The 144,179-nt window shown below is 39.2% G+C and overlaps 2 protein-coding genes across 3 annotated transcripts; one reads left to right on the top strand and one right to left on the bottom strand.

Annotated features, from left to right (window-relative positions):
• The first annotated feature begins 227 nt into the window (after nt 1–227).
• On the top strand, nt 228–1,860 carry POU3F2 (POU class 3 homeobox 2). The gene has a single exon (XM_021693552.1). It carries the CDS (start codon nt 228–230, stop codon nt 1,557–1,559), a length of 1,332 nt encoding a protein of 443 aa, XP_021549227.1. The 3' UTR covers nt 1,560–1,860.
• Nucleotides 1,861–33,832: 31,972 nt separating this feature from the next.
• Nucleotides 33,833–115,363, bottom strand: FBXL4 (F-box and leucine rich repeat protein 4). Of its 2 annotated transcripts, XM_021693090.2 has the most exons (9): nt 115,227–115,363; nt 100,339–100,456; nt 99,100–99,683; nt 90,072–90,417; nt 81,008–81,252; nt 73,817–74,030; nt 52,289–52,360; nt 48,582–48,894; nt 33,833–34,374 (listed from the first exon to the last, which is right to left on the bottom strand). In XM_021693090.2, the coding sequence occupies exons 3-9, from the start codon at nt 99,609–99,611 to the stop codon at nt 34,211–34,213; spliced, it is 1,866 nt and encodes a 621-aa protein (XP_021548765.1). In that variant the 5' UTR covers nt 99,612–99,683; nt 100,339–100,456; nt 115,227–115,363; the 3' UTR covers nt 33,833–34,210. The 2 variants fall into 2 exon arrangements, with proteins under 2 accessions (XP_021548765.1, XP_021548766.1); XM_021693091.2 differs by lacking the exon at nt 90,072–90,417 and having other exon boundaries at nt 99,105–99,683; nt 115,227–115,350.
• Nucleotides 115,364–144,179: the final 28,816 nt, after the last annotated feature.

The raw sequence follows: 144,179 nt of genomic DNA, 5'->3' as shown, positions 1-144,179 counted from the left end.
GGGAGAGGAGGAGAAAGAGAGCGAGGGCGGGCGGGAGGCGGCGGCGGCAGCAGCAGTAATAGCAGGAGCAGCAACAGAAGGCGTCGGAGCGGGCGTCGGAGCTGCCCGCTGGGGGAGAGAGAGAGGAAAGAGAAAGAGAGCGAGCAAGCAGAGGAGCCCGAGGCGAAAAAGTAACTGTCAAATGCGCGGCTCCTTTAACCGGAGCGCTCAGTCCGGCTCCGAGAGTCATGGCGACCGCAGCGTCTAACCACTACAGCCTGCTCACCTCCAGCGCCTCCATCGTGCACGCCGAGCCGCCGGGCGGCATGCAGCAGGGCGCGGGGGGCTACCGCGAGGCTCAGAGCCTGGTGCAGGGCGACTACGGCGCGCTGCAGAGCAACGGGCACCCGCTCAGCCACGCTCACCAGTGGATCACCGCGCTGTCCCACGGCGGCGGCGGCGGGGGCGGTGGCGGCGGCGGCGGGGGCGGGGGCGGCGGCGGGGGCGGCGGCGACGGCTCCCCGTGGTCCACCAGCCCCCTGGGCCAGCCGGACATCAAGCCTTCGGTGGTGGTACAGCAGGGCGGCCGCGGCGACGAGCTGCACGGGCCAGGCGCCCTGCAGCAGCAGCACCAACAGCAGCAACAGCAGCAGCAACAGCAGCAGCAGCAACAACAGCAGCAGCAGCAACAGCCGCGGCCGCCGCATCTGGTGCACCACGCCGCCAACCACCACCCGGGGCCCGGGGCATGGCGGAGCGCCGCGGCTGCAGCGCACCTCCCGCCCTCCATGGGAGCGTCCAACGGCGGCTTGCTCTACTCGCAGCCCAGCTTCACGGTGAACGGCATGCTGGGCGCCGGCGGGCAGCCGGCGGGGCTGCACCACCACGGCCTGCGGGACGCGCACGACGAGCCGCACCACGCCGACCACCACCCTCACCCGCACTCGCACCCGCACCAGCAGCCGCCGCCGCCGCCGCCCCCGCAGGGCCCGCCGGGCCACCCCGGCGCGCACCACGACCCGCACTCGGACGAGGACACGCCGACCTCGGATGACCTGGAGCAGTTCGCCAAGCAGTTCAAGCAGCGCCGGATCAAACTGGGATTTACCCAAGCGGACGTGGGGCTGGCGCTGGGCACCCTGTACGGCAACGTGTTCTCGCAGACCACCATCTGCAGGTTTGAGGCCCTGCAGCTGAGCTTCAAGAACATGTGCAAGCTGAAGCCTTTGTTGAACAAGTGGTTGGAGGAGGCGGACTCGTCCTCGGGCAGCCCCACGAGCATAGACAAGATCGCAGCGCAGGGGCGCAAGAGGAAAAAGCGGACCTCCATCGAGGTGAGCGTCAAGGGGGCTCTGGAGAGCCATTTCCTCAAATGCCCCAAGCCCTCGGCCCAGGAGATCACCTCCCTCGCGGACAGCTTACAGCTGGAGAAGGAGGTGGTGAGAGTTTGGTTTTGTAACAGGAGACAGAAAGAGAAAAGGATGACCCCTCCCGGAGGGACTCTGCCGGGCGCCGAGGATGTGTACGGGGGGAGTAGGGACACGCCACCACACCACGGGGTGCAGACGCCCGTCCAGTGAACTCGAGCGGGGGGGAGGGGCAGAGCGTGGGGGCTCCCCCTCCTCTACGGTCCACGGCCCTTTCCCAGCCCCCTTGTTCCCTCTCTAACTTCTGATTGTTCTTTTATTTTAATTATTATTTCCCCGTCCCTTAAAAAGAAAAAATAATAATAATAAGGAAAGCAACTAAGGCACTGGACTATCCTTTAAACGGTAGCAGGTGTAATGATGTGTTTTGACCTTTACAGGCTAGTACCCAGGCAATGGAGTGGAGTGTCTCATAGAGAGAGTGAGGAGAGAGTGTGTAATAGAGAGAGAGAGAAAGAGAGAAAGAGAGATGGCAAGCACTGAGTTAAATACCTGGCAAAACTAAATAAATTACCAAAAAGAAAAAAAAAAAAAACATCCACCAACCCGTGATAAACACAAAACAGCTTCCTGATGCTCGGAGTTGGCACATGCCGCTGTGTTGGTTTAATGTGGATCCTCATCAGGAAAGAGGGAAATATACACATGTTCTTTAATGTAGTCAAAATTTCACCACATAAATTTGCACTGCAAGAAAATTGAAGTTTACATGAACAAATTCATGAACGTATTTTTCTTTCTCCCACCGTTAATTTTGAAATTGCCGGGTTTTGTTTTGTTTTGTTTTACTCAGCAGAGAGAGTTGAAGCCAGCTCTTGGCTACTCTCCATTTCCAACGTTCTCGTGTTGCCCCTTGTTCTTCTTACTGTTTGTGAACTTTGGTTACCTTCGGTGCCCCCCACCCCAACATTGGTGTAACATCTATTTGCTTCTTTTACCAAAGCAAAAATGATTGGCTTCGTACAAAATAAATCATTCTCTGCTTTCAGGAAACGTGCATGGTCTGCCCGCTTTATCCAAGGCAAGAATCCGGTTTGGAATACAAAAATGAGTCAAGCATTGGTTTTTGTTACCAGCCACAAAGTAAACTTCATTTTCAGGCAGTGTTTCTGGGGGAGGTTGTGGAGGGGAGAAAAAGAAAAATCGATAGTGAGTGACTGATTGCTTCATTTTATCAGGCGGGCCCATTGTGAAAGAGCTCAGAGGAAATGTGGAGGTTAAATATATTTCCAGAGTTGTCCAACAGAAAGTGGCACTTTGAAGAGAACTAGGGAAATATATATCTTCAGAAACCCCTGTATAGTTCTCTGCCTTCAGTATTAATAACTTGATTATGAGGAATTATTTGTGCTGACAGCAGCAGTTAAACTTTGTTCCTCTAATAGCTTTTTTTTTTTAACATAAAGAAAATAATCTGGGAACTTAATGGTGTATGCATAGACTGTTTCTTACCACGCAAATACCCACATGCATACAGAGCATATCTCCACTCTAGACTGGTTTTGTCTTCACTAGCTCATTTGTTTATCAAATCGTATTTAAGGTCCCACACCCTCTTCTCTTATAATTTATTACGGAAAATACCAGTTTGACCTGGACAGCTTTTTCCCCCTCTTTCACTAAGGAAGCCAAATGAACTGGGAAAAAATGCTATTTTCTATCCTTCCTTTTCTCCCTTTGTTAATAGTTTTAAGTGCGTTTTTACCTTATCTTGATGGAAAATGGTTAACTCCCATAACAAAAGACTCTACTGGGAAGTGTAGGTGAAAAAACTTCTAACTGTATTGAAAATAAATACCATTAAACTGTGATCAGTTAAAATATTTAAAAATAATCAGCACAAAGGGCGCTCAAAGGGAAAACACTTTTTATTAATCTGAAAAGTTTGGGGCTTTTTTTCTGGTTAAGTATTAGACAAATTTTTATTTAAAAAATTAAATTCTCAATACCATAAAATTATGGTTCAGCATCAGATTAGCATTGCACTCAGTAGTTAAGGTTTTAGGAAATATACTTTATATTGTCTTTTCAAACACCTGTGATTGTTTCATTTTCAATGTTTTTGCAAGATAAATGATGACTTATAATGGGCATATTTATTTGCCTGTATTTCATTTCCCCCAACGAATGTCACAAGGAGATGGGCACGGAGCTGCTGCTTCGGGGTGCATCACGCTGCTTGTTCCTGAGGTGTGGGGACTGGCCTTTAGTGAAGCAATCCAGAGCAGGGCAAATAGCCAATGGTAAAGGGAGGAAATGAATTTTCAGATTCTTATTACCAAGTGGGTAAGGTCAGATGCTGGAGTTCAGGGGACGTGTCTATAGGTCCTCTAACTCTCATAGGTTTACTAAGATGAAAGTTACCACTGAACCTTACCACTATGTATATATGTTTAATATCTGTCTTTTGAAATGCAGAAATAGTTTAAATGTTTCTTTGTCTATTTTTCTTTTTTTTAATGCTACCCAGGGAAATATTTTCATATCATTTTTAAGTGGCCTGCCTCAATGTATATTTATTTCTTTTAAAGCAAAAAGGTTCTGGAAACTGTTTTTCTGTAGCTTTAAATGAGTAGATGAGCAAAATCTATATGGGATGTAATTTTTTTGTTCAGTCTCTTTAAGAATATTTTGTTTTGGTACATTTGGTTGTGCTTGTGGGGAAAATAAAAACGCAGAGATCCTTATATATTTATGTTAAAGTAATATTTTATTATCTACATAAAACAGAAATGCACAATACCTTCATAGTTTGTTCTAATTATTGAAATATCTTTATTTTATTTTTAAAGATAGTGCCAAGTTTTAAGGGGGGGAGAAAACCCTAGACCTTATACTGACTGAGTTGAGTTGTGTGTAAAATACTTCCCTTCCTTTATACTTCATAAAGTTTTGGAATAAATTTTATGCGCATACTGCCAGGTTTCATGTTTATAACTCTCAGAGCTTTTTTTTTTTTAAGAGAGACTACTGTTCTGATTCTAATTCACTTTTCTTTGCAAAAAACTATCAGTTCCAGACCTTTCAGTCACTACACCTATAGCATTAAACTGAAATGGTCATTGGGTTTGAGCTTCCATTTGTTTGCCATTTCATGGTCCGACAAAGAGATGTTTGTCGCCTTTAAATAAATGCAGATATCCCTACATCTTCTTTCTCGGTTACCTTTACCTTAACTGATTGTGCTTTCTTTTTTTTTGAAGAGCATCAGTGGAACTAGGTGGACTTTAATCTTTACCCACATGTCCTCCCATAATTTGGGATCTAAAAAACAAAGCTTAGTTAAGGGTGTTACTCTTTTTAATAATTAACAAATATCTTTCAACCAAGAGTAACTCTGACAATATGCAAGATGTGTGTTTACCAAGTGATTATTGGTAGGTCCCATGTATTATTCCTGTTAGGTTTACAGGGGGAAAAAATGGATTTTGCAATGGTTTATACAATAGTGTCTGTTTCTCTTCAGACAAGCAAACAGGCTCTCACACAGGGCAAGAAAAAAAAAGGAAAGAATGTATGGAAGACACTCAAGGCTGTGATGCTAATCACAGACTGTTTCAGATATTCTTAGAGGGAACACTATACTTACCAAAATCAGTGTAAGGTTAGTGCAACATCCAAGCAGTGTTGAGTTAGTTTACAAGTTTGCTGATGTATTTAAAGTCCTCCTTGGAACACTGGTTTAAGTATAAATGTCCATTTTGAAAGGCGGTTTCTGGGCTTATTACATCTGATCATCTTTTCTAACTCCTAGTCAATATTACACAGGTCCCAAACAGATTCAGCCAAATGATCTTATCAATAGTCTGAACAAGAAGTGACAGAAAGAAGAAGTGTTTTGTGACCGCAGACATGCTGATGGGTAAAATGTTTAAGCTGGATATAGATTTGAGTTCTGGGTCAATATCCTCCTCCATTGTAGGCAGAAAACAAGCAGCATCTGCCCTCTGCAGGGCATTTTAGTGGACCTTGAGAAGGCGGTTTTTGTTCTTAGCCACAGGGGCTACTGACTGGAAACCATCACGTGTTAAACGGACATGCCATGGTTTTGACCCATGCTTGCCGTTCAGATTCTAAAGCTACTCGGGCAGTTTCAATGCCAGTTTGGGGAATGTATGACACGCTAAAGTGAAAAACTCCATCACTGCCCTTGGGAGAAATTTGTGGGGAAGTCATCCCTAAGATGTTGGCCAGCCACAATAACAAACCCTTTCTTTCCCCCAAAGACAATAATGCAGAATGCGGCCATCCTGCAAAAGCTCCTGTTGTTTCCTCAAAATATGTCACTTTTAAAATTTATGGTATAAGATGGGGGAGAAATGATCCTGTGGGAGAGTTACGTGAAGGTCAGAGAGAGGGAATGGCCACAGATAATATTATGCTTGGCACTTGTAGACATTCTCGGTTCCCATGAAGTTACCTCCTGTATATTTGAGATGGCAGCCACAAAAGCACTCTTCTTCACCTCCTGCTCCTACCAGTGGAAGCCACACACTGGTTGGCAAGATTTTCTGATGAAATGGCTCTAATAAAGGCACTCATCTCTCCTACCTTCTTATTTCTCCAAGAGCAACTAATAAAGAGATGCAACAGCAACAATGGGGGGAAATGGCATGTGAGAGCTTTGGTACCTGTGCATGTAGGTCCCTATGCCGCCTTCTTTGGCCTTTCACTTGCCTTCCTGTGGAAGCAGCTTGGGTAATGCTGGGTTGCTGGGTGAGAGAAATTATCATTTTGTCACTGGCTTCTGTGATTTGTCTTTGTTGATTTTTCAATCAGTTTATAGAACTGTGTTCTAGATCCTACTGAATCCCCAGACAAGTTAAAGAATGAGATAAAGAACGGAGCTTTTAACCGAAAAAGAAAGACGGATGGTGAAGGGAGGGTCAAAGGTAAAAGTGTTTCTTTGGATCTGCTTGTATATTTCAGTGAGGTAAAAGGGACAGTGTCTATTTAAAATGAAAAATGCATCTTGGAGGTACTAGCAATGAATCTTGACAATAGGACTAAATGGGATGTTCAGCTAAATTTTATACCAACATTATCCCTATTCAGGAAAGTTTACTTTTTTCAGTGACGCATAATATCTTAACAGGGGGCAGATGGTGGTGGGAGAGGACCAGGGCTCCTGGTACCTATTCTCACCACTTGATTCAGTACAGGAAATAATGCAGAAGTGGCAGGGGTGTGCCACTTAGCTGGAAAATCAAGGAATAAACTTGCCCACCTTGGTAGAACTTGGGCCAGAGTTATTCCAACGCTTCCTTATCTAGAGGTGGGTACAGGAGTGCCAGAAAATGGCTTTTTAGTTTTCTTAAAGGTTTCGCTTGGTTATGGAGATAAACAATCAGAATATTTTCACATTGTTCGTATGTTTTGTGGGAAGCTAGGAAATTTGTTTCCTCCTTTATTTTTTAAGGAAAAAAAAAGTTAATTAACTTTACCACGTAGTACTTTCCCTTTACCTTAATAACAACTCTGCTTGGCTTAGCTGTTAGAGGTTTTAGAAACAATATCATATCCCATCGAAACAACCCTGGCCTCTTATTGTTAGAATTCTGGTTGTTGATAACACGAAGATGTATTTCTTAAAAAAAAAAAAAAAATGTCTGAAATGTTATTTAATACACCAGTAAAAGTGCATCTATATCTTAAAGTTTATTCCTTTCACGTCTTTCTGAGTTTTTATAGCTCTTTGTCTGGGATTTGGGGGGAGGGGGGCAAAAACTTCCATATGCGATTCGTCCGTGAAGAGCCTGGGCTCTGGAGTGGGCAGTATGTAGCTGGCGGCAAACAGCTCTCTGCTCTCAGAATGGGGAGCTGTCATCTAGCAAAAGAAGGAAATAAATGCCCCACAAAGACTCACTTGTCACTGATTTTAGAAAGACGGGGAGCACTAGGACCCCGTCTGAGCAATATGCAGGGGATTTTGATTGTTATAAATTGTATACGATTAACTCTCGGTGTGCAGAACGACAGCAGTACGAAACCTCGCTGTGGAGTACCTTTGAATCTGCATCCTTTTTGATTTGGGGCATCTATTTTTCCTCCCACCAGTGTTTCCTCTGGGTTTGTTGTTTAAAGGGGGGGGAGGGAGCCACACACACAAAAATATGGCCAGAGTTTGGCCGGAGAGTAGAAAGAAAGAAAAAGTTTCTTGCGGGGGTTTGTAACACAAATCAGCCGTTGTAAATCACTGGGCTTTAAGGTTGAGGCAAATGCTCGTGGAAAGGGTTGGGACTTCTTTCCCTCTTCCTGTTCAGAAATCTCTATTCCGTCCGAAGAATTTTTACGTCCCACAGCACACGATTCTGGAGACAATGATTTGACATCAATAACTTTTTGTTTGTTTGCTCCCTTAACAAAATATTCTTCAAAGTTCTTACAGCGCCTGGCCAAGGCTGGCGAGGGTGCTGCCGGGCAGGCTGCTACTGGGCGCTCGGACGCAGAGGAGGCTCCCCAGCCCCGCCGTGAACCCCCGCCTCGGGGAAGGCCAGGCCGCTGAAAAGAAGGCCCACCCTGCCCACCTTGTCGGCGGAGGGAGGAGAGGGGCCCGTGGGGCCGGGCTGTCCCTGTCTCCAACTCCGGCCCTCGCTCCGGGACACTGAACAGCCCCACAGTGTCTGCCAGGAACCCTCTGCGGCTCCAGCGGCTCCGACGTCCTAATCTTTACGGGGAGGGTCGCCAGCCCCGACGTCGCGGGCTAGTCCATCACTCTCACTCTCCAGGGAGACCATGGGGGGGGGGGGCAGTCAACGATTGGTGGGTTCACCCACCCGAGGCTGAGGATAGAGGTGGTGGCTAGGGGGAGGAGGGCAGAAGCCTTGGGTACAGCTGCCGCCCCTGGGAAAGTTGGTTACAGTCGCAGCGAGTCGGCGGGCCTCTCTGGGGGTGCGTGCGGCCGGGGCAGAGACGCGCTGGGGCGCAGAGGTGACTGGGGGTCGAGGGTCCAGGGGCGAGTGAATCTCCGAGCTTTCTGCCTGCGCGGCTTTTCCGCTTGAGTCTGCCAAGTTGGGCCCAGGATTTCGCTTCCTGCGTGAGGGAGGCAAGCGTGGGAGAAGGTGCCCCGAGAGAAGAGGGCGGAGGAGCCCACTGCAGGAAAACTGGGGAGGAAAGGGGGAAGTAGAGTGATTTGGCCTTTTCTGGTGTATTTGTTTGTTTGGGGGCGACTGGGAGAGGGGCAAGGAGTGGAGCAAGGGAGCCCAGAGCTGGCAAGCGAAGTTCCGAAGCACGTTCCCTTCAGCCCACACCCCTCAAACTTCTGGCTGCTCCTGACCTCAGCTCCGGGCCTCCAGTGAGGAAGAGCCTGACCACCAAGTGCTGAAGCCGGGAAGAAAGCGAACCTCTAAACCCCTCGGAAACCGACCGCTCCCTGCTGGCCTAAAGTCGCTCTTTTATCTACACAGGGGGAGTATCAGTTCCCCAGCGAAGGGAACCAGGGAGCCCCTCTGGGTACCCCAGCCTCCCAAGTCAGAGATGAGGGCAGCGAGCGGGGAGGGGCCGCGCCCCACGACCGGAGGCCTGGGGTCCTGCAGTCTGGGTTTTCACAGCAGGGTCGAACGACCCCCATCCCACTCCCCCTTAGCCCTCCAAGGCGCCTGGGAGGAGTCGCCTAGTGGGAGGAAATCACTCAATTCTTAAAAGCCCCGTAGTCGGGCCCTAGGAGTTCTAAAACGGCCTTTTGCCTTTAGAGGAGGTGAGGCCTGGCGGGGAACAGGGGCTCTGGGGGGTTGGGGACGCGGCGGGGCCACGGGGGCGGGCAGCTGTCTGAGGAGGGGTGGGAAGGCGGCCAGGGACGGTAGCAGGGGCTCTGGCCGGGCGCAGGTCGGTGTTGGCGCCTGGCCCGGCCTCTGCCCGGCGCGCGGGGCCTCCTGCTCGCTCCCGCCGCGCCAGCCCGCGGCCACTCACCGGGCCCCGCGGCCAGCTCGGGCGCGGACGCACGCAAACAAGGATGCTTCTATTTACTCGCCTCTGCCTGTGGATTTCTAAGACATTCAGCAGGCACAATCATTAAACTAATTTGTATTTGATTGTTTGGGCGGACGGAGGGTAGTTTTATTGCGCTAAGCATTCAAGCAGGCACGCATCGCTGATTACCAGTATACATTAAATAAAGTTGTTTGTACACATTGTCTTACCACATATAGGCAGAGGCTTATTATTCTAATTACTCTAATTAGTGCATTGAAATGTTTTCTACTTGATTTGAGGAGACAGTGATTAGTTCTATTACTTCTTTTAACTCGTATTTTATGGAAAACTGTTGGTGCATGTTCAAATTACTTTATTTGCCCCTGGAATATAACGCTGACCCAAACGCAGTGAACTGCACGGCCCTTGCGGGGCCCCAACTTTGATGTGGGCCTCAGCTTGGAAGACGCGTTTGTTCTTTATTATTTCCCTCCCACCCGCGCGGCCGCGTCTCCCAGGCCCGCCGCCCCCGCCCCAGCCTGAGCCCCAGATGCGCGCCCCGCACTGGCCGAGTCCCAAGCAGACGAGGATCCGAAACCCGCTTCGACGCCGCCTCGCTGGCCTCCTGCCCCGCTAGTTCCCTGGGTGCGATTACTTTTAAAAGACGCCCTTAAGCATATTTTCCGTGAATCTGTTTCTTGAGCTTTAATGTTACTATTAATTGATAAGATCAGCTCATCAAACATACTATTTCGATAGGGAATTGTAATTAAAACCTTAATCCTGTTTGAGACTTTTTTTCCTTTAAATTCCTTTTTCTTATGGAAGGGGTGCAAAGTTCACTATAAAAGTATTATAACAGGGAGATTAATTCGTTATCTAAATAACAATCTTTGCTATTGATCCAACGTACTTTCCTCCACCTTTTGTGTTGGTCGGGGAGATCCTTAAAAAGGAGACTAGGACAAAGCAGATTTGGACCGAGTTCCGCAGACTCGGATCGACTTGGCAAAACGAGGGGGTCTGCGGCCCTCCCCACTTAACCACAATCTGAGGAAGCTTCCGAGGTGGAGGTGGGTCTCGGCCCGCCCGGCGACACCGCGGGGAAGCGCCGCTCCAGAGCCGTGGGCCTGGGAGCCGGGCTTCCTCGGCGCTCCTCTCCCTTGGCAAAAGGAGATCTGCTCAGTTTCTAGGTAAATATTCCACCGGTTCTGCTTTTACTGTTAATATTTAAACTCGGATTATCCCGTCTCGAAATGCGCGTTCCTAACCTTTGCCGGTGGCTGGGATGTAATAAACCCAGGCGGGGCCGGGCGGTTCAGCCTCCCCGGGTCTCGGCCGCAGCCTCCCGCCCCCCGCCCCCACCCCGCCCGCCAGCCCCCGCCCTCCGCCCCTCGCCGCCCGCCGCGAAAGCCGCGCGGGAATGAAATCAGCGCCTTCCGGCAGCTGACGGCTGAGCATCCAGGACGCTCACAGGCTGAGGGAAGCCGCCCTTTATCCCGGCTGAAGAGTCCTCGGGGGCTGCAGGCGGAGTTGGGCAACCCCGCAGCGCCCTGGGAGGAGAGAGAGCCCCGGTTCCCGGTGGCGGCAGCCCCCAAATAGGGGTGGGGGGCGAGGAAGTTGGGCGGGGTAGCCGGTGTGTTTGTGGGGAGCAGATCCACTCCTAATCTCCCTCGTCACACGCCCCTTTAAAAGAGGTCGTGGCCCCAGTTTGAGAAGAAGCCCAAGAATTTCTGAAGCGAAGAGGAGCGTCTGCGTTTCTTATCCGTCAGCTCAGTGGTCTGAGACTGTCTTCTTTTCTAAGCGCTTTCCCCCATTCACACCCTCCTTCTTTCCTTCCAACAAAGTCTTCTTCCACCACGCACAGACTTGTTATGTAACAAAGTCTCCCCGGCGAGTTTAACTGGAGAATAAAGGACACCCCAGCCCCACCCCTCCTTTCCTTTCCCTTCCCTCCTTCCTCCCTCTTTTCTTCCCCCAGTGCATCTGTTCTCCAGGACTTCAGTTCTCGCACCTTGCACAACACGGCCGCAGGCCTTAGCCGAGTAGAACTTTGGCGCCCCACAGTGGAATCGGCTCGGAATTACTCTCGATTTTACAGCCTCATCAGCTCAAATGTTTTGTTTCAGATCCAATTGTCTTCCCCCTCCTCTTCCTCTCCCTCCTCGCTCGACATTCTTTCCCTCAACTCCCAGCCAAATACTTATGAAGGTGACTTTATACATATGACTCATACAAAGGTTTCTAAACATCCGGTTCTAGGTAGTTCCTGAGTAGGGATTTGAAACGCTTCATCTGGAAAGATCATATATTTTATAACAGAAAGGTTCCCCCACAAAAGATAAGAAGAAAGAATTGCTCCCCAACCCTTGGCCCATACGTGTCTGGACTTTGGCAAGTCTTCAGTCTCTCAGAGAAGCCCTGGCCCTTTAGGGGCATCAAGACCAGAATACCAGGTTAGAAGCAATGGTTAATAATAAATAGGATACTTCGTCAGGGAAAAGGGTGCTCAGTAAATGCTATTTTAATTCAGCCCAGGTTACACCTGTGACTTCTTTCTATATAGTAGGTTTGTTCAGTCTTAGGTTTCAAAAAGTGAGTTTCTAGCTGTTGCTTGAATAGAGATCTATCCATGGAAGAGCTTTCCAGAATAGGGAACCCCCCACCCCAAAGAAATACGTACCAAAAGCATCAATTCAGCATATGGAGCTGAATTTTGCTTCCTTCAGAGCCCGGTGAATTAGTCCTTCTCCCACACTAAAGGCCATTCTCACCACGAACGGTGATTTCTCCCTCTGCCTTTATCCCAAGTATCAGGATAAGAAGGGAGAAGAGAACAAGGACCCCCGACAGCTCGCAGCAGTGCTCATGGAGCTGGAAATGGGCCTGCAGTCCGAACACCTGCGTTGGTGGACCCGCTCTGCACTTACGTGTGAGCAACCAAGGAGAAGTCAGTAGACACCTCCAAATCTCAGTTGTTCTCTTTTGCAGAATGTGGATAATACCACTTCTTTCTTTCCAACAAGATTTAAGTAAGGCTCAAATGAAATAATGTACCCAAAAGCCTATAAAGTGCAAGACCAATGTGAAGTTCCGTTGTCACCAGCTCCCCTGTAGGCCTCTGCTGTGACTGTCCAGCAAAAGATGCTTTTAGCTTAAAAATAATGACGCAGCCTTGTGTCTATCAGTGTGGAGAAAGGGGGAAAAAATGCAGGAGTAGACACCTGAAGTGCCTTATCTAGGAAAGGACCCAGTGATTCTGATTAGCTTTAAATCTGGCTACTACGGCACCGGATTTTTGTTGTTGTTGTATTTAGGATGTTCAGGCTCGGGCTTGTGGTGAAAGCCATCATTAGGCCTCCAGCGCCCCACAACAGCAATCCCAGCCCTTGTAGCTCCGCTGGGATGCCAAGACCAGCCCAGTACTCCAGCAAACCACTTCCCCCGCTCCCCGCGTTTGTTTTTTTGTTTTGTTTTGTTTTCTTTTTCTTTAACATCTTACAACCTCTTGACATTTATAGCGTCCTTCTCTGGGTGTCATTTATAGCAGCCTGCATTAGTCAAGGAGAAAAGACTGGGACCATATACTTAAAACCGGTCACACATACACATAAAGCAGCCACAGCAACTAGAGCACCAACCACCAGCAGGTTCTCTTGAATCGATATAGGCCTCCCACCTGTGGAGAGCTCCAGTGGTCGCGGGCCACATCCAGTCACTGAACTTGGAAAATGAAGACAGTTTGGAGCCAACAGGCTCTCTGCGATACCCGGGAGTTCCCCGGAGGGGCGCTGTGGCGGAAGCCGGGTCCTGCACTCTGGGGTACCCTTCGCCACTCAGACGATCCCAGCCCACTGCAAGCGTCCTTCCACCGCCCTGAAGTTCCTTCCGCCACCGGCCCGGGGGTCCCTCGGCCCCTTAGGCGTAGGAGGAGTGGCCCCGGCCAGTCCCTCCCTTTGCCTGCGTCCGGAGGCCTTCTTGGGGCGCCCAGCGGGCCCGGGGTAGAGGGAGAGGTTCTGGGCGTTTCCCTGCCCGCGCGGAAGCCTCGGGCCCGGGTGTCCCTGCGGAGGACAGTCGAGGCCGAGGGGGCGCGCGGGTCCCTGAGCTGGCGACCCGAAGGCGCGGGCGCGCTCCGGGCGCCCGAAGTACCGGCGGAGCAAGGGTTTCGCCCCGGGCCGCTTCTGGGCTGTCCCCCCTTTTCTTCTTGTTGGCACCGCGGCGCAGCCGGGGCGTGCCAAGGCCAAGTTTTACACTTTGTCTCTCAGGAGTTGTGGGGAAGCAGGAGGAGGTCGCCGGCCCGCTGGGCCCCACCATCGAGTCACCCCCGGGACCCGGCAAAGACACCTCGCGCAGACGAGGAGGTGGCCCGGCCGGGAAATGACCTGCGCCTTACGTCCTCCGCCCTGTGGCCGCAGCAGTGCTCCCAGGGCTCTCGCCTCGATGGTTACCTTCTGAACGCCTGGAGGCCCCTGAGGCGTCCCCTGTCCCGGCTCACGGGGGTGGGGAGAGAGAGGCGGCCGAGGCTGCCCAAGGCCCCGGAGGGCAGCGTGCTTTGCCGGCGAAGAAGGGAAGTGAGGCGGCTCCAAGACGTCCCCGATCTTGCCTATCCGGCCTGAGCCAAAGACTGAACCCTGGGTGCACCTTCACCTGGTTATCGGAAAAGCCAAACCACTAGCCCAAGAACAGCAGGACTTCTTCCAAATGCGTGGAGTCCCTGAGCCAAGATGTGTTTTGGTACTGCTCCCTGCAACAAGGCGTTGATCATGCAGGTACATGAAAACACACGCATTTCCAAAAGGATAGACCCATGTTCAATCCATTACGATTCTCAGAATAATCAAAGTTGGAAGGGAAAGGTAATTCAGCAATCTTTTTTTTCTTTTCTTTTCTTTTCTTTTCTTTTTTTTTTTTGAGAGAGAGGGTGCTTTGGCAGAAGGAAGAAGGAAGTGGAGTGGGCACTCTAGGTAGGAGGCGGCCGGCACAGGGCGAGGCCGGGGCAGCAGGAAAAGGCAGAGGGTGAGCGGGTTTGGTGGGCTGGGCCTGAGAACAGGAGCCCGCGCCGCCACGAGCAGGCTGCTAAAGGGGCCTGCGTACAGAGTTAATTGGTAGAGGATCTTGAAGAAGTTTTAATTAGATTCAAAAGGCAATTAAGAGCCATTGTAGAGGAGTGATCCGATGAAAATAATGCTTCAGAAGGGAAGAGAGTTGGCGCGGTGCATCAGATAGATTGGAGAGGATGAAAAGCAGAGAGGTTAGCGAGGGGGCTGCGGGGAGTAGTCCTGACTCAAAGTTGTCACGAAGGCTGAGACCGACAGGCAGATGATGGGGCTGACATGGCTGTGGGCACTAAAAGGAGAGAGAAAAAATTGCCAGCCCATGATTGCATTCTTGGGGAATCGGATGGACAAGGAGAGAGAGCCAGGAACAAAGAAATTGTGTTCAGTTTGAGATGTACTACTTTCGCTAGTCTCTCTCTCTCTCTCTCTCTCTCTCTCTCACACACACACACACACACACACACACAGTATCACAAAGTCATCAGGGTAGCAGGTTTTTCAGCAACACTTATCTATTTGTTGAACCTACCTCTAAGGCTAAGCTGGTTAAATCAACTCAATTTCAATAAAGGACATTTTTATTAAACACCTATCAGATGCTAAACCCTTTCCTAAATGACGTCTCTGTAACTGAGCTGGAAAGAATAGGAAGGGAGAGAAAACAAACATATATCAGAGGTCACAAATTTTTCATACATAGAAGGTGCCAAGCATGTGGAGAAACCTTTATAGACAGGGTCCTTTTAACTTCCTGGAGCAAGGCCTGTGAAAGCCATGTCGCTTCCTTTTTTTCATGTATTTTCTATCACATATTTTCATCCAAATCTTAACTTGCTTCTAAGGGAGTTAAAGAAAGAAGTCTTGTTTTGAAAAAATTTAGATATACGTGAAATGTTCCTTATTTAACATGTCAAGCGTCTGAATCAATGAGGGGTTAGATTGGGGGATACTATCTTTGTTTATATTTAATGCTACTTCCCAATAAAAGTGCGCAAACCCTTCTCCAAGATTTCCTAGCCTTCAAAAAACTAGGAATGGTATACTGGGTCACTATGAGTTTGGAAGAAAGGAAGGCAATTTGAATAGAGGGCAGCGGAACGTAATTCTGCCAATATTCCCTTGAATGTGGTGTAAAGTCACTGAGAGGGCCTGCTTTAAAAGACAGAGTGTGAACTGACTTCATATAATTTCTCTTACTCTTTCGTATACCATAGACAGTCAACCTACATTGCTTTTACTTGCCACTTCCCATGTAAATCAAGCTCACCAGATGTCCTTGATTTTTTTTCCTTGGAAGCTCCATTTCTCAGAAAAGAACTTTTTACCTGAAAGTGTTTGTTATTAATGAATATTTGGGGGAATCCTGGGGAAAAAATGAGAAACTATTTTCTGCCATATTTGTCAGAATAAGATTTAATCCTAATTTGTTAAGGGAATTAAAGTTTCTAGAGTCCTTCCCCAAGCACTTCTTCAGACGTAAACGTTCTACTCCCAGCCCACACCACCCTCTGATACTGCAAAATGCATCCTGTAAAAATCTCTCAGGGGCAATGAAGTGGACAGGTTCTGAGTTAGAGGATGTGCGTGTCGAGTAGAAGAGCTGCCCGTGCTGCCTGCCTCTCTTCTCTGTCTGTTGTCAGCACAGCTAATTTGGAAAGAAGAGAAAGAGCTACTTTAAAATAGTACAGCATGGGGGCTGAGTTATTAGAGTTATCTGTATAGTAAAGCAACGTTTTAGAAACCAATTAAACAAGTATTTCTGAAAGAGTTTCAGGTGGCGTAGATTTGAATGGCATCTTAATCAGATGATATAGAATTCTCTTCATAATGTTGCAGTATTTTATATAGAAAGATCTAAAGAAATGTATCACAAACACCCGCACACCTACCGCACTCTTTGAGAAACCGAACATCGTCAGCACGTCACTTGCTCCTCAGATCTGGCTCCCTCGTAGCCTTCCCTCTCTTCTCCACCAGAGGTAACTACTATCCTGAATTTAGTGTTTTCCACCCATTAATTTCTTTATATTTTTATGCATATATTTTTTATTCTTTTTAAGATTTTATTCTTAAGTAATCTCTACACCCAATGTGGGGCTCAAACTCACGACCTCAAGATCGAGAGTCACGTGCTCCACCAACTGAGTCAACCACGTGCCCCAACATATATTTTTATTCTTAAGAGTTTTTCATGTTTTAAAATTTTATATAAATGATTTAAAGCTTTCGAATAAAACACACTTGTTAGAAAAAATGTTAAAGATCTCAAATGCAAACGACGGGCATCTTTGGATGCACTGCTATCCTTTTCAGACTTACATAATGCAGTATATTGGCTCAAAGGCCTGTATGGCTATTCTAAACCAGTTACGCTTTCAAAAATTGAAGCTCTCTAGGACATTGTAAAAGGCAGAATGGATAGCAATTGCAATATTTACATTTTGCCTTTTTCAATAAGCAAAACCTATATATTTTACAAATAATCAGCTTAGTTGTGTATATAAGCCAAATACTACCATATGTGTGTACTTAGAAATACTTGCCACCTCAGAAATATTTTCTTCCCGATGGAAGCATTGTTTTTTCACTTTGAGTACTTTTATAAGTATCAAATGGCTCAAGAAGGATTCCTCTTACATGTATCAAGAGAATTTGGATATGAAAAGGTAGTTTCTTTCTCCAATTGTGAATAAAAACGACAGGTTGTTTCCAGAGATGGTCCCAACACTAGCCCCCATCCTGCACACCTTCTGCAATGAGGTTTTGCCATTCCCTCACCACATGGTGGAGTTAGACCCCCTACCGCAAGTCCTACCTGAGCTGGGCTGGCCCTGGCTTTGATTAAGAAAATGTGGCCATGGAATCGACTCTACATGGCTTGCAAAACTAAGATTTAAGAGTCCGTGTCCCTTCTATTTTTGAACTCTTGGCACCCCGGAGGGGACAGGAGAAATGAGGCACCTCAGCCAACAACCTGGCTGAACCCAAGCCCAGCTGATCAGCTAGCTGAATGCAGCCACGGGTGACTACAGGCAAGAACAGAAGGACTGGCCAAACAATCCAGAGCTGTGAGAAATGATAAATCACTACTGTTTCAAGTGCTACATTTTGAGGGAACTACAATGAAGCAATAACCGAAAGAAAGAGTAATATGAGAATGCGCTTGTGCTATAGGTCTAGCATATTTGCACTGTAAGGTGAAGTCACAAAAAATGCTCACAAAAGGGAGTCTTACCAGTTCTGCATCTTAGTGAAACTAAATATCTAAAAATTCTTAGGGTGCCGTTTCTGCCCAACTCACAGTCCTCTGAGGTGTGTCAATTGTGAGCAAAAGAGACTTTACCCTAGATGAAAATTTTCAAATAACCAGTCCAAACGGCACTGCACGTATGGCTAAGTGTGTGGGGAACCCTGAACTCCTTTGGTAGTGTCAGTAGTATTTATAATTGCCGCAACGAGTTTATAAACTGAGTACACAAATCCATACCAATTTCCAGGACGACAGAAGCATATGAATTTTATGTGTAAGCTGACTCAGAATTCTTAATTGGAGGAGAATCCAAAGCTAAGAAGAGTAATACAAGAAGACAAGTTAGCAGAGTTTAAGATGAGGAGATGTGATCTGGCAGAAGAAGTGGGCTGATACTTCACAGAGGGAACAACCGGAAAAGGCAAAGGAAACTTGCCCTTTAGAGGAAACGGGTGGGAGGAGTAGTCGCTTGAAAGAATATTTTTTTCAGAATACTAGTACTTGGCTATTAGAACTCTTCCATTGGCAAGTCATTGAAACTAAATAAAGCGGGCTTAACCACCCCCACAAAAAAAATACAATAAAACAAAACAAGGACTTTATTAGATCATGCAACGTAAAACTTCTGAAATGACTTGACGCCGAGGGACAAATAACATCAGCAGGACTGAGTCGGGCTCCCCTCATCTCCTGGCAGGTGAACTCATTCTGGTGACCAAACCTGCTGGCTTGATGATCAAAGTTAGGTTTGTATCCTGTACTACAAAGAGCCTAATCTTGAAGAGGCCAAGAATTAGTCTTCTTACTCATTCTTTTAAAACAGGCAGTGTGTAATGTGCGCACTTGCGGGCGTGTATGTGCGCCCACACGTGTGCGCACACGTGCGTGCGTGTAAAAAGAGCTGCAGTGCTCTGACTGGTTAGTCCAGAGTTCACACGCCAACTTCTAAAACTAAGGAATCAGCTCCATCTAAACCATATATCCCTAGTCTGAGAGGGGTGTTTTCCCAAAGAAAGTCAGGGTGGTGGTGCAAGAAAGGTTAAAAGGTAGCGTGAACAGGAAAAATAGGAATGAAGAAAAATAAAGTGTCTACTGTAATCAATGTACTTTTAATACAGTAATGCTTATATTTTAAACATCTCTAGGCTAAGACCTAAAAGTAAGGGTACTTGCAGAACTCTTTCTTTTCTGTCTTGACTTAGCTATTTTAAAAAATGGGTTATATCATTATTTAAGTGAGTTACAAAAGTGAATGTTATTAGTCTCTTAACCTACAGTTTCCCTATTTCTTACTGTAGAGGTAATAGATTTTTCTAGGAAACTACTCTTAGAAGAAAAAAGATTTCATCTAAAAATATGTTCTTATTTGAAATTCCACAGCATTCTTAACGAAAAAATATTATCTGCATAATTACATTAAATGGCTTCTGGAATACATTACCACTAATGATGCTAATAGAGTTAGTCCAGATGCAAACTATAAAAACATCCATTATCTTTTGTCCTTGAAGGAACTTCAAAAATTGCTTTTTTTCTTGTAGGAAGCCTACTAATGCTATACTCTAATTTCTTGTATGTTGTTTTGTAAACTGTTCTACAGACTCTCGATATCTCACAGAAGCTTCTGAAATGATTCAGAAAATATATCCCGTAATTTTTTACTTTTTTCTGTGGTTCAATTTCATATGTAATTGATTGAAAGAATGTAGTAGCCAACATATTTAAATCTGATTTTTATTTGTCTCCTTAGTTTGTATTCAGCCTACAGATATTAGGTAGGACCGTACACAACAAAAACATTTTCTACTATTTTATAAGAAAAAAATTAAGTTACCATTATTGGTAATACATAAAGTTGAAAATAGATTTCATTGTGCACCAGTGTTAACTTATAGAATTTACAAAAAAAAGTCTGCAGTGATAAAGTAACCTAAATATTCTGGGTCTTAAGTTCATAAAAAAGCAAAAGTCGTACAAAAATGATGCTTATGTAAAAATACATATTTGTGAGATAGGCAAGTGCATAGTGATAGAAAAACCTATACATTTAAAGCTCAGTGAATGACTAGATCTCTCCGATAAAGTATATATATTACAAACTGCTGCTAGCTTTAAATGATCATATGACATGGTATTTACTATGTATACAATGTTTTGAATCCAGTTAATAAAATGTCTTTATTTTCTGGTGTATAATTTGTAGGTCACAAGCTCTTTTGGCCTTGTTGGGAAGTGTATTAGTCAGGGTCCTACAGAGAAATGGAACCAACAGGATATGTATATATGTATGTATATATGTATAAATATTTATACAACAGTAAAAGGAGTTGGCTTATGGAATTATTGAGGTTGGCAAATCCAAAATCTGCAGGGAATGCTGACAGGGTAGAGACCCAAGAGAACCAGTGTTCTAGTTTGAGTCCAAAGGCAGTTTGCTGTAGAACCAGGAAAAGCTAATGTTGCAGAGAAAGCCCAAAGGCAGCATCATGCTGGAGAAATTCTCTCTTGCTTGGGGGAGGCCAGGCTTTTTGTTCTATTCAGGCCTTCAACTGATTAGATATGGCCCACTTACATTATAGAGGGCATTTTGCTTTACTCGAAGTCCACTAATTTAAATGTTAATCTCATCCAAACACAAAGAATACACCCAGAACGTTTGATCAAATATCTGGGCACCTGGTGGTGCCAAATTGACACATAAGATTAGCCATCACACGTGTACCCCTTCTAAACTTGGCATCCATACACATGTTCTGAAACTGTACTTAATCTCCAAATAAAAAAAATAAGGTCACAGTTCCACCTAACTTGATACAATTATCCTGCATTCAACCAAAAACCCACTAACCTTTTCCCCAGAAGAAAATGCATAGTCCTTAAATGATGTTTACTTTTCTTGATATCGTATAATATAAATGCTATGATGTAAAATTAACAATACTTAGATACTATGATATAAAGTCAATACATCTTATATTAAATGATAAGGAGATGAGAGAGAGACTAAAACAAAGTTATTCACTATAAATATGCACACAAACATATTCATAATGAAAGAGCGAGTACTCATACGGTCATGAGTACAGTCCTTACTTCTGTAACTGGCCGTGTGGTCGTAGCTGGTATTCACGACTACCTCCCTCCACTACCCATTGGTATTCCCTTAGCCTTTAGCAAGCACCTCTGCTGGTCTTGGTTATTCAGGTGGTGAGGTGACCCAAACCTTCATTCCTGACAGTGTTCTGGCACAGAGGACATTTCTAGGCACCAGACCAGGCAGTAAGTAACAATTAGGGAAATCTAGGCCAGAGAGGGGAAAATGTCCAAATAAGTGGACTGCTTTAATGTGGTCTAATCATTTCTTTTTTTTTTTAAGATTTTATTTATTTGAGAGAGAGAGAGAGAGTGCACACACAAGTGGGGGGAGGGGCGGAAGGGGAGGGAGAGGGAGAGAGAATCTCTCAAGTAGACTCTGCATTGAGTGTGGAGCCCGATGCCGGGCTGGATCTCATGACCCTGGGGTCATGACCTGAGCTGAAATCAAGTTGGATGCTTAACCGACTGAGCCACCCAAGCGCCCCTGGTCTAATCTTATTTTACTAAAAATGTTGTAAACATTGCAACAGCTATTTTTTTCTTCAGTTTTCAAGGTGCTTTGGACCGATTGTCTCAATAATCTCAGTTCTATCCCAGTCAGGCTTTTATCTTTATTTTTATTTATTTTATTTATTTTAAAGTAAGCTCTATGCCCAGTGTGGGGCTGGAACTCAAAACCCTGAGATCAAGAGTCACACGCTCTGTGGACTGAGCCAGCCAGGCACCCCAGTCAGGCATATTTTTATGGCATAAAAACTTCTACCAATACATATGTTGGTTTTAGAGGGCATGTATCAGAGGATGCTGAGAAATGAATTATCTCTTTAGTTTGTTTTTTAATCAAGAAGATTTCGAGTTTTCCGAGGAAAGTGTGAATGCTATTACACATTCATTTACCTATCCCATATATGTATCACATGAAGATAAGTGCTCAGTTTTATGAGAGTGTAAATCTGGGGCCTTTCACCAGCATTGAATTCATAGTTGGAGTTTCCTATTTCAATTAAGCAATTAAAACTTGCTGAAGTGAAATATCATCTTTAAATTGCCATAATTCAAAATAAAGTACCACACATAATTAAAAAATAGACTAGAAAAAGATGGAAAGAGACTTTGCAAAAGGGATGATAAATCTAAAAGTAATAAATCAAAATGACTTACAAAATAGATGGGAAATTAAGAGAAAATAAAACTGCCTTTAAAAACATTGCCTATTTTATAAAACTTGGGTCTTAATAGTCTTGCCTTAGACTGGAGCCAGGCCAACCTGTGTATAATCTCCAAAATTTGTTCAACCAATATTTAACTGAGTCCCTACTCTATGCCAGGTATTAGTCTCATTCCCAGGAGACAGAGCAGTGAACAAAACAAGGCCCTTGTACTTAGATAAAAATTATAGAGGGGTGGATACAAATCGACACATAGTATGTCAAATAGTCATAGGTGTTCCAAACAAAAATGTAGGGTACAAAGGCTAGTGACTGGTGGGTGGGGGAGAATACGCTGCTCTATCAGATTGTCAAATAAGGGTCTCTGTGCGCAGGCAGTATGGGAGCGGAGCCCCGAGGAAAGTGAGCTCCAGAGCGGGGAAGATGCTTGGGGAAGAGCATTGCAGCAAGGAGCAGGTGCAGAGGCGAGGGCGGCAGTTGGGGAGAGAAGAGACTAGAGGATAAGGGTTTGGGTTTTTATTCTGGAGGGTTTTAAACAGAGAAATGACATATGTGAGTATATTTTAAAAGCAGTTTGTGGGGGCGCCTGAGTGGCTCAGTCGTTAAGCGTCTGCCTTCGGCTCAGGTCATGATCTCAGGATCCTGGGATCGAGCCCCACATCCTGCTCCATGCTCCGCGGGAAGCCTGCTTCTCCCTCTACCACTCCCCCTGCTTGTGTTCCCTCTCTCACCATCTCTCTCTGTCAAATAAATAAAATCTTTAAAAAAATAAAAATAAAAGTAGTTTGTGGACGTGGAGATGAGATTGTGAGGAAACAAGGGGAGAAGCAGGGAGACTGGATGTCACCATCTAACAGTAGCTTTAATTTTGTAGTATTTCAATCTGAGGCGGATCTACCCTGTGGATTTGGAGAGTCTAATACAATCAAAGCACTTTCACTTCAAAGGAATATTAAGACATTTGGTTTCTAAAATTTACATATGAACATAATTCCATCACTTACAGAGGTCCAATATACTAAATATGGTTTTTAAAAAAAGTTAAATTCATGAAGACAGAATACAACCACCAAATAAGGAATGTATAATTGAGAAGCATGGTATTAACTATTTTAAATTATTATAGTATATAATATCCCAGCATATGGGGGCTTATCAATATCATTATCATTATTATTATTATCAATATAATTTATAGAGTCTGTACTGCTTAGACTACTTTGGACACCTGGAGTGTTTGTTAGAAATGTGGTTTTCTGGGTTCTGTCTAGGCTTGTTATCTCCAGGGGCTTGGGGGCTGGAAATTTACATTTTAAACAAGCGCCCAGATGATTCTTACATATAATGATGTTTAAACTGGCAAATCTCAGAGTAATGGAAGAATATCAGTTTGAATATTAAGATTAAAAACAAGGAGAGTTGTCCTTTACTACTTCATCTCAAACCCTTTTTTTAATAGGGTGGGATATGAATAGAAGAAAATTAAGATTCCATTGCTCTGCCATAATTCTAGGAAAAATGAGTTAAACTATAATAAAAATTGCAGAAGGATATGATATGTTTTAGATGACAATAAAAAAGCATTAGAATGAGAGCTTTATAGTAAGAATGACCTTAGGAAACTTGTGGAACAACTTTCTTATTTTACACATGAGGAAATTGAGAGGCAGAAGAGTTAAATAACAGCCACAAAGTAGCACAGTCCAGACTGTGGATTCCTCAGGACTCCTGCTTTCCTTCCATTGTTTCCATGACTACACCATCAATTAGCTAGGGCCACTTCAATGAGTTTATCATATTTTTTATTTCCTACAGAATTAGGTGATAGTGGTATTTGGGGAAATCTTTTCATTTTCCAAAGGATGAAATACAAAGAATGAGAATCCTTCAAAAAATTCTGAACCTAAACCAATGTATCATACATTCCTTTTTTAAAAAATTAAGATATTATTTCCTTTTATATTATTTTGACATACTTTGGCTACTTATAGTGAGCTCAATTACTTGTGGGAAATTGTGGTACCTGGGGTATTATTGTTCAGAATTAGTTGTTCCCAATACCTTTGGCTATGACTTATCATGGCTCCCTGGAAGGAGAGTGGTCTTGTTGCCTGATGACTGGGCTTGACCACATGCCTTGCTTTGGCCAACAGAATGTGAGCAGATGTAATGCTTAGTATATCCAGTTGGACACTATGAGATGCATTTCACATTGCTGCCAGTTCTCTTCGATCAATGCCCTTTGCCACTAGAAAGGCATATCCCAATTAGGGTCTTCTCCTTCAGTCTGGGTCCTGGCTGGAGCCGACCTACGCCTGAACCACATCTTGGAGGATACCTATGGCAACCAACCCACAGTAGCTAACGTGCCACATGAGTGAGAAATAGATGTTATTGGAAGCCACTGATACTTTTGAGGTTGTTATTCACTGTAGCCTGATAAAGGCTAATACATAAATGCTTCCAAATCTGGACCAACAATCCGGTTCCTGAGGCAGAAAGATATCAAAAGTACAAATTCTGAGGTTCCAAGAATCTTTGTGATAAAAATGTGTACATATCTTATCAATGTGCCTACATATACATTAGTGGTAGAATGTTTTTATGCAGTTTAGAGTTCAGTATATGATAGGTACATATTTGAGTTATGGTCATTTGTGCTTGGAAAATAGGTGTAATGAATCTCCATGACAATTTCATAATGTAAAATTGCACCAACATGCAGAAAGGAAATGTCACAATTTATCTGGGGATATAATTTTCAAAGTCCATGGAAATATGGGGGAATGTTTTTTTAAAAATTATAATCCCACAAACACACAATGCTCTATCAATTTACATGACTGATGTCAGATTTACATCAGTAAAAATAATTTGCTTCTCATAATTTTGCGAAGTTTTTCTTTTTAGTACTCTTAATTCTCCTCCTAGTAACCATTTGATAATAGTTTAGGAAGATTTATTTTAACTTTATTCTTTCAACGTAGTCAGTGGCAAGGAAGAATTTCATTGATTTTGAAGGACCACTTGACCACAGATAATACCACCTCTGCGGGAAAACCAGCGATAGATTCTGATGCCTGTTTTTCATCTGGCAGCGGTGAGCTGCGGCCGGTTCACATCAACGCAAAAGAACAGTGTGTGCATCTCATCCCAACTCAGCATTGAGTGACTTCACATTGAAAGCTTGAAATCAGTCACACTGGGAGTATTTACATGACAAAAATTGGAAAGCACTACAGATCAGGGCTTTCCCCTCCACCAGAGAGTTGGTGGTTAAACATTTATCAAAAGGCTTAAAAAGTCACCTTCTTTTACATTTGGTACTTTAATGTTCAGAACATCAAAAAATAGATGGCCTAGTTTGATTTCTGCGGGAGGATTTACAGGTACCGAGTTAAAACCGAAGCTAGCGGCTGGTTACAGAGGTTTAGGACTGTCAGTGCCAAGGAATCAGGCCTAATGACGCTCCGGGAACGCCCTTGCACTCAGACTCCGGGCCATGGTCAAACTGATGAACCGAGAGTAGGACGTGAGACCCCTGACTTTGGTGAGGAGTGTCTATAGAAGGGGGATCAGAAGACATTTTGAAAGACAGAAGCAGAACAGTTGTCGAATAGTCTAATATTTTTTCTCTTTTCTGTGTAGCTACACATGGTCAGACACACTGCTGACAGATGCTAAGGAAACATATGCTAGAAACACACATTTTCAGATCTTGCCATTTTACGAATATTTCTGATTATAAGGACTTATGAATATTTATTTTAGGTTTTCTGGGTGGAATTATTTTTAGGACTTTTAAGGAAAGGAAACAGGGCTTCAACACTATCAATTCTTTATTTGGGGTATCTGTCAGCAAAAACATCTCAAATAAGAACGATGGTGTGCCGGAATCTGTGTTGGTATTAATAATTCTCGAGCTTTTGTGGCTGTAATCTTAGCAGCAATTTACAAATATTCTATAGAAAGCACTGCAGAAGCATAACTTCTCACTAAAAAAAAATAACAAAATTAAACACATACTTACTTGAGACTGAAATGTATATGTGTGTTTATTTTTTTTTTCTAAGATTTTATTTATTTGAGATAGAGAGAGATCACAAGCAGTGGGGGAGGGGTAGAGGGAGAGGGAGAAGCAGGCTCTGCACTGAGCAGGGAGCATGATGCGGGGCTCCATCCCAGGACCCTGGGACCATGACCTGAGCCGAAGGCAGATGCTTAACCGACTGAGCCACCCAGGCGCCCCTGTAGTATTTTTTTTTTAAGATTTTATTTATTTTGAGAGAGAGAAAGCACGCAAGTCAGGGGAGGGGCAGAGGGAGAGGGAGAGAGAATGTCAAGCCGACTCCCCATTGAGCACGGAGCCTCATGCTGGGCTCCATCCCACAACCCTGAGATCATGACCTGAGCTGGAATCAAGAGTGGGGCACTTAACCGACTGGGCCACCCAGGCGCCCCTGTGGTGAATACTTTTTATAAGACACCATATAATACTGCTTAGTAGCACTTTCTTTTTATTTTATTTTATTATGTTATGTTAGTCACCATTCATTACATCATTAGTTTTTGATGTAGTGTTCCATGATTCATTGTTTGCTTAGTAGCACTTTCTAAACTGTGCCCTGAGAAACTACAGTTTCCAAGAAATGTTGACAAGTATTCCACAGAAAAGTGGAAAACACGACAAACCTTACCTCATCTCACCTTCTAGGAGATATTAAAGGTTCTGAAGTAAAGAAAGTTTCAGTAGTAAAGAATTCTCCCTAACTGTGCTGAATCCATTGGTATCCCATGCTTAGTTCACCACTGATTTTTTTTTTCTTGGCACATAACCACTTCTTAAAATTGCTCTTTGATTATTTATATGCATTCTGTAAACCTGGTCCCCCCCACCCTAATATGTGCCTAGCACAGAGATCTCCACATATATTTTTTGTCCATATACATTATCAACTAAGTGGATGGATGAATGGGTCTTATCTTGTGTTATTCTTTCCATTCTAGCTCACCAAAAATAGTTTGGGCACAACAAGAACTGGAGAACCTGGGAACTAATTAGTAATGAAGGGACTGGCTTTTACAGAAACCAAATGCCACAGTACATGATACCTTATAAGTAAACTGTGTGTCAAACTCTGGTTTAAGTAACAAACCAAACAAACTTTAAGTAAATAAATCTTAATTGGGGGAATTACTGAGAAAGGAGAGAAAAGTAAATAACAGTGTGACTGCAGTCTGCAGTTTAATTGCAGACCTGTGTAATTTTAGAGTTTAAAATGAGCAGATGTCATTTCAGAACATGAGGATGGATTGTGAGTGGTTAGCACATAGATGATGGTTCATCTACCAGGCTTATCCTCGTCTAATTTCATAGAGGCTGTGACACAAACCTATTTACCCAAACCTTCCATTATAGTCAGCAGTGTCCTGATATGATCAATTTTGAAAGTGAGCTAGCGAGATACTCAAGCTTATCGTATTATTCTCAAGTACAGCATAATACAAACAATAAAAATCATTAGACATTGAACAGCATTTTTATACAAATAAAATTTAAAACATCCCCGTTAGTTATCTGTACAGATTCTCATTTGTAACAGAAAGAGCTGTTTTATCTTTGGTGTAATCTACTCAATTTATCTGATCATACGATTGCTTTGCTTTTAAATTTTTCCTTAAAAATTTTATAGCTAAGATTGCACCAATTTACTTCGCCAAATACACGGATAAAAATCTTCCTTCCTCTGAAAATGTCAATTTCAACATAATTACCTTTTTCCTTTCAAAATGTAACAAACCATTAATAGTATTCCTATGTACAAAAATTTAAGCCCAAAATTCAGACCTATAGGCAAAAATCTTAAATACACTTTCTGCTGTACCAAAGGAAAAATCTTGGCTTCTCTCCACATTTATAAATTATATATAATAAATCATGATCTGATTAATTTATCTTTTACCTTTTGACTGGTAGCTATTGCTGTCAATCATCATCTCATTTGCTTATTGACACTAATGTACTGCTAGAGGACTAGGCTGCAAGCATAAAAATCGCAGCTGCTAGAATAGTTTTTTAGCAATAGCTAACATTCTGTTAAGGGTCACTGACAAAATTTCCAGAATAGCTGAAAAGAAAAGTTCTTCTGAAGTATTAATATAGTATTAAATGTGCTAGGAGAGGAGGAAACTAGATATAACACTGAAAAACGTGTGATAAATGGCTTTGAAAATGAAAATTACTGTGTCAGAAATAGGTGTCCTTTAATACCATAAAGTAAAAAATGAAAAGTCAAACATTCATTATTAATTTACATGGTAACCAAATGAAATTTATATTTGGTTTTATATCTCTTTGTTAGTATTACTATACTTGTAAATATGAGTTTCCAGTCTTTAGTTAATTTCTGGGAAACACCAAAAAAAAAAAAAACTTCTTTAAAAAAAATCACTTTTTCTTTGCTACATACTGGCCCAAAATTAATCACCCCACAAGAAAGGAAGAAGAATATTAGCTGTCTAAATGTTTTTCTATATTTTGTATATTTTTAGGGTCTTATTTCAGGGCAGTTTAAATTAAGAGGTTCCTTTACTTAATGCTCACAGAGTTAGGGATGTATTTTAATCTATTACTAGTCATTGGGAAGATAATTTATCTTACCAAAATGCTAATAAATATTTAAAAACTTAGGTCAGTTGACAATATTAATAATGATGGGCCATTTGGCCTCAAATTTTAATGGATAGTCTACATATTTTCTCGTGTTAAGGGAACCCTTATACACTGCTGGTGGGAATGTAAATTGGCACAGCCATTATGAAAAAAATATGGAGGTTTCTTAAAAACTTAAAAATAGAACAACCATATGATCCAGCAATCCCACTCCTGGGTTTATATCCCAAGAAAATGAAATCAGGATCTCAAAGAGATATCTGCACTCCCACAATCATTTCCATATTATTCATAATAGCCAAGCTATGGAAACAACCTAAATATCTGTCAACAGATGAATGGATAAAGAAAATGTGGGATGCGTGTGTTGATATATATATGATAGATGATGTATATATATGATTTATATCATAACATATATAACACGCACATAATATGGAATAGTATTCAGCCTTGAAAAGAAGGAAATACTGCCATTTGCAACAACATGGAAGCACCTGGAGGACACTCTGCTGAGTAAAACAAACCAGACACAGAAAGATAAATACTGCATGATCTCACTTATGTGTGGGATCTAAAATAAACAAATTCATAGAAGTAGAGTATAATGGTTACCAGGGACTGGGGGAAGGGGAAATGGTACAAGGTTTTGGTTATGCAAGATGAATAGGTTCTGAAGATCCAATGTACAACAATGTGAATATGGTTGACAATACCTATTGTGTACTTGAAATGTGCTCAATTGTCACCACCAAAAAAAAAAAAAAAAAAGGTGGTAACTATCTAAAGAGAGACATTATTTAGCTTGAATGTGGTAATGACTTCACAATGTATATCAAATAATCACATTGTACACCTTCAATATATACAACTCTTAGTTGCCAAATATACCTTAATAAAAAAGAAAAAATCCAAAATTCTCTCGTTACGGTAAAAATTTTTGTTTTTTTTCTAAGTCAATAAAAACTGTTCTTCATATTAAAATCTAAATGGTAAAGTGAGAAAGATAAAAGCTGAGAACAGGTTTGAGTGGTGTATAAAATTAGGAATGGGCAAACCTGAGCTTAGTAATGATTTGGGAATATCCAAGAACAAGGGTCAAAGATTTGGTCCACCAGCCAAATTCAGACCGCACTTGAAAATGGCTTTAACATTTTCTAATGGTAAAAAAAAAAAATAATCAAAGGAAGAAGAGTATTTTTTGACACATGAAAATTACATGAAATTAAACTTCCAGTGTCCATAAGCAAATAGAGTTTTGTTGGAATGCGGCCACATTCATTTATGTGCTATGGTTGCTTCCGCACCCCAGCGGAAGGGGTGAGTGGCCACAGCGCAGACCTACGGTGCTGTCAGTGTACACATTACAGATGGCAGGGATGCAGTTATAACTCTCCGCATTCTGAATGCCACGTATATTGCCATGTCGCAATGTTTTCTTATTACCAGTGGACACCCGTGATGCCAGAACAAAAAGGAAAAGGAAAAAAAGAAATGTGGGCTCCAAGTTTCCTGTGTTTAAGGCACGGTGCAGTATGGATAATTTTGTTACCACAGTAGATGGCAAAGCGTTGTGTTTAACATGCAATGACACTGTAGCTGTTCTGGAAGAATACTATACATACAATGGAATTATCAGATGAAGTACTCATCACAGTGGCCAGAAAAATTAGGAATTTTGAAACAAGTAATCTCATTACTCATTACAGAATTTCTTTCAATAAAAGAAAAAAAAATGAAAATAAAGCTGCAGCCAAAGTAAGCTTCTGAGTGGTTCATTCATTAGCTCTGCAAGGAAAGCCTTTTACCAATGGTGAGTTAATTAAATTGTTTTTGATTCATCAGCTACAGAAAAGTGTCCAAAGTAAACTTGCTTAAACTATTTAATAAGGCTTTTGGCAAGAACAGTGGCTTGAAGAATTGAGAACATTGGGAACAACATCAACAGTCAGTAAAAAAATGAGGCACATGATTCGGAGTGGTTTTCCCCAGCTCTTGCTGAGTCAACAGATGTTACTGCTACTGCGTCGTTCTTCTTGTTTATCGGATACGTCAGTGCTGAGGTTGAAGTGACTGGAGAGTGAGTTTCTATGAATAGTCTGTGTGGAGCAACTACAGGCAAGAGTATTTTCTCAGAAGTTAAGAAAATAGGACTTCGGGGCAACCTGAAGTAGAATCTGCTAAGATGTGTCATATTTGATGGTCAAAATATGTGGGGAGCAAAAAAAGGCTTAGTTGGTCAAATTTAGAAAACTCGTGAAAATGTAAAGTGTTCAAAACACATACCAATAACTGGTTATTTACTGTTTTATTTATGGCAGCTATTTGTGGAATACATGTGACTTGACCTTGTGTTAATCACCTTGCCCTCAGCAGTGAACGTCACTGAACCATCCTCAGCTGTCATCTGTCAGCTACAGAAGCTGAATATCCCGATCTGTCCTACCACACTGCAGTCTGTTGGCTTAACAGTGGTAGTTTTATCATGAGTTTTTGAGTTCAGAGCAGTTATTGCAATTTTTCTGGACCAGAAGAAATACCCTGAACCACTAGTACGGAACACCAAATGGCTTTGGACTGTAGCTTTTGTTGCAGACTTGATCCTGTTTTGTAAGGAATTCGAGCCAAAACTGAAACACGGCAAAACAATGGGAACGGTTATTCCCACTGTAGGTGCGATTCAGGAAAAGGCTTCTCCGGACTCAAAGAGCCTTCTGGAGTAGTGCTTTTCAAAGGGTGGCCCTCAGACCAGCAGCATCAATGACTGCTCATTAAAATGCAAATTCTACTGAATCAGAAGCTCTGGAGGTAAAGCCAGCAAAACAGTGTTCACATGCGAAACATACACTAAAGTAATTTTGATGACAACTAACGTAATCTGAATCACAAAGTAACCCCCGAGCAGCTTTATATATTTCCTGCGCTATCAAAAGGTAAGACAAGAAGCAGACTCTCCATTCTTACAGGAATCTGTAGCATACATTTTCTGAGCTGAAACCACAGGTCCAGCAGTGGGTTTTTTTGGACCCTGATGCAAATGTAAAGGAAATTTCCATTTTTCAAATCCATTCAATTGTGCAATTGAGGAGCTCCACCCAACCTTCAACTGGACGTGATTAATCTGCAAGGTAATAAATAGCATGCTAAAAGGAAAATACCAAGAGAAGAAATAATCTAATAGCATTCTATCAATGCCTTCCAAGGGATAAATATGCCCAGTGAAAATATTCTCATGGATTAACGTATGTACTTGGCAATACTTATCTGTATGAAAAGATATTCTTAAAGACAAAATATGTAAAATCACACTAGAGATCAACATTAACAGATGAATACTTAAAATCAATTTTGATGACAGGAAATAGTAACTTTGAATCCGAACTAAGTGAAATATTATCCTCCCCAAGAGTATTTCATTCTTCTTGTTGGTAGAAAACCATATCACAAAAAAATGGTTCTCAATTACTACGTTTTGAATTCTGGCAATAAAAATTTTGTGGAAATTCATGTTCTCTATCATTTTATAATACCCACGCGATAATCTCAATTTTGCCTCAGAATCCGTTACAGGAAATGTGTGCGGACCCATGCACCACTAGGGACCACCCTAGACACTTAAAACATAGGTTGACAGCACTGTCCCTAAAGCCAGATGTCTGAGGCTGTATAATGGAGCTGCCACCAGCAGTGATGTGGACATGAGTACATTCTTCCATCTTTCTTTGCCTCAGCTTCCTCAACCATAAGCGGGAGTGAGTAATGGTATCTATCTTACAGCGTTGTGGTGAAGATGCAGTGCCTTAGGAAACGCAGAGCACACAGAGCATCTGGCACAAAGTAAGCACTAACTCCATGCCAGTTGCTAATTCAAGATGAAAGTACTACTTCACCCAGTTGGTAGTCGATTTATAAATCTCATCCTCCTAAAAGTTTCACCAGATAAAACATTTAAAATGTTTACATACATTTGTGAGTGAAAAGAAAATCCAAGTGCATGAAGGTAACAAGGTAGGTCAACCCAGCCCTTTCCCAACGTCCCATGCTTCCACCATGAAACGGAAGATAGAATGGGTCATACACATGACAGCAATCCTCATACCGATGGTTTCTTACGTGGAGGAGACTGTATTACTATTTTAATATTTCAAATGTCACAATATTACATTCTTTATATTCAATAAAAGAATAAGCACAGTACTACTACTAGTAATAATTTATAACCGTTACTTTTTTAAAGTTTGACATATTATATGGCCTAACTCAGTAATATATTCTTAGCATTCAGTAAATATTTATTGAATGCCTAATATTTGTCAGATGTATAAATTCACTAGCTTAACTACTTTGGGGGGAAAATGCTTTCATATATGTATTGTTGAGAATACCCTCAAAAATTGCCTAGAGTCATATATTAATCATGTTAATTTTTTAGCTGAATGTGCTTCTTCTTAAATGACTACAAGAAATTCTAGAGTAATGCTGTCTGGTATGATAACCACTAGCCTCAGGTGACTACTGAACACTGTCGAGATATGGCTAACACAACTGAGGTACGGAATTTTTAATTACATTTTAATTACATTTAATTACAATTAACTACAATTAAATAAAATAGCCACACATGGTTAGTGGCTGCCATATTGGACAGCAGAGTTCTACAGGATTATTCTAGCACGTGCAGAAGTTGGAATTTAACATTTTGTTCTCCGTGGGAAAATAAATTTTGTTACACCATATACTTAGTGTGCTACTCAAAACAGCCTTGTCTTTTCATGCCACAGAATATTTTTTGTTTACTTTTTTAGCAGCAGAATTAAATCAATTCACTATTTAACAAAACAATGTTGTTTGTTTTCCCTCCACTGTAACAGATTTCTAATTATTTAAGGTGCTAGGGCACAGAAAAAAAAAAAATATATATATATATAAATGAAATACACATATATTATGTAAATCTTAAACCTTTCCCTCTGGCAAATTTTTAAGGCATCTGCTTAACAGTTGGAAAGCTATTTTCTTTAGTAGTTTACCTCTGTTCTTGATCATGCTCATATCTTTATACTGGTATGATCCACTAGTAAAATAGATAAATATGTCAGAAGAAAAATGGAAAAACTAAAATTTTCAAATCGAAGAGTTAATGAATCAGCTTAAAAAATAACCACAGCATGATTAGTTTCTCCAACTAACTCTGGAAATTCTGTATATACCCAAACAAAACACTGGCCAGGTCATAAGGCTTATTAATAAGACATCCTTACATGGAGGTGTGAAAAATTAATTTTATTTTTAAATATCATGATACTTTCTGGCTCAACATGTTCCTTTAAAAATGTTAAAAGGTTTCCATATTACTCTTTTATTACACATGTAATTACTGACTAAAGAATAATATTACTGATTAACATAAGGTAAAAATAATGTGAGCCACTCACATACACTTCAAGGAAAGTGCTTGCAATATTTTATGAAAACACCTGTTTACATTTTTACTTCATTTAATGGACAATTTCATATTTTTCTTCTAAATCTACAAATGCCTTAATGGAACATTAAGACATTCCCACCATTATAAGAACTAAACAAAACCAACCCTAAAATAAAACCCTACAAAAGCACATTGATTTTATTACAGAACACATATTAAGTCACTGCGTAAAGCTCTTTTTTATGAACACTTTTGGAAAGCTCACATTGAGTTCCAGCACAGCTCTATTATCAATCTGTGAACAGAAGGACACATCAAGCAAGGAAAGATCTTTACAAGATTCCAGAAGCTTTCTTAAGGATGGTGGACTTACCATTCTTGTTCCTGTTAAAGCAAAACAAAACACTGTAAATATCATATTTATATAATGTCCTGATAAAGAGCCCCTTTACTATTTATTGTTTAAAATGCACTTAAAATAAATTGCCTTTTAAAAGGAAAAAGCATTTCTTTAAACCAAAGACATACGGCAATAATCCTGTAAAAAAATACAAACTGAATTCTCCTTAGCCAATTTGGCATCTAGGACCTGGATTTTGTCAATACTCTACTCACTATCTTCATTTCTACCTCCAACTCCTTCTAGTCAGCTCCTCCAGACTTTCCTATTTCTGTCACCCAAGTTTTCCTCAACCCGTGGGTCAAATCAGACAGCAATGCTTATAATGATCACCCCTCATATTCCATGCAGTGCAGTTACTGAGCAACCACCCCTGCAGAAACTTGTGTGTCAGGCACTGGAGATGCAAAGATGAGTAAGACATGTGTCTGCCGTAAGGAGCTCACTGACCAAACAAGTAACTACAATACAATTTGGTCAGTTTGACAGTAAGTGGTGGGTACAAAACGGCATGACTGGAAGTCAGATGATGGACGCTGGATACTGTGTAGCTCGCGTTAAATGTGAAGACACTACGGGACGTTCAGATAGAAGCTCAATTACATACATTATGAAAAGCACCTGCTACCTAGCAGGTACTCAATAAATACCAAATATCATTAGGCTTTAGGATATCATCTGTTGTAAAACAAACCTTGCTTTAACTACAGGTTTTCTAGGGAGAAAAAAAAAAAATCACAATCCTATCACTTATACACTCCTACTGTTATGGGGACCGAAGTATCTGTAAAGTTAACCTAATGCCTTTTTCCCTGAGAAATCCTTTTGACTCCCTTCCCCGCCGTGGGCTCCGGAGGCAGTAGCTATACTGCCACATTGACTCTGGCTGGCCCCCAGATTCTCCCGGACATTCAGAATGAGGCTTCAGGACAGCCTTCAGTGTCCATAGATCTCTCTCAAACTAAAGACACGAAAAACTGAGCGGGGCTGTTAGATTTAACCATGTGTACCTAGAAAGACAGAGATGGCCAGCATGACAAGAAAAGAACAAGGCAAAGCCAAAGGGAGAAGCATACATAAGAGTATCTGTGAGTTTACAGATACAGGGGCAGAGTGGGGAGGGGGCTGGTGCCTGAGCATGAAGGACAGGAAAAGAAAGAAAAAAGAAAAAAACAGCTTTCTTGCCTTTTGGTGGTTTTCTAGTCTCTCCTGAGGTCTGACCATAGCTAGCTCCTACCTATGGATCTCAGAGAGACATCTCTATCTTCATAATCATTTTCTTTCCCTTATATATATGTTAGCGTGAGTGGTTTCTGTTACACAAGCTCAGAGAACCTCAGCTAAGACACCTAGCTATGTGGTGTTTTTCGCCCACCCATTTTCTATTTGGTCATTAGAATATGAGTTTCCTGATAAATGAGAAGTTCCTAAAAGCCTAAGAGAATGTCAGGGAAGGCAGTCGGGAGATTGGAAACTGACCTAGGCTAGGACGCCCTGTCTTATGCTTGCAGACACCATGTGCTTTTGTTTTTTTACCCATTATGACACAGCTATGTTCTCCAGCTCGCTCCTTCAGGGCTGGGGCAGCATCTACCTTGTTCAGTGACCCATCTCCAGTGTTGACAACAATGCCTGACACAGTATATGTTCAATAAGTGTGTAATACATGAAAGAATGAAGGCTGGTGTTTAATTTCCCAATACCACCACCCTGGTTTAGACCCTTATTAGATGGATTACCGCAGCTAATCTCCCTGATTTTGATCTCCTCCATCTCCAGTTTACCTACCACTTGTTTCTAGATTAATATCCCTAAAAAGCTCTAAATATATCACTCATGCCCTGAATTAAACCTGATAATAGCTCTTCCTTGTTTAATTCTGTGCAGATTCCTCATCCCAGTGTTCAAAACTCTCTGTGAAAGCCTCCATTATACTAACGTTCTAAGTCAAATTAGATGGTCTATTCTCTGAAGATACTCTGTATTTTTAACTCTGATGCTTTTGTTTCATGCTATTCATTCTGCTTAAAATGCTCTCCTCCCCTTATTTCCTATTCACATTTCAAGGATACCTTTCAAATACCTATTAACCTTTTTAATTAAACTTTTTCTTATTTCTCTAATCATATGTACTCTCTTTTCTTTGAGCCCCCAAATGCACTTCCTTCTGGCTTGCATGTAAGTTCTTTATATACTGTTTTACTTCTTCTTTTTTGGGGGGGGGGCCACGTTATAAACTCTCTGAAGGTAGAGACTGTATCTTGCTCAGCTTTGTACTGATCAGTAAGCATTTTCGGTATGAAGAAGGTATGCTACCTAACGTTCATACATGCCAATCACAAAATGACAAAATAATCACTGTCAGCTTGGGGTTTAACTAAGAATTTTTTTTTTTTTTAGTGGATTCAAACACTTAAGGATAAAAGGAAACCATAAAACAACAATAAAAATGAAAATATAGCATAGTGGTTTAGGAGCATAGACTGATTCAAATTCAAATTTCCTTACTAGCCATGAGATCCTGGGCAAATCACACAACTTGTTTCAGCCTGTTTCCACTTCTGTGGCTATAATATACCTCATAGAGTTGTTGTGAGGGTTAAATCAGTTAATACAGGCTCACAACAGTATAAAAGTACACAGTAACATTGCTGCTATTATTATTAATTATTATTATTGATATTTTTACTGTGTTCTTCATATTTGAAATAAGATGTTCTAATACATAGGCAGGTATGGCCCTGTTTCACCTCTAATTTGTCTTGGCCTAATAATGATACTACCTCACTCCTCTTTTCTGAGTATAGTTGACACACAATGTTACATTAACTTCAGGTATACGAGGTAGTGATTCAACAAGTTTATACATTACGCTACGTTCACAACTGTAGCTCCCGACTGTCGCCATGCAATATGCTACAACAGCATTGACTAGATCCCTCTGCTGTGCCTTTTATTCCCATGACTTACTCATTCCATAACTGGAAGCCTGTGTCTCCCACTCCCCTTCACCCATTCTGCCCATCCCTCCACCACCCTTTCCTCTGGCAACCATCAATTTGTTCCCTATAGGTCTGATTCTGCTTTTTGTTTATTCATTTGTTGTTGTTGTTTTAAGATCCCACTTATGAGTGAAATAATGTTATTTATCTTTCTCAGTGTGACATGTCACTTAGCATAATACCCTCCATGTTGTCATAAATGGCACAATCACATCCTTTTTATGGCTGTGTAATATTCCATTGCATATCTATACACCACATTTTCCTCATCCATTTTTACTGATAGACACGTAGGTTGCTTCCATACCTTGGCTACTATAAATAATGCTACAATGAACATAGGGGTGCATATATCTTTTCGAATTTGTGGTGTTTTGTTGTTGTTTTTTTTTGAATAAACACCCAATAGTGGAATTACTAGAACATACAGTAATTTTAATTTTCTGAGCCACTTCCATACTGTTTTCCACAGTGGCTGTACCAATTTACATTCCCACCACGAGGGTTCCTTTATCTCCACATCCTCACCAACATTTATTTCTCGTGTTTTTTATTTTAGCCATTCTAATAAGTGTAAGGTGGTATCTCATTGTGGCTTTGATTTGCATTTCCCTGATGATTAGTGATGTTGAACACTTTTCATGTGTCTGTTGGCTATCTGCATGTCTTCTTTGAAAAAATGTCTATTCAGGTCCCCTACCCATTTTTTAATCATATTGTTTCTTTGGTATTTTTAAGTTCTTTATGTATTTTGGATATTAAGCCCTTACAGGATATATCATTTGAAAGTATCTTCTCCCATTCAGTAGGTTGTCTTTTTGCTTTGTTGATGGCTTATTTTGCTGTGCAAAAGCTTTTTATTTTGATGTAGTCCCAATAGTTTATTTTTGTTTTTGTTTCCCTTGCCTTAGGAGACATATCTAGAAAAATCTTGCTACAGCTGATGTTAGAGAAATTGCTGCCTGTGGTCTCTTCTAGGATTTTTGTGATTTCAGGTTTCACATTTAGGTCTTTAATCCATTTGGGTTTATTTTTGTGTAGGGTATTAAAAGGTGGTCTGGTTTTATTCTTTTACATGTAGCTGTCCACTTTTCCCAGCACCATTTGTTGAAGAGACTGTCTTTTCCCATTGTATAATCTTGCCTCTTTTGTTATAAATTAATTGACTATATAATTGTGTGTTTATTTCTGGGCTCTCTATTCTGTTCCATTGATCTATGTGTTTATTTTTGTGCCAGTAACATACTGTTTTGATTACCACAGCTTTGTAGTATATCTTGAAATCTGGAATTTTGATACCTCCAGCTTTGTTCTTTCTCAAGATTGCTTTAGCTATTTGAGGGTTTTTGTGGTTCCATACAAATTTTAATACTATTTGTTCTAGTTTTGTGAAAAAATGCCGTTTGTATTTTGAAGGGGATTGCACTAAATCTGTAGATTGACTTGGGAAATATGGACATTATAATTAGACTAATTCTTCCAATTCATGAGCATGGAGTATCTTTTCATTTATTTGTGTCATCTTCAATTTCTTTCATCAGTGCTTTATAGTTTTCAAGTACAGTTCTTTCACCATTTTTGTTAAGTTTATTCCTAGGTGTTTTATTCGTTTTGGTGCAACTGTCAATGGTGTTGTTTCTTAATTTTTCTTTCTGCTACTTCATTATTGGTATATGGAAATGCTACTCATTTCTGGGTACTAATTTTATATCCCACAACTTTACTGAATTCATGTATTACTTCTAATAGTTTTTTGGTGGAATCTTTAGGATTTTCTATGTATAGGATCATGTCATCTGCAAATAGTGAGGGTTTAACTTCTTCTTTACCAATATGGGTTCCTGTTATTTCTTATCTGATTGCTATGCCTAGGCCTTCCAGTACTATGTTGAATAAGCATGGTGAGAGTGCACATCCTGGTCTTCTTCCTGGTCTCAGAGGAAAATCTCCAGTTTTTTATCATTGAGTATGATGTTAGCTGTGGGTTTTTCATATTGGCCTTTATTACATTGAGGTATGGTCCCCTCTTAATTATTACTATTATGTTGAGGTAAGTTCATTCCACTTTGTTGAGAGTTTTTATCATGAATGGATGTTGAATTTTGTCAAATGCTTTTTCTGCATCTATTGAGATAATCAGATGATTTTTATCCATTTCTTCTAGGCTGTTCAGTTTGTTGGCATATAAGTTTTCATGGTATTCTCTTATAATTCTTTGTATTTCTGTTGTGTCGGTTGTTACTTCTCTTTATTTCTGATTTTATTTCTCTTCTATTTTTGATAAATCTGGCTATGGGTTCATTGATTTATCTCAAGGAATCAGCTCTTGGTTTCACTGATTTTTTTTCTTTTTTTTTAGTCTCTGTATCATTTAATTCTGCTCTGACCTTTCTTCTATTTCTTCTACTCACCTTGGGTTTTGTTTGTTCTTCTTTTCTAGTTCCTTTAGGTGTAAGGTTAGATTATTTGAGATTTCTCTTGTTTCTTGAGGTAGGCCTGTATCACTAAAATTTCCCTTAGAACTGCTTTTGCTGCATCCCAAAGATTTTGGACCATTAGGTTTTCATTTTCATTTATCTCCATTTTTTTTTTTATTTCTTTCAATTGCTTCAGTGACCCATTCATTGGTTGTTTAGTATCATTCTGTTTAGTCTTCAGGTGATTGCATCTTTTCTGTTTTTTTTTTTTTTCATTGTGATTTATTTCTAGTTTCATACCATTGTGATTGGAAAAGATGGAAAAGATGCATGGTATGACTTTAATCTTCTCAAATTTATTGAGGCTTGTTTTGTGGCCTAATATGTGATCTGTTCTGGAGAATGTTCCATGTGCAATATATATATATATTATGTTGTTTTCAGATGGAATGTTCTCTCTCTATATATGTTATGTCCAGCTAGTCCAATGTGTCACTCAAAGACATTATTTCCTTGTTGATTTTCTGCCTGGATGATCTATCCATTGATGTAAGTGGAATGTTAAAGGCTGCTACTATTCTGTATTACCATCAATTTCTCTCTTTATGTCCACTGATATTTGCTCTATGTATTTAGGTGCTCCAGTGTTGGGTGTATAGATATTTACAAGTGTTACATCTTCTTGTTGGACCGATCCCTTTCTCATTATGTGATGCCCTGTCTCTTGTTATAGTCGTTGTTTTAAAGTCTATTTTGTCTGATGTAAGTATTGCTACCCTTCCCTTTTTTTTTTTTTTTCACTTCCATTTGCATGGTGAATGTTTCTCCATCCCATCACTTTCAGTGTATGTCTTTAGGTCTGAGGTGAGTCTCTTGTAGTCAGCATAAAGATGAGTCTGTTTTGTTTTGTTTTGTTTTATCCATTCTGCCTCCATTGGAGGTTTTGGCCATTTACATTTACATTTAAAGTAATTATTGATAGCCATGTACTTATTGCCATATTATTATTTGGTTTCTGGTTGTTTTTGTAGTTCTTCTCTGTTCCTTTCTTCCTTTGCTCTCTTTCCTTATGATTGATGAGTTTCTACAGTGTTATGTTTGGTTTTCTTTCTCTTTATTTTTTGTGTATCTATTATAGGTTTGGATTTGTGGTTACCACTAGGTTCATGTATAGCATCCTAAGTATATAGCAGTCTATATTAATTTCATGATCTTTAAGTTCAAACACATTCTAAAAACAAAACAGAAAAATAAAAAAAAAGCCCTTTTTCTTTTTCCTCCTTCTGTTTTATGAATATGTTGTCCTATTTTACAGCTTTTTACTCATAACTTTCTTATGTCTAATTATGGCCATTTCTTTTCCACCAAAGAAGTCCCTTTAACATTTCTTGAAAATCTGGCTTAGTGGTGATAAACTCCTTTATTTTTTTTGTTTGTCTGGGAAACTCTTTATCTCTCCTTCAAATATGGATGACAACCTTTCTGAGTAGAGTATTCTTGGTTATAGGTGTTTTCCTTGCAGCACTTTGAATGTATCATGTCATACCCTTCTGGCCTGCAAAGTTTCTGCTGAATTAATCAGCTGATAGTCTTGTAGGTTTTCTCTTGTAGGCAACTTTTTGTCTCTCTTTTGCTTTTAAGATTCTCTCTTTATCATTAACCTTTGACATTTTAATTATTATGTGTTGTAGTGTGGACCTCCTTGGATTCATCTTGTTTGGAACTCTATTCGATGTGGATGTCTGTTTCCTTCCCTAGGTTAGGGAAGTTTTCAACTATTATTTCTTCAAATAAGTTTTTTACCCCTTTCTCTCTCTTCTTCTGGGACCCCTATAAGCAAATGTTTTTTGCTTGATGTTGTCCAAGAGATCTCTTAATCTATCCTCATTTTTAAAAATTCTTTTCTCTTTTCAATGTCCATTTTGGGTGCTTTCCATTACCCTGTCTTCCAGATCTCTGATAAATTCTTCTGCATCTGCTAATCTATTGATTCCCTCTAGTGTGTTTTTTACTTCAGTTATTGGATTCTTCAACCCTGACTGGTTCTTGTTTATATTTTGTATCTCTTTACTGAAGGTCTCAATGGGTTTTTCCACTCTTCTTTCCAGCCTGGTTATCTTTATGATCACTACTTTACATTCTTTTTCAGGCCTACTGTTTATTCCTGTTTCACTTAGTTCTTTTCCTGAGTTGTTTTTTTTTTTCCTTATTCTTTTTTTGGAGCATATTCCTCTGTCTCCCCATTTTGCCTGACTTTCTGTGTTTGTTTCTAAGGATTAGGCTGAAGAGCTGCTTCTCCTAAATTTGAAGGAATAGTCTTGTGTTTGGTCATTCCCTATGTAGACTGTGCTTCACTTTTGCTGGCTGGCTGGAGCTGCGGCTGGCATGGGCTGGTGGTCCTGGTACTTTCCACGTAGTGAGTGCCCTGTCAGGATAGCTAAAACTGAAGTGGATGCAGGCCAGGGTGCCCAAAGGTTCTATGCACTGAGGGCACCCTAGCAGGACAGCTAAAGCTGAAATGGGTGCAAGCCAGGGTGTCCCAGAGTGCTCTATGCAGTGGGTGCCCTGGCTAAGTGGCTGAAACTGATGCGGTGTGCAGGCCAGGAGGTCCCTGAGCTCTCTGCACAGAGGGTACCCTAGCAGGATAGCTGAAACTAAAGTGGGTGCAAGCCAGGGGGACGTGGGGCTCCACACATAGAGGGCACCTTGGAAGGGCACCTGAGGCAGAAATGGATATAAACTAGGGGTGTTCCTGGATTCTTCACACAGAGGGTGCCCTGAATGGTGGCTGTAGTTGAGATGGAGTATAGGCTGGGAGGTCCTGTGGCATTCCACATAGGGGGCATCTTGGCAGGACAACTAAAACGAAAATGTGGTCCCTGGGCTCTCCACACAAAACATGCTCTGGCAGGACAGCTGAAACTGAATTGGGTGCAAGTTGGGTTGTCCCATGGTGCTCCATGGAGCAGGTGCCCCGGCTGGGTGGTTGGAGCTGAGGCTGGCAAGGGTGCAAGTGTTCCGGGGTGCTCCACAAAGGGGGCGTCCTGGGCTGAAATCAATGCAGGCATGGGCCTAGGGTACCCAGGGTGCTCCACACAGGAAGCACCCTGGCAGGGTGGCTGGATCTGAAGCAGAAGTCAGCCAAGATGGTCTGAAGCACTCTGCACTGGTGGTGTCCTAGAAGTCATCTGAAGTCAAAGCGGTGTGGGCCTGGCATGTTTTGGAGTGTTTTGCACCTGTGTCACCCTGGTGTGAAGGCTGGGGCTGTAGTGAGAACTAACCAGGGGTGTCCTAGTGTGCACCACTTTGTGACCACCTTGGTAGGACAGCTGGGGCTGGTGTGGGCTAAGGGCCCAGGGCTCACTGAGGCACCAGGCCAGTTAGGTTGCCCAGACTGTGCAGTGGTCTGTGCTTTCAAGGTGGAGGGGGAGTGCAGACCATGTCCATCAGCCCCGCCCACTCTGAGAGCATCCTAGCAGCCCCCCAACCCCCACTGTTTGGTGGAGTTCTAGCGCCAACTCTTTTATATACTAGTTGTTTTTTTTGTTGTTGTTTTTTTTTAAAGATTTTATTTATTTATTTGAGAGAGAGAGAATGAGAGACAGAGAGCATGACAGGGAGGAGGGTCAGAGGGAGAAGCAGACTCCCTGCCGAGCAGGGAGCCTGATGCGGGACTCGATCCCGGGACTCCAGGATCTTGACCTGAGCCAAAGGCAGTCGCTTAACCAACTGAGCCACCCAGGCGCCCCTATACTAGTTGTTCTTTTAGATCACGGCTTTCTAGAGAAAGAAAATAATAATAATAATAATAATAAAAATAAATGAGAAAAGAAAAAAACATAAAAATGAAAACAAAAACAGAAACAAACAAGACAAAAAAAAAACACAGCTTATTTTCTATGCCCCAGCACCACCGCCCTCTCACTGAGGTCGCCAGTTCACTGGGATGACCAGAATCGCTGGTGTCCAGATTCTGCTGGGGTGTAGGCTTTTAAGGTGGGGTGGGAACATAAACCGTGTTGTTCTCCGGTCCCTCTGACCCAGAGAGTAAGCCCTCAGCTCCAGTGCAGTTTGACGGGGTTCCAGTGTTGTCTCTTTTATATGCTAGTTGCTCTTCTACATTGAGGCTTTCTCTGTCCAAGGACAGAGAGACCTGTTCCCGTCCCTCAGTACTCCCCCTCCCCACTGCTGTTGGCATTGTCGGGGTCGGGGGGTTCCTTCTGTTACTGTGTTTCAGTTGTTCTTGCTGTTCTATCTCTGGCCTTGCAGAAGCTGTTCAGTCAACCCTCAGTTCTTCAGGACGAACTGTTCCATAAATAGGTATTAACTGCTGTGTTCCATGGAGGTAAGTTCAGGGTCTTCCTATGTTGCCATCTTGGACTGGAGATATCCATATATCCTTGCTCTTATGTTTAGGAAAGTTACAAATGTCTTCAAAAAGAAGCCATTATACTTTTTTTTTCTAAATTTTATTATGTTATGTTAGTGACCATACAATACATCATTGGTTTTTGATGTGGTGATCCACGATCCATTGTTTTCGTATAATACCCAGTGCTCCATGCAGTATGTGCCCTCCTTAATACCCATCACCGGGCTAACCAATCCCCCCTCCCCCCTCCCCTAAAAACCCTGTTTGTTTCTCAGAGTCCATAGTCTCTCATGGTTCATCTCTCCCTCCGATTTCCCCACCCTTCATTTTTCCCTTCCTTCTCCTAATGTCCTCCATGCTATTCCTTATGTTCCACAAATAAGTGAAACAATATGATAATTGACTTTCTCTGCTTATTTCACTTAGCATAATCTCCTGCAGTCCCACCCATGTTGATGTAAAAGTTGGGTATTCATCTTTTCTGATGGCTGAGTAATATTCCATTGTATATATGGACCACATCTTCTTGATCTATTCATCTGTTGAAGGGCACATCGGCTCTTTCCACACTTTGGCTATTGCGGACATTGCTGCTATGAACATTGGGGTGCAGATGGCCCTTCTTTTCACTACATCTGTGTCTTTGGAGTAAATACCCAGGAGTGCAATTGCTGGGTCATAGGGTAGCTCTATTTTTAAATTTTTGAGGAAACTCCACACTGTTTTCCAAAGTGGCTGTACCAACTTGCATTCCCACCAACAGTGTAAGAGGGTTCCCCTTTCTCCACAACCTCTCCAACATTTGTTGTTTCCTTCCCTGTCCATTTTTGCCATTCTAACTGGTGTAAGGTGGTATCTCAGTGTGGTTTTGATTTGGATTTCCCTGATGGCCAATGATGATGAACATTTTTTCATGTGTCTGTTAGCCATTTGTATGTCTTCTTCATGAAAGTGTCTGTTCATCTCTTCTACCCATTTTTTGACTTGATTATTTGTTTTTTGGGTATTGAGTTTGAGGAGTTCTTTACAGATTTTGGATACCAGCCCTTTATCTGTAGTGTCATTTGCAAATATCTTCTCCCATTCTGTGGGTTGCCTCTTTGTTTTGTTGACTGTTTCCTTTGCTGTGCAGAAGCTTTTTATCTTGATGAAGTCCCAAAAGTTCATTTTTGCTTTTGTTTCACTAGCTTTTGGAGATGTATCTTGAAAGAAGTTGCTGTGGCTGATGTCAAAGAGGTTACTGCCTATGTTCTCCTCTAGGATTTTGATGGATTCCTGTCTCACATTGAGGTCTTTCATCCACTTTGAGTTTATCTCTGTGAGTGGTGTTAGAGAATGGTCGAGTTTCATTCTTCTGCATGTGGCTGTCCAATTTTCCCAGCACCATTTGTTGAAGAGACTGTCTTTTTTTCATTGCATGTTTTTTCCTGCTTTGTCAAAGATTATTTGACCAAAGAGTTGAGGGTCCATATCTGGGTTCTCTATTCTGTTCCATTGGTCTGTATGTCTGTTTTTGTGTTTTTGTGCTGTCTTGGTGATCACAGCTTTGTAATATAGCTTGAAATCAGGCAACGGGATGCCCCCAGCTTTGTTTTCCTTTTTCAACATTTCCTTGGCGATTCGGGGTCTTTTCTGATTCCATACACATTTTAGGATTGTTTGTTCCAGCACTTTGAAAAATGTCATTGGAATTTTGATCGGGATGGCATTGAAGGTATAGATTGCTCTGGGTAGCATAGACATTTTAACAATGTTTATTCTTCTGATCCATGAGCATGGAATATTTTTCCATGTTTTTGTGTCTTCTTCAATTTCTTTCATGAGTGTTCTGTAGTTCCTAGAGTATAGATCCTTTACCTCCTTGGTTAGGTTTATTCCGAAGTATCTTATGGGTTTTGGTGCTATTGTAAATGGAATCGTTTCTCTAATTTCTCTTTCTACAGTTGCATTGTTAGTGTATAAGAAAGCAACTGATTTCTGTGCATTGATTGATTTCTGTGCCACATTACTGAACTGCTGGATGAGTTCTAGTAATTTGGGGGTGGAGTCTTTTGGGTTTTCCACATAAAGTATCATGTCGTCTGCGAAAAGTGAGAGTTTGACTTCTTCTTTGCCAATTTGAATACCTTTTATTTCTTTTTGTTGTCTGATTGCTGTTGCTAGGACTTCTAGTACTATGTTGAACAACAGTGGTGAGAGTAGGCATCCTGGATGTGTTCCTGATCTTAAGGGAAAGGCTCTCAGCTTTTCCCCATTGAGGGTGATATTCGCTGTGGGTTTTTCATAGATGGATTTTATGAACTTGAGGAATGTTCCCTCTATCCCTATATTCTGAAGAGTTTTAATCAGGAAAGGATGTTGTATTTTGTCAAATGCTTTTTCTGCATCAATTGAGAGGACCATATGGTTCTTCTCCCTCCTCTTATTAATGTGATCTATCACGTTGATCGATTTTCTAATGTTGAACCACCCTTGCATCCCGGGGATAAATCCCACTTGGTCGTGGTGGATGATCCTTTTAATGTATTGTTGGATCCTATTAGCTAGGATTTTGTTGAAGATTTTGGAATCCATATTCATCAGGGATATTGGTCTGAAATTCTCCTTTTTGATGGGGTCTTTGCCTGGTTTGGGGATTAAGGTAATGCTGGCCTCATAGAATGAGTTGGAAGTTTTCCTTCTGTTTCTATTTTTTGAAACAGCTTCAGTAGAATAGGTGTTATTTCTTCTTTGAATGTTTGGTAGAATTCCCCAGGGAATCCATCAGGCCCTGGACTCTTGTTTTTTGGGAGGTTTTTGATCACTGCTTCAATCTCGTTACTGGTTATTGGCCTATTCAGGTTGTCAATTTCTTCCTGTTTCAGTCTTGGCAGCTTATAGGTTTCCAGGAAGGCCTCCATTTCATCCAGATTGAGAAGCCATTATACTTCTTACCTATTTTTCTCTTATGTCTCTGTCAAGTAATTCATGCATTTCTTGGCCAAAGTTAGGCCACCTGACTACCAACCCCATTGTTCACCACAATTGTGCTTTTGTTTTAGATCAGAATTACCGACTATCTTTGCGGTTCTGTAGCATCTCTTTCAGATGCTGGCTACTCTTCATCTCTACTGTACGAGGTTTTGAGGGGGAGAGTTGTAATACAGGTATTAACCAGCAATACCACCAATCCTCTGAAGTGAAGCCTCGTGCAATTAGTGATCCAGTTTTAAAGGCCCTGGCCACCTTTCCTCATTCTCTCTCATTTTCTTGAACTTCCCCAAATACTTCTCTTATAAGAGGTCTAGACTAATTCAAGGTGGAAGGTGGGTAGGAAGGAAAAGAAATAAGCAAGAAAAGCAGTTGTGATGGGATGGAAAGACAGTACTCACTATGCTGGGGCCCCAAACCTGGCATTGAGCCACGTTCTACCATATGCTAATTGCTGGGCTCCAGTCCCCCTTCTATGAAAGACAATGATATCCAATTCCCTGAGCTATGAAGAATGAAGAAAAATACAACACAGATGAAGTAGCTAGCCCAAAGTGTATATGCAACAGGCAAGAATTTCTCCCTCAATTTTTAGGTAAGAATTTCTGGTTAAAAGTAGCTTGAACAAGTAACATGCAACCATATAAGCAACAACCACAAATGTATCATAAGTCTGGACTGTGCATTTTCCAGGAAACCACAAACTCAGATGCTGAAAATCTTCAGGCTTTCCTGTTGTTGAATGTTTAATTAACAGGAAAGGATATAATTAGCACTTTATGAGCTAACCTACTAACACTCATAGATTACCAGAGAACACAGTCCAAGTGCTATGTGAGTTCACAAAGTACCAACCATATGGGCAGTTATAACTCTGATGTTGCCAGCAATACCTCACAGGGCTCCCAGTTGATGGACTGCAATATGGACACAAGGAATCCCAGAACTGGGAAGGATTTTCAAGAGATCTGCTTTGGGGTAGAACTATTCCTAAAATCTAGAATTATCAGGGATGAAGATTTGGCAATTCCTTAATCACGAGTTTAACATCGAGGAGCTTTATGTATATATGTGTGTGTGTGTGTGTGTGTGTGTGTGTGTGTGTGTGTATAATTCATTATACAAATGGATTTCTTCTCTGTCTTTAATAAAAATGGAGAACATAGCTCATATAAATTCTCACTCTTCTTACTAGACCAAGAATTAGTGCTTATTTATGAGAGCTTTCTGATAGGTTCAACTACAAAATTCTGTTATTTTCCTTATTATTCTCTGTATCAATTGGCCTATCTTGCACTTCCTCAAACCAAGCAGTCTTATCAGGACAAAATTTTATTGTATCCAAGAGGCGTTTTTTTTTTCCTTGCAATAAGTCTGAGATTTGCTTCCACGTCAAGGCTTTAAAACAAATTTATATACTGTGCCCTTACCTAGTATGTCCAGTTGCCGTAACCTGGTACAATTACATGCCAGTTCTTCAATGTCCGTGTCACACACAGACCTGTTAGCTGTGAGGAAGAGTTTTTGCAAGTTGGGGAGCTGGCGTGCCAGTCTGGCGAAACACCCGGTACCACTCTGCAGTGTAGGGCACCAGCCAAGGTCGAGTTCCTCCAGAAGCGGGCAGCCAGAAGCCAGTTCTGCAATCCCATTCTCAGTAATATTCTTGCATCTCCACAGATCCAGAGTGCGGAGTTTTTTACACTTGGCTCCTATCATGCTGGCTATCACATCATAGTCTTCAATCTGGAAATCAAATCATCCAGTCTCTTACGTATTACACTCAAAAATACAAACTGTGTAGAGCAAGTTAAAACATTCCTTTTATTTAAGTTAAAACATTCTTAATCATCTCCTATTGTTTGCTTCCATGTAAATAGACACACATTCTTATTAATACAGATCTACCCACTTGTCTTACGGATCTGCCACTGTTTCATAAAACAGCAAGAATAATCGCTTACTTAAAAAATCCATTTAACAGAACTCCAGAGGACTTCATAAATTAAATCCCAAAGCATATGAAATCTTCAGTCTCTCATAAAGAATGTGAGGATTCTGTGTTGTTCTCATATGCCTTCCATTTTGACCTTGCTCTGCTACTTGTTGACGGGGCCTAGTTTCTTCTATTTTATATATAATTCATCAACTTTGGTGGGTATAGAAGATCTCCCTGACAAAGATGTGCACTTCACCAGGCTCTAAAATAGTATGTGAATATGCTGAGAGTACTAATAATGATCCTGGTTTGGAGTGAAATGAGGCACTTGGGGACTGAATATACAACACAAAAATAACTTAGATCATGGTATGTTAGTGCCGGTTACTGCAGTGTCCACAGTTTACTTCCTGATCACAGGATAATCCCCCACCAGACAAGGATTAAACATTTCAGTTCATGGGCTTTATATGCTTTCATAACGTTTCTTTGGACAGCTTTCTTTTAAGAGTTTCATTGGTTTTATAATCAGGTGCCAAAATGATCACCAGAAGTCAAAAGGAAACAAAATAGCTAATACTTCCAATCATTACTTCCTTTTGTTCATTTGTTTCTTCGTATTTTCAACTACTATGTGCCAGCACCACTCCAGAGGCTAGGAACGACAGTGAACCAAAACACAAAGACTTTGTTCACATTTTTGGAAAAGACATACAGACAAATGAGCAAAATAAATTTAGAGAGTGATAAGTGGTGTGAAAATAATAAAACAAGGTGATCAGCCTGTCAGGTGCTCAGAGTGTCAGGTGTGGTGGAAGTGGGGGGAAGGAGGGAGGGAGGGAGGGAGTGGTGATTTCCAGGAATGTACCTGGTGCATTCAAGGAACAGAAATAGGACTGGGTATGGCCCAAGGGGAGTGAGGAGACTCAAGGGGTGTAAGGAGAGAGGCGGTAAGGGCAGAGAGTTATGCAGGGGCCAGGCCATCAGGCCATGAAATCAATGGAGGGTTTGAAACAAATATGATCTACATTAAAACAAAAACCCCTCTGGTTTCTGTCTGGAGGATGGTCTATGGCGGGTAAGAATGGAGAGAGGAAGCCCAGCGAAGAGGCCTGCATGAGCTTGGTGTAGAGAGACGAAGGCTTGGATTAAGTTTGCAGCAGTGGAACTGGAGAAATGGACAGATTTGGGGCTATATTTTGAGTCAGAACTAAGGCCTCATGGCTTAGATGTAGTCATGATGATTTCTAAGGTTCTGGTCTTCAGGAACTGTGTGGGAGAATCATGCAGGAGACCATGAGAAACAGATTTGGGGGGAATATAACTACTTAAGTGAGTGTACCCCAACTATACAAACCTGTAGCTTTGAAAATTAGTGCAGCCAATTAACTTCTTTACAAAGAAGTAATTTAAAGAACTTTCACAAACCCTTGATTCTGATTGCTATTATTCTGATAGTCAAAACTAAAATCAAATGAATCATCCTGCCCTCTGGTCAACTGACAGAAAAGCAACTGAAATAAACATGGTATTAAAGTGTCAACAAAGATCTGTCTGTGTTACTATTCTGGTGAACCCTGAATCTGCTGTGAAACGTGAGCAGTATTTCTATGATAGGTGCGGAATGTTCCGGCCACAACGTTCGTAACGGGATCAGCAATATTAGTATTTTTGAACTTCAATGTCAAGTCCTTAAAACTTAACTTCCTGGCAAACAAATATCAATAGCAACCATATTTTACTGATAACTACATACTTTAATTTAAAAATAGCCTACTGGGGTGCCTAGGTGGTGCAGTCGGTTAAGCGTCCGACTCTTGGTTTCACCTCAGGTCGTGATCTCAGGGTCATGGGATCAAGCCCCATGTCAGGCTCCATGCTGAGCATGGAGTCTGCTAAAGTTGTTTTTCCCTCTCCCTCTGCCTTTCCCAGCATTGCTGGCTCTCTCCCTCTCTCTCTCAAACAAATAAATAAATCTCTAAAAAATAAAACAAATAAATAGATAAAAATAGCCTGTTTATCTAAATGCTTAAGAAGAGCCAAGATGCCCTTCAACAGATGAATGGATAAAGAAGATGTGGTCCATATATACAATGGAATATTACTCAGCCATCAGAAAGGATGAATACCCAACTTTTACATCAACATGGGTGGGACTGGAGGAGATTATGCTTAGTGAAATAAGTGAAGCAGAGAAAGTCAATTATCATATGGTTTCACTTATTTGTGGAACATAAGGAATAGCATGGAGGACATTAGGAGAAGGAAGGGAAAAATGAAGGGTGGGGAAATCGGAGGGAGAGATGAACCATGAGAGACTATGGACTCTGAGAGACAAACAGGGTTTTAGAGGGGACAGGGGATTGGTTAGCCCGGTGATGGGGATTAAGAAGGGCACGTACTGCATGGAGCACTGGGTGTTATACGAAAACAATGGATTGTGGATCACCACATCGAAAACTAATGATGTGTTGTATGGTGACTAATATAACATAATAAAATTAAAAAAAAAAAAAAGAAAGAAAAGTCATGCTTAAGTAGCATTTTCTACAGAATCCTGTATTAATAGAAGTACTATGGAACCATGGGTTTGGTAGTCAGGTAAAGCTGGAAAACACTGGCTTACATAAAGGCACAGTGTCTCTGCTGCAGGACATACCACTGAAAACTCCAGGAGGAAGACAGAGTAGCATCATTTCCTAACTTTTGACCAGGAATCCCTACGTCACTGTCCCCCAGTACACATCCTTCCTTAACTGAATGTCTTTTAGGACTAACATTCCACGGGTCAACTTGAAAATGCTGACTTAAAATACCGGAAATAATTTCACAACTTAAAAACTACAGTTAGCTTTGTGACAAACTGACAGCACTACTGGCCTGTGGGTATGACTGATCTCTTTTTTTGTAAAGAAATCCAGAGAGGTAAATAGCTTGTCTGAAATAACATCTGGCTTGAGGCAGAACCAAACTCCTTTTACCACGCACACTTCTTTCCTTGCTCTCATAGATAAATAATGTCGATGTTTCAAAGACATACTCTCCAATTTGAGAAAAATGTTTGAAAGCGGGGGACACAGTAGTTCACCATAAATCTGAAGAGCTGCGGGTGAGTGTGGAGTGGGCGGGCCAGGATAACATTCCCCCACAGGAAGAAAAAGAGAACAAGCGATGGAGCAGAAAGAATTCTCAAATACTTACCATTACACAACTGCCCAAACTCAGGTGCTGAAGCTCTGAACAGAAGTTCAAAATGCTGAGCAGCGCTGTTTGCTGCCATCGGGGACCGCATTGGTGGCAAATATGGAAAGTGAAAGAAAGAGAAGAGGTCAATTAGACATTAGAGGCTGTCAGTGCTTTTCCTGAAACAGAGCTCAAAACCCAGGTTACAGACACCACAAATGCCATTTAATGAGTCCCCAGGTGCTCCCACCATTGATTGGCTTGAAGTCAAGGTAATCATTACTAGTTTCCATGTGAGTCGCCTCTTGGTATTCGGTTTTGCATGCCCTACCGATACCTTTGTTCCCTGTGACCTCTCAGCCCATCTCCCAAAGGTATGCAATTTGAAAATCTGGTTAAGACTGGACAATAAGAAAAGCTAAACAGCCTCTCCCTAAAAAAAAAAAAAGAAAGAAAGAAAGGAAAGAAAAGAAAAGAAAAAAAAAAAAAAGCCAAAACCCAGAGAGGGCTGGTGACACTCTAAAGAACAGCGGCAGCTCTGACAGTCACTGATCAGCTGCCGCCTGCTGGAGCTGCCAATAGTCACCCCAAATCAGGATCGAGCTGGTGACTTTAATGTCAAAGGATTCTCTCTGCTGACAACGATACCAACAACCATTGAGCACCTGTCACTAGCAACATGCTGACTGGAACATATATAATGTGCACTTTCTAGTCATGTTCCTGCCATTTAAGCCCATCTATTCTGTGCAATGAAAACGGTCTCACCACTAAAGAAACCCAAAGGATATGCTGGACTGCTACATAATCATGGGACCTAAAATCTCTCTAGTCCTAACTGCCTTTGATGAAATGCCTGCCATGAAACATCATAAGAAACAAATAATGCAAAGCATTTAAATTTCACTAGAAATTTAATTTTTTTTAATTCCATAAATTGAGGAAAAAACCTACTCAAACTTATGTGGCAAAATTTCTTTCTAAACATTTTAACTCAATCCTATCTAATTAAATGACAATGAGACTGGACCACCTCTGTTTAATCTGTTCCAAGTGTTCAGAAACTGAAACATGTCAGTTGGGGAAAGGATGAAGAATGTGTCAATGACAATACAAAACATGAGTTCAAACCTAGATAAGATTCTCACTGAGAAAATAATGAACTATTTCGGATAAAATAAACTTAGATAAGGCAAAAATAAAATAATAGGCCCAGAATAAAACTAGACTTAAGGCTAATTGTTTCACTGTTGGGTATTTCTTTAAATTTAAGCAAAAAAATAGAAGTTTATATTGATTTTATGATTTTATGCTTAAGTTTCAACACCACTTATCACATTTATAAGACAATCCCATGTAGCTCTCAGAATGTTGGCATTAAGAAGAGACCTATGAAGATTATTTAATTTTCAGATTCTCTATAATACTCAGCTATTTTAACTTATTAATAGATGGGAAAACAACATTAGGTTTGTTTTATTAAAATACCAGATCCTTATGACAAAGTTGTTTAATAAGATTTTCCCATGGGCAAGATCAGAACATATTAGAGAATTTTTACAGAGAAATCCACATATTTTTGTGGATTAGGAATCATAAAAAAAAATACACATACTTCATTGAAGGAACTTGCTGGTAATTTATTTTTAAACTATTTACAATGGTAAATATCAAGTATACAGACAAGTATAGAATCCAATATAATGAATACCCATGTAGCTGCAACTCAGATTTATTATATCTTAACATTTTGCTTTCTTTGCTTACTCTTCTCTATTTGTGAATCCCTCCAACCATTCACATACTTCCTTAGAGGTAACCTTTATCATGACTTGGTGTTTAAAAACCTGCTTAAAAATTATATAATTTTATTATAAATTACAGATCCATAAATAGAATATTGTTCTACATGGTTTCTATATAAAGGATATTATATAAATATACATATACTTTTGTATCTTCCTCAAACGTGTTTGTGAGGAATTTGTTCATGTTGATACAGCTTTAGTTCACTGAGTTTTTAACTGCTGTATACTATTCCATTATGCAAATATATTACAACATATACTCTCATTTGATGAATATTTAGTTTGTTTATAAGTTTTACCATAACAAAGAATGTTAAAATAATCATTCTTATATGTGCTTCCTTGTACATTTTATAGAAGAGTATTTCTCTAGAGCACATACCAGAGGAAGAATTTCTAGATTTTTAGTATGCTTTGACTATATTAGATTTTGCAAAATAGCTTTCCCGAGTACCTGCATCAATTAACGCTCCCACCAGCAATGCAAGAGTGCTGGGTCCCCACGTCTTTGCCAACATATAGTCTTTTCATCCTTTTTAACATCTGCTATCTGATGAGCATGGAATGGTATAATATGCATTAGTGTGATTACTAGTGAGGTTGAAGATCTTTCCATATATTTATGGGCCACTCATATTTCTTGCCCCATAAACTGCTTAATCATATCCTTTGCTGATTTTTTCCATTAGGTTATTTCTTCTTTCTTGACTTGTAGGAATTTTTTTTCTATGCTGGATACCAATCTTTGTTAGCTATAGCTATTACAAATATCTTCTCTAAATGTGAGACTTATCTTCTGCTTTGTTTATAGAAGCTTCTGAGACAGGAAATTTAAAATCTAATATAGTCACATCAATCTTTTTCCTTTATGTTTGTATTCTGTTGTCATTTCTAAAAAGTCCCTCTTTATCCAAGGAAGAATATTCTTCTTTTTAAATGACAGCATTAAAGTTTTTCTTTACACTTAGGTTTTTAACCCAACTGTAATGGATTTTTATACATGGCAGGATATCAAATTTCATTTTTTTCCTTAAGAATAACCACTTTTCCTGGTTCAACTTATTGAAGATTCTACCATATTTACCTATTTGTGGTGCATTCTGTTATATTTCAAGTTCCGTATATGTATGAATCTATTCCTGGGTCATTTTGTTCCTCTTGTCTATTTGCCTCTCCTGGCATCAACACTTCAGTCTTAATTACTATACCCTGTAATAAGTCTATAAAGTGGTAAGGCAAACACCTTTTCCTCATTCTTCAAAATTCTTAACTGTTCCTGGTCCTTTGCTCTTTCATATGAATTTTTGAATCACCTTAAAGATTTTAGTTTACCTTTTTAAAAGTAATACAGAAAGATTAGTTTTTCTTTCTTTCTTCCCCGTGGTCATTATAGTTGATCCTTAAAGAATATCAGAGTTAGGGGTGCTGACTTCTACACAGTAAAAAACCCATGAGTATAATTTTTGACTCCCTCAAGTCTTAACTATTACTAGCCTACAGTTACCTGGAAGCCTTACCAAAAACTTAGATAAACACACATTTTGTATGCTGTATTATATACTGTATTTTTACAATAAAGCAAGCTAGATATAGGAAAATGTTATTAAGAAAATCACAAGGAAGAGAAAATGCATGTAGAGTACTATATTTATTGAAAAATACTGTACTATATTTATTGAAAAACACATAGAACTGTATTTGTTGAAAAACATCAGCTCATAAGTCGACCCAAGTTCTTCAAGGGTTAACTCTATTTAATTTATTGGCATTTTATCAATTTCTGTGTCATAACTGCTGACTTTATCTGATACCTTCTCACTGAATTTTTCTTCTTGTTGAATATTTTTAATAGTTCTTTTAGTGAGTGTGAGTGGTAAAATCTTAACAACAACACACATTTATAGAGTAGTTATTAACATGGCAGGTACTGCTATAAATTATATATTTAACCCGCACGACAACCCTATTGTTTATGTTTAGTCCTCACAACAACCCTACACACTCATTTACTCATTTAATAAATATTTATTGAATGTCTACTCTGTGTTAGGCACTGTATAGACACTTGGGATATATCAGTAAACACAGCAGATAATAACCTATAAGGTAGATATTATTATTTCCATTTATTTATTTATTTATAAAGATTTTATTTATTTGAGAGAAAAAGAGAGAGCAAGCACGAGCGGGGGAAGGGGCAGAGGAAGAGGGACAAGCAGATTCCCCGCTGAGCAGGGAGCCCAACTTGGGGTTTGATCCCAGGACCCTGAGATCATGACCAGAGCCAAAGTCAGATGCTTAACTGACTGAGCCACCCAGACGCTCCTATTCCCATTTATTTATAGATAAGGAACTTATAGATAAGTAATGTGAGTCACAGAAAGTTAAATACTGTACTTAGTCTTTATATTTTCCTTCAGTCTTGAATGAAAATTTAGCCAGGCTTAAAATTTTAGGATGACAGTTACTTTCTTTCATCACTTTGAAAGTGTTACTCCATTACCTATTAGCCTCTATTATTTTGATAAGAAGTCTACGGTCAGTCTAATTGTCTTCCTCTGTAGGTAATATGTCTTTTCTCTCCAGTAGCTCTTATTCCTTTATCTCATATTCTGCAATTTCATCACAATGTACCTAAAGATTTATTTTCACTTACTCTGTTTGGTTTCCTGAGTGAACATCTGATTCAAAGACTTGCATCTTTCATTATGAAAGATGAAGATTGTTAACAATTTTCTCTTCAAATATTGCTTCTCTGTCACGTTCCTTTTTTTTTTTCTTCTGGAACACCTACTAATGAACACTGGAGTCTCCCAAGACCAGTGCCTACAGTAGTTTAAAAAATATGTCCACAAACTATTCTATACTTCTTCCTTCCAGAGATGGAGCTTAGTTCTTCTCCTTTAAGAGGGGGCTGGACTTAGTGACTTACTTCCAACAAAAAGAACATAGCAGAAGTGATGGTATGTTAGGTTATTGTGATGGTTAATTTACATTAATCAACTTGACTGGTCCACAAGGTATCTGGGTATTTGGTTAAACATTATTCTGGGTGTTTCTGAGAGGACAGTTTTGGAGGAGATTAATATTCAAATCAGTAGACCGAAAGCAGTTAACTCCGTAATGTGGATGGGCCTATCCATCAAAGATCTAAATAGAACAAAAGGCTGACTCTCCTCCAAGTTAAGAAAATTCTTTTTTTTTTTTTTTAAAGATTTTATTTATTTATTTGACAGAGAGAGACAGCGAGAGAGGGAACACAGGCAGGGGGAATGGGAGAGGGAGAAGCAGGCTTCCCGCCGAGCAGACAGCCCGATGCAGGGCTCCATCCCAGGACCCTGGGATCATGACCTGAGCCGAAGGCAGATGCTTAATGACTGAGCCACCCAGGGGCCCCAGTTAAGAGAATTCTTCCTGCCTGATGGCCTTCAACCTGGGGCATCAGCTTATTCCTGACTTCAGACCGACACTGAAACATCAACTCTTCCTGGGTCTCAAGTTTGCCAGCCTTCAGACTGGAAACATTGGCTCTCCTGGTTTTCAGGCCATTGGACTTGGACTTAACTACACCACTGGCTCTCCTGGGTCTCCAGCTTGCTGACTCACCCTGTAGGCCTTCTGACTTGCCAGCCTCCATAATTATGTGAGCCAGTTCCTTAGAATAAAGCTACACACACACACAAACACACACACCCCCTCTTATTTCTGTTTCTTTAGAGAATTCTAATATAGTTATAAAAGGGCACTGGCTCCTCTTGGTTCCACCCTCTCCCCCTGCTCACTCAGGCAAAGCCAGCTGCCATGTCATAAGGACACTCAGAAAGCCTACGGAGAAGCCCATGTAGAGAGCAAGAGGACTCTGGCCAACAAATAACAAGGAAGTCTGCTGATGGCCATGTGTATAAGTTTAGAAGCTGGCCCTCCAGCTGCAGTCAAGCTCTAAGATTGACTGCAACCTTGTTAGAGACCCTGGGCCAAAACTCTCCAGCCAAACAGCTCCCAGATTCCCGACCTACAAAAGCTGTGCGACATCATGAATGTCAGCTATTTTAAGTCACTCAGTTCGGGGGTAATCTATGTACAATAACAAATAAATAACATAATGACTGGCATATAGAGTAGACACAATATGTATTTATTAAATCAATGAATAGGTTACTCTGAGGATTAACTGAGGTGTGTGTATGTGTGTGTATGTGTATTTTATACATACGAACTACATGCAGTGGTGCCTGGCATTCAAACCTTTTACAAGTTTAAGTGCATTCCTCAGACCTCTTCTTCTAATTTAGTAATTCTTTGTGTCCAATATAGAATGTAATCAACTTTTATTACAATAACTACTGTTTATTTCCTAGATTTCCAACTAGTTCTTTTCCACAACTACTTGTTCTTGCTGTTTCAGTGTGTGTTCCATAATTTCTTGTTCCATTTTAAAAGGTGCTTTCATTTCCTTCTTTGAACTCCCATTCCCTGACCTCACTCCTTTTATTCTTCCCTGGCTAATGGTCTTGCCGACTGCCCCCATCCAGAATCAGGGCTTCTACTGAAAGTGCAGTGGGCCTGCTCTGCAGTGGTCCTGGGGATACTGCAGAATCAGGAGAGGCTTGGCTCAGTTCTGATCACAAGGTCAAGCCGATGCCAGGTCACTAGATACTTTTTAGTATATGTTCCCAGACCCAAATCCCTCCTTTCTCTAAGATTTCCATCCAATCCCTGGGGCGGCTTGGACAGCCATCTGACATGGTCACTTAGCTCTGACTACTCCCATGTTGGGACAATAAGATTCTCTTGATAAAGTCTGAGATGAATTCCTGTTAAATCAGTTCTTCTAATTAAAATTAAGAGTAAGGCAAAAAATTTATTGCGAAGAGCACCATATTAACCTGTCTGGACTGCTCCTCAGAGGAGCCGTATCTATTGCTTACTGTCCAGCTTAAAGATTGTAACTTTGAGGCACAACATACTTTTGAATTAAAATTCTCATAATTATATATCTAGAAAACATTTTATGTAAGGGTAGATGCATTCTGGAGGAATTTCAAGCCACAGAAGAGGAATTCATGGCATACTGTACTTATTCATGGAAATATTTTACAATAACTTAGATAGACTGCACATTAAACTGGGAATTAAAAATTCATTTAATAGTAGAGAGAACTATTATTTTCATTCCCGCCTTAAAGAAGGAACACAGAATAAAAGAGATTCATGTCAAATGATATCACACAACTTCGCTAAATAAGAGATGGGAGATGAAATGCTGAGACCGCCATACAAGGGAATGGAGGTGATGGCTACGGGAAACAAGGATGACCTTGGGAGAGATGCTGTGAGGAATGCAACTAGGAGTCAAATAGAGATAAATGCAAGGGCTGACAGGTAGCACTGAGGTGAACAGGTACAAGTTTACAGTTTCATGACTTTCTCCAGAGCTCATGAGAAGCCAGAGACTGTGGGAGTACCCAGGTTTAGAGAAGACAACAATAGTTTGCAATCTAAGTCCAATTAACCAATTTCCTCCTAGAATATCTTTAGGATATTCTTTCTCTATGCTGTTAGTATTCAGAATTAAAGTACTGCTAGTGATGCTGAAGCAAAGAGGAGAAACTAAAGAGAAATGAACTCTTTGTTTCCAGATATAAAAGGGCCTGATTTGGTGGGGAACCACAGACTCAATGCTCTAGAGCAGGAGTTGACAAACTATTGCCCACAGGCCAAATCCAGCCTACTGCCTGCTTTTGTAAATAAAGTTTTATTGGAACAAAGGCACACCCAATCATTTATGTATTGTCTATGGCTGTTTTTACACTGTGACAGAGATCATATGGCCTACAAGACCTAACATATTTACTATCTGGGCCTTCACGAAAAAAGTTTGCCCACCCCTACTTAAGAGAACAATTCTACCATAATGAGTTCTTGTGGCAATTCTACATGTCTAGAACACACAAATGGCTGGATTAAACCTACATTATCAAATGTGCTATGCAAAAGGAATTCAGAAATAAAAAGTGAAAAATTATATGAATCTCTTATCTAAGATTTAAGATATCTATTAGGTCCCCAAGTCCACAAATTCTGCTGGTTAGTTCTGTAAAATTCAATAGAAGCACAAGAGTAGCTCTATAAAGTTAAAATACAATTTAAATAGTTATCAGCTTTAATAATGCAAGACAGCAGATTCATTTTCAATTGAGTTTGTAATTTTTAAACAAAGGTCCAACCTTATTTAAATCACCATGGAAAGGAATTCACTAAGGAGTGACTAGATCCATATTAATTTCTCCTACAGAATTATCAAAACATCTCCTAGGTGAATGCTGGCATCTGGTAGTACAATATATGCTCCTAAAGAAAGGATCCTTTTGCATTCCACCTAAAATCTGCCTACTAACCCTGTTCAACAGCTTCAAAATCCAATGGGTAACTATACGTTGCAGAGAATTATTAATGCCTCTCCTTGTTATAAGGAAATTTATTAAGAGGTAAAAGAAGGAAATTCAAATTTTCATTCACAGTTTTTTTAAGAAATGTTACCCATAAACTACATAATCCTCCAGACTTCTCAACTGCTAAGCAAAAATACTTAATAAGATGATAACTGCTGTTTATTATACTCACATATAAGTTTTAGACAGTCCAGATTTATGGCTTAAAAGAATTATATTTATGCACACCATGTACATTTTATAATACAGTAAGACATTGTTTAATCAATGTATGCAGTACTGTGGTCACTTTTTATATTAATACAGGTTTATAGTTGTTATAACTAGTTTATGACCTTTGTTGGTCAGTTACAATTAGTTGTTGCTTAAATTTAATAAAGAATGCAACCCTTAAATACAACATTCTTAATAGAGGAAGGTAGGAGTCCAAATCAGTATTCTCTACTCTAAAAAATGATTCCTAGAAAACATTCTAAAGGAACATTATAAGTTTATATATTACAGACATATATTAGCTAAAATACAGACTAGTGACATCACCTGATCACAAACAAATGTAGTTTCACTGATCATTATATTTCAAATACATCAGAACAATATCTATAACTAAAGAGATGGGATTTTACAAAAGTATATTCACAATGTGAAAATTCATAAATTTGCATAACAAACACCACCAAAGAAATCCCAAGAACACAATCAATCAGCAGAATTTAAAATACACCTATATGTATGGGGGCATCTGGCTGGTTCAGCTGGTAGAACATGTGACTCTTGATCTCTGGGTAATGAGTTCGAGTCCCACACTGGGCATGAAGATTACTTAAAAAAAAAATACACATATATGTATGAATCACTCTTTCTCTGATTAAAAATTTTTTTTTGCCCCAGTGCTCCAATCTCAATAAAATTGAGGAAGGGGAATATAGAATAAAAGAAGTATTTTGTGGGATCCCTGGGTGGCTCAGTCGAGCGTCTGCCGTCAGCTCGGGTCATGATCCCAGGGTCCTGGGATCAAGTCCCACATCATGCTCCTTGCTCAGTGAGGAGTCTACTTCTCCCTCTGCCTGCCGCTCACCCTGCTTGTGCTCTCTCTCTCTGACAAATAAAGAAAATCTTAAAAAAAAAAAAAGTATTTTGAGAACTGTTTAAAGCACTTGCAACTAACTATATGTAGAAACAATCTTCATTCTAGAATATTTAAATTCAATTACTTTACAGAGATTTGCTATGAACCATCTACTACAAAGTGTTATCTTTTATACAGTTTAGATATACAATATGGTATAGGTTATATAATCTGATAATCACAATGAATATCAGAATATGGTTCCAATAATTTGTTAAATTCCCAAAGTGCAAGTGTGTGACAGAACAAAACCTTAGACTAAATCACACACGTTGACCCTGCCCTCGAGCCTCATTCAGAAGCTATTTTTACCACTGTAGTGGATCTCTTCTATAATCAGTTGACTACAGTGAGCTTTGCTCACTGATGACTAAACTGACCAATTTCCATATCAACCCATCATGGATGATGGCAGAGATCTGCAGTCACAAAGTCATGGCAGTTCCCACACCAGCTGGACTTGACAATAGCCTTACTGACTACATAAAAAAAGAATGTTTCAGTCAGAGGGGTAAGGGCTGGACTGTCAGAGAAGCACATAAGAAGAGCCTGAGGCATATGTTGGTTGACACTGTTTGTTTAAAGAGAACACATTAGTCCAAAGACTTTATCTGTCTTCTTTCCTGTTAAGAGGAAAGTGTCCACCTGTTCTGTGCTGATGCCTTTAATCACTTAAGTCACATAACTAACTCTCAGTGTTCTCACTCTAAACTCACCAAATAAGTCTAATAACTATAATTTGGTTTCCCCTGTGATATACCAACAGTGAGAGAACGTGCTAATCAGCTACCTCTAACGAATGACGTCCTTGCCAGGTAGGTTGCTTACACCTGACTTACTGGTGGATGATAATGAGTCTGATCCCCAAGAGATGACGCTGACCCCACATCCCACCTCACTGCACTGACAAGTCAGGCTTCTTGGCCCTAAATGAACCCTGACCCTGAACGAACCACAGCCACATACACTCAACCCCATCGGAAGCCTCATATTCCCACTGGAACTTCTTTAAAGCCTATTAGGATAAAAAGAAGTATAGATATATCCTTGCCTGGAGACATATAGGAAAGACTTTAAAAGTTGTTAACTTTTAGTATATGATAGTAAGCTAAATATATTAAAAGTTATTAAAATTCCTAACTCTTAATTCTGTTTAAGAACAGGGGTGCCTGGGTGGCTCAGTCGGTTAAGCATCTGTCTTTGGCTTGGGTCGTGATCTCGAGGTCCTGGGATTGAGCCCTGCGTCGGGCTCCCTGCTCAGCGGGGACTTTGCCTGTCCCTCTTCCTCTGCCCCTCACCCCCGCTCATGCTCTCTCTCTCTTTCTCTCAAATAAATTATTTTTTAAAATTCTGTTTAAGAACAAAGTAACTATTAATATCTTTTCGTTCTATATGTTATCTAGACAAATTAATCTGTCTGAAGTGGACTGCATTTAAATGGCAGTTAGCCAATGACCGCCTGCATTAGTCAATGTAGGTGACCAACGTAGGTTTTTCCTATATCAGTTTCTCCTCTTGTTCTCGGTTATCCACTCTGGCTCTGTTAAGTGAGTGGCCATCCCTTTCATTTGAGTCTGTTAGCTGCACTGACTCCATCAAAGGAAAGGCCATCCCTGCTTCTACTCACCAGCATAAAATAATGTGTTCTTTAACTCAAATAAGAATGCAGTGAGATCACCATTATCTCTGTTTCAGAAAGCAAATTCATGGCATTAAATCAAATCACACTGTTTTCAAAAGACAGTTTATGTATCCTTTGTGGGACAGCTGAGGCACAGGGTGGTATGCATTTTTACTTATATATCTCCTATCTGCCAAATAACCTGGCACAGAAAAAAGAAAATATGAGGAGAGTGCTGATATCCAACAGAAGTAAAGATCGACTACTTTTGTTGTCTTCTAGTTGATGAAGATGAAGGCAGCGGGGTCCTTGAAACTGTCATCTCTGCCCTGGTAGGCCAAGTAAACAGCTGCTGAACCATACTTGCGGATTACTGTCATATACTAGTCCCCCACAATACCTATAATCAGTTTTTTCACTTCTTCAGATTCTTTCAATTTATGCTCTATCATTCTTGAAGTGAGGCAATCAAAACTGGATGCAGGTGTTCCATTTATAACTCCAACTTTTAAAAAACACACTTGGTTTTCTTGTCTGCTGCTAAGCAACAGAATGACATTCTTACTGAGCTACTATCATGCCCCATCTCACACCCAGTCCAGATTTATATATATATATTTTTTACAAACAAAGAAAAAGTAAACAGGCTCAAACTTCTAACACTAATGCGGACTGTTTTAGTAAATGCACAGGACTGCTCTTAAAGACACTTTTTATGCCATGTGTTAAAAAGTTATTGTTATGCCATCCTCTACAAGTTGTATTAGTTGATTATGTCTGCCATAACAACATCCCATAGACTAGGTGGTTTAAACAACAGAAATTTATTTTTGTACATAATTCTGGAGGCTAGAAGTCTGAAATCAAGGTGGCAGCAGAGTTAGTTTCTTCTAAAGCCTCTCTTCTTGGCTTGAAACTGGCCATATTCTTCCCATCTTCACGTGCCCTTCCCTCTGTGTATCTGGGTCCTAATCTCCTCTTTTTTTTTTAAGATTTTTATTTATTTTTGACACAGAGACAGTGTACAAGCAGGGGAAGCAGCAGGCAGAGGGAGAGGGAGAAGCAGGCTCCCCGCTCAGCAGGGAGCCCAACATGGGGCTCAATCCCAGGACCCTGGGATCACGACCTGAGCCAAAGGCAGATGCTTAACCGACTGAACCAGCCAGGCACCCCTAATCTCCTCTTCTTACAGGGATACAAGACATACTGGATTAGGGCCCACCCTGATGACCTCATTTAACCTTAATTACCTCTTGAAAGACCCTTTCTCCAGTCACATTATGAGCTACTAGGGATAGGACTTCAACACATGAATTTGGGGGAGACACAATTCAGCTCATAACACAAGTATTTAAGAGTAGGCTGCAGATATATGCCCCTTCAGAAGCAAAGAACTGTATCTTCCACTTATTTCCAAATGGTTCAGGAAAAAAAAAAATTATGCATACGGTAGGGGAATGTATTTTTTATTCCACTTTTAAGTCTAAAATCATTTCGAAATAAAAGGTTTCTTTTTAAGTATTTAAAAGTCTATTTAATGAGTTAAATTTTTACAGCCCTCCTCTCATGAAAATACATCATCATGTATGATGGAAGAAACGCTTGTAATCAGTGCTTATCATACATAATAAGAATCTTGTGAACAGAGAAGAAAAGGACCAATCAGACTGAAACAAAGTCCTTCCTATCATTATATATCTAACTCTATTATAATTACCTCTTCGTCATGAATGGCAGAAGATCCTAGTTCAACAAGTTTCTTTCCAGTCTGCTCTAAGTTCCCATCTTTTGCCTAAAATGTTGTCTATACAACCTGAAAGATCCACCAAATTCATTAAAAAGAAAGTTACCCTATTTACCAACCCATTTCACTAGTTACTCTGGGATCATGTAGTAAACAAGGCCCAAGTCTTGGCTCAAGGGTCATTTCTTCTCAAAAAGTTTGCCCAACATGGACCCCTCTCCGACTAAGCACAAGCTGACATTCTTAGTATGCATCTGGGCTTACTGCACACCAGTCCACTTTGTCTCTCTTTATCGCAATACTATCTTGTTCTTTACAGGCATATGTTTACTGCTTTGTGTCCACTGAAATTCAACAAATGTATACTACTAACTCTGCAAATAGCTTATTTAGTGATTTTTTTTTTTTGGTTGAGTTATAAGAAGACATTTGTTATTTCTCTGATGGAACAATTTTTCATCTCAAGCCTAAACATCTAAAAAATGAAAGGGATCTCATGAAATAAATGAACAAAACAAGTTGAACTATATTTCACTATTTTTCAGGGCTAAGAATTCTGAATAGATACAGTTCAAATATTTTTTTTTTAATTTTTTTTTTTATTAAGATTTTTTATTTATTTGCGAGAGAGAGCATGAGAGGGAGGAGGGTCAGAGGGGGAAGCAGACTCCTCGCCGAGCAGGGAGCCCGATGCGGAACTCGATCCCGGGACTCCAGGATCATGACCTGAGCCGAAGGCAGTCGCTTAACCGACTGAGCCACCCAGGTGCCCCCCAAATATTTTCTTACAAGTTTTTCAAGTTCAGATCTAACCATCCATCTGCTTAATACATGTTTAATAATGAAAAAAATGAACTGATAAGAGCTAGCTATTACTCATTCATTCAACACAAGTTTACTGAATACCTACTACATATATTCATTATAGTGAACACCAGACACTGTTCTATGTACTAGCCGTGAAGAAGTATACAGTCAAACATGGTCCTTCCAATTATGGAGTTCGCAAGTTAGGAATGAACATTCCTTTCACCAGAAATAAATCAAAAGGGTGAAAGAGATAATTCAGCCTAAATCTCCCTTAGCACACGATGGGAAAGATACTCCTATTTAGGAAGATCTATAAGAATACTTCCCAGAGGGCGCCTGGGTGGCTCAGTTGGTTAAGTGACTGCCTTTGGCTCAGGTCATGATCCTGGAGTCCCTGGATCGAGTCCCGCATCGGGCTCCCTGCTCGGCAGGGAGTCTGCTTCTCCCTCTCCCACTCCCCATTTGTGTTCCCTCTCTCGCTGTGTCTTTCTCTGTCAAATAAATAAATAAAATCTTAAAAAAAAAAAAAAAAAGAATACTTCCCAGAGGTGGAAATATTTGTGTAGGATCATGCTGAGTAAATCTGTACCACCATTTTCACATTTACACAAGTTCATCTGATTTATAAAGTGTGTGGTTCTTTTAAACATATAACCTAATTTGGTCTTCTCAATAGCCTATGTGATAGGGTAAGCTTGTTTTGTTTTTTTTTTTAATAGACAAACGTTTAGCTTAGTACAAGTGACTTACCCAAGCACATACATCTTTTAAGTGGAAAAACCAAGATAAGGACTAAGTTATATGACTTAGGTCCATGATACAGAGTAAATAACAAATATCTTCCCAGTTTTTAAATTATCAAATAGTGTGTGAATCAGATACTTGAACCCTACTGCTAAGCAAAAGTTTTAATCACAGCTGAAGTCTCAACAAGATCCTACTGCTGCTTTCTCTCACTGTAGGTACCAGCTACAGTATTAGCTAAAGCAGTGGAGCTGGGCAGAAAAATTTTTTTTTTTAAATTTGATAAATTTGATGTGTGGCACTCTGTAAATTTAAGGTGTATACCTTGATACTTTAATACCTTTATATATTGTAATATGATTACGATTGAAGCAATCAATAAATTATATCATTACAGTATATTATTGTCTATATTCCTTACACTGTGCATTAGATCTCTTTGGCTTATTTATCACACGTTACACATTTGTACCCTTAAATACTATTCATCTTACCCTCCCCCTACCCCTTATCCCCTGGAAGGCACCATTTTACTTTGTTTTTTTTCTTTTTATAGGTTTGGCTTTTTAAATGAACTAGGCCAGATAAAAAGCTGGGTTCAAAAACTGGTGATAATGACAGCTAGGACTTATTTTAAGGTTGCTCTCATTTTAGTTTACTACCAAAGCAGCAATCAAGCAGTACAAAGGATATGCACCAGGATACAACCCCAGCTCCCGACAAGGTTACGCATGAGGCTCGGTGGTCAATGCAGCAGCCCTGATGGTAAAATTTGTCAGGGAGAGAGAAGCCCACTGCCCTGTGCTCACTGCCTGTTTCACCACTGGCTCAGGAAGGGGCCCCACCAGCATGCCAGGATCTACCTACCAGCATAAAAGGCAATTCTCACCCTATTATGCTTTCATTCTCCCAGTTTCTCAGTCTTACTGAGTAATCAGACCTGCAACACGCCTGGCTATGCCTAACCACTTAAGAACATACCACTAGACATCAACAACGTATCATTTTACATGCCAATATTATTTGTGGGATTATCTATCCCAATGCTACTCTCCATTATGGTATAATATTGAGAATTGGCCTATATAAACTATTTGCTTAAAGCAGTTTATTACATATTGATTCCACAAACTATTACTTAAATGTAATTTGAATATATATAAGTTGAATAACTTATTTATAAATGCAGAACTAAGACTTCAAAGTAAGTTTGTTCAAAGTAAAAATAAAAGACAAAACTTCCACTTCCTGTAGTAGTTTCAACTAGAAAATATTTATATAATATAACTTAGTAGTTTGTATATTACACTGGATCCTGATGTTGTGTGTGCTAGTTACAATGTTATACTTCTTCACCAGTTGCAAACTAGAAAAGGAACAGGTAGTAAGGAAAAATCTCTGGTTTAAATAGGGACAGCCAAGTTATTAGAATAACCACCATTCTATGCTTTTATATATCTTATAATTTTAATTATAACACTAAGACCACCAAAGCCGGGTTCAAAGCCTGACTCTAACTTATTGCTCTGTGCCACTAGGAAAGTTACTAATCTTTTGGGACCTCCATTTGATCATCTGTAAGATGAGAGTGATACCACTTTCACTGGACTAGTGTAAAGAATTAAATTATATGCAAAATGTCTAGGACAGCAAACACAATATATTCAGGAAGCTTTCCCAAATTTTGGGACTAAAACCCAGGTCTCCAATATCGCCTAAAGCTTTGTTCACTATGCACACAGACTTACTTAAGTCTTATAAAATGGCACAGATGTATTATGCTTATTAGTGTAAATTATATATAGGCACATAAAGTGTAACTACTAAATCATCAATCTAACCTCTCTGAAGTTAAATGCTATAACAAACTCAACATTTTATAATATTCATTTTTGCTTATTTTAGAACTTTGTAGAATTTAGAAAAATGGGTAAAAGTGACACTGGATAATTTGTATTCCTTGTTTAAAAAAAAAAAAAAAAACTCTCCCAAGAAGTTCAAATTTGGATCTTCTTTTTCTTCTACATATTTCCTTAGAGCAAACAGAGGCATTTAAGATTAACTGCTGTTCCTTCTTTTCAAAACAGTTTATAAGATCTGAATGTACTGCCAATGATTACATGGAAGGCTTAGAGAGAAGCCAGGCCCCTAGATCGTGTCTTCTTATTCTGTTTGTTCTTCATCCACCAACACCACTGAGTGCAGGATAGGAAATGTACATGCATGGAAGAAAGAAGGGGTGACATAATGCTTTGCTTAAGCGAAGAGGGAAGTGTTTGCAGATTGATATGAATACCAGTGTTATAGCTTGTGCTTGTTAAAAGAGACCAGCTGATCATGCTGCCTTCTCCCTTTATTCCTGTGAGCTGCTTAGTACCCACGTCAGTGTCTGATATAGAGCCCAAGGAGGAGAGGACAATAGAAGTGAGTAGAGTATAGGTAGAGAGCATTGAATACAGACTTGAGAAGCAGTGAAAGTAAACACTGCCTGTGTTTTTCCCAATTTTGGATTTTCCCTTTTATATCACTGAAATGGCATTATTTTTTTATTTTATTGTATGTCAACTGTAAATCATTAAAATTTATGATTTTTTTACATATTCAATGTCAGAAGAACTGTATAAAACAAAGTTATAGATTATTTTTATAATATTTTAGCAGATGTACTAATAAAAATAAACTTTAAGAGGTAGTAACATAGTGTACAATACAAATTTTACTTAATGGATTCATACAATAATTTTACATCTATATTGAAGTAACTGAAAGAAGCTGGAGCTGATGCTATCTAGATTTAGATACATATGTATAGATCTCCACTCTTGAAATAGGAAATCTTCTCAGTCTTTCATAAATCAAACTTTTTAAAAAATATACTCTTATGTGGAATTTAAGAAACAAAACAAATGAACAAAGGAAAAAAGTGACAAAGAAAAAAACACTCTTAAATACAAAGAACAACTGGGTGGTTGCCAGAGGGATGGTGAATGGGAGGGTGGGTAAAACAGAAAAAGGGGATCAACAGTACACTTAACACAATGAGTACTAACATACAGAACTGTTGAATCATTATACTGTATACCTGAAATTAATAAAAAATAAAAGAAAATGATTTCAGAAATATATAGTCATATTCTATCAGTTTCTTAAGGTAAATTAAAGAAAACTGGATCACTTAATGATTTCCTAACACCTAGACCATGTTAATACAGAACACTTCAAAAGCATCCCATGGGATATTTTTTTTTAAGAATTTATTTATTTATTTATTTGAGAGAGAGAGAGAGCACAAGCAGGGGGAGGGGCAGAGAGAGAGGGAGAAGCAGGCTCCCCGTTGAGCAGGGAGCCTGATGCGGGACTCGATCCCAGGACCCTGGGATCATGACCTGAGCGGAAGGCAGAGGCTCAACCGACTGAGCTACCCAGGCACCAACCATGGGATATTTTTTTTAAAAATCATCACAGATGTAAGGTACCTAGCAGGTTAATATAATTTCTTGGTTCTTACCCTATTTTTCTTCCTGATGATTTATTTAATAATTAACTTTGCTATATTTCTCCTTAAAGTTAAATTTAACCAGAAAATTTTTAAAGGAGGCATTATCTTGCTCAAAGGATCTCAGAGTTTATAGTACATAGACCAATAAAACAGTAAAAATACCAATAAAAATAAGATATGGTATAATTTCAGAATGGACAGACCTACCCAAGAAAAGATAGCTGACGATTTTATACTCACAAATGGTAAGTCATTTCACGACAGATGAATGAAAACATGGGCTAATATTATCTTTAAGCTGGCATTCAGGGACAATAGCCCTTTCATTTTACAAAGAAATCTGGGAATTTGAGAGACTATGTGACTCACCCTAGATCATTAAGCTTCTCACTGGGCCAGAACTACAATCAGTCTCCTTTCTACCATACTAGGTCACCAGTTAAACTCTAGCTAAACATTTTGCCCCAAATTGAAAATAACTGTATTAAACAGAAGCTCTTATACTCACATACTCAGGCTTCCAAAGATTAGAAAAAACACCATGTCTGTAAAAAGGTATATACTCTGATCTACCAATAAAAAAGGCTGTATACCCAGATGGTTTTATAGGTAAATTCTGTAACAGGTAATTTCCATCTATTCAAGTTATGCCAGATCAAAGAGAAAAACAGGAACTTCCCAAATCATTTTGCTATGCTGTCACAATCCTAGCCCCAAACCTGATAAAATAGCATGAAAAGGAAAACCACAGCTCAATCTCACTTATTATAGACACTGTTATGGACACGGCATGTATATTAAATCATTTAAGCCTCACAACAACTCTTTGTGATGCATACTATTATTATCTCCATTTTATAGAAGGGAAAGCTGAAGCACAGGGGGTCAAGAAACTTCCACAAGGTAACAATTTGTAAGTGATAAAGCTAGAATTCAAATTCAGGCAATTCGGCTCCAAAATATTAGGAAACTAACCTAGTTCTGTATTAAATTAAAAACATGTAGGGATGCAAGGACTATTCAACATAAGTCATTATATTGTTAAGTAAAAGAAGAAAAAAGATGAATGCATTAATGGAGGCTTAAAAATAATATACATTTTTGATAAAATATTCTTAATCAAACAAGAATGATAAAAACTACTTAGCAGAAAGCAACATCAAACAACATATAAAATTAGTAAGCTGCATTAGAAGCTGTCTGTTTAATTCGACACTAAAGTTCCAGTGCCTAAAACAGTGCCTGGCACATAATAGGTAGTCAAATATTTGTTGTATAGATATTTTTGAAATGAAACAGTAAGACATCCCCACTATATTAAAAATAAGACTGGTGTACCTGTTATGATTCTATTATTCCACATTACTTATTAAGTTCTATCTAATGAAGCAACACTTTAAATATTGAAAAAGAAAGAAAAAGTGTATTAATTTTGAGGTTATATAATTGTACCATGAGAAAATCCAAAAGACATAAGTAAAAAGTTATTAGAACAATTATGAGCATTCAGCAAGGTGAGCAGATATAAAATATATATACAAAAAACAATAAACTCTAAACTAACAATAATCAATCAAAATTAAAGAGAAGAAACAGTATCTGAGACTATAAAATGCAAAAGATAAATCTTTTAACCAGGATATAAGACCTAAGTGAAGAAAACTATAACATGCTCTTGGATGTAAAACAAGGCCTACATGAACGATAGGAAGCCTTATTAAAGAGCAAAATGAAATATAATGTACTTCTAATAAAATCCTTGCCGAAAGATACAACTAGAAGAAGAATATACAAGGATTAACAAAAATGTTTAAAGAGAATGGAGATGAGAGTTTCCCTACCGTAGAGTAAAACATACTACAAAACGGCCACGATGATACTATTAGCACTAACATTGATTTATTGAGAGTTCACTATGTTCTAGTCACCCTCTAGGCACTTTACATGTAATTTGCACTTTACATGTAATTTAATTCTCACAATGACCCTGAGATATGTATTTTTATTCTCTCCATTTTAGAGAAAAGAAAACTGAAATACCAGAGGTTAAAATACCTTGGTATTTAAGGTAAAATTCATGATAGTCAAGGGTTCACCATAGCAGGAAAGCATCTGGCATACCATTCTGGAAAAGTAATTTGGTTATCTTATTCATTCACTTAATAAATATTTATCAAATGACCAATCTTACCAAGTACCATTCTAGATGTTGGCAATACGGCAATGAAAAAGATATACAAGGCTCCTACCTTCATGACAGTTATATCCCAGTATAAGGAGACAGATACTAGGAAGAAAACAAAATCACTTCAGTGATACAGATGCTAAGAAGGAAATAAAACTGGATGATATGAAAGAAACAAACCAGAAGGGGGGGGGGGCTACCTTTTTATCAATACCCAAAAAGTGATCTCTGAAGAAAAAAAATACTTGAACACTGAGCTAAGAAAAGGGCAACCACATAATAAGCTGGAAGAATATTCTAGACAGGCAGAAAAGCAAGAGCCGTGAGCTGGGACCAGGTCAGAATGTTCAAGTAATAGAAAGAAGGTCAACATGACTGGAGTAGAGGAAAGGAGTGTATGACAATAAGTGGGTGTTTACTACAGGGGCCCAGGCACATCCTCTTTGATCCAGCAATACCACCTACAGGACTCTATCCTACAGCAATAACAGCATGTATATGCAAAACTCTGCACAAAAGAATGTTATTGCTAGATAATTTGTGAAAGGAAAACAACTGGAAAAACCTGAAGGTTGATCACTTGGGGAATGGTTGAATAGATTATGGTATAACCTATACTACACAGTTAATGAAAAGAGTCAAATGCTATATGTAGTGATCTCGAAAGAAGTCCTAGAGATACTATGCGAAAACAAGTAGATCAATATAAATGACAAGATTCCATTTTTCATTAATGAGACTCCTAAACTATGGTATGGAAAAAAATTTTTTTAAGATTTTATTTATTTATTTGAGAGGGGGAGAGAGAGAGAGAGCACAACAGCAGGGAGAGGAAGAAGCAGATTCCCCGATGAGCAGGGAGCCTGGCTCAGGGTTCGATTTCAGGACACTGGGATCATGACCTGAGCCTAAGGCAGATGCTTAACCAACTGAGCCACCCAGGCGCCCCATGGTATTGAGAATTTTAACTCCTAAGTCTAGCCCTGGATAAATTCCACTTTGCTTCCTCCCCATCCTGCACACTATCACTCTACCTCCTTCTCTAATTCATTCCCTGCCAGCATTTCAGCTCACCTCAACCCATTGCTTATTTTTTTTACCTGGAAACATGAACAACCTTACAAAAATTTTAAGAATACAGAGAAGAAGAACATTTTCCTATAATTATACAAACAATACAATAGACTAAATAATTTTGAAACGACTGAATCAGCTCTATTAATTTTAGAATAGTCAAGGGGCATCAAATCTATTTAAAAATCAGAAAGCGGGTGCCTGGGTGGCTCAGATGGTTAAGCGTCTGCCTTCGGCTCAGGTCATGATCCCAGGGTCCTGGGATAGAGTCCCGCATCGGGCTTCCCGCTCCTTGGGAGCCTGCTTCTCCCTCTGTTTCTCTCTGTCTCTCATGAATAAATAAATAAAATCTTTAAAAAAATAAAATAAAATAAAATAATAAATAAAAATCAGAAAGCATATTATCATGAGCAATTATAGGCAACTAAATATTCAGCTAGCTATCACACTAGCAAAGATGTAAATGATGATTATTCTTACCTCTACTTTTGTTCTATAGAGAACAAGTCGTCTAAGACCGCATAACTTGGCAATGTGGTTGAAAGCTTGAGGTGGTAGTTTATCACAGGATGAGAGATTTAAGTCCTGTAAATTTGGACACATCTCAGAAATAATCTCCAAGCAAGTTTCATTAAGAAAGTGGCTGCAAGATAATTCAAGGCGCACTAATTCAGATCCACAAACCTTCAGAAACCTGTAAAAACAATGTTCTGTGTGAATTTTGTAAAACTAAAAGATACTTTTGCAAGTACATTGGAATTACCTCAACTCTCAGTAGATACCTTCAGAAGAATGGATTTCTATTACAGAAAATGTAAAACTTGTTTCCCTTAAATTCTCATTTACTACTTACCAAAATAGGCATGATTAGGCTAAAATAATTCAACCTGATATAAGATGTATTCATATCATATAAAAAGTCAGCTAACGTGAAGTGAAAAATTAAGAAAGTAGAGAATGTATTTCTCCTATCTAAAATTCACATCTGAATTGGTAGAGCCAAAAAACCAAAAACATAACATAACTCTTAGAAGTATTTCCCCCTAAACAATACGCATACAGTACTGGATAATTTATTTTGAATATGGCACACAAGATGAAAGCTTTAATTAAATGACCTCAAAATAAATCAGACTAGCCTCCTCTCAACTAAGGAAATGTCTGAACTGGTTTAACTGTCCTATTGTAATGTTCTTTAAAACTGTTACTATTTACTAGACTGATGTTGAAATTATTACAAGATATTCAATTGCAGCTTCACATAAATACACAGAAGTAATTCAACATGGTGGACATAAAACTCTATATCAGAGTGGTAATAACAATATTTATTGTAGTTGCATTACAGATGGGGGAGGACAGTCCTGTCTATAATCATCATCTGAAAATAATATAAAAGTAAATGTGAGTCTAGGAATATTTGAATCCATGAAACTTCATCAACTAAGCAAACTGAACCCTTAAGTGTAACAATTATCCCTGTCCAGGTCTCTTGACATTTTCTTGCCTATCACAGTGCCACATCAGTAACATACTGTTAGTTTATTTACTCCACATCTTTTTTCCTGAATGGATTAATTAGCTTCCAAATACACATATAAAGGAAAATTAACTAAATCAATCCCTTATGAAAATAAAAGAAGTAACACTGGACTTCTAAGTCAAAAGGTTAATTTTTTGCCCTGTTCCACTTCCTGGCATGTGACCTTGGAAAAGGCATTTACCCAAGTCTCAGCACTTTCTCAGCTGTAAAAGGCAGACTAGAATTACATAACAACACACTCCACACTGCCTCATGGTTTTGAACATCAAACATTATGTGAAAGCAGTTGGTAAAGGTCAAAGCACCCCACAAACATAAAAATACAAGTTGAACCCTGGCCAACTCACATTCAAACAACAATAAAAAATTCAATTGCTACAAATTTATTTTAAATGTTGAAAATAACTATTGCCCACATATCTTATTTATACCTGAACACCCATTTATTCTTAATCCACTGCAATATGTGTTTTGCTCTCCCTAAATTTGCCCTTTCCTTTTAAATGCCAAACTCAATGCCCTTTCTTTTCAGTGCTTGAATTACTTGACTTATTGTGGCATTTCACACAACTGCCCACCCCTTCCTTAAAATTCCCTGACGCTCCTCAAGCTACTCCCTCTCCCAGATTTCTTCCAACCTGTCTCACTACTATTACCTTTGCTAAATTGAATTAGCTAAACTGCGGTTTGCATCAAGCATGTTCACTTATTCATTCAATGAATATTTATTGAGCTCCTATTATGATCCAGGCATTACTCTAGGCCCTGGGGAGTTAGCAGTGGACAAAACAAAGTCCTGGCTCTCATGGAGCTTACTGATATTTTGGTAGGAGAGGTAGGCTATAAACAAGTAGCTGAGTAAAACAAATAGTATATTAGAAAGTGAAAAGTGTCGAGGAGGAAATAAAAGCAGGGAAGGGCAATAGGAAGTATCAAGGGTAGGTAGGGTGGTCAGAGACGCCTCACTGAGAAGATGAGTCAAGACCCAAAGGAAGTACGGCAGTAAGCAAAGCAGGTATCTGGGAAAGAACATTCCAGGCTGAGGGAAGGGCAAGCACAACGGCTCTGGGGCAGGATACCAGGTAGAGTGAGGAAATGCAAAGAGACTAATCCAGGAGGTACAAAGTGAGGGACAGATGAGGAGCAGGTCAGAGAGGTTAAGAGGCAGTTCATATAGTGTGTGTCCCATAAACACTTCGGCTTTGAGGGAGATGGCATTCTCAATCATCAGAGGGTTTTGAGCATAAGAGTGACACAACCTCCTTGTGTCTTAGCAGGATCACTCTGGTTTCTGTGTAGAGAATAGACTGAAGGGGAAGAGGAGTAAAAATAGGGGGACAGTCAAGACACCACTAAAATATTCAGGAAAGAGAAGATGGTGCACTGGATCCAGATGATAGCACTGAATGTGGTGCTCAATATTCAGATTCTGGATCTATTTCAAAGGTGGGCAATGTATACTAAATTATGACACACCTTCTCTACACTGAACTGAACTCAGGCTCATCTACATTTTTTTCCCTCCTAACTACAATGTCCTTCCCTACTAATTTGTTTTTATTGAGATTTATAAGCTGCCTCAAATCCTTTGGCAACCGAAACAGATTTTTGGCATACCCAATTCTTAGCACAATGCCAGGCATGGAAAAAACATTTGATGAGAGTTTACTGAATGTATGTATCTTCCAATTAAGAAAATTCACTTGAAGGATTTAAGTTTCCTCTACTCCAGAACAGACTAAGTTCTATGGGCTCAGGGTATTTTCCCCTTACTAGGGTTAAACTATTCCCAAGAAATATGATGAAATTAACAATTTTACCTAACTTTGAGTATAAATAGTAGTTATAGGTAGTTCTTCATATTTTTGTAAGCTAGCAACCTAGAAATGGATGTAGGGTTTCAAAGAACTAAAGACTATTCTATTTTGATTTGATACTTGCAACACTTTGACATCTCTTTTCTCCTTAACTCATTATTGAACTTTTCTCCTCTAAAGAATTTAGAGGAGAAAAGTTCCCAAATTGATTTAATGAATGACAGAATTTGAAAGCACAATAAAGATAATGATCATGCCTACAGTACCTTTTGGATTTTCCCTCTCTTTTTCTATATTGCATATTTTTACTCTGAGCAGATTATTTAGTTAATATCCCCATACTGTGTCTTCCTAAACTTATAGGATCTGTACTACCTACTTCTTCATGATCTCTGCAGTTCAAGAAGGCAGACGTAGTAGCAGACTCAATTAATTAGCCGAACACAACTCTTGTTTCTTTCCTTAATGCTCCTCATGTAAGTTTTATGTTACTGCATAATTACATACATGTTTTTGTCTTGGTCATCTATTTATTTGTCTCAGTTGTGATACTGGTCACCTAAAAGGAGAACTACAGCTTCTTTATTTTCTACAGCCTCTTCATTCCATGATATGAATTCTCATAAAGTATTTCTTGATATTGAGGGTATTATGAGAAGACCTAAACTAGGTCTCTTGCTATGGGAAAAGAAAGAAATGGCTTATCCTTATGTGGTGAAGTAATTTGTCCAGAGTAATATAGGCACATAAGAAGTAATTTACTACATGGTAACTTGCACCCTAAAATAATAAAATCATATGAATAAATTATTTAATCTGAGTTTACTCATCAAAATAAAAGGCACCAATCCTCAGAACTTGCCTGATGTATAAAGGTAAGGGGGAAGAAAAAGGGAAGGGGAGAATGAGACATAAATGTCTATGGCTTCTGATTCCTACCAGTACATTTTATTAGCTGACTCTGAGTTTTATGAAACAGCATATTTAAGATAAATCTTTAATCCCTTATAATTTGAAACATTATTTAATACATCTGATACAAAACAAAGCCATTAAAAACAAAACTCCTTATTGGCAGGAGAAAGAAAGTCTTAAAATTGCCTCAACTCTCTGGGAATTGACATTCTAAAAGAGGTAACTGTATAAAGCATAGGTAGGCAATTGAATAAACAAACAAATAAGCAATAAGCTCTTTATCCCATAAAATTGTAGCTCTGTGTCAAAACACCTAATAAAATTCTTGTATCTAAAAAGCATCCAAGAATGTTTCCTGAATGAAACAATTAGAGGAGTCAGGGGTAAAAATCTCTACATAACTGAGGTGGAGATCAAGGTGATTAATTTGGGCAACTATCCGAAGAAAAATAGTAGTGGAAAAATAAACCTAAGGCTTTTTGAGCATCAGAGTGATACGATTAAGCCTCAAAGCACAAACAGGTGGGGTGGGGGGCAAAGAAATATCAAAGACTAGAGAACTCCATTATAAAAGAAAAGTGGAATTATAAAAGATGTGGTTCTAATGAGTAATGATATGCATGAGCAGTACTTGAAGTTGCAAATCACAAATCTGGAGATAGAATAGGATTTTAATAACTGATTAAAACTTTTAAGTTCTTGTTACTCCAATTCAACCTATTTTCCCACTCTTTTGAATAATATAAATTCCTAAAAAGTTCCTTGAAATCCAGTTAAACAGTTCCAACCTGTGAGGAAAGGTTTTTCGGCAACAAAAATAAACTGTATCAAACTTTTCCCAAAGACTTGTCCAACAGCAGCTCATTATCACTGGTCTCTAGTTTAAAAATGTACTTTTTTCTTTAAAGTATTATAAATAAGTCTTCTTCACAGTAATAAGCATAAATAGACCATACTTATTCATAGATTATTCATTAATTATCAAGCCATAAATATGTATTGTTTATTCTGGGAATGCTGCCTAAAAGCCATAATGACTATCAATTCGGCAGTCAAGTCAAGGAGGCCAACAGCAATCAGTAAGCAAGACTCCAGTATCTCCCATCCAAAAAAAGAATTCTCTCTTCCTGGTATTTAAATGTTTTATTTCCTTCATGGGAACAAGGACTATGCTTAAAGGAATGCTATCAAGATTTATAGTTTCACTGGCTGAAATACTACCGTAAAATATGGAAAACTTAAATTTATGTATGTACCTTTGTGATTATTCAAACAGCCCCACAGCAACTAACATGGCTGAATTGAAAATGGAAGAGAAATTGCTGGTGAGAAAGTAGACTGGAGCTTTAATCTTGCAAAAGAAGATCTTTATCCATTATAATTCTAAAATTTAAAAAGTAGCATTACTAAACTTTCTTCTCACAACTTATGCCTCTGCTCATGCACCAGAATGAGTGAAACAAAGGGAGTTTTAAAACAGTGATTTAATACTACTGTTCCATTTTACTCATTATATCATGGTCTTATGCAACATTTTGCCAAAGAAGCTGGACTTCAGCTGTTCACTACCAATGTTTTCTTTAAAGTCTACACTCATTAGTTATCATCCTTTTATTTTATTAATAAAAATATAGGAAGGATGTTTACATGTTTATATCTTTATTCTTCCTATAGCCTGACGTAGGAACTATGTTAAACATTTCTTTACACAGTCAACACTCACTATAATTTCTTAAACACTAAGGATGAAAACAATAAATTCTGAGTAGTGGGAAACATTGAAGAAAGAGCTCTTAGAGGAATTAAAATAACCTGAAAGGTCCTTATAATGTAAAATAATGCTTACTGACACCAGTCATTCTATCTATGAGTTAGTCTTGATTTTTGAGCCACGGTGCAGGCTCTAAACACCCACAGTCATCATTAGCTTCAGTCCTTCTTGGTCCTATTAGCAGGGAGGAAAATTTTCAAATGAAGGGTGGGGGTGGGGGGAGCAAGGGGAAGTAGAAAGGATTCAGCTGTGTTTCATTGGCTAGCTGTCAAATGTCCAGCAATTTTTAAAATGTGGATTCCATAAAAATTCACCAAAATCATACTGCCAAAAAAGAAATGCCTATTTTTTTTACCCTAGGTATCTCCTAAGCAAATTTACGTAACAGAAAACATTTTGTACACATAGCATGATATATATATATATATATATATATATATATATATATATATATATATACTCTCTGACCCACAATACCGTAATGTTTTATGTAAGATCTCCTTTCCATGGCTCTATTTTTGGCGGGAAAGAAAGGAACTCAGGGTATCCAGGGTTTCAACATGTGCTATAAGCCATTACTGCTTGTGTTTATTTTTTACTTTGTTGCATAAACTATCAATATTAGCACTTTGAACACACTGTTATTCTCCCAAAAATTATTATTTCATCTGAATTTTATGGCATCAAATATTTATTTCTGGAACTGCATCTTTTTTTTATAGTCTAGTCAAGGGAAAACAAGGCTCAATATACAAATTTCTAATTCATAAACCACTGTTCAAGAATGTATCCACTGAGGATGTGTGAAGAGAAAGCTGTTGTTCATTTTTAACTTCTAAAAACCGAATAGAAGATGATCCATTAATCAAAAATAACAGGTAATTTCCCCAAAGTTTCTATTCCTTCATTATTTAACTTAATGAAATGATGGGATTATACTGTAACGTACAATGAGAATAACCCTCATCAAGGTTAAGAGAAAAACACCTGTTTGTATCATAAGCAAAATTAATATGGCATTACTAAATGAATATGCATTTGTGCAAGCTTTCAAATGTTTAACAGGTGACATTTAATAGTAAGAAAACGAAATGCTTAAATAGAAAGAAGCAGAAACACCTGGGCAGGTCTGCAAGTGTGGTCGCCTACTTAGCATGCAATTGCATTTTCAACATAATTAGTTTAAATGAGCTTCTAAATTTGGGTGATGTATTGCACATGTAATTAAGATTTAATTAAAAATGTTCTATAATAAATTGTTTTCCATTTCTGACAAATCACATTAGAGAGGTGGATTTTGATTTGGAAATAGTTTTTAAAATGTGTTAATCATCTGTGCTGAAAATATGAGGAAAAAAAAGGAGGTCTGCTGAAAGTTACTTGGGATTTACAAAATTGGAAAGGGCAGAGTTTTGCATCATATTATTGTGAAGTTTAGCTGAAGAGGATGGTGAAACTTGTTTTGATAAGTAGAAGCATTCTGAACGTGACGATACACGAAATGGGTTTCTTTTTTATTTCTGTAAAGTATACAGTAGATACTTTCAAACTTTTCCTACGGAAACGACTCAACGGTTTAAGTTCCGTGCGCTGGTAAAATGAGCGCAGCAAGGCTTGGAACTAACCTGCTAAATCCCGCCACAGAGATGAAGCCCCTATTGCCAGTCCAAGATAAATTAAGCCACTGAACGAGGGTGCAGCGAGGCTGCAGAAATTCCAGAGAGGTGTCATTTAGTTTTGCCCAGTACGGTTGCAGATTGAGGTGGATGTACTGTAGAGGATCACAGCAATGCTGGTTCAGTAGTTTGCAAGTCTGGGCTAATCTACACAGGTCTGGTAGTGTAAGATGATTCAGAATCAGTTGAATGAGCTACATCAAACAGATTGAAAAACAGTATCACTTAAATATATTGTCTGGTCTAATAAAGAACAATAGTGTCACATAATTCGTAACAATATTTTCACATACAACATCAAGACTCCACAGCATTACCCAAATCAGAAGAAACCATACTTACGTAAGACAATATATATTACATTTCAAAATTGTTTTAAGTATACTCGGCTCATGTTGACTACTCATTTTTTTTTACAGTACAAACATCTATTTTGGTAATCTGTTGAATAATAGTTTCTCATAGACTCAACATTTACTGAACATCTACTATACCTCAAACATGGTGAGAGATGAAGAGTTGCCATTTTCAGAGTTTTGCAGAGTCCAATGGGAACTGGTAAGTACAATGACATGTTTTAATAGCTTTGAAAGACAGGAGCAGGGGCTGCTCTGGAAGATACAGGCCTAACCTCAAAGGGAGAGTGTACTTATACCAGGAAGGCTCAGCTTTAAAGGGTGAGAGGCAAACTAAGTGAAAGACTAGTTAGTGGTTAAGGACTGGGTTATGAGGAGCCTCACAGAGGAGCGTGAATTTATTCCAAAAGCAATAAGGAGTCTTGAAGGGCTTCACACTGCAGAATGACATGGTCAGATTTGCATTTGGAAAGCTCATGGCAGGGGGTACTCCTCAAGGCAGGGAGGCAGGGAGGCAGGGAAGCAGGGAGGCAGGGAGGGAAACCAGCCGCGGAGCTGCTACAGAATTCCCAGAGGAAAGAGAAAACAAAGGCCTACTGGCAGTGATGATGTAGCAAACATATACAAAAAGTATTAAAGAGGAGGAATCCAAAAGATTTTTTTATCTCTAATTAAAATAGTTTCCTTGAACTAGTCCAAGATTTTTTTTTTTTTCCTTGACCATGAGCAGTTTGGGTCTTCTAAACTAACTTTTCTAGAACTACTGCTAAATAGCCTGGTCTGGACCAAGAAACAAAGGAAAAAAAAGATCAAATATTTGCTAAATGGTAAAAATCTTTAGATGAGAGAGAATATTGAGTTTCTTGCTTAATGCAGCGTATTTGTCTAGCTACACTTTTTGTTTTGCAAATATACCCTTTAACCTTAAATGATGTTCTTCGATTTATTTGACTACGTAAGCCCAATATTCACTTCAGGACAGAATTTCACTGTTTTAGGCCAAAAACTTACAAAATAGTGACAACAACGTGATATTTAAAATAAGCTTAAAGGGTACATAAAATATGAGCATCGCTGACTAATACACAGATTGTGTTCAGTAAGGCTTGGGGTATTTTTGCTCTTTATTTTTAAGACTGAACTGGACTTTAAAAAATATTAAAGGTGTCTGATATAAAAAAGAGGGAACGATAAGGAAATTAAAAATTATTCTAAAATCCCATCACCCCAATAACATGCAAACTGCTGACATGTAAAATATTATACAAACAACAAAAGAAAATCAGGGTAAAACATTAGAAAACCCAAACACTGAAGAAAGGTAGAAAATGAGAAGTTTCTATCATCAAATCTAACGAACCCTCTCCCCACTGGTAAGCCCTTAACGTTTTTCTGATCTCTTCCAATAAATATGTACAAAATCCCATTTTGGATTTGCACTAAAAGAATGATAATATATACACTGTTCTATACCTTGCTTTTCTCATTTAATGATGTATCTTATAGGTACCTCTTTATTTGCACATAGAAATCCACCCCATTCCTTTTTATAGATGTGGCATACTGTACAACTGATTTCTCACTGACATAATTCCTGTTTTAATACTGCAATAATGTTGTGTGTGTGCATGTATGTATATCTTGGCAAACTTTGCAAACATACCTTAGGGTAAATTTCATGCTTTTAAGTTTTGACATAAGCACAAAATTGCCCTTCAGAGTGTTTGCATCAATTTACTACAGTGTAAAAAAGTACCCATTCAGGGGCACCTGGGTGGCTCAGTCGGTTGGGTGACCCACTCTTGGTTTTGGCATAGGTCATGATCTCATGGGTTGTAGGATCAAGCCCCGCGTCAGGCTCCGTGCTCAGAAGGGAGTCTGCTTGAGATTCTTTCCCTCTGCCCTTCCCCTCATACATACTCTCTCTTTCTCTCTCTCAAATAATTTTTTCAAAAGATTTTATTTATTTGACACACACACACACACACACAGAGGACAAGCAGGGGGAGGAGGAAAGGGAGAAGCAGGCCCCCTGCTGAGCAGGGAGCCCGATGCGGGGCTCGATCCCAGGACCCTGAGATCACGACCTGAGCTGAAGGCAGATGTTTGACTGAGCCACCCAGGTGCCCCAATAATTTTTTTAAAGTACCCATTCACTTATGTCCTAGACAGCACTGTTAGCAATAAATTTCATCATTCTGAAACCAGAAAAAGAAGAAACAGAAACAAAAACAGTATGGCACTGTTGTTTTTTATTGCTGTTCTTTTTTTAACTACAGAAATGTAACACTTTGCCAAGGGAGTTGCCAATATTTCTGTTCTTTTGGCCTGTTTCTGGACTCTATTCTGTTCCATTTATTTATCCATTATTTCTCTCATATCAATAGACCTCTAAGTCAAATGAGTTTTGTTCTAATTTTTTTAGAGTTTATGCATTGGAATGCACTGGATTATTTGGCTGCAAATGAGAATCTATCTTCATTGTTGATGCACAAATATCATTCCCATAGCTTCAGAATATGCTTTATTAGCTGGTGGAACTAGCGCTCCCTCCATTACTCTTCTTTTCCAGAATTTTCCTGAGTATTTTCATGTTTTTTCAGGTAAACTTTCCAATTAAAAAACAATAAAAAAAAAATTCTGTATTTTAATTGGGACTTCATTGAATACACAGATTAAGGAAAGCTGACACCTTGACTTTATTGTGTCTTCTTAGGCAAGGGCATGGTACGATTTATCATTTAATGATCTTTCATATTCCTAGAGTTCCTAAAGCTATTGATTTTTGTCTATTAACTTTGTGACCTGCCAACCTTTGTTCCTAATAGTTTGTCTATTCTAAGAATTCTAGTACATAATCATATCATCTGCAAATGATGATGATTTTATAGCCTCCTTTCCAAAAATTATGCCTTTTCCTTCTCATATTTCCAGCAATGGCTAGTGTTTCTAGAATAATGTTAAGTAACACTGTTGTCTTGTTCCTGGCTTTAATTTAAATGTGAGCCACAAATGTGGCACATATGTAATTTTTAAAGTAAATACATTTGGGCGCCTGGGTGGCTCAGTTGGTTAAGCGACTGCCTTCAGCTCAGGTCATGATCCCGGAGTCCCGGGATCGAGTCCCACATCGGGCTCCCTGCTCGGCAGGGAGTCTGCTTCTCCCTCTAACCCTAACCCCTCTTGCGCGCTCTCTCTCACTCTCTCTCTCTCAAATAAATAAATAAAATCTTTAAAAAAATAAAAAAATAAAAAAATAAAAAAATAAAATAAATACATTTTTTTAAAAAGTCAAAAGACTGCAGTTAATAATACTGTATTGTACACCTGAAAGTTACTGAGAGTAAATCTTAAGCATTTTCAACACAAACATTAAAAAAAAAAAAAAAAGAGCGATACGAGGTGACGTATGTGTCACTTATCTCGATCTTGGAAATCATTCTACAATGTATATGTATATGAAATCATCAGGGGCGCCTGGGTGGCTCAGTCGGTTAAGTGTCTGCCTTCGGCTCAGGTCATGATCCCAGCGTCCTGTGATCAAGCCCCGCATTGGGCTCCCTGCTGAGTGGGGAGCCTGCTTCTCCCTCTCCCTCTGCCTGCCTGTCTGCCTACTTGTGATCTCTCTCTCTCTAATAAATAAATAAAATCTTTAGGAAAAAAAAAAGAAATCATCATGTTGTACACTTTAAATATATACAATTATATTTTTCAATTATTCCTTAATAAAGTTAAAAATAAAGGCAAAAGAACAGTGATATTAATTTTAATATAGTTTATTTAATACTATATTAAAAATGATCATTTCAACTTGCAATCAACATAAAACTACTGAGATATTTTATTTTTTTTGTATGAAGCCTTTGAAATCCTGTATTTTATACTTTCAACACATTTTAATTCAGATTAGCCATATTTCAAGTGCTCAATAGTACATGTGGCTAGTGGCTACCACATTGGAGAAAGAATTTCTAGTGTTTGATAACTAAACGTGATGTTAGCTTTTGGCTAATAATATTTGGTAGTAAACAATTACTATCAAGAAGCTTAACAAGGTATATATATTTTTTTAACGGCGATGGATAACAAATTTGGGTATCTATCCAGCTGTCATTTGTCAACCAATTTTATGTATCCACTAAGATGGGATAGGATTTTTCTCCTTTTGACCTAGTACTATGGTATGATAATTCTCTAATACCAAAAACAATTTCTAATAGCAAAACACCCTTGAATTCCAGGAATGCGTCCTGAATGATTTTGTTGTATTATCTTTTAAAATAATTCTATTTACTCTACTGTATTTGTTTGCAGAAGTAAAATTGGTCTGTAGTCTTTTTATGTGCTACAATGTTACCCTGGCTTCATAAAAACATCAAAAGCTTTCCTTTTTCTTTACACCATGGAAGAGTTTAAATAATATAGGATTTATCTGTTTCTTAAACGTTTGAAAGAACTTATGAGAGCCATCTGGGCTTGGCAACAGTAGGATCTTAAATATTTGTAGAATGAATTAAAAATCTGTTGTTTTAACTACAATATTAAAAGTCATATCAGGAGAATTTTTAAGCAGTTAGTGCAAGAAGGCATTAAAAATTAAATATATCCCTGTATCAGAGGATCAATAATTCACTTTTTCCAGATGATTTGTAATTTAAATAACACCCGGCAATTTCTGGCATCGTTCCAAACAAAAGACACCAGTGTTAAAAGATGTGTATTTTGTGTGAAAACATTCTATGATACTTAATATTACATTTTAAGCAAATATCAAAATAGAAAAAGAATAGCAAAAAGTCAGAGACCATGACATTGACATGTGAAAAAGCACTTTTGGATTTTGATTAAATAAGAGATGACACGTTTCAGGCCTACAAGACAATACCCATTAATCATTACATATTTAGTATCTATTACAACGTGTTTTTATATGGGGGTATCCTAGCATGAAGTACCATTTGATACTACAGCGAATGTAGGATGTGATGACGGGGAGGACTCCCCAAACAGAATTGATCTATCTGCCCTCAAAACCCACTCTACTCATAATACAATTATCTTCAACTATGAAAACACTGTCATTTGACACATTTATATATGGGTGTTTTTTTTTCACTTTAAATAATTTGGATTATCTTAAGATAATTTGGGTAACTTTTTTTTTTAAGTTTCTCTTTTTTAGTCACTGAGAGATCATTCAATGTTCTCTCTCTCTGCATGGTGCTCTCTCTGCATGGTGCTTGGCTTTCGTCAGGGCTAGGTAATGTCCTCAGACTACAGATTCTGTCTCCCGGTTTTTTCCCCATGCCTCTGTGGTAGTGATCAAACCCCTTACCCGTACTGGAAGCCTTCTCTCTCTGCTTTCCTTCAGCATAGAAACATGCTGAAATCTCTCCCAGCCTGCATCACAGATAGAAATCTTCCTACTCTGCTGCTCCCTCCACCATTCACTTGTCTTTTCTCCTTTTAGAAGTTAGAAGAGATAATTCCTATAATTCATACTCTTCCCCATTTTGATATACCTTTTTTGAGTGCCACACAAAGGGGCGAAATGTTACGCAAGATGACAAAGTAGTATTCATTATTGGTGGACAGTCTTCTCCATGTTACAGCCCATAAAAAGAATACATTCACAGAAATATTTTTCTGCTTACACTCAAAGTAAACAGTTTTTGTCTCTGCTTCTCTCACCCTCCTTCATGCCTTAACCAAATATGGCAAGGTTTTCTCATTCTTCACCTATGTTCATGGCTCCACTAAACTGATAAATGTAAAGGATTATCAAAGATCTCCCAGCAACCAAAACCTGTGGGTACTTGTAATTTAGCTCTCTGCAGCAGTGTGGCTATGTCCTTTTTTATGTTTTCTATGCCTATTGCTTTGCTTTTAAGACTCTCATCTTCATCTCGAGTGCCTTTTCTGACGGGTCTTCCTCTATGGGACTCCTAGATGTTAGTATTCCCAGAATTCTGCTCTTGGCCCTTGATTCATACTCGACAGACTTTCCCCAGTTAATTTTATCTACCATGGTGCCCCTTGCCTCTTTCAAGTAGATTCACTCAAATATAAACTCAGACCTTCCTCCTGCATTTCAAACTGAAATACTAACTGCCTACTGTCCTCAACCAGTTGAGATGCTTTGGTGAATCACAGGCACCTCAAAGTCAGTATGTCCTTCCTACCTTCACCCACTGTCTTATGATTAATGGCATGTCCATCCACCTAGTCACTTCGACCAGAAACCTGAAAGTCTCTCTGATGGTCTGCTTCATCTAGAGATGAACATTTACTTACTACTTTCAATTTCTACCCTCTGAGCTCTGAGAATATTTCTCTTACTCATCTCCTTTCCAAATCTTCCAGTACCCAGGCTTCATCATTTCTTGCCTCAATTACAGCAGTAATTTCCTAACTGGTGTCCCTGACTCCCACCCTGACCTCCTCTTGGTCTACTCTTCATTTGCCAGCAGAGTAATCTAAGACAGAAATCTCATTTTCTTATTCTCACTTTTTAAATAAATTAAATAAAACCTTCAGTGTTTCCCCACTGACTACAGAAAAGGTCCATGGTCTTTTTAATACCACGACACATATGAAAGACAAAATTTACATGAAGGTCAAAAACCTGAGCAATTATTCTAATTGTGGGACAACGCATGTGCAAAAATGCCTGCATATTATGGGACGTTCCTGGAATGTTAGCTATTCCACACCTTTCTCTCCCACTCAAAAAAGCATTATGAAGAATACAAGAGAATACAAGAAAGTGAGTGTGAAACTATTATAGGTATATCATCTCTAATTTTTTACCACAAGGTATTTATATAAAGTCTCAAGTATCTAGGACTTCGCCCTGATTAATTTTGCTGAGTACTGAAGAAATACAGCACCCTGAGGAACACAGGCTGAAGGGATAAAACGCAAATCTCTCAGTAAACCCACAAGCCCTCTCGGATGCAGGCTGTGCATTGCCAATGCCATGATGTCCCAATCACTGTCATCTCCATGAACGGGGTGCTGTAGAGTTAGGCACCAAGGCTGTTCTGAGCCTCCATCCAGCTTCATCTCTTACAGCCTCTGCTATCCAATCCTCTCCCAGTCACCCTGAAAGACCAGAGTTCCCAAACAGGTCACAGGGTTTTACTTCCTCTCACCTCTGTACATTCTCTTCCTTCTGCCTGAAGTTCCCCTCAGTTAGTCATCTGAATGCTCTGTGTCAGCCTTTTCTCAGGTCTGGATAAAATTCAAAAACTGTTCAAAATATATTTGCTGAATTTAAATCTCTATTTTGTAGTTTTAGGAAATGGGTAAGAATCAAAGAAGTGATTTCGTTTCCTCCTGATGAACTGCTCCCACTGTCGAGAGGACAGATACTCCTTGAAGCCTGGGGAACAACCCTGTCAGGATCATATCCTCCTCTTTCCCCAACTCAACTCTTCCTTTGACTTTCCTCAGTCCTCCCAACCAAGAGCCAGAAGGTCTCATCCAATCTGTGAAGCTTTCTTTCTATAACACAAGACCTGACCTAGATGGCCTGGGTGGGACCCTGGTCCCATGGCTTACTGACTAAATTACGTTGGATCCTTAACTTCATCTTTATGTGCCAACTTGAGCTACTTCACAGGATGTATGACAACATTTTAACTGCAAAATGTTGTACGGGCATTGTGGTGACCATTAGGCCTTCAAGAGGCCATCTTACTGTTCTCTGCAAGTTAAGTTACTTGTGTTATTACAATGAAACCTGAAATACCTACCAAGTTGGAAGGGGATAGTCTAAATTGGCTGAAATTTGTTTATAAATTTTTCTTGAAAAGATTTGGTTATATTATTTTTAACCACACATAGCAGTGGTCAGCAAGGGGCAAAAATGCCTGGTGGTGTGCTTTTGGCACCTGATGCCTGGGAGTCAGGGATGCTAAACTGCTACACTGCAGAAATGCCCCTGGAGAGACACACTAAAAACAAGGCTTTAAGCAAAGACACCCTCCACCTGCCTAGACCAAAAATTATAACTAGTCAGCATTATATAAAAGAGAGTTAGTGGAGAAGCATAAAGGACACTTGGAGAAACTATGGGCTTATCAAGTAGATAAGCATCCCTCTCACAGTCTTACTAATACTCTAATGCAAGACAAAAGTGGTAAGATTACTTAACATAATTTTGTCTTGTTTTTTCAGAATCGAAATACAGTCAACCCTTGAACAACAGCAAGGGTTAAGGGCATCATCCCCCTCCACAGTTGAAAATCCATGTATAACTTCTGACTCCCCAAAAAGTCAACTATTAAGAGCCTACTGTTGACTTAAGCCTTACAGCTAACAAACAGTCGAGTATCACATTTTGTATATTATATGTACTATGTACTATATTCTTTCAATGACATAAGCTAGAGAAGAGAAAATGTTAAGAAAATCCTAAGGAAAATGCATTTACAGTATTACACTGTAAAAAAAAAAAAAAAATCTATGTATAAGTGGACCCACACAGTTCAAACCCATGTTGTTCAAAGGTTAACTACACATAATACATGAAATTATGTACACTTTACCAATGCTTCTATTTTTCCAATACCTAGCAAAATAAACATTAATACCTAAACATTTAAAAATTATAGTGTTATGTCCAATACTGCTACTGATTATCTTTGTCTTACCTCATAAGGCAGTTTATCAAAATATCCATTATTTGGCCCTTCCCTGAGGGCAGTACTACTAAACTTTTTGTTAAGACTGTCCATTCCACAACCATCCTTTTCTTCATAGTCATCATCTTCTAGATCATTCATGTCAATAAGTGAAGTCTTGAGAGAAAGCACTGGCTTGTCCTTCGTACCATGTAACACGACTGCATCTAATTCAGTGTAATAATCCAGAAGAGAACTATTTACTTCCAGCCGTATGAGGTTTGTGGGAAAATTTATCTGCTTAATACAAGGTTTAAATTGGCGAGCCTGGGAAGCATTCACCTTCGCCGGTCTCTCTGACCAAAGAATCTCCCATCTGCCAAAGAAAGAGATTTACCTATAATACACTTTAGAATGAGATTTACTGTTACCTTCAGGTTATGGCCCCATGCCCAACATGTTACAGCATGATGCACAAAGGTATTAAATAAGGTGAACAGAATCAAACACAAGTATTATTTCCAGTACATAAATAAATAAATAAATAAATAAATAAACTAAATGTCATAGACCTTGAAATATCTGTACTACTTAAATTATTTTTATAATTTCCTAGAAAGTGCTTTCTGGCACATTTCACATTGGTCAGTTAGAAACTGGCATAGCTAGACCTACATGAGGAACACCATTCGGTTCTACAGAAAAAGGAAACCCAAAGTCAGAATAAGGCGTACAGGATGAATAAAGCTCTGCTGTGTGCATGTCCTAAACCAACTGTGGGAACTACACTGAGCATCTTGTCACACCAGGGTCTCCTTTTCCAACTTTTCCATTTCTGTCACTAGCATCATACAAACTCAAAACTTTCGTTATCTCTGATTTTCTTTTATCTGGCCATTAAGTTTTGTCAAATTTTTCATGAAATTGTCGCTTTTATATGCTCTTCCTCTGGGAATTCCCATTATTCTCCTCTTTTAGTCATCTGTGTATGTTCCATATCTAGCAAGTATCTAACACATACTGGGTAAATAACATTTTCTCCTACTCCTCCAAAATGAACCCCCCCTTTCCAGCCAGATTAATCATTACCTTCCGGATAATAAACTCATTTCCACCTTTGTGTCTTTGCTCACGTTGTCTCCCCACAACAAAATGTCCAACCTGCAATTATATGCCCATCTGTTCTTCAAGGTCCAACTCACCTGCCATCTCTTCATGGAAGTCTCCTTATAAAACTATTTTCCAAAATTATTTAAAGATTCTCCATAACATTGCATCATTAGATACATAATACTCTCACATATGTGTTATAAGTAACCATTTCTAATATTGTTTCCAAATATATCAGAGAAAATTAGAAGCACAGACAAAAAATACTTCAATAAACATCTTTCCATTTCTAATTACTTTAGTTAGAATTTTTTTAATACAGATTTTATGTCAAAAATTAAGTATTTTTAAGTCTCTCAATACATACTACACACTGCTTTCAAAGAAGCTTATGCCAACAGCATATAAGAATGACTACTGAGAGGCACCTGCCTGGGTGGTGTAGTTGGTTAAGCCTACGACTCTTGATTTCAGCTCAGGTCATGATCTCAGGGTCATGAGATTGAGCCCTGTGTCCAGCTTCACCCTCAGCATGGAGTCTGCTTGAGATATTCTCTCTCCCTCTGCCCCTCCCGCACCCCCCCGCAGCAGGCACGCACGCTCTCTCTCTAAAATAACAAATTCATAAATCTTTTTATTTTTTTATTTTATTTTATTTTTTTTTAAAGATTTTATTGACTTATTTGACAGAGAGAGACACAGCGAGAGAGGGAACACAAGCAGGGGGAGTGGGAGAGGGAGAAGCAGGCTTCCCGCTGAACACGGAGCCCGATGCAGGGCTCGATCCCAGGACCCTGGGATCATGACCTGAGCTGAAGGCAGACGCTTAACGACCGAGCCACCCAGGCGCCCCACAAATTCATAAATCTTTTTAAAAAAAAGAATGACTAAAGGTTTATTTATCTTTTAAAAAATTCTGTAATTTCATGGTAAGCCATATCTCCACAGAACATAATTTATAATTCACTGATTACTAATCACACTTAAAATGTTTTCATAAACTTATGAATCGTATGAGGTTTTTTCTAATATATTGTCAGTTCATTTCCTTGGCCCAGTGACCTATTAAGATTTAAGTAAAAACTGATTACAGCAAGGCATTTAGGAAACTGAGATAGACAAAAGAGTGAGGCAAAACTATAGAAGTCATCAACATGCAGGCACCCTAGCGGGCCTTGAGGCCAAGATGGCAGCAAGAAGGGCACAGAGCACCAACTTGGAAGTGTAAGGCAGAAGCTCATGAGGATTATAGTGAACATATCACTAACCATTATAATAGGAACTTGTGCAGTTACTAGACCCTTTATAATCACCTCATATTTGCTACTTTTGCTGATTCTCTCCCAAAAATTCGGAATAAACCCCATCAAACATAAAGAGCCTATGAGTATTATAACTGGAGACAACACGGAAGTCAGAATGGAGAGATCAGTCCCACTGTCTAACCAACCTTGGGAGACTAGGGAAAAGTTCTAAGGAGTACAGCAAGTTGTGGCAGGTTCAAAGAGTGAAGGAAAGCAGGCTGGGCGTCTTGCTCTTCCTGTAACAAGGCAGGAAAGCCCACCTGGAGTGCCAGGCTAGACCTAAGTACCCCTAGAGCTTAATTGCAAAAATCTTGAGGGTTCCTAACAACAGAATTGATTTGAACACTCTAATGTAAACCTACACAGTTAAACAGAGCTAGCCATACAGGTACAAGGAACTGAAGTATGAGTCATTTAAAACCATGTTGGTGGGAAAATGCATTCCTAATTTTGGACAGTATATTTCCAAGAATCATGAGGCAAATGCTTTTACTGTTTATAAATAGTAAACTCTTACTGTTTGTCGCCACAGTAAAATGACATCAGACGATGTTAGAGGAACCTCTCGTGTCTAGGAAACAGGGACTGCACAGGACCCTGTGAAATAACTGCGTGTACTGGGTCACAACACATGTGGTCTAACCCTATCTATTCTATGATTTAGCTTCAGTGAGGAGTTTTTATGAAACTTAACAGAAACTCTGAAAATGTGATGTAGAAATCACCTCTGCCAGGTCCTTTGCAATAAATAAATACACAACTAACACATGTTCTTCATGTACAGTTTGAACTGCATTATAATGCAAATTACATTATAAATTTACAAACATAAGCTTAAAGAAAAGCTCTCACTAGAGCAGAAATATTCTATTTTAATAAGGTATTAATCCACTAAAGTCCTCCCTACTTACCTTGCAGAATGGACAAAGTCAGACGATGCTTTAAATTGACTTCCTTAACCTTTGTTGTATATTTAAACATATCAGGAGTAACGCTATTTTAGCAACATTTTTGCTTCTTCTATGTAGCATGAATATTATATATTTACTTACAGATATATCTTAAGTTGTAAATATGATGGCATACTTAAAGAAAAACATCAATATCATCAGTTTTTAGAAATATTTTAAAATGTCTAAATATAAAAAACTTTCATGTATTTAAATTAGTCATATTTTACTTTTTCTTGATAACCTAAAAAGTAACAAAAATTATAAAAAGAGAAAAATTATTTTCTAGGTCTGTGGCCATCTGAATTAAATTAACATTAACTATAAGACCAATACAAATTGATCCTGAGGGATCTGCATTAAAGTGAATTTTTATTTACAATTTCCTAATAGAACTAGAATATATTATTTCCAAGTTAGAAAGAGAAAGGTATCTATTTTATCCAACAAGAGAACATGCCAATATTATTTTATTCTGGAAAACTAAAGCCAGAATCTTAAAACCTAGTCAGTGAAAACAAGCAAGCAAATACAAACAAATGTACATGCGCACACACACACACACACACTCCTTTCTGTGAGACAGCTCCAACTCTTTTAATCCTCTTGACCCAGGGCAGTGTTAAGGAGAGTAAACTGCTTTAAGTCATGCCCTCTGTGGTCTGTACATTTATCTGTTTACTATATGTGCTCACACACTGTATATATGTATGGGACAAATCTGACCAACTCCAACGTCCTATGTAAGTATTTTAATCTACAGTATCACATATGAAAAATCAGCTTGGAATTCCATTCTGGCTGTGCTTAGAGCACTTAATTCTGGAATGGTAACCAACAGCATTCTCTTCATCAGCCCACTTATTTCCCTTTCTATTGTACTGAATGCCTACTATGTGTCCAGTTCTTAGAAACAAATCCCTCTCTGTGATGTTGATCTGTTGCTTCTCCGTTGAGAAAGTCTCTCTAGGGCACCCCAGAAGCAACTGGGAAACAGAGAAAGAGAGATGTTCACCAATGGAAACCAGAGAAACAAGTTTTCCAGCATATTTAGGTTGGACCCTGGCACATGGATGCAAAAAGCTTCCCTGTAACCAAAATTTCTCCTGGTTAGTAAGCATATCTAGTAGCCAGCACAAAGAAAGTTCTCTTGCCAACACTGTTCCATTCCATCAGCTGAAAGTAAAGGGATAGAAGAGGAACACCAACAAGAATAAAAGAAAGCTATTTAGATAGTACACCTACTCACTCCCTGCCTCCCAGCCCATCTCTAATTGGAACTAACTAGCATGTGCTTTAACAAAATCATGCTTCTTGGCCTACAAAGTCAGGACCAGACAATGACCAATTTGTGAAACTGTTGCTTAAGCAACTTCCTTTGGCAGCAAATTCTCTCTGTGACAGCCACTGTCTTTCTCCCTTTCTTAACTTCAGTATTATATAAGCGTTTTCACTTTATTTTTTTAAGGACTATTTATTTATTTATTTGACAGAGAGTGAGAGAGAGAGAGGGAACAGAGGGAACACAGCAGGGGGAGCGGGAGAGGGAGAAGCAGGCTTCCACCTGAGCAGGGAGCCCAATGAGGGGCTCAATCCCAGGACCCTGGGATCATGACCTGAGCCGAAGGCAGATGCTTAACGACTAAGCCACCCAGGCGTCCCTAATTGTTTTTAATGCTCAGAAAAATCCACTAAATTTGATCCCCAAATAACTTTATTCCAATCAGTTTCTTTAATATGACCTCAATTTGTCATTTTCTTTCTCCTCTTTTCCTGTCTCTTTTTTCCAATGTGTAACCCTGTGCTAGCCTATCTTCTGACTCTTACACAAGCCTCCATTAACATCTTATCCTCAGGACTGGGACACTGGATACTACCTGTTTTATTTTCTCTGAATCGGGCACTAAGCAAGAAGTAAGAAGACTTTGAGATCTTACAGAACTACCTGTAACCTGTCTACTTCACTTACTGAACAAAAAAAATACAACCAGAAAAAAAGGGGAAAGATTGCTTTTAAATTTTGAATGTTCTGGGACTACAAGTCCATTTCCTGCAGACAAATTCCTGAGCCACTCCAACACACTCTCTTGCTTGCTAACTCTTAAGGTGGGCATAAAACCACGTGCTCAATTAAAATAATAGGCAGTACAGTCCAGGGGTTCCCAAACAACAGCATGTGACGGAGATTTCCATGACTAAATGTGAAAAATAAGGAATGTATTGGTATGTATAAAAATATGCACACATACACATGTAAAATCGCCAGCCATTCTTTATGATTCTGATCATGCCAATTTCCGAGTATAAACTGAGGTTTCTTATATAAAGTGATGGTGATGATAAATGATGTTAGTATTTCATGGGTTTGTCTTTTTAGGTGTACTCATTTAGCAAAGTAAATAATGTGACAACCTGTATCAGTTCTCTAATGTTTATTATCATTATTATTATCTTTCCTAGTTTATGACAGCCAACGTTCCCTACCTGTACTCCACTTAGACCTCCTGGGCAGTTCTGTGGGCCCACTCTCCACACCTCCCAGCTTTGCTGCTAAGGGCTTCCCCTTGCAGCCTTCTTCAGAGAACTACTTGGGCTCCTAGAGCCTCTTCATCCAGAGGGTAGCATGTGCCTGGAAGATTTCCATTCCCCTTCCCACTCCCCTCACCCACAGTCCAAGACAGACGGGTGCAGGAGCATAAGAGCTCGGCTCCCTGACAACTTTTCCTCCAGGCTGACTGCGACTTCTTAGGAAAGTGCATCCTTGCCTGACTTCTTCCCTTCCCCACAGTGCTCTCTCCACTCTCTTAGTGCTTCCTCCAGGAGCCCTTCCATTGCGAATCATCTGCGTAACAAGTCTTCTCAAGGTCTGCTTCTGGGACACTGGATCCAAGAGCCTGTGATTCCCAAAGTCTGGAAACCACTAGTCTAGATCTTGAGAATGGCACTTCCATGCCTGTGGCCCTTCGCTAGCTTATTCTCCACACTTTTTCACTTCTTTAAACACCAAGACCTCACCTCATGACTTCACCTTTGCAACGTGCTGTTCTCTCTCCACCTTCCCCATCCAAACTAAAGCTTCACTCAACTTTTGGGTCTCAGTGAAGTCACTTCCTCAGGGAAGACCTCTCTGAGCCCCAAAGACTAGGTTTGCCCTCCACCACTACACGTTCCCTATGATCTCACGTTCTTCTTCCAGGCTGGCCTATAAAACACTCAAAGAACAAGAGCCATGTTCGTCTGGTTCTTTGTTTTGTTCCCAGCAGTGAACTGGCAGAGAGGGTGTTCAATGTTTCTGACTGTTTAAAGAAATTCACCAAAATGTTAACAGTTACTGAATCTGGGGAGAGTTATGAGGGGTTTTTTTTTCCTGTGTATTTTCTTTCTTGATATAACAAGTTTTTTTAAACAATGAAACATCTACTGATTTCATAATCAGTAAAATTTAAAAGGTCCTTTTATATCCCGCAATAATATACATTGGTTGGATCCTTTTTCTCTTAAAATTTAATGGTATTTTCTGTGGAATAAAGCTAAAAGTCAGTTAAGGAAATTAGAGATACAATTGTAAATAAAGTTGCCACTTTAATCACAACCATATACTACAACTCTCAGCTAGGAACCCAAGAGCATGATTTATATTCAAAATCAGTTATGCACACATTATGGTTTAGATTAAAGACATTACATGTTTCATAGATCTCATTCCCAAATTTATCTAGCTTTTTAGGGAAAAAGTACATAACTTTGTAGGAAAGAGACAAAGAATGACAGAATCCAATAAAAACAATTCTCACATAAAGAAAGGATCCTGCCCAAGGTACTTTTTCTCTCAGAAAAAAATTAAACAAAACAAATCTGTATATTAAAGGATGCTGGTTCTCTGTTTTATAAAAAGTAGATTCATTAATAATATTATTCACGATGAATTATCAAGGTCATTCTGAAAAGAACAAACAAAGATCATCCCAGCAGGCTCCAGCTTGAGCTGAGCTGTACTCTGCATTTGTTTCCTGACACTGGGGAGCTGTTTTGAGGGTACAAGGGCTCTCAAGGAAGCAGTGTGTCAGGTGGTTAAGTGATCCTTGTCCCCACTCCTCCTCCAGTGGCAGCTGGGGACTGACAGTTTAATAGGTGCCCAAAAACTGCTCTGGGGTTAGAATAAGCTCAAAAGGGCAGGGCTTTTTGTCTACTTGGTTCATTGTTTACTGCTGTATCCCTGGTATCCAAATCAATGCTTAGCACATGGAAGACACACATATATTTAATGAATGAATTAGCAAAGTGATAGAAAGATCACTGATATCAACAAGTAATAGAAAAATGAGAAAATAATATGATTAGATAGTTCAAGGAGAAGGAAACCTAAATGGCTCTTAAACATGAAAGCATATACAACCTCAGAGACAATAAAAGTATTTTAACTTAAGGTTTACATGAGATAACATTTTCACCTACCAAAATGACAAAAATATTAAAATTTATTAACACACTCTGTAGCTCACATGAGGCTTGGACAAAACATGTATGCATATACAATGCTAGCAGGAATATAAATAAGCAGAGCCTCTTTGAAGAGAAATTTGGCACTATCTATCAAAACTGCAAATGCATAGACCCCTTGGCCTGGCAATTCTTTGGGGATCTTAACCCACAGACATACTTGCACTATATGTAAAATGATTTATGACAAGGTTATTCATTGCATTAATGTTCATAATAGCAAAAGCATGGAAAAACTAAGTACCCATCAAAAGGTGATTGGTCAATAAGTTGGAATACATATACACTGTGCATTACTTACAACCACAGAAAAGAATGAGGAACCTCTCTTTGCACTTATATGAAAAGATAACAGTTATATACTACTAAATGAAACAAGGTATAGGGCAATGTGAATAGTATGCTTATTTTTTGTGTATAAAGAAAATAAAAATGTATTTGTATTTGTTTATATCTGCATAAAGAAACTGAAAAGAAATAAATAAGTGGATAAAAGTGATTTCTTTGAAGATGGGTGGGTCTTAGGCACATGGAGAACAGAGTACATGCAAGACTGCATTATGTACTTTTTAGATTATTGAACTATGTGAATACATTACCAGGTCAATAATTGTATTTTTTAAAAAACAGGAGGCTGAACTACAAAAAGAGAGAGAGAGGCAGAGGCACTACTATGCAAATTGATGTAAGTAAACAGGCTTTTAGAAAGAATGCACGAATTTCTCAAAGCAACATTTGTTTTTAAAAGAATATGCTTGTTACAAAGACATTCCCCTAACATTAAAGCTAATTCCCTAAGTACCCCTCCTAAAGTATCACTATAGATCTACTTTGAGTTACTCACTGTGTGTTAAAGCAGTAACATGATGCTTGTTTGAAAATATGTTACAGGCCATATTTCCTACTAACTTCTCAGATTGGCCCACATCCCAATTAACTGAAATCACCTTTTTTGTTTATAGTAACTTGTGATGCATAAATCTCATGATCTATGAATATTACAGTGTAAGTGTTACATGTATAAAGAATGTATTACAGCTTTAAATATGTGATTTTTCTTTCCCTATCAGAAAACTAAAGAAAATTTTAAAAATCCAATTTGTTCAAATTACTTAGAATAAGAAAAGACATCCAATATTAAAACAAACATAACCTTTCAGCCATATAATTTGGTCATTAAAAAATGAGTCTTACCTTACTTCAGCTGGTGGAATTGGTGAATAGGGATTTGCAGAACAAGCCAGAATTCTAATGACTGCTCCAGGATGATAGGTTTCCAGAACATGAACGGCTGTTGGATACACCTGTTGTTCAAAAGTAAGTTCCACGTAGTCTTGGCTTTGAAAATTAGGCGGTGTCCTCTTGAATGGCAAGGAAGCGCTAGGACACTGATCCCACCATGTTCCATAAGTTCGAAATACAGCTGTCTGAGTGAAGTCACCAGAACTTGGAAATACATTTGGTACACCTGCCAAATTCCACATGGTATAGGACATACTATTTTCACTTCCATAATGGGAACTGAAATCCACTACTTCTTTGGCATACTGGACCACCTCTGCGTTGAGAGGGGAAGTCCGGCTGTTTGATTCTATAGTTCTACGGCTGTTCATCATTTCTCCTCTTGTAGCTGTCCTGGCTCGGCGCCGAAGGCATATATAATAAAACATGGTCAGAACTGTTAACATGGGAAAGACTGGTGACATCTAGGTGTGAATTATGAAGCTTCAAAAGGTCAGGTGTCCTCAGTAAGACGCATGAACTCTTTGAAGGATGTTCTAAAAAAAATGAATGGCTTAGTAAAGTAAAAATAATTCAAATATACAGAAAAATGCATGGATAAGGTAATAATTAGGCTTTTCCCCCAATGTAATTTCCCAGAATGAAACTGAAAAAGCAAAATTCACTGTAAATGTAAATCTCTGGTATAATTTATCGAATGAATTTTTAAGAAACCTATATATTGATAATGTATACAATTTTATGCTATATGGGAAACAAAACTGATATTATAAGGCAATGGAAAGTATATGATCCAAAAAACCCTATTTTATACAAAATTATAACTATCTTTCAAAAAATACTAAAGTCCTTGAACTTCTAAAATGAAAATTATTTAAAATATCTAGCAAACCACTAAAACACTGCTTTAAATCCAAAAGAACTTTAAGGCATTTTATAATTTCACATTTTAACAAATGATTCCCTATTGTTAATTATTACTCACCTCCAAACATGCTAAGTACAGATTTCACGTTATGGGAATATAGTTTTCTGGAGCTGACAGTTAATCCAGACGAACTAAATTAACTGCCTTATACATCACAGATCACCAGACAGTGTTTAATTTATAACTCTTAGCAGTATTTGTTAGGGCAGGCCATGGCTGGCTGGCATCTGGTTTGCTGCCAGATACTCTTAGAAATCACTCACCCCAGAGAGAATGGTCACAGGATACACACAGGAAATGCAAAAGTTGGCATTCATCCATGTGGCCTGAAAACTGCATGCTGATTTCAGGTTCAAATGTTGAAATGTCACATTCTTTTACCTATAAGACAACAGTTTAAGAAGATCTTTTTATTTCCAACTTAGGAAGTCAAATATCTCAAAAAGATTATAGATCATCTTTTAGGTAAACAGACAAACATAAATAGCTACCTATTATGTACAACTTTCAAACTGAACAGGTCACGTATTTCTGAATTTTGTGGACAATTCTAAATAATATAATTTTAAAATTTCAATACAGAATGTAATAAAAATGTAATAATGACCCCTTTCTATATAAACAACACAAACCTATAGCTATGGGTCCAAGTATGTGGGTAGACATATATTATGGGGACCACACGGTATTCTTTATCTCATTTTATTTATTTATTTTTTTAAGATTTTACTTATTTATTTATTTGAGAGAGAGAGAGAGAGAAACAGCATGAGAGGGGATAGGGTCAAAGGGAGAAGCAGGCTCCCCGCTGAGCCGGGAGCCCGATGTGGGACTCGATCCCAGGACTCCGGGATCATGACCTGAGCCGAAGGCGGTCGCTTAACCAACTGAGCCACCCAGGCGCCCTATCTCATTTTATTTTTTAAAAAAATTTCTAAATACAGTTGACACTCAATTTTACATTAGGTTCAGGTGTACAACATAGTGATTTAACATCTCTACACATTATGCTGTGCTCACAAGTGTAGTGACCATGATACTATTACAGTATCATTGACTGTATTCCCTGTGCTGTACCTTTTATTCCCACAACTTATTCATTATATAACTAGAGGCCTGTATTTCTCACTCCTCACCCATTTTGCCTACTCCCCACCCCCCTTTCCTCTGGCAACTATCAGTGTTCTCTGTATTTATAGGTTTGATTCTTTTTGTTTATTCATTTGTTTTGTTTTTTAGATTCCACATATAGTGAAATCATAAGGTATTTGTCTTTCTCTAATTTCAATTAGCATAATGGCTATGGTCCATCCATGTTGTTGCCACACATAGCAAGATCTCATCCTTTTTTATGGCCATATAATATTCCTCTGTGTGTGTGTGTGTGTGTGTGTGTGTGTGTGTGTGTGTGTGTGTTTACATCTTCTTTATCTATTCATCTATACATTTAGGTTGCTTCCATATCTTGGCTACTGTAAATAATGCTGCAAAGAACACAGGGGAGCATATCTTTTTGTGTTAGTGTTTCTGTTTTCCTGGGTAAATACCCAGTAGTGGAATTACTGGATCATACGGTATTTCTATTTTTAATTTTTTGAGGAACCTCCATACTGCTTTCCACAGTGGCTGCACCAATTAGATTCCCACCACCAGTGCACAAGGGTTTCTTTTTCTCCACATCCTCACCAACACTTGTTATTTCTTGTCTTTTTGATTTTAGCCATTCTGACAGGTGTCAGGTGATATCTCATTGTGGTTTTGATTTGCATTTCCCTGATGATTAGTGATGTTGAGCATCTTTTCATGTGTCTATTGGCCATCTGTATGTCTTATTCAGAAAAATGTCAATTCATGTCCTCTGCCCATTTTTTAATCAGACTGTTTCTTGAAGGCAGGATCTAGCCAAAGATCTTCATTTCTCAAAGTACTCAGTACATGGTAGGCACAAAATATTTGACATGTTGACAGAAAGGTGATGAACAAACAAAAAATACTACAAAAGTCCAAAATAATTTAAGATTATATAACAGTATTCTTGTGCCTCTTAATCCCAGTCAGATTCAAACACAGTGAAAGGCTTGACAAAATATAACCAGTAAAACAGTAAATAAAGAACTGAGCTTGAAACAAGCGAGGAAAATCCACAGTTGTGGGAAACAGACAAAAGAGAGCAAGAGCTGAAGCTAATACAACTGCTGGAACCAGGTACAGGCCTTAATCGTTATAAGGGGACTTTCTAATACCCATACAGAGAGGTTATTTCAAGCCAGGTCATATGTGGAAAGATCTTCATAAAGCCAAAAATAAGGAAAGATCATCCTATCTGTTAAAATCAGAAATATGAAAACTCACTGGCTAGGAAGCCTAAGGAGATATGACCTCAATTTGGGTAATGGGGAAAAGTCACCGAGGGAAATCAGAACCCTATTAGGTGTGCATTATGCATACAGCAAGGGCCTAAATTCACACTACTTTCATGAGTTAGAATCTCTACCCCATCCCCAAGCCAAAAAAAATTTAAAAAGATAAAGTAGCTCTGAACTGGTAAACTTTAGAACCTGTTAGGGGCAGATGTGAAACCTCTTTGCAGGGATACTTCCATGACACATGACACAGGACAGACTAAACCCTTACTAAAGATACATCACAGTAAAAACAGACTCCAAGGGAAAATGAACCACAATGAAGGTCAGTCAGTAGGCAGGCTCACTAAATGGAGGAACTTGAACCCCAAGAACAAGAAATAATAGAAAAATCTGAACAAGACATTTTTCTAGGGAAGAGTAATAAAACATGTATTAAAATAACTAAGGTGCTTCTGTAGCACACATTCCTAGTCCTAATGTACCATGAATCAACAACCTCAGGAAATATAACACCAAGTGCTAAAGTACAGGTCATGTTATAAATATGGGAAAATATTCCATTGTATATATATGGACCACATCTTCTTTATCCATTCATCTGTTGAAGGGCATCTCGGCTCTTTCCACAGTTTGGCTATTGCGGACATTGCTGCTATGAACGCTGGGATGCATATGGCCCTTCTTTTCACTACATCTGTTTCTTTGGGGTAAATACCCAGTAGTGCTCAGCCATCAGAAAGGATGAGTACCCAACTTTTACATCAACATGGATGGGACTGGAGGAGATTATGCTCAGTGAAATAAGTCAAGCAGAGAAAGTCAATTATCATATGGTTGCACTTATTTGTGGAACATAAGGAATAGCATGGAGGACATTAGGAGAAGGAAGGGATAAATGAAGGGGGGGGAAATTGGAGGGAGAGATGAACCATGAGAGACTATGGAGTCTGAGAAACAAACTGAGGGTTTTAGAGGGGAGGGGGGGCATTGGTTAGATTATGGGATAATATCAAAAGCAGCAAGAATGTCATATGAGCAATATCATCTTTAAGCTGCGTTAAAGTTAAATTTTACACTGAAGCAACATATGTAAAAGTGAGTTATAAACTGTAAATATATGTATTATATATTCAAACTTCTGCACAGGAGAAGAGAAATGTAAATGGATGCTTTATTTTTCCAACTATGAATAACAGTAATCGTTATTTTTTGTAAGATAAAGCTAAAAATGACAAGTTTATGAAAGAAGGAAAAGCAGTGTACATACAGTACACTGAAAAAGCAAATATATTTACTCTTTTCCAGCAATACTATTCAGAACAATATAATAAAATTAAAACCTGTTTTTGAAAATAAGGCATAGAAATAAAAAAGGAAGTGTGCAACCAATGGTTAACACCCTTTATTAATTATAAACTCCTTTCCAATCAACTAAGATGACACTATAAAAGTGTTTGGGGGGGGGGTGCAGAAGAACATATGGAGAAGAAAGGATAGCTCCCTTTACTTTTCCCTGGGAAATGAAGCTGAAAAAGGGAATAGAGCCATAGTCTCAGGACTCATGTGGCCAGCAACGGCCAATGCTGAAGTCCAAATTGTCCATGTACTGTCTGGACTTTTGCCAAGGCATGGAGGCAATTTGTGATAACCAATGAACATCCCAATGAGCAATGAACCAAATGCAAAAGATACAATAACTCTATTTTATGAGGAGAATGGGATTCAAAGACAAAATGACTTTTCCTACCTGGTGCAAATAAATAAATATTAGTCTGGTACACTAAAGTGGTCCAAAAGGGTGATTATAAAATATACCTTTTGAGAGACATTTTCTCTTCCAGTTCATTCAAAATGCTACTTTAATTTTTAAAACTCTCACAGCATATAAAAATATTATTTTCCATTTAAAAAAAGTCACAATTAGAAATAGGGTCACCGTTATTTTATTAGTTGTTTAATCCAATTACTTATCAACAACGGCTATGAGGGGAGAAATTCTCCACAACACACGGAACTTTTATACTAGCACAATCAAGGAATACAGAACAACAGCCATTTTAACTTCTATCCTGAGACTTTCTTTTTTTTTTTTTTTTTTTTAAAGATTTTATTTATTTATTTGACAGAGAAAGACACAGTGAGAGAGGGAACACAAACGGGGAGTGGGAGAGGGAGAAGCAGACTCCCTGCCGAGCAGGGAGCCCGATGCGGGACTCGATCCCGGGACTCCAGGATCATGACCTGAGCCGAAGGCAGTCGCTTAACCAACTGAGCCACCCAGGCGCCCTATCCTGAGACTTTCATACTCCTTGGGAAACAACTTGCTTTACACAACATGATTTTATTATAATACAACTTTATTTTCAACTACATCTTTCATGTTATAAAATGTTTAACAAAGTTAAATAATACAATTACAGAGAAAGCAATAACAGTGGAAAAGAGAAATTAAGAGGTATAGACAAGGGAGAACATATGTTTTCTACTGAGATTTGAAGTGAGATGGGGAGTCGATGAGGCGGAGAGAAGCAGGATGGCAGGAACCGCAGAGAAGATGGCTCCTGTTCCGGCACCGCAAAGAGGAGAAAGGCAAAGGACTGCCCATAAAATAAACAAAAGGAGGCCATCAAAATGAACTCTAAACAGGACCACGCCAAGGCCAAGTTCACAGTGGGATGAAAGAACCTAGAAACAAGCTTAAAACCCCAAGAGGATTCTCAACTTAAAGTGAAAAGATAGAGGAGAAGCAAAAAGGACAGGCAACAAGGCACAGCCAGATACTGAAGACAAGTCACAACGCAGTCCTGCCGCAGAATGGCCCGCAGACACAAGCCGATGAAGTGATAGGGAAAGACGAGGGTCTAGGCAGCTCCGCGGCATCACACCAAAATGTAACAGTGCATAATGTGGTAAGAAATCAAGATAAAAAGGCCAAACCTGGTAATGTTATCATTTCTGAATCCTGCTGAAACTGATCAAGAGACGCTATTTTGAGGAAGGGACTTTTCTGGACAAGTCTAGAAATCCAGACATCGGTGAATGGAGGAAAATATCAATCAAGAAGAGGGGAATTATATTCGAATTCAGTGCAGCAGCTGCCCCTCACAACCAGCCCTCTTTCCTGGCCTGCCCCCTCTATGCTTCTAGACCACCGCGGGCTCTTCTATCTCCTTCTGCCTGTCTGATAACTTCTCCTTCCCGGGCCTTCTTCCTCTTCATTCTCAAATATATAGAGGTACCATTAAGAGAAGGCCAACTTTTAATAAAATGACACCCAAGAATGTTCCACCTACCTTGGCACATCTTCTCCCCCCGTCCCTTCCATTTCCACACTCCCCACCTTTGCTGTAGAACATCTGCCTCACCCCCAGCCACACTCGCGCTTGCACACCTCAGCATCCTCAAGTCTTCCACTGAGGCTGGGCTGCTCTGGAATGCCCTGTTCTTCCCCACTTGGCAGCCTCTTATTCATCCTTTAAGGTCAGGTACAGACTTGGTCTACCACTCACTTTTTCTCTGCTCTTACATTTTTGTGTGCCATTTCTTACGTGGTGAGATTTTCTTCTACCCCAATAGACTATGAATTCCTCAAGTTCAGAGAATGTGATTTAATCATAACTACACCCTTAGGGCTTAGCACATGCCAAGATATGCTCAATAAGCATTTGTTCTGGTTTTTTTTTTGAAGATGGGCAGAGAAGATGGCGGGACAGAATTAAAATAAACACAGAAATGAAACCAGGGACTCTTCAAGATAAGAACACGAGGACCGAAAAATGAAGCAAAAAAAGTTCCATATCTTGATACAGAGCAAAAGAGGGGAAAAATGGATAATAAAAACCGAAACACAATAGGTAAGAATCAAATGTATGACCTTCTTTGAAGCCATCCAGTAAGGAATAGTATACATATTGAAATTTTACCGTTCAAAGAGAATGTAAAAAAGTAGTAACCTCTGTTAGTACAAAAGCAGCCCCTGAACACATAAAAGAGACTTGACCTTGGCTACAAAGAAACTCTGATTGAAATTAAAGAAAGATCCATGAAAGAGATGATTGGAGAGGTAAAAGGGAACTATTTTCTCAAATACAATGAATTTTTTTAACACTCCAAATCTGTGTTAAGACCATAGAATGATTAAGAAGAACTGAAAAACTATGAGTAGAAAAGAAGTTTTTAGAAAAAGTGATAACCTGGAGCGCCTGGGTGGCTCAGCCGTTAAGCGTCTGCCTTCAGCTCAGGTCATGATCCCAGGGTCTTGGGATCAAGCCCCGCTTCGGGCTCCCTGCTCAGCGGGAAGACTGCTTCTCCCTCTCCCACTCCCCCTGCTTGTGTTCCCTCTCTCGCTGTGTCTCTCTCTGTCAAATAAATAAATAAAATCTTTTAAAAAAATAAAATAAAATAATGTACCAATGTCAGTAAGGAGACTACTGGGGATGGAATATTACTTTACATGCCTCTCTTCCTCTAAGTAAATTCTCCTCCAGTTAAAACACTTTTATTCTGATTACAGTTTTTATTCAACAAGGCTCCAATATAGAATAAACATGTAAAGTTCTTAACTGAGCCAAGTGTATGGACAGGGAACACAGAGCTTCCTAGCTAGCTTCAAAGCTTCTTGAAAATCCAGGCAAATAGAGCAAAAGAAAGCAGGGGAACCACTCAGGAAGAAAAAACCTAAAGGCCGAGGAAAAATCCTGAAAACCAAAAAGACTGAAGAGAGAAAACAAATCTCTCTAGCTACTAAAACCATAAAGGATATTGACTTTACTTTGTTCAAACACTAACTATACATTTTTGTACAGTAAAATAAAGAGCTTTTACCTAATAGAAATATATTGAATTTACACTTAGCCTTCCTAACAAAAATTCAACTACAAGATCATAGGTATGTCACTGCTCACTATTGATGCTAAAAGAGCAATTAACTAAAATGGTATAATATTGTTAAATTAACTTTGGTGTGCAATTTACATTCCAAAAAAAAAAAATGTACTCCATTTTAAGTGTGTAGTTTAATGAGTTTTGACAAAGACATATACCAATGTCACCACCTCCAGAATCTAAATATAGAATACTTCCATCAGCCCAAAAGGTTCATTGCTGCTCCCTCCCCATCACCCATCTACTTCCTGCACCAGATAAAAACTAACCTGCTTCTTATCACTATAAATGAGACTGTTCTTTATTCTACAGTTACACATAAGTGAAATAATATGGACGTATTCTTTTGTGTCTAGCGTATTCTGCACAGCCTATCTTTAGATTTATCCCTGTTGTTATGTGTATCACTAGTTTGTTCCTTTTTATTGCTGAATCATATCCATTATATGGACATATCCACTCACCTGTTGATAAACATTTGGGTTGTTTCTTGTGCCAAAGTGTTTCTAAAATGGCTGCCAACATTTTACATTTCCACCAGCAATATATGAGACTTCTAGTTGTTCCACATCCTCATCAGTAGTCAATGTTGTCAGTCTTGAACCATTCCAGGGGGTGGGTGGTAAATACCTTGTTTTAATTTGCATTTCTCAATCGACTAGTAATGATGTGGAGCATTTTTTCATGTCTTTATTTGCTATTTGTATCTTCTTTAGTGAAATGTCTATTTTACCCATTTTTTTAGAATCAGGTTTTTTTTGTTTTCCTATTATTGAGTTGTAAGAGTTCTTTGTACATTCTAGATATAAGCTTTTTATCAGATATATGTTTTGCAAACATTTTCTACCAGTCTGTGCCGGGCTTTTCATCTATTTGATATCTTTTATTTTTTATTTTTTTTTTAAAGATTTTTTATTTATTTATTTGACAGAGAGAGAGATAGCGAGAGCAGGAACACAAGCAGGGGGAGTGGGAGAGGGAGAAGCAGGCTCCCCGCCAAGCAGGGAGCCTGATGTGGGACTCGATCCCAGGACCCTGGGATCATGACCTGAGCCGAAGGCAGACGCTTAACGACTGAGCCACCCAGGCGCCCCTGATATCTTTTAAAGAGAAAACTTTTCAATTTTTATTAAGTCCAATTTATCATTTTTTTTCCTTTTATGGCATATTTTTGTGTATCCTAGCGAACATTTTACTTAAGAGCAATGTCAAGTATAATTTCAAAAGGGTAAACTCTGGGACAGATAATATTTAATACCTTAAACCTGGGAACAGTTAATTACAGATTAATGAAATTTTAAGATGATACCAAATTGGATGCTGCAAATACTTCCAGTGGGAATGCAAAATGGTATAGCCACTTTGGAAAACTTTGGCAGTTTATTATAAAGCTCAACATACCCTTACCAAACCATCTAGCAATCCTCCTCCTACATTATTTATTCAAGTGCACTGAAAACCTATTTGCAAACAAAAACCTGTACGCAAATGTTTATATATTTATTCATAATCACTCCAACCTGGAAACATGAATGATGTCCTTCAACAGGTGAAACGATAAACAACCACACATCCATACAATGAAATAGTACTTAGTAATAAAACAGAATGAACCACTGATTTAGCAAATAGCACAGATGAATCTTAAAATGATTTTGTAAGGGAAAGAAGCTATACCCAAAAGGCTACATGTTATAGAACTTCATTTATAGAATACTCTGAAAAAAGCAAACTATAGGGAAGGCAAACAGATCAGTGATTGCCAGGAAGTTAGAAGAAAAGACGGGTTGACTCCAATGACTACAACGGGCCCACACAAAGGAATTCCTTGGGTGAAAGGACTGTTCTGTATGCTTTTTGATTTCAGTCTTTGTTTTGGACCAAAACAAAGTCAAGTTGGAGATTTAACATCCTCATATTGGCTTACTTATGGGGGTCCTACTTTATTAGTCTGTTCTTGACCAGCACACTCTGAAAGCTATCTATTAGTTGACATGTCCTGCCCACTCATTTTGTCTAGGACAAAGCCCACTCACAGAGGCCCTTCCATTCACCTGGCTTTAGGGAACTACCCCTCTGGAAAAGAACAGTGACCTTCATGACTTCACAGAGATTCCCAACCAGGAACAAATCAGCCAACACAGATCTGCATTTATATGTAGGAGTAGAATTACCTATCTTAAAGACAAGGAAATAAGTTGGGCAATTAGAGCAAATAGTCTCCAGTAAAAGTTAGTAAACAATAAGGAAGTAGTTTTAAAATCATAATTGTTATCTTTAGTGTGAATTAATAGAGTATAGGATTCACAAAACAAGGAGAAACTTATTTTAAAAAAATTTTAAGGTCTTCGAAATCAAAAACATGGTGGCCAAATTAAAAATTTAAATAAAAAAATGATGAGTAACTTAGAACACAGATACAAGAAACCTAATGCCTATATAAAATGAATGCAAGAGACTGAAGCTGATAGAAATTCAAGGAAATGCTAGAAGATAATGTAATAGTTCAGGAATTCTAAAGAAAAAAACTGACTCAAACTCTTATTCACATAGAAAAACAAAAAACACAATGAAAAATGTTTCTGGACATGCAAATATACTTCCTGTAACTCTTCTTAAAAAAATCTTCAAGAAAATATTCCAGTCAAAAACCAAAGAAAGTAAATATTTTCGAAAGGGAAAGATGTAATATTCAAGTTACTAGTGACCTTACAGTCAAATTTAAATCTTTACAGATACAGTACTGGTGAAGATGAAAAGGATGGTTAGGGGGAAAAAAACACATGTAAAAAAAAAAAAAATCAAATCAATAAAAGCATGTAGGGAAGGCAAGGAGTTACAGCCTCACGTTATTGAATGGAGGTATAAGGGAACAGTTATAGATGATTTTAGAATTTCTGAACTTGTAAGGGAGAGAAAAAAAAGGTAAATATGAATAGATTAAATTATCCTAGTAAAAGATAAAGTCTTTTGCACAAGGGATCTTTGTAATGGAACTGTTCTGTATTTTGACTGTGGTGGTGGTCACAAGATATATATAATATTGCAGAGAATTAAATGCAAACACACACAAGTGCATGTAAAAGTCATGAAATCTGGATAAGGTCTATAAATTGTACCAATGTCAATTTCCTGGGTGTAATACTGTCCTATAGTTATGCAAGATGTTACCACAGGAGGAAACTAGGTGAAGCATACATAGGATTTCTCTATATTATTTCTTATAATTGCATATGAATCTATAATTATCTTTTTTTTTCTGTTCCCAGAGGGAGGAGACGGGCTGAAGGAGAAGGAGAGAGAGAATCTTAAACTGGCTCCACACTCAGCACAGAGCCCAATGCGGGGCTTGATGTCATGACCCTGAGATCAGGACATGAGCCGAAATCCTGAAATCAAGAGTCAAACGCTTAACCAACTGAGCCATCCAGGCGCCCCTCTATAATTATCTTTCTAAAAAAAGTTTAAAAATGCAAAAAAATAAAATTTTGAATTAGGTGGAGGGAAAACTAGAGAGAGAAATAAAAGTCCAGCTATATGATGTTTGATGTTTAAAAGAGGCAAGTAAAGCAAAATGATGTGGAATGACTAAAATTAAACATATGAGCAATAAAGATCTGGTACACACAAAACTGACAGAGATGGCAACAGTAATATCAGACAGTGTTGACTCCAAGGCAAAAATCATTAAACAAGGCAAAAAGGATATTTTATATTTTGTAAGACAAAAATCCAAACAATTACACATAGGATGAATTCAACCAAATTGATAGTCACAGTAGGAAACCAACATATTTTGCTCAGTTTTGAGGGAAAAAATAACATAGTATGATAAATGTAGTAAAAATAACAGGGAAAGGATGGCTTATCAAAAAAAAAATGTTTTAGAAAAATGTCCAGATATTTAGAAAAATAAATTTGGAATATTATCATAGCAACCATTTTTAAATCTAAATTTATGATACAAAATATCCAATTAGGGGAATTTGTACAAAGTATTTTAATAATCTTGGGGTGGAAACTTAGAGGTCATAAAGGAAGAGAATAATAGAACAAAATTTCTGTAAAGCAAAAGTTCCCAGAAAAAGCATTAGAAGAATAGACTATGAAAAAAAAAAATACTATCAAACGGTGTACCAAGTCACTAGTAGCCACAACATGTAAAGAGCTATTACAAACCAATAGGAAAAAGAGAAACACTTCAACAGAAAACTAAGTAGATGATGAACATGTAAGTTACAAAAGAATGCAAATGACCAATAATTTACAGATACTTAACTCCATCGATAAACAAAGAAATGCAAAATTAAAACAGTAAAAACATACCATTTTTCATCCATAAAACTACTAAAATGTTAAAAATGATTGTATCACCTGGATACAATTCTTCACAGGTCTCTCATGTTTCTGAATGTCTTATAAGCCGGAGCACTGATGGCCTTTGTTCCAGACTATCTTTTCAGGAAGGTCTATATAGCAAACATCCATGGTAGATAAAGAGAGGTTTCCCTTTGGAGAAGAGGACACGTTTGTCTATTATCCAGTATAATAAATACAATGCCTCTCTCTAGGACAAAGGTTAAGCAAGTTTACTTGCCGCCCATTACGGAAGATTCAGGTTCCCTAAACTCAGGGTTCCTGTCCTGTAATGTAATCTGTGTGTGCTAGAGTCATCTCTTCATTATCACATCACCCAGCAGAAACGGGTTCAAGGAAGCAGCACAAGAAAATGATGATACTCTGGCTACTGCTGTTGCTGTGCTTTGTCTCTGGCCCTGGAGTCTCATGTCTTTTGCCAGTAATGATGAAACTGTTGGCTGCAAGTAGGGTAAAATCTCAAGACCTGTAACAATCCATGGCAATGATATGGCAGCAGCAGCATTCTTATAAAGTGTATAAATTTACTCTTCCAACACCTTTTGAAGAGCAATATGGCACAATCTATCATAATTTAAAATGTATATAACCTTCGACCCAGCAATTGCTTGTCTAAGCATTTACACCAAGGAAATAAACAAATGTGCTAATATATACATACAAAATGAATAACAGAAATAAATTTCTATTCTGTAACAGAAATAAATTTGAAATAGCTTAAATTTCTATTCTGTAATAGAAATAAATTTGAAATAGCTTAAATATCAACAGGGAATCAGTTAAATAAATTTTCGGTTATTCCTACACTGAAATACCAGAGTCTTTCAAAAGATAATGTTATATGCACTGACATAGAAAGATGTTCATCAATTATTACTAAATGGAATTTACAGAAAATTATATATAGTACACTGACATTTATGAAACAAATGTAGACTTATACACATGTATTTTTTGTGTCTGGAAGGAGAACAAATGATTAATGATGATCTCTGGGAAATGTGGTTATTGAGTAGGTGGGCACACAACACTTTCACTTTCTCCTTTGGCTACTTCTGTATTACTTGACTTTTTTTTTTTTGAAGAATGTATATATTCATTTTATAATCTAATAAAGTTTCTAAGCATCTGTTATGGCAGCACTTGAAAATTCATTATATTTAAGACGTCCAGTTGGGATGGTAAAGTACAAATAGACAAGGGGCTGTCCTGGGTGTCATTTCTATGGGCACTTATCCCTCAGAGCTGCTGAAACCAGGTACAGAAAGTCCTGAGTCATAGCTGGGAAGAGACACACTACACTTACTAATAACACAATCCAAAGTTAAAAGACATGCAGATTTTGAACAGCTGCTTTTCTATGTACAACTCTGAGGAGCAACTCTACGTGGCAAGTTCTGAGGTACCAAGAGAAGGGATTTATTTAGCAATGGTTAATGATTCAACATACCATGAAATAGGTTAACTAAAAAAAATAATAATTTCAAGCACAGACAAGAAATTTTAGAGGGGCAGAGGGAGAGGGAGAGAGAAGATTCAAGCAGACTCTGCACTGAGCGCAGAGCCCAACCTGCAGAGCAGGGGCTCCATCCCAAGACCTTGAGATCATGACCTGAGCCGAAATCAAGAGTTGGATGCTCAACCGACTAAGCCACCTTACCAACCGCTCCCCTGCCCCTCCCTGCTGCTCATACTCTCTCCAAATGAATAAATAAAATCTTTTAAAATAAATAAAAAAAATAGAAGGGAGGGAAGGAAGTCTATTTAACCCCATTAAGTGTCCTCATTACAAAAATATTTAGTGGTCTATGATATGCCAGACACTGTTTGAATCACTAGACATTAAACACATTATAAAGCTAGAGTAAGAAAAGCAGCATGGTATCAGCACAAGAAGCCAGAAATCACTGAACAGCAGTTCAGAAAATGTCTTTAGAATACACAAGAATTAGGACCTTGGATAGAGTATTTGTTATCAGTAGGGAAAAACAGAATCCAACAAATGATGATGGGATCAATGGCTGATAATTTTGAATGGGGGGAAGTGCCTTACTTCCTTCCTCACACTAAAATATACATGAGGTAGGTTAAAGACTTTTGGATGAAGCCTAAGATCATTAAAAGTACTAGAAGAAAACAGGTGGATATATATATATTTACAGTTCACGTGGCAAAAAGTGCAAGAGGACACCAAAGTTAGCTCCATGAAGTTAAGGCAGAATGTTGATCACAGGAAAATTATGATGATGAGGCAGAGACTAAGACAGCAAAGAACAAAGGGGCAGTTTTTGCTAACTGACCATATCTGAAAGTAAAAGACAGCAGTTAACATTTTAAGATGTCATGTACACAGTACTATAATTGCATTACTTGATCACAGCATTTAAAGAAGAAATTAACCATTTTACATTGAGATGTCTGATTTTCAAGTCAGTAACAGAAGAGAAGCGCAGGAAATTGCAGGGTTCAGAAAAAGCCAAAATTTGAGACAGTTTAAAAAGTTGATACTCAAAAAAGAGGTATGAAAAGAAGAATCCAATTCAATGAGCAATTAGAGAGAGCCTACCATAGGGTGATCCACACTGCCACTAGAAGACAAGAACGCTGTCTCTTTCCCCCAAATGAAGAACTGTAGGATGGTTGATGTATTAAGAAAAATCTCCCTTTACTTAACCAACAGGTATAATATGTAGTACAGAACTACAGAGGCATTAAGTGAGCCGTTTAAGGATAAAATGTGCCTGAAACCAAGGACTACACGCCAGGAAGCAGTAACGGCAGCTTGTGTCCTCAAACAAATCGGAACAAGATCACCACACCTGGTGTTGAATCCTCCAGGGCACAACGCCAAACACGGGATCTCGTCAGTGCTACTACTGGACCACAGGTTTATATCACCTTGACTTTCTATTTATTCGTATATTTCAATTAGTGACTGCATCCTGAGGCTATGTGGCAATAAGCATTTGGGAACCATCAAGGCAATCCAAAACCACTGTAAGCATGTTGACAAGGAGGCCAAGTGGCTGGTCACCATCAACACTACACTCTAAGGACACCCCTAAACATAGAAACAAGGTTGCTGCCGGTATCTTGTGGCAGTCCTGAAGACATGGGCCTGGTTAGTCAAAAACCATCCATGCCAGAGGGAAACCGAGGCAACACGCAGAGGAGCAACAAGTATACAGGCGGGCAGGTGGCCGACGCGGGACCTCAGGGTCAGCACCGCCCGCTGATACCGCGGTGTAAACAACCCTGGGCAGGGTGGATGCCGGGACGACGCCTCACGCCGTGCAGACAGAGTGGGGCAGAGAAGCAGCGCCCAAGGCACGTAAGCCGCTTACAGGTGCCCAGCAAGCTCCGCAAGCGCGGCGCAGGCTTCGAGGGGGGGCGACCGGTGGGGGACCTCTGCCCCGCGCCCGCGTTCCCCGAAGCACGGCGCTCAGCCCTGACCCGGCCCCGCCCCAGCGCTGAAGGAGGAAGACGGAGACCCGCAGGAGGAAAAAGTATAGGAAGGGCCGTACCCTGCAGGGTCCGGGAGAGGTGCACGCCGTGGGGTTCACCAGCGACCCAGGCGGCACCGGGAGACGCGGGCGCGGGTGCGGCTCCCAGAGTCCCGCGCTCCGGCACGGCGACGGCGAGGCCGGCCCAGCGCGACCCGGAAGGAAGACGCAAAGACCGCGAGGAGGGGCGGGGCCGAGCCAGAGGGGAGGCGGGGCGCCGTTCCCGCTGGAACCTTACGAGGCGTCTGAACCGCCCCCTCCTAGGCCGAGGGGAGGAGATTCCTACAGACTTCCCAGCCCGAGTCGTGCCCTATAAATCGCCCAGTTACTACCCAGCAGGCAGGGGTTGAAATCCACTGCGGGAGTAATCCGTTCCTCGCACCAGCCTGCCATCTGTAGTGTAGTCCTGCTAGGGCTTTTGCAGTCCAGAGTTGGTGGGTCAGGTAATGCATAGGGATTATGGGTGGTAAGGTCTTCAGAGCTGAAATGGAAAATAAATTATAGGTGCTCTAGAGGCATAATTCACCAAGTTTGCAATCTCTTCTGCCCCACATACAAATCCGTCCTGCAAGCTCATTTCCCTCACATGTGGAACCCGTGACCATGATCTCTCAGGAACGAGATGGTCTCACGTCTCCCTTGCTCACTTTTATTTATTTTCAGTAGATACAATATAAACTTTTTAAAGTTTGCATTATACTGATCTCGTTACAAGATTTCTACTGAGATGAAAAAAACACTGACTAATGAAGAGATGAAAACATATTACTTGCTATCTATTTGCCCCTAAAGAGGCAAAATAATAGATAATATTTATTTATAAATTATATATATGAACTGAACTGATATATGATGTGCAATAAAAATTGCATGCAAAACGACATTTTTAAAAGAATATTTGATGTGCAGTATAAATTGCATGCAAAACTGGACATTTTAAAAAGGACTTGAAGCTTAATCCCCAATTTCCCTTGAGTGTGGGCAGCTTAGTGACTTGCTTCCAAAGAATATGGAAGGGAGGAAAAAGTAGCTTTATTGTGGAGAAACCTGGTAAACACTACCTTGGCCAGATGAAAGATAACACCATCAGTGACAAACCAAGTTAATAGCATGCACCCCGATATGGTGTGATGAGAAAGGCACTTCATCTTCATAATTTTCTTCCTCAAAACCCATAAACCCAGTCTGACCTTGAGGCAACATCAGAAAACCCTACAAAATACCTGAACAAACTATCTAGTTAATGGAAAAAATATAACAAAACAAACAAAGAAAAACTGAGAAATTGTCACAGACCCAATGGGGACTTGGGTGATAGGATCACTAAATGTAACATGGTATTTTGAATGGGATCCGAGAACGTGAAATGGATGTTAGTGGGAAAACTAGTGAAATTGGAATGGAATTTAGTGAACAGTAATGTACTAATGTTGGTTTCTTAGTTGTACCAAGTGTAATTATAATACACGATGCTAACAAATAAGGGGCAAATGGATGAGTGGTATGTAGTGAACAGTGATGTACTAATGTACTAATGTCGGTTTCTTAGTTGTAGCAAGTGTACTATTATAATATATGATGCTAACAAATAAGGGGCAAATGGATGAGTGGTATGTAGAACTTTCTTTACCACCATTGCGACTTTTCTGCAAATCTCAAGTCTATTCTAAAATCAAAAGTGGACTACAAATAAATGAATTTATTAATGAGTAAATAAAACCTGCGCTTTTATGATTGCCAGTGCGACTTAATTGAGTTGATGCCTTTAGGGCACTCAGACCCAGTCCAACTAAAAAAAGTTTCTCATTTCTAATTTTTGAAATAAATAAATAAATAATTTTGAAAAAAAATTTAATTAAGGTATAAAATATATTCAGAAAAGGACGCACCCACGTATTCACCACTCAGATCAAAAAATAAATAATTACTAGCACTCAGAAACCCCCCCCCCACTTGTTTTCTTAAAACTCTATCCTTCACTCCTCCCCAAAGGTAACCATTTTCCTGACTTCTAATACCAGAGTGGTTCTTGCATTTTTTTTTTTCCTTGCCTTTATGTAGTTGGATTCATACGTTACCGTCTGGCTCCTTTCTCTCAACATTAGGTCTGTGAGAGCTATTCATGTTGTTGAGTGTAGTGGTAGTTTCTTGAGTTTCTATTGTATAAATATACCATAACTTATTTATTCTACTCCTGATAGACATTGAGCTGTTTTTTGTTTTGATTATTACAAACAATGCTGTTATGAACATTCTTATTCATATCTTTTGTTGCATATCTTTAGCATGCCTCCCCATACATTTTCACCTCCTTGGTGTAGAAGAGATATAGTGGTTGGTGCTATTATTTGTTTTATTGAGTGTTTTGGTTTAGTTTTGTTTTTAAAGGCACTTAAAGTGCTGCTTAGAAAGTATGTAAGCTCATATTTAAGGAAAGGGAAAGACTAGGGCAAAGTTTCATTTCTGTGACTAGACGGAATTTTGGTCATCATTGCTCAATCTACCCTCCCTCCAACCTTCTTGTCTCAAGCGCCATGACATTGCCATGCTTCATTTACTGAGCAGAAGAGCCAAGTGGGGCCAAGGAACAGGGCGATACTTACCAGTTAGTGATGGCACTGATTTAATGGGTGAACTAATGCCTAGTTATTAAATGGAATGTTGTTTGGAGCTGAATAGCATCCCACGCCGTAACAGCACTATTACAAATAAAGAAAGTCCCAACAAAGCTTAATTGTGCATAAAGAACCAGCTCAGCAAGCTGGTTATGATCCATTCTGTGTTCGCTTCAAAAGTTACAATGTTCTACTCAGATGGGGAGGCAGGCAAAGAAGCAGCAGGGTCAAAACTCTTTGTCTCTAACTCTTAAAACACTCACCGTCATACGCTCCACTGTTTTCAAGTGATTTGTCTTTATCTTAAAATGAAATGTGTACCAATTATAAACTTTCACGGGGAGGAGTATGCATGACAAGAAGACACTACATCAGAGGCAGAAATAGTGTATATTCACACTGCAGAGAAGACCAAAAATGTCTTCACCATGAGCTCCCTTAGGTTTTCTATCATTGGTTACCCAGTAAAGTCTTCTGTCAAGTCAAGATCTCTCAGAAAATGCAACTCTATACATTTTCCACTAACTCAGCCAAAATAATTTGCCTCTTTGTGAAATCTTAAGTCAACTAGTTAGTTGAAAAGTGGTTTTCCATCAATAATATCAGTCCAAGGTTTTTAATATGCCAGTGGCCAAAGAGCATGAATAATAGCCAATAGGAGTGATCTTTTGGTGTACTTTTTTTAACCTCTTAGATTCTGTGACAAGTTTTATTTTAATATTAATCTACCACAATATTCATCTAGAAACAGTCACAGCCCTACGAAAAAAAACTAAGAATTTTAAGCAAGAAGTCCACCCAAAAGTCATGTAGTCCAAACCCCTGTATTACTGATGAGGAAGCTAAGGCTCAGAGAGATTGACTTCTCCAAATCATACTGTAAGACTCTCAGTGACACCTGGTTCTCTGACTTTACATCCAGAGGGTTCTTTTTTAACAATGCCACATTACCTCATGATTTAACAGAAACTTAACTAGTCCTATTACCATAACCTTGAAGTACCCTGAATACAGTAGAAGAAAACCGAACTTGGGAGTAGGAAGACCTGTCTATCCAGCTCTGCTATGTAAGTAACTCTGTGATCTTGGATAAGTTACAACTTCTCTGAGCTTGTTCTCACTTCTGTGAAATGTGCCTAACTCACAGGCACTAGAGGGATTTAAAAGAGATCATATATGTGAAAGCACTTTGTGAGCTATAAAGTAGTATGCAAATGTATGAATATTATTAATATTTATTAAAACACGTGAAAGATAAGAAATTGAATCTTTCCAGCACAAAATGTCAGACTAGAACTTTCACATTCATTCTAGTCTAATCCTTTCACTTGTCACCAGAGGAGAGAAAAGCCTAGAAAGACTGGGTAATTTGTCCAAGACTTATGGCAAGTTGCTGGCAAACCAGGACTTGAATTAGGTCTCCCAACTTGCAGTTTCAATGAACTTCTAATATGTTTGATAAGTGAACACTAACTACAAATCAGCAAGATGATTTAAAATAATCTGATAAAATTTCAGACTGAATTTACACAGGCCTAGAAGGGATATCTTGAAATACTTTTTTAAAGTATTTTTAAAAAATAAAAACTTCTCTAATTCATACTGTCTATGCTGTTTTGCCTTGTATTATTCCTTTTCCTATAGCCTGGATCATTTACTTATTCCTTTTCCTATAGCTTGGATCATAACTAAGCATTAATAAAACATTGTCAGTGGTTGGGGCCTGGGTGGCTCAGTCAGTTAAGCGGCTGCCTTTGACTCAGGTCATTATCCCAGGGTCCTGGGATCCAGCCCTGAGTTGGGTGCCCCGCTCGGTGGGGAGTCTGCTTCTCCCTCTCTCTCTGCCCCTCCCCCTGCTTGTGCTCTCGCTCTCTCTCTCAAATAAATAAATAAATAAATCTTAAAAAAAAAAGAAAAACATTGTCGGTGGTTGAGAATAATGTAGGAGAAAGACCGCCTAGATACAGAGGACAAAAACAGATCTCTTCCTAAAGTAACTTCCTGCCTATGGTTCTATGAGGATTGAAAACACAGCCACGAAAATGACACTCATGGGCAGGGTCTCAGGTAAGGCCAATTGCTACAATCTCTCTTCTTCCTACTTTTTCTTTTTTTAAGTGAAGATGCTTTTGAAATAGTTCCTGTGTATTTGTGTTAGACAGAACCCTGTGGTCTATTCACAGAATGACATGGCAATCAATAGAACAAAAAAGCAAAGATTTTCTGTCCATACAGGTAAAACAAATACCTGAGAGTTTCAATATTAATGGTCCATATAATTCAGTCTTCAGTGAAAGATTTGAGGGGACTGGATTATCCTGATAAACACTCATTATTCACCTATTTATTTGTGCCCTTACACAACTGTGAATGTCCCTTCTCCACTGTAATATAATCTGTGTATTTAAAACAAAAAATTGAAAATACCATTTTCCGGGTAACCCAAATCCTTTGGAATACAAACAAGTGCATCCTATTTTTGTTATTGAGCCATAAATGTGTTCCCCATCTAGTTAATGTGAGTAATAAAATGTCTACAGTAAATACAAATGACTCAAGAATAATATATTAAGCATAATTTAAAATGAAATCTTTACAATTTTTGAAACTTTATTATAAAGCATCCCCCAAACCCAGAACCCTTTGCTGATGGACTTCTTTCATCCAGCAATCCTGCATCTCTCATGGATATTATGTGAAAGAACAAAGATAATCTGGCAGAAAGCTCCCTAAAAGTACAGTTTTAAGTATCATTCCTTCAGGAGCACCTGGGTGGCTCAGCTGGTTAAGTGGCTGTCTTCAGCTCAGGTCATGAACCCGGGGTCCTGCTATCATGCCCTGCTCAGTGGGAAGTCTCCTTTCCCTCTGCTTCTCCTCCCCCCCCCCGCTCATGCTCTCTCTCTCTCTCTCTCTCTCTCACTCTCTCTCAAATAAATAAATAGAATCTTTAAAAAACATATAAATATCATTCTTTGAGATACTCTGTTTGGGGTTTCTTGGTTCAATTCCTCAGTGCCTTATTGGGAAAAATTCCTCTATTTCAAAGTCATTTAAAAAGAAACACAGAAAACAAATTTACTTATAGACTTGCCTTCCCCCCCCCCCCCCGGTTATAAATTGGTAGAAAGTTTCCAGAATTTTGAGGAGAAATTGACTTTTCTTTAATACATTTCTCAAAATGTTACTGAAGATAAAGCTCCCTATTATATAGTATTCTTTAGCTATTTTTCTTGTTGCTTATCTTTTCAGCCTTTAATGGTGAGAGATTTGATAGCTTTTGAGTAGGAGGTCTTTTCTTCCAGACCAAATGACTCATAAAGCAAGCCACTAAGAGAAGAGGGCGAGAAGCCAGGATGGCCTGCTTGCAGCATCCCCCCTCCCACCCGCCTCCTGGCCTCCTGCCCCCTGATAATGCCTCTGGCTGCCAGGACAGCCCAAACAACTTGGCGATGGGCCAGACAAGATTTAACGATGGTCAGTTGGGATCGATCTGTTATGGAACTGGGCACTTTATTTACTATTTACTAAGTAGATTGCTATTCGTATAGTGTTGGACTATTTTATAGGAGAAGATGCCTTGAGCTAATTTCGTATTTCTATGTCCTATTTCCCTAATAATGAATATTTTTCCATAACCGTTAATGCAGCTGGAAAATGAGCTTAATGCAATCACTCAGAAGCACCTCCTCAGAGAACCAACACAAGTATTTGAGACTCAGAAGAGTGGGTCTTTGAGCTACTTTCTTTGAAGGTCATATTTTGAGGATGGGAGGAGTCACCTTAATATTTCTATGGGTAATATTAGTATTTTATTCTTCCACTAATAATTGATGTTCATTTACACTGAGAGTTGGAGTTCACATACAAATTGTGTTTGGTGTTTTTTTTTCTATTCCAATTTTGTCTGTGCCTCCAACTACAGACAGGAATCTAGGCAAGCATTCTTTTACATGAATACCTGACTAATACAATTTAGGTAAAAATAGTAGAAGTCCTATAGCCAATACTTCTAAAACTTTAATGTGCAATGAAATATTATTCAGCCATGAGAAAGGAAGATATTCTTTCATTTATGACAACATGAAAGGACCTTGAGCACATTATGCTTAGTGAGATAAGTCAGGCCAAGAAAGCAAGTACTGTATAATCTCACTTATATGTGGAATTTTAAAAAGTTAAACCTGTAAAAAGAAAAAAAAGAGTAAAATATTGGTTACCAGGGGATGGGGTGGGAAGGATTAAAATGCTGTTGTTTAAGGGTACAAACTTGTAACAGGTAGTAAATAAACCACAGAGAGCTAATGCACAGTATCATGAATATAGATAATAATGTTATACCATAATTATGTAATGGGATAAATATTGCTATATTGGCCATTATATTACAATATATAAATGTGTCAAGGCAACGCATTGTACACCTTAACCTCACACAATGTTACATATCCAATTTATCCAATTTAAAAAAACCCTTTAATGTGCATATGAATCTCCTGGGAATCATGTTAAAATATGATTCTCATTGTGGGTAGAACCTGAGTTCTGAACTGATCACAAGCTCCTAGATGATCCAGATGTTACTGAACCCTGCACTCCACTTTCAGTAGAAAGTTTTAGGCCATTTCCCCTGCAGAGTATTATATCTGAACTGTGAAGACTTATCATGAACAGGTACTAATGTTACAAAGCGATACCTCAACTTCAACTGGAGACTCGAATAAAGTAAATTGATAAAATCTTGTTAAACATTTGTGTTGACTCCTAAAGATGGTTTTGAATTTCCTTGGGAGTAGGGGCAGGTAATCCATATTTTCTTTCAGTTTTACTGAAAAGGCAGGTACAAGAGAAAAATCTATGAAGTGTTGGCATAAGTGGGCATCTCTTTAGTCTTAGAAGACTGTGGCAAGCCCATCTTGCAAGGTAATTGAGAAAGCCAGCAGCCAATATCAGAATAGTTTGGGGGATAAAATTCTGGCATATGCCAACACTGCATGAACTTGACCAATTTAGCTTTCTATATGTCAAAGTTCTCCACCAGGAATATCACGTCTCCAGCTGCTGTTCTGCTCCATCCTGCCTTTGTTTTCACCCAGCTCAAGTGCAGCAGAGAAATGAGGGCATAAGAAAAACATCAGATTTGTTATTCACAGCAACAGTTCCAAGCCCAGACAGCTCCAAAGTAAATCTGAGCAAGGTCTTGCTGTGACTTTGTAACCAAAGACTTAATGTTCTCATACCATTAGTGGGCTCTGGCACTTTATCAAACCTGTGATATTGACTAACTACCAGTAATTGCTGATTTATGGGCAAAGTTTTCTCAGCCTTGTTTTCTTCAGGACTCTAATATACCTTCATCTTCTGGAAAAGTGTTGAATCAGTCAGTTCACATTCTCTGTGAGATTTGCCGTTGACATATCTAAATAGAGGACATCTTGTCCTTTTACCTGTTGCTGTTGAGATGACTTTGTAGGACTTTACTTGCCTTAAGTTTACCTCAGAAGTGTGGAAAAAATCCACACTTCTGTGCATTCAGGGAGGGCAATTAATAGAATAGAGCATGTGGGAAATAAATTTTATCATTCCACAACTTTTTAAAGCTCTTTACTTAAGCAGGATAAGATAATGATATAACTAGAAGGATTTCTAAAAGAGCATCTAGTCCCGGATAACAAATGGATTTCACTTCCAGTGTCATAGGACAGAAGAATGAGGGCAGATGTGCCTTTTACTTTCTGATCCAGAATTAGTATCAACCCTAACTTCTAATCCATGCTTCCCTTCTTTGGTTCTTTCTTTTCTTTTTTTTTTTTTTTCCTTTTCTAGCTTTCTTTCTTCATTATCTGGCACTCTCCACCTAGATACAAGTACCAACCAAACCTCAAAATTAGATCCAAGGGGGGCGCCTGGGTGGCTCAGTTGTTTGAGCAACTGCCTTCGGCTCAGGTCATGATCCTGGAGTCCCGGGATCGAGTCCCGCATCAGGCTCCCTGCTCAGCGGGGAGTCTGCCTCTCCCTCTGACTCTTCCCCTCTCATGCTCTCTCTCTATCACTATCTCTCTCAATAAATAAATAAAAATCTTAAAAAAAAATTAGATCCGAGGAAGGATTAGGGTCATATCAAGAGCCTAAGACAATTCTATCAATTTCACCTCCCCTTCAAACTTCTACTACTCATTCCATTATTAACCAGCACCTGGGGCTCCTCATAACCACTTCCACAGCAACCTTTGTCCTTTAAAATTTCCAAAGGAGTCCATGTTACTATGGGTGCTTTGTGCCTGAAGGGTCATGTTACAGAAACCCTTGAACCATACTATAAAATGTTTATGACCACGCCACAGCTCACTATAGTTGGACACATAGATAAATCTCTGGTTACCAGTTAATTCATTTTCCAGAATCAAAACCTCCCAACAGGTGCCTCCTTCATCTCTTTCTCCATTTCCTCATGCATCGCATACAGCACTGGGAGGGAGGCAGAGGTTGGTGAAACCAACTGAGACCTTATAATATCTTGGAAGTGTCCAAGTATAGAAATATATTTTGTCCTGTTTGTTTCTAGCTTCAGGAGAGTGCTAATTGCAGCCAAGACATCTAGAGTTGATTTAGATTTCTCTCTGGCAGTGTGACCTTGGCTGAGTTACTTCACCTTTTTGATATTTTGTCAAGTGTGGATAATGGCATCTCCTCTTAAATGTGGTTAATCAAAGAAGATATGCAAGAGAACTTTGCTCTCTCCACAGCAAAGGTTCTAGTCTATATAAATAAAGGAATTATTAAGATACTGATATTTTCAGGTTAAGTTAAGTGTGATTGAACTTTACACCATTAAATGTGCATGTGATTTCTTTATTGGTAGGCTGATTCTTAGTATGTTAATGAAGACCTATGTATAGTTATCTTGATTAACTCATGGCTCAGGACCTGTTACTTCAAACACCAAACAAGATTCAGTTTTTTGAGGCATTGCATCCAGTATCTCAATTATTCATCTTAGGAATTAGTGTAAAATTAGCACAGATCCCTGTTCATATGGAAATAGATGGGTATGTTAAATGGAATGCTGTAGCTGGAAAAAAAATCTTGCATAATGAAAGGATTAATATTAATAGCTTTGAATGGAGGATGTATATCGTATTATTAGTAAGAAATAATTCATTCATGTGTATTTGTCATCTAAACAATTATTTTATGTAGTTTATCTCACTTCCAAAGTACAAGCTATTCAATGTATTGAGGAAATATTTTGAAATGGAAATATGTTAACATATTTTTAACTTAAAGTAAAAGCTATGTTGAAACACTGAAATTTCTTCCTTTCTCCTTCTTCTCGTATTTTCTATCACTTCCCATGTTCAAATTTTCACATCAGTCACTGTAGGGTTTATTAATTCTTAATCAGAACGGGATAATTAGGGTACACCTCCACTAACTATACAGATAAAATACTAGGTGTATGTGATGGTTTGCCATCACTAAAATCCCTTAGTTCTTTCAGGTAAGTCTCTCAGAGCATTTTCTGAGTTTATCCACAGAAGTAAACCCAAATAGTGGCAACAATAATTTATGGACATGCTGAAGGAAATGAGATACCAATGTACATCACATGTGTGTGTGTGCGTATACACACACTTATGTATAAATGTACACACACGCACACACCCTGGACTCAAGTTGAGGCCTTTAATCAGTGTTAAGTTTCTGAAGCTTTTCCCTATTATAATATAGCCTTATTCTAAAATTTTGCCATTCCTTTTCATTTAGAAATTAACTCAACAATCTTATATTAAGGATCTATTAGGTGAAAGGCACTTTGCTAAATGTTGTGGAGGAAATAAAAACTAACAAGGACCTCACTATCTAGGTGTACAAATAACCATGTGTACAAATATCTTAATCACAAGAGGACAGCTTAAAAGCATTATAAACAAAATTCTTTGTGAGCATAAATTGGACAAAATTGTCACTACGCACGGCTGCTTAAAGGAGTTGGCATGTTTAACTGAGCTAAAAAGATAACAATTCGAGGGATTTCCAGGCAAAGGCAACAACAAGAAAAAAAGCCTGCAGGGGGGAAAAAAGGCAGGAAGTGTTTTGGGATTGGTGATGGGAGAGAGTTGCAAAGAGTATCAAAGTATCTCCTATTTCTTTGCTACCCAGAGCACTTTGTGATAATCTTACCTCCTTTTCATCAATGCTGTGAAAAATTGTTTTTGAATACAGATTGATATGTGAAGAAATTCTAAAGCAGAAAGTGATTTCCCAAGGAGAACATACACAATAATTTCACCGCTTTGAATTGCCAAAGACAAATGAGGATGGCATTAACTAACATTGTAAACATTCATGGGGGCCTAGGGTGTACCCAAAAGGAGAAAAGAATCATCTGATAATACAGTGTTAGCAACCATGTGACAGGCCCAGTGCACAGACAAGATGGCTGGCAAAGCCTAAGAGGCCACTGGGTGAGAGTCTGTCCGCTGAGATGCAGGTCCAGGCACCAAGAATCACTTCATACTCCAGTTGAAGCCCCGGTGTAAAGGGGCCTGGGAGTTTGGGATGGCATCGAGCAAATAATCCTGAAATGGATCGGTTGGTTTCCTCAACCATTTCTAACTCAAAATTCTGGAAAGAGAACCCCCAAACATACTATTTATTTATTTATTTGCCCAAAGGGCCTATTCCACTTACTATGACTGTAGAACAAATTACTTTAGAACTTCACGTAGAAAAATAGCTATTATGTTCACAGATTCTGTGGGTCGGGTTTTTGACAACATAGTGGCGTCAGCTTGCCTCTGCTCTGTACTCTCCGGGCCTCAGCTGGAAAGCTGGAAAGTGGAGGACTGGATCATCTGAAGGCTCATTCTCTCACATACCTTGCAGTTAACACTGGCTGTTGGCTGAAGAGTTCCTCTCCGCCTGTGCTTCTCATTGTGGTCTCTCTGCAAAAAAGCTTGTTTGACTTCATCACAATATGGCGGCAGAGTTCAAAGGGCAAGCATCCTAAGGGACAGAGCCACATGTGGCCACATGTCCTTTCTGTGCCCTCGCTTTGCAAGTCATAAAGAATTACTTCTGTCCTATTTTACCTGTGGAAGTAGTTTCAAGTTCCTGGCCAAATTTAAGGTAAGAAAACAGAGACATCACCTCTTGAGAGGTAGAATGGCAAGGTTCTGAAGACCATGTCAAACCAGAAATACTGCTATAGCCATATTTGGAAAATACAATCTGCCACAGGACCCTAGAGAGCTCATAGAACAAATGCTGTTGCCCCCCTCTCTTTCCCTCTCCTATACCTTTTGTAACTGTTGTGGTTTCTTAAATGAAGAGAGAGGCAGAGGATTAATAAGAAGTCTGGACTCTGATTAGGAGAATTATTAATACAGTTTACTATGGGTTTTCAAAATTCAAACTCAATATAGATTAATATTCCTGGAGCATGGGAAGGATAAAAGTATTTGAAGAGGTGGCTTGGGATAAATCATTGAGAACTTTAAATGCCACACTGAGAATTCAGGTTTTATGCTGGACTTGGGACTTTGTTCTGTGGCAGTGGAGAAATGGCTGCACAGTTTTGATCAGGTGAGTGACATAATCATTTAGGAAAATGACTCATTCTTAAAGCCCTGGGCAGGATGGCAAGACATTAGAAACTGAGAGAAAACAGAAGTTCTCTCTTTTTTTTTTATTCAAGTATTACTAGTTTCAGGTGTACAATATAGTGATTCAACAATTCTATACATTACTCAGTGCTTTTTGTAATAAGTGTATTCTTTTTTTTTAAAGATTTTATTTATTTATTTGACAGAGACAGACACAGTGAGAGAGGGAACACAAGCAGGGGGAGTGGGAAAGGGAGAAGCAGGCTTCCCACTGAGCAGGGAGCCCGATGCGGGGCTCGATCCCAGGACCCTGGGACCATGACCTGAGCCGAAGGCAGGCGCTTAACGACTGAGCCACCCAGGTGCCCCTAATAAGTGTATTCTTAATCCTCTTCACCTATTTCACCCATCCCCCCACCCGCCTACCCTCTGGCAAACACCAGTTTGTTCTCTATATTTAAGAGTCTGGTTTTTTTTTTGTCTCTTTTTTTCTTTACCCATTTGTTTTATTTCTTAAATTCCACATATGAGTGAAATCATACGGTATCTGTCTTCCTCTGACTGTCTTATTTCACTTAGCATTATACTCTCTAGATCCATCCATATTGTTGCAAATGGCAAGATTTCATTCTTTTTTATGGCTGAGTAATATTCCATTTTGTATATATACCACATCTTCTTTATCCAGTCATCTGTGGATGGGCACTTGGTTTGCTTCCATATCTTGGCTAAATAATACTGCAATAAACATAGGAGTGCATATATCTTTTCGAATTTGTGCTTTTGTTTCTTCCTTTGGGTAAATACCCAGTAGTGACATTACTGGAACATATGGTAATTCTCTTATTGATTTTCCGAGGAACGTCCATACTGTTTTCCATGGTGGCTGTACTGGCTTGTCTTCCCACCAGTCCATAAGGGTTCTTTTTTCTCCACATCCTTACCAACACATGTTGTTTCTTGTGTTTTTGATTTTAGCCATTCTGATAGGTGTGAGGTGACATCCCATTGTGGTTTTGATTTGCACTTTCCTGGTGATGAGTGATGTTGAATATCTTTTCATGTGTCTGTTTGCCATCTGTATGTCTTCTTTGGAAAAACTGAACAGCTACATGCAAAAGAATGAAACTGGACCACCTTCTTACACCATACACAAAAAAATACCTCAAAATGGATTAAAGACCTAAATGTGAGACCTGAAACCATAAAATTCCTAGAAGAAAACATAAGCAATAATTTATTTAACATTGGCCATAGAAACATTTTTCTAGATATGTGTCCTCTGGCAAGGGAAACAAAAGCAAAATTAAACTGTTGGGACTACACCAAAATAAAACAGTATTTCTCTTAACTGATCTCCTCTTAACAGAAATGCCTCATTATTCCTAGCTCTCAATGTTGACTCCAAAATCCATGGACTGATTTGCAGGACACCCTAGATGCTGAGCCAGTAAGACACATCCTAACCCTCCCTTGTACTCCTACTCCTTCCTGATGAGTTGCTTGCTTACCAAGAGTCAGGATGTTTGTTTCCAAATCTGTTTATGAGCTTTAGTTGCAATTACATAATTTAAGAAAATATTTTAAGACAAAAGTAATGATAAGTGTAAAAGCAAAGACGGTTGTTGTTTCTGTGAAAACCAAACTACCTGCTTTGGGAAAGACTAAAAAAGGGTCTAATAATTGCTGTAGGATTAAGGGTGGGTGGAGCAAAGATAAAAGATTGGGGGAAAAAATGAAAATCTGGAAAGATTCTATAGTCAGTCTTGTACTTTCAGAGTAGACAATACAGTGTAGCACAGTGGTTAAGAGCCCATAGAGCTAAAATTAATGAAACCAGTTCCAATTCTACCATTTGCTATCTATGTGACTTTGGGTAATTTACCTAACCTTTATGTGCTTCAGTTTCCTTATCTATAAAATAGAGTTACTAATAGTACCTACCTCATAGTTTGTATGAGGATTAATAGAGTTGAAATTAATAAAGTGCATAAAAGAGTGTCTGCTACATAGAAAGTATTAAAGAAGGCTATTATTATTAATTATTCATTATTATTATACACTGTGGATAGTTTTTAAAAGAAGAACAGTGCAGGGATTCCTGGGTGGCTCAGTTGGTTAAGCATCTGCCTTCAGCTCAGGTCATTGTCCCAGGATCCTGGATCGAGCCCTGTGTCGGGCTCCCTGCTCAGTGGAGAGTCTGTTTCTCCCTCTGTCCCTCTCCCTGCTCCTGCTCTCTCTCTCTCTCTCTCTCTCTCATAAATAAATAAAACATATTTAAGAAACAAAAAAATAAAAGAAGGACAATGCAGAACACCAATAAATGGATCAATTCAGGAAAATGCTATGGCTACATTAAAAGATGAGTGCATAAATATACATTCATATGTTCACAAGGTATACGTGTATCATTATTTTTATAATTCCCTGCTGAAACAGACTTATAAACAACACTGACAAGCCATTGGTTCCAATGATCTGAGATAAGAGATCTTTCTCTGTCTGGAGGGCTCTTGCCAGGTGGGTGATGCTAAGAGTTTATGGCAGGAGCAGGGAGAATGCAGAGTAAGGGGCCAAGATAAGAGACTTGGTAGAAGGAGACTCTATAGAACTTAAAATTCCTTGCACACAAAAGGAGAGCAAGGACTCTGATTGCAAAGCTTGATCCTGAGTACTTAAAAAGAAGTTCATCAGAAGAGAGAACTTGATTTGGGAAGGGAAAAATGAAAATGCTTTATTTAAATATAATTGGTTTTTAAACTTTGATATTTCCCAGGATTTGGTCCTGGGCCCTCTACATTTCTTCCCCAAATCCTCTCTCTATGTAAACTCATCTCATGGCTTTGGTTAGCATATTCTAATCATGTCATAATTCATAATCCAGCTCAAATCTCTCTGCTGAACTTTAGTATATACAGCTGGGTCCCAAATACAGCTCTTCTCGAATGTTCCACAGAACACTCATTGAACATTCAACGCATGCCAAGCAATTTATCATCTTCCCACTAACACCTGTTCCTTTTCCAAATTACCTTAACTAATGATACCATCATTTACCCAATCATTCAGGCAATGGGTGATCAAGAAACCAATCTAAATGTCGCCTCTTACCTTACCCCGACATTTAATTGGTCTCTAAGACTTCCCGTTTTACCTTGTAAATATTATTTGAATCTGTCCCTTCTGCCTCCTAACTCATTTCCTTGCCTTCATAACCGGTTTCTCTGCCTTCATGCTTTCTCCCTTCTAACCCATTGCTACCAGAGTTATATTTGTAAAATGCAATATGATCATATTGCACAAATGGTTAAGACTCTTCAGTGGCTTTTCATGGTCTATAGGATCTAGCCCAAAATTCTATAGATGGTACACAGTATATATGTCATATTGTGATCTGTTCTCTGCTTCTTTCTCCAGATTCATCTCTACCCCTTGTACTCCATGATCAGTCATATGGATTTATCATGAAAATAACCCCCCTCCCAGAATTTACCCTTCAAAAACTTGGCATAATGGAATTTTTAAAACAGAAGATTTTAACCTGATCAACAAAGACCATCTCTACTGGCTTCAAGAAACAGAAAAGAAACTATTGCAATCAAAACATTCTGAATTCTTTTTAAGAAAATTTACCTAATATTAAGCATCCAACTCTTGATCTCAGCTAAGGTCTTGATCTCTGGGCTCCAGAAAGAAAATAAAGTTTACCTAGTATAATTCCACAGGGAAAAAAATCCTCCAAATGGTATGTTTTCAATCTACATTTTATTCTTAATATTTGTTTTTTAAATTTATAAATATTTGCTTCTAGTTAACAACTATATTTGGTATTTTCCTGGCATTTACTTCTATGATTAACATTGGTATTTTTATAGTATGAATAGGACCAGAACTCTGATTTGTAACATTATATCTACAAGATGAAAAGAATTTGTCTAAGAATGACTGGACTTCTAACAATCATATAAGAACCAATTATGCTGTCAGAAGTGCCCTACACACAAAGTTAGAAATGAAAAAGAGAACAAAGAAGTTATTAAAAGAACACCAAGAAAATACTTTGCACAGCTCTATAATAATGAAACCTAAAAGAAATGAACAGTAGTCTAAGAAAATATAAATTTCCAAAATTGGCCCTTGAAGAGGTAGTAAATCTAAATAAATCAATTTTCATGGAAAAAAATAAAGTTGTCACAGAACTACTACTTAAAAATGTGCAGGACCCAGATGGTTTTACAGATGAATTATTTCAAACTTTCCAGGAACAAATTGTTTCTATGTTATATAAACTGGTCCAGAACATAGATAAAGAAAGAAACTGTTTCTCTTCCTTATATGAAGTTAGCATCCATTTAACAAGGAGAACACAAACTTCAGACCAATCGCCCTTGAAAGAACTGACACAAAACTCCCAAGTGAAAGATAAACCCATTTACTTTAAATGATAAAGAATGACCCAGCAAAGTTAATTTCAAAAATGCAAGGATAGTTCAATAGTGGGAAATGTATTAATAGATCAAAAGGAAAATCATACTATTATTGTGTACTGCAAAAAAAAAAAAAGAAAAGAAAGAGGAGGCATTTATTTTTATAAACTTGAACTAGGAAAATGCACAGATACTTTATGGTTGGCATAACTATCATCTGCTCTTAAAATGGTATGAAATAGTGAAACAAGATGCCCTGAGATGTCACGAGGTAGTAAAAACTCCACATATTCTGTGCAGTGAAGGAGCCTGTTTCAATCCAATTCTATGTACTCTCTCCTCCCAGAAATGGAGACTGAAAGGCCAAGTCCCTGGCACAGCACCTCCCTGGAGAAGAGTGGGTATAGAGGACAGGGGGACAGTGCAGGAAGCCACGGCAGGCACTTTAATGAGCATGCTGTCCCAGAGAAATACACCAAATGGAGCAAATGCCAATGAAAAAGCTGTTCATTCTCTGGAAGGGACATTACAGCTCCGGTGTGGAGAGGTGATCCTTTCATGTAGGTGAGAGAGAACCCAAACAGTGGGGAACAGAAAAAAGTCATTGATTCAGCTCAGTAGAGGAGGAGCAGGCAAACCGGGGCAGGACCAAAACCATGACCGTAGCCACATCTGGAACCACACTGAGTACATGCTATAGTTTGGGATATTTACTTCTAATTAAACGCATCCTACAGATTGGAAGGTAAAGAGAGAGAGAGATGTGCGGACCAGGTTACACAGGGCCGTGAAGACCACAGGGCCTGCAGGCACACTGCCACTTTCTAAGGACGGTCTCCCGAACTGCTTTGTTTCGTTTGGTTTTGTCTTTCTTCGAGCTTGGGGATGAGATGTGCGTCCTGCTTCAGGGGAAGCCCACCTGCCACTCTAGCCCATGCCAATAGGGGAAGAGGTTGCTATATGAAGCAAAGCTGCCTGATCGCGGAGCCTGCAGGCATTAAACGAATAGTAGATGATGAAAATTGTTTATAAGGCAAAGATTGAAATTTAAGTGAAAAGATGATGTTTGAAATCTAAGCACGTGATTACCTTTTACAAATATACTTGGGGGGTGGCGCCTGGATGGTTCAGTTGGTTAAGCGGCTGACGCTTGCTTTCAGCCCACGTCATGATCTCGGGGTCCTGGGATCAAGCCCCGTGGTGGGCTCCCTACTCAGTGGGGAGTCTGCTTCTCCCTCTCCCTCTGCCACTCTCCCTACTGTCTCTCAAATAAATAAATAAATCTTAAAATATATATATACTTCGGTGGTTTGCATGCATGCACAGGCAGCTATTTCAAGAGTCCCAAGACCACTGTCAGTCTGAATGATTCGGTGAAAGGACACACAGGACTCCAGAAAGCTTTTGTCCTCACGGCTGTGGTTTACTACAGTGAGAAGATACAGATGAAGATGAGCATAGGGTAAGGTCTGAGAAACACCAGGACCAAGCTTCCAGGAGTCCCCTTCCAGTCGAACTGCACAGGGACGCACCTAATACTCTCAGCAACAGTGTTTGACAGCACGTACCAAGTGTTCCCAAATAAGCAACTCAGTGAGTTTTGGTGTCCAGGGTTTTTACGGGAGGTCAGTCAGGTAGGCATGCAGAGCTGCATGATCACAGCTCCTCAGAATCCACCTACCTGCCCAGACGAAAACAGGTATTCATCACAAATCACATTTTAATTTTTCAAATAGTCTTTTTTTTTTTTTTTAGGGCTATTTTAGAATCACAGCAATATTGAGTAGAAGGTACGAATATTTCCCAAATACCTCCTGCCCCACCCGTGCACAGCGTCCCCTAGCGGAGTGGTACCTTTGTCACAATGGATGCATCTATACGGCTGTATCCTTATCCCCATGAGCCCGTAGTTTACACTAGGCTGTGTTCTTGGTGTTGTATGTTCTATTGGTTTGGAAAAATTTGTAATAACAAGTATTCACGATTATAGTATCATACAGAGTAGTTTCGCTGCCTTAAATATTTTCTGTGTCCAGCCTATTCATCCCTCTGACCCCCCAGCCCCTGGAAACGTTGATCTTTATACTGTCTCCAAAGTTCTGCCTTTTCCAGAATGTCATATAGTTGGAATCATTTGGATTTACCCTTTCCAGATGGGCTTCTTTCACTTGATAATATGCATTTAACTTTCCTCCATACCTTTTCATGGCCTGTTCATTTCTTCTGAGCACTGAATAATACTCCAGTGTCTGGATGTACCACAGTGTATTTATCCATTCACCTAGTGAAGGACATCTTGGTTACTTCCAAGTTTTGTCAATAATGAACAAAGCAGTTATAAACATCCGCAAACAAGTTATTCTGTGGAAATGTGTTCCGCTCCTTTGGGTAAATACCAAGGAGCACAATTGCTGGATTGCATGGTAAGAAGATGTTAGTTTTCTAAGAAATTGCCAGACTGTCTTCAAAATGGCTGTTTTATTTTGCATTCCCACCAGCAATGAATGAGAGTTTCTGTAGCTCCACATATGAAGCATACTTTTAGAGTAAGCTTATTTGGTCAAACAGGTATAGATGGCCCAAGGCCTCAGGCACACAAAAACACTCTGATCAGGCCGAATATTCCAAGGTGTCAGAGGTTATCTCCTAGCAGTTAGCCCAGGGCCAGCCCTGAAGACAGGCCGTTCTCTGGAATGTGATGAGTATGAACAACCGAGGTCCACTGAGCTAACCCTTTTCTGCCCCCACAGCCCAAGTCCTGACCACCCAGCTGCTCTCAGTAAGGACCTGGTCTACACCTACACCCACCATGCATTAGTATGAGAAAGAAAAGAGCACCCTGACTTTCTCCCAGGCAGTCTTAAGTAACAGGAAATATCCAGTGGCTGAAATGCTGACCCTTCTCTGCTCAGACTAGGTGTTTTCATCATTCCTGAGGTAACATCACTCCAACTCCCACTTGTCACCCTTACTTCTAGTTAGCTTTGTATCCTGCCTGGAGGGATGGGAAAAGAAGCCCTCTACTATCCTCTAGGCTAGAAATGCAACCACTCTTCATCCACTTGGTCTGGGGAAGCTGGAAAGAAGCTTGCCTGGGCTTCATCAGGAATTGGTGAGTTGGAGTTCTTTTGAAAAGATCCATTTGGTTAGAAAAAAAGAACCTGCTCTCAATTCCTTCTTTGGAAGTAAGCAAAATATTAATCTTTAACTAGACTACTTTAGACACAATCCTTTGCAAGGCTGGGATTTGACCCTACAGAACAAAGCGTGTATTCTGGATTGGCAATGCCCCACCTCCCTCATAACCAGAATATTTGAGTTCAGGACACAGAGGGCGAAGCTGATAATGATGCCACTCTTAATGACACCTAAAGGCCCACTCTTGATATTTCAGGTTAGACAAAGCCAGACCAAGAAAAATAGTGCACACCGTTTTAAGGAAGTTGGGTTTATCCTGGAGTTAATGAGAAGTCATCGAAGGAATTTACGTGGGCCACTGCAGACTAAGGTTTATATTTTTAAAATATTGCTCTGAACACAGTGAGGGTGGAGGGAGACAGGAATGGATGCCAATTTAGGAGGTTGCTGCATTAATTAAGGCCAACACTGAGTACTGAACAAAGACAGTAACCGTAGGAGTAGAGAGGAGTTTGGATGAGAGATATTCAGGGAGTAACACTGACGTGCAGGAAAGCATCTAGCACAGTGGCCACATTCTGGGTTAGATGAGAGAAAGACAGAGAATGCACTAGTCCCAGGCTTCCAGTAGGGAATACATGGGAAGGTGTAACATCTGCATGGTAGATAACACATAGGAGGGGTTAATAACATCTTTATTAAGTTGACTTTTGGAGGAGGAATTTTAGGAAGATTATTCTGAAAGCAATAATCCCCAGATAGAGGGGAAACCAAAAAACCTGAGAAACCCTAATTAGGGTGTGACAGAATAGAAAAGGCATAAGCACTAGTGAACTTTCAAAAGAAAGATCCGTAAGTTCCGATGTTTGATTAGTAGAATACAATATGAAGTATGAATATACATACATGAATATAGAGTATGAAGGGGGAAAAATGAGTTATACTTCCAACTTTTAATTCCTGGCGAAGTACCAAAGTTACATGACTGGAGTCCCACGGATAAATAATATTATTAATTCCAATAAGAAACTTCAATTTGAATTTTATTGTATGGCTAAATTATTTCTCTCCATTTGGCACAAAAGTCTCATTATACTTATAACTATTATCCCCATTGGGAACAGAAGATTTCTTGCCCAGAACTGAGCTGATTGCCAAATTCCTGTTTGTGCTGATGATGTTTAAGTGCCATAGCTTTTGTTTCTAGGTTACTCTTGCTCCCTGATGAATGGGGATTTAGTTTGTGTAACCATTTAATGCACCAAGTTTTAAAGCCTGATTGTAATTTCTGGTTCGAGATGTTTGACCTTTTGTCCACATTTAAATATCTGAAAAACATTTGGAAACTTCAGCTGGGAAACAAAACAAAATTCTGTCACAAAGATTCCTGACCTTTCTACATCTCTGAGAAAGGGAATTAAGACTTCAGGCTTTCTTAATACACATTTGAAACTAAGCTCATTGATTGAGAGCTTTCTGTTCTGGATGTGGCTCCTTGGCTTCCCCCAGTGTCAGTGTGAAATCTGTCACTCTTTATCCGTTACTTTCTCTTTTTTCCTCTGACCTCTATAAAGTTCAACTGACTTTCAGATGAATAAATACAAGTCCAGATTGTGTTCAGATATTAGTAGGTATTGCCAAAATGGTCAGAGTCTTAAACTAGGAAGCTAAGATGTCAATAATCCGAACACTGGCTGGCAGAGGGTTGACTTAAATTTGAGACCTCAGTATTGTTTTCATTTGAATAAAACCAAATATTTTCCACTGCTTCACTTATTCATTCAGGAACTCCTTTTTGGGGCATACTGTGTGCCAGGTACTTGGGAGGCAGCAGTGAATAAAGCTAAGACCTTTTGCTCACAAAGCTTATACTTGAGTGGGGATATAAAATTATAAGCCTAATAAATTAGTATATCTATGGTATGTGAGTAGGTGATTAGTTCTCTGAGAACAAGAAAAGTGTAGAGCAGGCTAGGGAGGAATTAGGAGAGGAGGTGGGGTGGAGAAGTTGTTATATTAAATATAGAGATCAAGGGGGACTTTGTGGAGGAGGTGAGATAGGAGCATAAGCCTGAAGGAGGTGAGGGAAATAACCAGAAAGATATCTGGGAAAAAAGCACTCCAGGCAGAGGGAACAGGAAGAGCAAAGACCCTAAGGCAGGATGCTGCCCAGCATGTTCCAGAAGCAGCAAGTAGGCAGGTTTTAGGGGGGTTAGCAGAGGATGTAGGCTGTTGCAAGCATAGGCATGGATAGGTACTCTGAAATACCTGACAACTTCAAGACCAAAACTGGCTTTCAATCTGACCATAACTATGCAACCTTTTCTTTACTCCCCCATTCCCCAAATGAATTTTCCGCTTCTTAAGCTCGGACTTGCACCATCCTTCCAAGCCGTTCCTGCCTACTTCTACCTCTATGCCTTTGTACATTCCTCATGGCACCACATTTTGGACCTTTATCCTGGTAGCAAAATCCTCTCCTTTGCTAAGGTCTACCTCATAGTTCATCCACCCTCGGTGAGGTTTTCCTTAAATTCACTTACCCATTTTCTTTCATTCACTCAGTGCCACAGATTTCATCCCTTGAGTATTTGCTATCTTGTGTCATGCCTTTATTATGTCATGCATGTAAGTCTTTTCCTATAGAGTATAGGCTTCCTAAAATCTGAAATCATTCATCTTTATTTACGTAGCCTTTGCAGTTAAATGTAAGTGGGTATACAGACATGAGTAAGACTCTATCCCTATCCTGGAGGAGTTCAATCTTGAGAGAAAATGGCTGGCAAATCATTAACAGTGATACTCTAGGATCTATACACAGCTCTGATTCTGAGAATGACAGAGCACTCTGAACAGAGAGGAAAAGAGGAACCAATATACATTAGATGCCACACATTATCTCATTTAATTCCTACAATAGTCTGGCAGACAGAGGTTATAAGCTTCATTTTAGAAGATAAGGAAATTGAGGTCCGGAGAGGTGAAGTTTCTTGACCATGGTTACTCAGGTAGATATGATCCGTCCTGGGACAGGATTTAGGCCTTTGATTTTCATTTAACTACACAATTCTTCCACTTGCCTATTATCCTTTACCAGTCCAAAGAACACAGCAACTAAGAAATATGTTTTATACCAAATAAAATAGCGATTTCTTTCATTTGTCCTTATGTTGCCTTTCAAATATCAGAGGATGCCCATGGTAAACATACTTTTCTTTATTTTATAAACTTCAATCTTGTCTCTCCTCAGACTTTGATTTAAGAAAAATGAAACCCAGTTCTAGCTATATTTTTCTCTTACAATTCCTATTATATGTTTGTTTAAAGATCAGTTGTGAAACGAAAATGTCAAGTTTGAATTCTAACTCTGCCTTTCATTTATTACAGGTTACTCAATTTAGCAGTTTTAGGTCACTCCATTTGTAAAATAGAGATACCAGTGTGAGAATCCTGGTAGAATTAATTAATATTTTAAGAACATCTGATACTATGCAACTGAAAAATTCTAGCTCAGTGAACACAATTACAGTTTTCATTGCATGCATAGAAAGCATTATAGGACACATGCATTAGCATATTAGACAATTAGGTGACTTCTCAAGTTAACTGAGAGAAAAAAACAAAGACCATCCAAATGAGAACAAACAGGGGCTATATGTTCAGAACTTGAGATCACAAGGGAATCAGCCACCATCACTTGCATTGTGGCAGACTTGAAGGCAAGCAGAGGAGTGGGAAAATTTTATAGTAGAAAGAAGGGAACTTTTAAGTGTACTCTAATTGGAGACTGTTGGCATGGGGAAGCTGTAGATAGGCTAACTAGAGGTGGGGCATCCTAAGTGAGTGGTTTAGAGTGCATATCTGGTTTTCTCTCGTTGGCCCTTAGTTGGGAGCAGAGACAAGAATTAGGGAACCTGTCAGTTATTAATCAAGTCCTGGCCATTTTGTTATGAACATTATTGTTTGGCTTCCTGGATTAGTTGCTAGCGGTAGTGGTCTGACTTTCCACAAGTTTGACTTACAGCAGGTTGACTTCCTAGGCTAGTTACTGTAGGTCATGGATTCATTTCCTGGGCTGGTTGCTGCACATCATGGGTCAGAGTTCTATTTTTACATATGGCTTGGCCTTTGTTTGTTTGTACATTAGGTCTCTCAGTGTAGGTCTATCAAAAGTTGACTTAGCAGGTCTCTATGTTTTACAGGACTCTGTATGCACTTTAATGAATTGCTGTTTTTAAAAACTTAGTTCTAGAAGCATCTAGAGTACATGTGCTAATTTTTCTGAGCATTAACCTCATTAAATTCGATATATTAATAATTTGGGCATTTCCTTCTCTTGTCAAAACTTCTAGCAAATATTCCAAATGCGACCTAAAATTTCTTTTTTTTTTTTTAAAGATTTTATTTATTTATTTGAGAGAGAGACTGAGATAGAGAGAGCATGAGGGGGGGAGGGTCAGAGGGGGAAGCAGACTCCCTGCTGAGCAGGGAGCCCGATGTGGGACTCGATCCCAGGACTCCAGGATCATGACCTGAGCCGAAGGCAGTCGCTTAACCAACTGAGCCACCCAGGCGCCCCGACCTAAAATTTCTATCATGATTTATTAGAAGATATATGTAGGATAGAAAAGTCACTGTTAGATTTTAAAGAGTTTATTACCATTGTTGATTACATTGTCACTCTTGTTAATTAGTCCTCCAAAAAAAGTTAGATTGACCATATATGTGTTCTATTCTTTGAGGGCTTATAGGAAAACAAACAAACAAAAAAACCAAACCTACAACTGGGATTCAAGACACTATACACTAAGCAATAGGAAATTTCTAAAAAATAAAATCACACTTAAACTCTCCATGACAAAAATCATAGTAGCCAACACAGGAAAGGTAAATCAGGCATACGCTGAGAGAGTCATAGGACTGCTAATCAACACTGTGGCTTCAGTAAATATTCTCTTGGTCATTTCAAATGCAGGTAGCCAGAAAGACAGAATAGACATTTGTCCACTGCTTGCTTGGATAATTTTTGATTAATGGTGCATCTCTCCTCCACTCTTAGTTCTCTTATCAGAGGTCAGATGAGACCTCTCCTAACCCCAGGGGGTAAACCCAAGCCTCCGCTAATCAATATGTAAATTTCATGACTACAGTGATTGGCTCAAAGGTGGGCTCGTGACCTCACCCGGTCCAATCAGAGTGAATGTCAGGACTTTTCATGAGAATGCTGGAACAAATATTCTCATACTTCCCTGGTGGGCATGAGCCACGAAGACTATTCCCCAAGGGCACTTGCAGCCAGCTTGCAACCACAAGAAGAGCGCAGGTCCAGGAATAAGATCAACAATGATGAAACACAGTTCAACAGTGCACTGGAGAAACTCGGTGTCCTACCTTCTTAAGCAGAGAGAAACCCAGTTCTTCCCTGCTACGAGTTTCTGCCCTTGTGAATCTCCTTTACTACTCACACAGAACACTCTACTTCTGACCCTCTGGTCATCAAATGTGTAGAGGTTTTCCCCCCACACTAGCAGGCAATGCTCTGAGACACCAGCTGGGTATCCTACAATTTAACTCAACGCTAACACTATCAACCTGGATATAGTGTCTGATCCCAGATCCCACAGGTTACAGGTTTAGTCCCACAAGACAGTACTTTCCTCCCCTCCCTCACCCTCGCCCCCACTCCTTCAGAGGCCAGTTGCAAGTCCAGGCTGTTGCCTGTGCTTCTGACGAACTGGTTATAGGTTGCAGGGTCCAACAATCCCCTCCCCTTAATTGGGGTCAATTAATTTGAGCAGCTCACAAAACTCAGGGAGGCACTTACTTACTTACCTTTACCAGTTTATTGAAAGATATGATAACGGATACAGAGGAACAGCCAGATGGAGAGATACACAGAGTGAGGTCTGGGAGGCTCCAGAGCTCAGAAGCGTCCGTGCCTGTGGAGCTGGGGGTGAATCACCCTCTCGGATATAAATGTGTTTGCCAGCCTGGAGGCTCTCCAAACCCACCTCTATTGGGATTGTGTAGAGGCTTCTCCTATAGGCATGATCAATCATTAACTCCATTCCCAGCCCCTTTCTTCCCTGGAGAATGAGGAGCAGGGCTGAAAATCATGGCTTTCCCCAGCGTCTAAACAAGGCTTGGTCTTTCCAGTAACCAGCCCTTATCCAGGAGCCACCCAGGAGCCCACCCACAGTCACCTCAGTAGCATGCTCAGTAAGATGCTCCTAGTGTTCTTATCACTTAGGAATTTATGAGGGTTTTAGGAGCTGTCAGGACCTGGGAGCAGAGACCAATATATGTATTTCTGTTATCTCACAAGCCGTAAAGAAAAACCAGAGAGTAACTGATGATATTGTTTGAATCTATTTTCCTAATTATAACTTTATAGTCCTTTCCCAATTATAAAATAAACATAGAAAAGCATAAAGATAACATAAACAAGGCTAAAGAAGTAAATAACCCACTGCCCATAATCCTATCATCTAGAGATGACCTCGTGAACATTTCAGAGGGTAGAGCTCCAATAGACGGGCACCTGGATGAAGACAAGCTTGTAGCTAGAAACTGGGGGATATATTTGGGGAACAAACCAGAACAGCAACACATATCCTATTTATCATCAATAGCAGTAGAGTGCAATTGCCATGCAAGATGGGACAATGTTTTTCGGCAAAAGCCCCGCAGCAAAGATGGTTATTTCTTGCAAGGAGCAGCTACGGCCCTGCAAACCCACAAGCAGCATAAGAAACATGGCTGGTCCAACCCAGGTCCAATTTGACAAATTCACACAGATAATCTCAGTGTCAGAGAAAAACAGTGAAGTCCCTAGCTGTAGCTGAGGCAAAAGTCACCACTTTGAAGAGGAGAGACCTGTTCCAATCCCTAAGGCTTCCCTGCCCTCAGGAAGCTTTCCATCAAGAAATGTGCTTTAGAGCCCCCGGTGGGAAGGGAAATGAGCAGCCAGGTGCTTAGAGTGATTTCACAACTCGGTCTTCATTTGATTGGAAAAGTACCTTCACTTCAGGCCTTTAATGCGCCCTACTCCTTAAGGCCAAAACTCCCACTCCCAGAGACATTTCTGTGCAGTAAGAGAACAAAGCTTGTTGCCTTAGTCCTACAGAGACATTTTTTACATGCAACAGAAACAAAATGTGACTGAGCTAGAGTTATGAGCCGGAGACGGCCCCTGTTAGCCGAAAATGGCCCCATGGCTATTTACTTCCTCACAGCAGGCTAAGACCTTTAGCCCCAAGCCTGCCAGTGCCAACCTCAAGTGTTCACACATCGAATTGCTTTACACAGAATCCAAATAAACATATTTTTAGCCATTTGGAGCCTACCTACTTTACATACCCTGTGAAACTGCACCCAGTATCTGCTAAGCATAGATAAGACAAAGCCTGTGGCTATAAAAGAAGGCAAGTCCTTGTTGCCCTTCAGAGTTCTCTGACCCAGAACACCCCCCCCCCCCTTACTGCTGAACCACAGCACCTAATCAGAGCCCTTCACTCTGATTTCCCCTGACTTCTTTAGGACTTCCTCTGCCCTATTCCCCTTCTGGGTGGTGGCCTGGCAGTGCTGTTTCTGGAAAGTCTTTTGCCAGAAGGGGCTTCCCCCACCTCCCATGCTGCCCTGACTAAGCCCTCCCCAGGCAAGCTGGTTGTGTGTGGCTGTGGCCCTGTCTCTACTTTGTTCAACCCTGGCGTCTCTGAACTTACCAGAGCCAGTCGAGTCCAGCCTCTTAATGTATTTGTGTTACTTAGTTCAGAAGAAATGTATTCCTCAAATCTTATCAATGAAACAAATTTCATGATATATTAATATTAATATACTTCTCCTGCTCCCCCAAGTTTTGAACCAACTGACAGATAAAGGAGTCAAGAGGAAGGTGATCAAACTTCTGAAAAAACTATGAAGACTATGGCATTGGTACGTGGCAACTATGGGCGTCCCCGTGCTGCCCCCACATTTAGTCATTCAGTCTTAGGAGTGGCTGGAGATCTCATCTTCCCACTCCAGCGGCAGATTGGAGGCCACAGTTTCTCCAGGACGTGAGGCAGATGCATCCTCAAGTGATAGGCAGAGGATAGAGCTTGGGCTTTTCTCAAGTGCCCTAGCCAGAGAAGCCACCCGGTGACAGGGCAGAGAGAAGCTGAGCTTCCTAATGGATGGCCCTCCACATAGAAAGAAACAGCAGGATTGAGAGTCGGTGTTCTCCAATAGCACATTCTCTTCTGTGACGGCAATTACAAAAGTGGAAATGTTGCTGTGGAGTGAGTTTAGATCCCAGATGATATGGTTTTACTTGAGAACCACCACTTTCACAGTCCTCCATTTAAAGGAGGAATACAACTATTTCTTCTGATAAAAACGCTCATTCGAATGCTCAAGTTCTGTCAGTGAAAAGGGCTTCCTTTATTTTTATGTTTAGGGTAACAACATACATGCCTAAAAATATGTCAGCTTAACTAACAGTTAAGTCAAAATTTAATCAAAAGTCTTTAAGCACTGGACTATGTAACTAGGGGTCATTGACTGAGAACCCCTAGCTTAGGGTTATGAAACTTCGGATTGTCTTTGCTAGGAAAACATACCATAGTTTGGGGTTGGTTTAGAACCTCCTCTAGTGATTACTTTCTAGCTTTTCAAAACGAACGGTGTCATCTTGGTTCTAAGAAAGAAGAGGCTTTAGACTCCAGCAGTGGTGACAGCCTAAAATATAGGAAAGGAAAGCGTGTGTAGGAACACATCATCGTGTCTCGAAGGCACGTTGTCATATGATGTTTAGCAAAGTCACAACCTGGATGACAAATTCCATAGGCTCACGTATCTGCCTGGCATGCGTCTGTATTCTGAGGTATGCTTGTAAATAGTAATCTGGCGGAAATGAAGTATACAGGACTCCAGTGACGGGAAATAAGGACGGAAAAGTTTTGAGCCCACAAGAACAAGAGGTTATATGAGGGTACTGTGGCTTTAAGTGTGAGCCCTGAAACCCTGAGCGTGTTGTGACACTGTTGTGACATTTAAGAAGAGTTACACCAGACAATTTAGATTTCACTGTGACATATGCTGTATAAATTCTTTAATGTTTAGCTTATCTTGCACTAAACAGCAGAAGAATACTTAGTAAGTGCAAGTAGGTCAACATCACTTTAATTTGCATTATCAGTTCAGAAGAAC

This window comes from Neomonachus schauinslandi, chromosome 8 (genome assembly GCF_002201575.2).
Source record: "Neomonachus schauinslandi chromosome 8, ASM220157v2, whole genome shotgun sequence".
Lineage (NCBI taxonomy): Eukaryota > Metazoa > Chordata > Mammalia > Carnivora > Phocidae > Neomonachus > Neomonachus schauinslandi.
The sequence above is the reverse complement of the archived record's forward strand: the minus strand, read 5'-3'. Positions and strand labels throughout refer to the sequence as shown.

Coding starts and splice junctions, on each gene's coding strand:
- POU3F2 (XM_021693552.1), top strand. CDS start 228: ATGGCGACCGCAGCGTCTAACCACTACAGCCTGCTCACCTCCAGCGCC.
- FBXL4 (XM_021693090.2), bottom strand. CDS start 99,611: ATGTCACCAGTCTTTCCCATGTTAACAGTTCTGACCATGTTTTATTAT. Junction 90,418..99,099: donor ATTCCACCAGCTGAAGTAAG/GTAAGACTCATT, acceptor TTTCTTTGGCAG/ATGGGAGATTCTTTGGTCAG. Junction 52,361..73,816: donor TCTATAGAACAAAAGTAGAG/GTAAGAATAATC, acceptor CCCCGATGGCAG/CAAACAGCGCTGCTCAGCAT.